This window comes from Cottoperca gobio, chromosome 10, assembly GCF_900634415.1.
Source record: "Cottoperca gobio chromosome 10, fCotGob3.1, whole genome shotgun sequence".
NCBI lineage: Eukaryota > Metazoa > Chordata > Actinopteri > Perciformes > Bovichtidae > Cottoperca > Cottoperca gobio.
Genome location: NC_041364.1, coordinates 15,524,227 through 15,629,230, shown reverse-complemented (window position 1 = coordinate 15,629,230; position 105,004 = coordinate 15,524,227). Strand labels below are relative to the sequence as shown.

The following is a 105,004-nucleotide window of genomic DNA, read 5'->3' as shown; positions in this document are numbered from 1 at the left end:
ATCATACAGAACATTTTATAATCTCTTGACTAAAATTAAGGATGCTACTTTTTCCATACAGAAACCAATTAACCATATTTTACAAAAATCCACTCCAATTTGTAATGCAAGGTCTCTGCTGTAAACTCTACTCTATGATCACACGACACAACTTCGCTGGTTCAAGTTTGGCTGTTGGATGTAATTTCCTCATTTCATCATGTTAAAGCAGAAATGTCCCAAAAAATAAAGGTTCCTCCAGAGCCAGAGAAGACATTAAACAACTGTTTTCATAGAGTAGTACCTCCCATGATGAGTAAACTAACTTTGATGAGTTAAATTGGTGAAATTCCCCTTTAAGACAGTAAAAATAAAAAGGTACCTGTGACTCACCAGTAGGGTTGCAGCAGTATACCGGTTTCAAGGTAGACCATGTTATGAAATTTGATGGTTATGATTTGCGTAGTTAAAAGGAGTTAACCAGCACCATATTAACATGTATTATTGTTATATTCAACTTTGGTTCATGATAAATACTCAGCCACCATCTCCAAGTCCTGGCAGTGGTTGATTCACTGTAGATATGTATAATGTTCTTCTCGGGCTGCATTTAAAAATAAAATTGAGAAAATAAATAAAATAGCTTTTGAAAAACTGCATCTTAAAATAAAGTGCTTAATCTTAGAAAAATTAAATAAAGTGTAGCAGCAGCTTGAGTTTCCCTTTTTCTTTAACTGTTTCACATCTTGATTTAACTCTCAACCAATGTTAGAATAAATCAGGCTACCACATCCTGGGTTAAACTGTTCTCTGTGGCTGATGATGCTGACAGGTGGCCTATTTGCTTTATTTTGTCACAAATCAAAATCATATTGGGCTCTGAGTGCTTATTTTCTGTGCCCTCAGTTCAGACTTGAGTGGGTTTGTTTGGTCAAAAACTTTATGCTTTGTCACATAGTGGCGTTTCACATCACCAATGTTAATGAGCACCACGGTCTCTGAGCATATGAGACACTGGTTTTGTGCTCCCAGTGGGAAGGATGAACATGAATGAGTCCATTCTGGGTTGAAAGCTCTGTTTTCACTGTCCACTTCTCTCTTCTTGGAGAGCGCCATGAGTAGTTATTTTTCTTTCCCTGTCTGCCGCTCACTCGTCTCTTCGTCAGTGTTTCTCTCCCTTTCTACGTCTTCTCTCCCTGTATCGCTAACTCGTCTTTCTGTCTGTCACTCACCTCTCATCTGTCTGTATTCAGAGTCGCAATGTTTGCCGCTTAGAATGCACATATTTGATTGGCTGAGTAGCATCACGTGGGATGGCTTAACTCGCATGCAATTGGTCTGTGAGTTTCCTGAACCGCTAAACCAGTGCCGTAAAAACGAGAAAAGCTGCGCCGATTAAAATAGAAGCGTTCCGTCAAAATTGAAAATCCCTCAATAATTTATTGATTATAGGTCCGGGTCCGTACAGGTCGGCGTCTGGGTCCAGACTCGGACCGCGGTCCGCCTGGTAGTGACCTATGCCTTAGTGGGACACTTGAATAGAGCACAGCCGTTAATGTTATATGTAATACCTGTGATTTTCCTACTATGACAAGGCAAAATGTCTGCTGTGAAAAAGGCCTAATGGTTAGAGGTAGTAATGAATGGGGAGTGGGCAAGGCCCTTGTTTGCTGATGAATGTGCATTGAAATAGCAACATGGCTGTTTACTCACCAGCAAAACAGTGAGTTCGCAGTGAAAAAAACCCATATAAAATAGTTGCACTGTTTTCTGGATTGTAACCAATACAACCAACATTTTTCAACCATGTCACTTCAGCCTTCACGTTTCTGCTGCTTGTCATAGATAGCAGTGGCGATTCCCCATGTAATGCATGATCTCAAAATAACCAGAGAACCTCCTCTGTACAGCAGAGCCACACTACGCTGCCGAGATTCCCACAGTGTCCCCCAACAAGCCATGACCCCTTTCACCTCCCCTCCCACCTGTGCCTGCATGTTTGCCACTAGCACAGACAGCGGGTAAAGAGTCAAGCTGATTGCCATGGAGGTCAGTGTCCCTGAGATGAAGGAAGAAACCACCTGAGAGAGCCCCTGTCTCTCCACGACAGTACGCAACGGCCCCTTCAGACCAAAGTAGATAGAGCTGCCAAGAGCGTTGCGAGCTGTGATGGGCAGCAAGGCTTTGTAGTACCCTAAGGCCGGCTTCTGTGTATTCAGCCTGACAAGAATACTCTTCAGGGTGGGTAGATGGCGGTCGTTTTGGCTGTTTTGCAACACATTCTGGACACGCTCAAAGGGGGTAAAAACCACAGCTTCTACCATACCTGCACCAAACCCAGCCAAGGCAGAGGTGGAGATGGTATTTTGGGATGACAGGGAGAACTGGTGGACGAGGGTGTCCTGGAGGCCAAAGAGCAGCGTGCCATTCAGGGTCTTCATCAGTAATGGCGGGGCCACGCCTCTGTAGAGCTTTACAGGTCCCTCTTTGAAGAGCTGTTCCACTGCCAGGTGAACTGCAGTGTTGTGGATTTGTTGACGGAAAACCGTTTTGTAGACAGGGAAAACAATGAGGGTGGGGAGGGTAGATAGCAAGCTGGAGGTCCCTCCGTGCAAGAAGCTGTGGAAACGAACCATTGGATCCCCGAGGCCCACTTCATCTTGTTTATGGTCAGGTATTCCTGCCATCCTTGAGCTGTGCACAAATTGACCACAAATCTTTTCATTGTTGCACTAATACAGGACAGGCATACTGATACTGGCAACCAATAACTGAAACTGAAAACACAGCAAAATAAATTACACTAAATAGTATGAAGAGTACCTATAATGTGTGATCAGAAACACTACATACAAATCAGTTATTTACTTACCCAGTAAGTTGTCAGTAAACAGCAAAAAAAACCAAGGCTATATAAAGCCTAGTTTCTATTTTAATTTCCCTCCGTTCATTGTTGGAACATGAAGGCAGCACCGGCGCACGTGGAGAGAGCTAATTGGTGGTTATTCGTCCAGTTACGATGGCAATCGTTTTCTGCCTGATTATACCCGAATACAGACAAATAACTGTCAGACGTCCGACAATGAAACAGTTTCAATGACAGGTCGCACTGAGCATTACTCTGCCGGTGTCTGTAATTTGCCCGCCTCTTCTAGAATAACTATTGGTCAAGACGGTCTACGTCACGTGGTCGACGATTGGTTATAGTGTCTGTCAATCAACGTGTTTTTGTTTCTTTGGAACAAGGGTGTGTCCCCAGAGAAAAAACATACTGTAATTTTTTTAACTTAATTTACCTTTTTAGAAATGTTACAACATACATATATTTATAGATTGTTGACATTTGAAATGTAACTGTTTAATGATATAAAAATATTTTGTCTAAAAATACTGGAATAAACCTATACAATATAGAGCAAAGGGCTTTTAATTGTACAATGTAAACTATCCCAATACACAAAATAAAATTCAAATATTAAAAGGATCTTTTAATTGATGACCTCCACGCAGGGACTACAGCTTTTAGCCACTGCAATTTTTATTTAGCCTTTATTTATACAGGTAAAATCTCATTGAGACAGGGTCTTTTATTTAGCCATACATTTATTGTGCATTGTCCCTGTTAAATATACCAGTAAATTGCCCTGTATGGTCCTGGTTGAACGTAACTTTTTAAAGGCAAATCTAAATAGTTATATACCTTCAGGTATGATGCATTAATACCAGCAAAAAAAAACAAAAGTCAGGTTTAAGATTTTACATATAATTTTATTAAGAACACATCCTCAGATAACCGGCGGATTCACCCTACTGAAAAAGTAAACACAAAGGTTTGGAATATGCACATTGACAAATCCCTTCCTTGAGACATAAAAAAAAGAGCCCCCAACAAAAAAAACAAAATAGCAGGTGAACATTACTGAAGGAAGCTCCAGCCTGCAGAGACCCCAAACTAAAAACCAGGGAGCTTCTTTATAGAAAGACCTTCAACGCAGAACCTCAACAGGTAAACCCTGGACACTGGGCAAACCCCACTCAATGGAGGGCACCTCAAGAGTTGAAAGAAACATCCCAGAACATCTTTTACAACCTGATGAAAGTTCTTCATACAATGAGACAATAAACACAGCTACATAGGAGTGGGGAAAGGAGAAAACTGGAGGAAAAACATATTTGATTTCAGACTGTTGAGGCACTCTTGGGTTGAGTGGAGCTTCAGTGGCACTGTAAACTAGTTCAATACACATTCACTTCATAAATTATAATCGTTCCATCAGCAGACATAGGAGCAACATTAAAATCTACACTCGTTCATTGTAACAAAAAGCACTGTAACAGCTTAATGGCAGATGCTTCTCCTGACCACCAGCACCTGCCGGGGATATTTAAATAAGCTCTTTGACTACTGATTGAAATGACTCCTAGGGAAGTGTAATGTCCAGGAGAAACTCTGTACCTAAATGTGATGAAAGGGGGGGGGACAAAGCTCACAGTGGATAAACACTTATTATCCAAGTACAATAAATATGCTGGCCTAGCTGCTTGCGATTGCTTTGGTGTCCAGACATGAAGAGAAACTGCTCAAGGGGGAAGGGACTTAAGTGACGGGGTCAGCATTAGTAACAGACATGATATCAGTTCATTCTTTTTTTTTTCTCATGGTTGGTTAGCAGAACATCTTTGCCAATGGTTGTGTTTGGGTTGGGGAATTCCCTCTTCTCTTATTTGGTGTAACAGCACACAGTTAGATGGGACACACCATTTGTTACAAGGGGACGTGGCTGAACAGGTACGACACAGACTCGCCGTTGTGAGTTCTACGGATGGCCTCTGCAAGGATCATGGAGATGTCAATAACCTGGGGGGAGAGAGGATGAGATGTTGTGTTTATAACTAGACTGGATGATTTGATTATTGATAGAAAATGAATAACTTGTTCTAGCTCAAACCGTGAATTTAAGCAGTTATTTCTTATTAATGTAAATACAGCTATATTGTTATTATTAGTAATCATTAAATCACTTTGGGCTCTGGAAATTGCTTCTTCATATTTTACATTGAAAAAAATAAATCTATCAGTTGCAACCTTACATAAAAACCGAGGTAAATGCTGTATCCTGACCTGTATTTTGGGACAATGCTTCATCTTCTCCTCCTGAGGGATTGTATTGGTGACCACCACAGCTTCAAAGCAGGCATTGTTGATGCGTGAGATAGCGGGGCCAGAGAAGATGCCATGGGTCAGGATGGCATACACCTTGGTGGCACCAGCAGAAATTAGTCTAAGGGGGAGAAACAGTATAATGCATTACAAATCTCCACGCGACATGGATAGATCATGAACAGAGGTCTCTAAATTTAATTCAGTACTGATCTCTTTCCAAGTAGTTAGTTTGACATCAGGACAGAAACCACAGTAGCCCACTTGCCAGTGGACTTTAGTTATGCTCTAAAGTTCCACATTTATTTACCACATAAATAATAAAGGGGCTTACTTGTCAGCAGCGTGACAGATTGTGCCACATGTGTCAGCCATGTCATCCACTAGAATGGCGACCCGATCAGTCACATCTCCGACGAGAACCATGCGGTCCACCTCGTTTGCCTTTTTCCTCTCCTTGTGAATAAGGGCAAAGTCCACATTCAACCTGTCTGCTATTGAGGTGACCCTGCAAAGGGAAAGTATAATGTCCATGAATGGGCATGACAAAGTGTATAACGCTGTAAATGCACATGTCAAATAGGAGCCTTGTCTGTGATAAGTAAAGCATACAGAAGTTTCATCTTAAATAAATTGGCATACCTCTTTGCTCCTCCTGCGTCAGGGGAGACGATGGTACAGTTTTTCCATTCAGGGATGTTCTCTTTAATCCATTTCAGCACAGCTGGTTCGGCATACAAGTTATCAACTGGAATATCAAAGAACCCCTGGAAAAGATAAGAGATATAAGGACTGGGGTCTCAGGAGCTGAACAAGTACTACCTGCTCGAAGGACTAATAGAAGGATCATATCTCCCTTTGTCCTTTGTTGACATCTATATAAATATAAGGCTATGAAAGTCAGATTTCTAATAGAGGCAAAAATATTACCCAAAGGACAGATTAATGCTGAATAAGATGCACTTCTGTTTGGGTCTGATTTTTAGCTGCTCACCTGTATCTGTGAGGCATGCAAGTCCATCGTGATGATATGGTCAGCGCCTGACACAGACAGCATGTTGGCCACCAACTTGGCAGAGATAGGAGCGCGGCTCTGCAATGAAAATAGATCTATTCAGTCACATGGAATAAGTGAACTGGAAAGCATGGCTTGTTGCTAAAAATAACACTCAACTGAGAGCTTAGGCATTCAGTCAAATATTACAATCTGCAAGACTCTAGATCTCAAAATTGGTTATCTAAAATATTTTGTTGTAATTCTTACAACATTGGGCGATATGCAAAAATCAGTAGTATTTACATAGAATGGCTAAACATTACTCAGTTACAAGTCAAATAAGTCACAAATAATTATGTTTGGCCCAACTGCAATGTGGCTTCTAATATAAGAAAAATACAACACTTATTGCCATATAACAAAATCCTGGATAATATCTAGTCTTGCATCCCAATAATTAATAAAAGCTTATAGATGTGGCAGGTAAAAGTGCAAAACATTCCATTCATGCACATGCCATTCAAATGTTGCAATGAGAATAAATAACAGGCACTAGCAAATAGCTACGGGATAATTACAAAAGCGATGGGAAGTGCAGTAGATTCAGCAAAGCATACAAAAAAGGGAAAAGGAAAACAAACTAAAAAAAGTAAGCAAATATTTCTTGTCAAGCGGGTACTGATGGACATGGTTACAGGGCCTCGTCATGATGCTGGATGGCAAATGGCATGACAGAAGTAATTAGACAGATATCCCTCACCCCCACCTTGTCCTTCTTGTCTTGCCGGGCATACGGAAAGCATGGGATGACGGCAGTGACCCTGCAGGCTGAGGCAATCTTGCAGGCGTTAATCATGATCAGCAGCTCCATCAAATTGTCATTGATCTCCCCACAGCCACTCTGCACGATGTAGACATCTTCCCCACGAACGCTCTCCCCTATTTCCACACTGCCAGAAGAGAGAGGAGACAAGACCAACAGAAGTTAGGGCCTTGGAGTTAACACACCATGTCAAGCAGGAGATAAGATGACACAATAAACAATGGGGTGTGATCTAAACATAGGTTAAATGGGGGGGGGGGAGCATACAAGAGCAGCATGCCTAGTCAAAAATAACAGTCTCAATATGATATGACACAGTAATTTCAGTTTATTGAGACAACTACGGTGGCTTTGTGGTCCAGAATTACAAGAGAGGTTGTTAGGGAGCATGATTTCTCAGCCATGCGTGGACTACAAGTTCCTAACAACACTGCGCGGCAATTTCACCATGACACCACGTTTCTACCCAATAACGTTACATGTCGCTGGGCTACAACATTTGCGTACCAGGTACCCTCCTGACTATAAGCTTTTTTAAAGAAGCCACATCAAACAACTTACCATGTTTCTTGGTTGCTAAATTTCTTCGTAACAACCTTTCCCAGCTCGAGACCCAGGCGGTCTGCTATTTTCTGAGACAGGTCCGGATGTGAGCTACCGCTGAATATTTTAATATTTGGCATTTTGTTGCAGTTTGGGGCGTCGTTCAGTCTGAGCGGGCAGCGGCAGCGAACCGAAAGGACCAAGACAACAACTGGAAATTGGTCAACAGCTGACGAGCAACTCTTATCGAGCTGTAGTGTGTTGCCTACCTATCCACCATTATGTCCCAAACATCACGCATGCGGGTCTTCCTGTCGGGGCGGCGCGCACGCTTTCACATACGTTCTGCCGCGATGACGTCTTTCCGCGCAGTTCTCTTTATACGTTCAAATCATACACTTGGAAAGACCTTTCTGTATGTCTCAAAAATGTCCATGCCGCTCCCTTTTCTGACCACAAGGCAATTTCACTAAGGGTCACACTGGGAAATGATAATCACATCAAGGGGCAGACATGTATAGGTTATTGACATGCTCATATTTATTAAAAAAAATAAAAAATTGTTTGGTCCACAAAAAGTACAAAAAAATTCAACTGGAAAAGTTGCTTGGCATCTAGTCAAGAACAATGCTGTATGTATTCTGATTACATTTTTAAATGCCCATTTAATTTTAAATGGGCATATATGAGATCCTATGGCAACAACTGGGCTAAATTTAGAAACATTGAAGAATATAAGCTGATATCTCAAATTGCATTTGTATCAAACACAACTAATGAAAACCTTTCTGAGGATGAGTTGCTCCTTAGTGATTGCCAGAACAAGTTAGATGACATCTATAGACAGAAGCCCAAGGGACCTTTGTGAGGTCAAGAAGGAAGTAGATGGAGGAAGGTGAGCAAAACTCATCTAAATTATTTTATTTAGAAAAATTCAAACGGAAAAAAAATCAACTTTCGCTCCTTTAAAAATGAATAGTAATCTGTTTAATGATGAAGTGATCGCCTCCTTTTGTTCAGAGTTTTACAGTAAACTTTATACTTTGCAAACTGCAAAGACATTTCTGAAGATTATGAAGCACTTTGCGACAACAAAATAACTCATGATGAAGTTCTGAATGCTATTCTGAGCCTCTCCAGAATTGTATAAGACATTTTCAAATGAATTGACTTCCTTTCTTCTCAATGTCCTTTTGGAAAGTATTGCATTTGGAGTATTGACAACTCAATTTGCTGTACATTTTTTAAATACTTTTTCATTATTATACAAAGATGTGCTGTTTGGTTTTTATGATGTGCACAGTATTATATTATAAATTATGAAGTGTTTTTTTTAACATGCATACCTACTATTTAAAATATGCTTAAAGTTTTCGCTCGTCCTGTAAAATAATATAAAATAAAATAAAATGTATTTATATAGCCCAATATCACAAATTACACATTTGTCTCAGTGTGCTTTACAGACTACACAGCATACAACACCATCTGTCCTTAGACCCTGCATCGCATAAGGAAAAACGTCCTAAAAGAAACCCCACAAGAGCTCTTGTGTTACATTACACTTGTCTAAAACAAAAACGTACCTGTCTTGGCCTTCCCAATGTCATCTCACATCATTTTGTGCTAGACAATTAATCACAACTAACACATTGAAGTGGTGCAGAATAGATTTATTGGGACTTATTTTGAAAATCCCTGACCGGATGTCGCAGGGAGGCTTCTCTCGTGTCTCGTGCTGCTGTTCTGATTGTTAAAATGTCTATCGTCAATTTTGACAAATCACCACGCGCATCAAAGGCATGGCTTGCTCTGAGACGACTTGACAAAAACGGTTCGTAGTTTTCTGCACATGTTTCGACTTTACGATAAGTGCTGAACTATTGTGCAGACACTGATGTATGTGCGTCTGTGTCCATGGCAACCGGCCTCTTTAACCAAATGAACAGTAAATGGACAGTATGCGCTCGTGTTTTAGTCGTGGACTTTGTATAAATCCTTCATACATATCAAAACCTTTTTTCTTTTTATTTCAGCATAAGGTCAGGTGTAGTGAAGCTTATATCCATAAATGGTCATACTCATAGAGGAGAACAACAACAGCTGTATGTGACTGTTGAGTGTTTGGCTGCGGCTCACTTCTCAGATTTAGTGAATGAAAAGCCTATTTAATCTGAATATAGGATTACTGGTAAACGAAATGATTTCTGCCAGCTCCATGGCTAGTATGTTTGTGTTTGTGGTTGTAAAGTTTATTTTTTGGGTTAACAAATAATGTATTAATGCTTATGTCAGTAACAAACCATTAATAGGACCTTAGGTTGTCTCGTTGAGAAACATCTCTGGCTGGTGAGTGAAGTCAATAATAAATGCTCAGGTCTGCAGATGATAATGAGTCATTAATAAAGGGTCATGAGTTTCTCACTATCAAATAAGCAATAGGGGTTTCATGATAATCCATCAAGATGTAAGTGTTTAAAATACATGTTTTGAGACTTAACAATACTTTGTTTTGATTAATTATTGTGTCAGATATGGTTTATCCACACAAAAACGGTCCCATAACCTTGTTAAAAATTCTTAAAATTAAAATTACATCTACTACATCATTAAAAAATCCAGAATCTATAAAGATGCAAACTTTTTTTATTTCAAAAGTTTAAATACTGAAGCAAAACATAAATATGTCCATTCTTTGTATATGTGCACTGGAGGTTTTTAGCTTTCACAGCACACCTGTGTAAGTTGTATACTGGACTGTGATTGGCTTCCAGTAGTCGTGATGTCACAACATCGTGTTTGTATGTTCATATCTGAATGTGAAAGATTTAAGAGAGCAGGAAGAGGACTTTAATAAATTGTTGTCAAGATGCCAAATTGTCCATTATAGTGGTCAAAAGGTTGTTATCAATAATGGCTTATCACTGCCCTATAAAGAATTAGAACAAATATCTGTTTATTTATCACTAATAAAGCCATTAGTTAAACGTATAAACATGTATTAAAGGGTTACATATTCGAAAGTGGTGATATCTCATGTTGTATCTGTTGCAGATGACAGGGTGGTGGCTCTGCGAGAAGTGTCCATTCCTCCAGCAGCTGAGGTCACCATGATCATACAGGTGTGCACGTCCACCTGCTGCTTGAAATATTGAACCTGCACAGAATGTTCTTGTTCGCCTATTTAATATAAATATATACAAATGTAAGATATTAACAAATAATTTATAAAAAAGATAAATAAAATAACTGAAACTCGCTGTTGTTTGTTTGGATGTAGTATATTTTGATAATATATCTTTTGATATTTGTTCTCTTTTCAGATTATCAGCACTACCTTTGGCCTGAACTCTTCCGATGTCATATTCAAGGTACAACAACTCTTTTCCCCTCATGATACAGAGATGCAACCCCTATTTCTGAATCATTGAAGGAAATGTGTATTTCTGCAGACTATAAAAAACTATAGATGGGATCACACCAATTCCAAATTGGGCCAAGAACATAAAGTGGGAAAAAACGATAGCATCTTCCTCACTTTCTACCCCTTCACTTCTGTTGCCCTTGCTCGGACCACACCTGCCTTTGAACTTGACCTTCATTTTGATCTCAACTACACACCTGTAAAGTTTTGTGACAGTTGTGACACTACCACGTTGACAAAATCTGTCCACAGACAGAACTATAAACACTGGTAGTTCCCACTACAGTATGCGTTTCCATGTGTTGCCACATGTCCCCACGATGACACACACACAGAGACACACAAGATGAAAACAAATCCTCAAATAATGACTTGTGCTTTGGTCTGTCTGCAGATAAGGAATCACCGTGGATGTCTCATCCCTCTGAACAGCTCGATCCCTGCTAACAGCAAGCACATGTAAGCAGTCTTTGACTGTTGACCATTATTCCTATAATTCTATACATCTATTCAGTGCATACATTTATTCAGCACTTATGGATGTCAATGGGTGACATGTGTTTTTCACTACAGGCCTTATGTGCTTGAAGTATCCAAGATCTTTCAGCATGGTAAGAGTGGACTAACCTTTTGTTCTCTTCAACACTGTTTTCTTAAGCTGTGGGTCCAGATCTGGACAGGGGCCCATCATTTAGGCTTCTACATTACACAACACTATTAACAGAATAGCAACAAGTAACAGGCACCCCTAAATCTTGCAAATAATATATTATATATATCCTTTATTTCATCCATTAATAATCTTTCCATTTAGATATAAAAATTGTAATTAATGCGCTCTAGAGGGGCTGGTTGGTGGAATAAATTAATTTTGGACAGAGCTAGGCCAGCTGTTTCCCCCTGTATCTATCTTTGTGCTAACTAGCTGTGGGCATCCTTGAAATACATTGTGTGTCACTAAGGATGAGAAAAGGCAGCACAGTATCACAAATCATAGATCTTGGCTAACTCTACTTTTGTTCAGCATCTGGAATTGTTGTTATTGAATTTTTCATCCTTTGTACTGTTAATTACTACACATGGTAGTTGCTGCATACATTTAACAGTACTCGCTTATTTGTGCCTGAATCAGTTATTAGCTATATCCATTGCTTACACACAAATTCAGCCTGAAGAAAAGGCAAGTTTTTGATGTCTGTAAGTGCTGTGATGTTTCTGTTCCCAGTGTGCCCTAAGCCCAGAACCATTCCCATGACTGTGATCAACAATAGCATGAAGACCAGGCTACATATTATTGACAGGAGGGTAAGACAGACACAGTAACCACATAGCGCTAATACAATAATTAGTGATTTAGTAATGGTGTGAATGGTTAATTTGCATTTATTCAGCAGTGTTGCTCCAACATAAAAGGACCATCTTTAGAGGAGAAAGTATTCAACTGTGTGACCTTTGAAATAGCCATTCAGTATATTTTAAAGTGTTTATGAGGAGATTATGTAGCTGAGAGCAATACAAAAATACAGCCATCACATTAATAATTTTGTGGTAAAGTGTTTAAGATGCAACATTTTGTAATTGGAGTAAAGAAGAAAATAATACTTATACACACCAAACAGAAAATTAAAAGTCTTCCATTTCTACTTTACCAATTTACTGTTTCTTAATACCATTTACATGTTGTCTGGATCATTAAGCTGTATCACCTGCCACATGAATTTAGATCTATGTTGTATTACAGATTCAGAGACTGGAGGAGCTTCTGCCACAGATCAAACTCAGGCGTAACGAAAAACTAAGCCAGGTATTTTCCTCTGGGACTTTTCCAACAGTGAACACAATGTTAACCGTAACACAGTCATGCTTATGAGTGTAACCCTGGCCACTTACACTTAATGGTAAATGTTAATTGATTTTATTTGTGAAAATATGACAACATCAATGGGATAGTGTGTGTTGTGATTAAACTGCTAAGAGGTATTTTACATTCATCTCTACATTCACTTGACCATGGCCTCTCTGTCCTGCCTCAGGAGATTGACTGTCTCAACCAGAAGTTGAGGTTTCTTCATAAGAGAATGCAGGTGAGTCATTCTGACCAAACATAATAAAAACATAACGTCATCTTATCAACAAACTTTAAACATTCCCATTTTCCATTTAGCTCCAAACGTCTCAGAAATACTTTCAAGAAATGTTTCCGTGCATTCTCAAGTCGCTACATTGTTTCTAGTCTTTGTGTTTCTTACTGCATGTCAATATTTTTTTGTTTTATGTTTGCACACCCTGTTCTGTTGCAGGTGGCAGATTCTCGCAGCTGGAAAGGGGTGCTGACCAGAGCCCCTCTGTGGTGAAACTGATTGCAACATGTCAACATTTGAGGATGGATGATGATGATCTGGATTTCTACAAAGTTGTTTTCATAGACCCGTGTGTGCAAGTTGGTTAGGTTTTTATTACAATATATATTGATATACATATATATATATATATATATGTATATCAATACCATGGGGATGCTTAACCTCAAAGACATCATTCCTACCGAGTATTTTCAATAGATTAACTGTTTATTTATGGTCTGAAAAAATATTTGATATATTCTTTTCTTTCTGGAAATTGAGTGTGTCATTATGCTATTAAGAATAACATATGTGTAACACTCTTGCGTTGGGACTTACTAGAATTAATTGTACCATGAAATCAATGAGAAAGAGTTAGATTGTCTTTTTTACACAACGTATTTACCAACGAACAAACTACACAACATACATTCGCATTAGATTACAGGTCATTAGCCTTTCTCTCTGAAGGGAGGACAATACTTATCTGAACATCTGTGAACCCGGACTGCTGTAATAAGCGTAACTGGCTGAAGGACTAAATTGGATTAAGTGTGCATTCCCTGTTTAAAAGTAGCTTCCAGCTGATTTCCATGTTCTGTATTTGTTACATGTTCCCATACAACCCAGCATCTATCTACTGTCTTAGGTAATGGCTAACGTAATCTGTGGAGGTGTTTCACAATTCAACTGTTATCATATGGATCCCCTGATATACTGCGTCAAAGCCTTTTTATATCACTAGTTAAAAAAATAAAAAAGAATGAATAAAAATAGTTCAAACAGTTATATTTGTGTGAAACAAGTCTGTTCTATTTATTCATCTTAAATCTTCTCGTACAACATTCACATCAAAATGAACAAATATACACATTTCATATAAGTATAAAAAAGTAAAGAATGAAACAGAAAACAAGAAAATATTACATATATTCACATTTACATTCATTACTGTTGGTAATTACTGGATATCATTCTATTAAGATAAAAACGTTAAATATTTACTTGCGTATTTACACTGTTTTTATCGTTACTTAAAACACCAAAATAACAATCACATCTCTGATGCACTGTTGTAAATCAACTCATACTATCACAATAAAAACAGAATACAAACAAAATACAAACCTACAGTATAACTGCTTAAAGCAGCTCAATCATTGCTGTGTGGTTATATTCTGATAACTCCCGCTGCTTCAACAAGGTTCACGCTGGATCCGATGCTCTACCCTGGAGACGGTGAGGACGGCAGGGGGAGACAGAAGTTAGTAGGGTTGTTCTAAAATATTAAATATTCTTCAGTTACTTTGGTATTTTAATCTCAAAGTCAGAAATCAAAATTGGTTTATTTTATTATTATTATGATTTTTTTCTTGCCACCTCCTACAGCACAATCTTGTCTGTTACTTTTTTAGATGTTTAGGATTTAGCTGTCTGGCAAAGATTTTGAGTTTGTACAGATCCAGGTTTCTTTATTAGTACCCTATCAAACATTTGTTGTGCAGATGGGCGATTCAGCATTCCCAGAGAAAACAAGACAGTGTGTCTTTTTTATAGAGGGTCTGAGGTTTAAATGATTGGTTTATAAATACATTTAAACACATCTAAATCTCTTTCTAGAAACACTAGAAACACCTTCCCCATTGCTCTAGAAGACAATCCACCGAAAACACTTTCATGTATGTTCATAATTACTCATTTTTATTGGATTAAAATTAATTAAATTAAAGACAATGGATTAAAAAAGACAATGCCTCGATTTGACCCTTTAATTAGTACAAGATTACATATCTCTTTCCAGGAAACTTCATAGGAAATTGTTTTTATTAAATATAAGGAAATTATAGACCCATAAAATAAAGCTTTACAGCTTTTGTTATCAAATCATGGCTACACATTTCTGTGCTTTCTTGGTCTGTGCATTGTAGTGGTAACTGTACCTCGTTGCTGTCCTCCAGAGCTTGCATAATAGCTGCCACCACCAGGTTTACAAGCACAAACTGGGCCATGATTACAAAGGTGGAGAAAAAGATGGGGGAGACCCAGGACAAGTAGCTCAAACAGCCATTGACGACACTCCCTCAAAGTGTCCTTGAGAAGCACAGAGCAAGATTCAGAAAGGAAGAGGGACTGGCACACAGACTGATAACACATTCATTATTAGGGGATATTATATGTATAGAGCTTGTGTGAATCAGCATGAATGAGTGTGTGCATACCTTCATTGTCCCGCTCCAGTTGTCTCCAGTGCACACTTGTACAGCGTGAGCAGGGCCATCCCAAAGTGTTTAAAGTTGGCATGTCGATGTAAACCCAGGTACGGGTAATCGTCGGTGCATTCTGGTTAACACAGAGGCACACAAACATACAGACGCTAATATGTCTGCTTTGTTTTGAACAAAATCCTTCAAGAGGAAAGAAGGATTGTGTTTGATGTGTCAGAGAGTAAGAATCAAGCGCACAGTTTATTTATCCTCTAAAATGAAATGTGCAAACAATGTCAGCTACAGATCCAGCAGAACTGCACTTCATACTGACGACAAAAGGGATAAAAATTGTTTTTTTTAACATATTGATAGTGTGTCATGAAAGTAGACCCATTTATCGTAATTCAACAATGTTATTTTCCACTATAAGGATTAGCTAAAATGACTAAATTAGCTACATGATACTTTGGGTTGGCTCCTGTTTTTACTATAATGCTGCGTCCTGAGGCAGACTACTCCCTGAGGATTAGCTAAACGGTTTCTTGCTTTCTTTGGCAACAATATGGAACTGGGAAAATATGGGATCAGCTATGGGATCATGAGCTTTTGCAGTAAGCCTATGTGAGAGCTCTGCTAGTAGTGTGACTGACCTAGCTTGCCAAAGAGCTCCACTCCCAGTGCAGCGTAGATGAAAAAGAAGAACGTAAAGAGTAGACAAATGCTTCCAACCTGGAAATAAAATGCACGTTAGAGCCCCCCACACAACAGACACTACAATGTAGATACTGTACATTCTCAACCAGGGCCTGGGGCCTGTATGTACCTCAACTAGATGGAACTACAAGCCTTTATTTAGGACAGACTATCATTACAGACAGGCCTTCATTTCTGATTACCACTGTTTTTTAAGCACGTCATCGTTTTTTTAAATACCATTTTTGTTTTCACTTTAGTTCCCATTTGCTTTGTTAACTCGCTGCTGCAGCTGCAAACTCAACACCTCAATCTGTCGAGTTGTGGAGAACTGTCAAATACCCCTTTAAATGATCATAAATCTATTTCTGCCGTACAAGCCATTTAATGAGGATCTCTCTGCCGTGTCTGATCTTTATTAATATGCAAATTTAATAATAAAAATGACAACCCTGTTGTAGGGCTTTATAGTGTGTAAGCAGGGCACAAAGAGATACTTCACGATCACACTATCACAATCTGCATACTGTGAACACTCAAATATTCATCGACTCACGCAAGAAATGCAGGGGCATGCTTATCCTTATGTAAATCAAAACCATTCTCTCCCTTTACATTCATAATGAATCAGACAGAAAAACAATATCAAGTGTTTACCTGTGAAAGCGTCTTGATGATGGTTTTCAGCAGAACTGGAATCTTCTTGGCCTTCAGCACTGGAGAGACACAGGATTTGTCATGAATACCTTTGTATATGTGTATACTGTACACAAAACACACACACACACACACACACACACACACACACACACACACACACACACACACACACACACACACACACACACACACACACACACGAGTCTGCAGTTTCCTTCAAGTCTACACAGTGTTTTAGCATCTTTCAGTTATGGCACTTTTATTAGGTCTCGTCCTGTTCGTTAGATGTTTTGAGTTATTTTTGTACTTCCTGTTTTATTTTATTACTTACCTGTTCTCTCTCTTTTCAGTTGTTGCTACTTCCTGCCCCCAGGTGTTCCCAATCTGTTCATTAGTGTCTCCACCTGTGTCTCGTTGGTCCCTCCCACTTCCTGGTGTATAAAGTCTATGTTTTGTTTGTCTGTCTTTGCCAGTTCGTCTATGTACATTCATGTCAAGGGTTCCATCGTTATCCCTGTCTCCCGTGTGTTTGATTTCCCGGCTTCCTCGATCCTGTTTCTGTGACCTGACTACGTCTCCGCCTGATCCTTGTCTGCTGTGTCGCTACACTGAGTACCTACCTGTGTATTGAACCTGTTTCTGTGACCTGACTCTGCCCCTGGATTATCCCTGCATGTTTTACTGCATGCCAGTGCCCCTATTCTACTGCCAAGTTTCAGTAAAGTCTGATTTCGTTTAGATTGTTCTGTCTCTGGGTCGTGCTATTGAGTCCCACCCTCCTTGTGTCTCGATCGTACCGTTACAACTTTACTTTTTTGATTCACTGCTCTCAACAGCATTATTTCCACCTGCAGCTTTTATTTTCAACAAAAGCTGTGATAAACCCACTGTGCCCACATGCATCAGACCTTGATCTATAGCTGATTTGGGATTTTAGACACAATTTTCCAGGTTCTAATATATCTTAAGTTTTGTAACAGTATTCGTCACAGTTAGTTGAATATGGTTCTTTTGTTCTTTTAATCAACTTAAAAAGAAAGTAGAAAGCACTCCAAGGGAAAGTAATAACATTTTGGGGGTAGTTTAAATATATAATGTACCGCTTTGGGTAAAAATAATGACATTTGTAAATTAATATATTAAATAGCATGATTAAGCAATTAAATTTCTAGTTTCTAGTTTAGTGTTTGGAGATGCTGGCATGAATGCTAATCTTGTTCTCTAGCAACCTGCATCCTTCTCCCGGTGTCATTCTCAGTGCGTTAGTCCTTACCTGAGGCAGGCTGTCAAAGTTGAATTCTTTTCGCACCCGGAGATAGTTGGCTGACCATCGCAGTAGTAGAACTTCCCTTTGAACAACTACAGTGTTGTGAGATAAAAACAGAGAGAGTGTTATCTCACCATTGTCCTGACATTATCTCAATTGCAACAAAGCTATCACTATCAATGGCAAGAATAAGTGTGTGTGTGTGTTTGCATTCCCACAGTACCTGCACCCCGAGGATGGTGTAGAAAAAGAAGGCGCAGCAAATGAGAACGATGTTCCCGATGGGTTTAACCGAGGCAATCAGAGCTTCCACAGCCAGCTTCAGTTTCGGGGTTCGCTTGATCACCCTGGACCACACACACGTGAACAAACAGATAATTGTTAGAACCAGCACAAGTACACACAGACACAAACTGACCCAACTATGAGAAGTGGTGGGATGCCTACACAGAAACAGTACCTGAAACATATGCACTGATATCAACCCCACACACACAAAACAAACATCTACACTGAACGCTACCCTCAGTGGGCGCAGTGTGCGTAGCAGGCGCAAGACCTGAGGATGCCCAGCATGTTGTTTTTTCCCGAAATGGCCTAAGCGAGCCAATGAAGTGGACTAAGACAGAATTTTATATCTCTCTATCTCTCTATCTATCCTCTCTCTATAATATATAGCTCTATCTCTAAGGAGAGAGAGAGAAGATAGAGAGAGAGAGAGAGAGACGAGAGGATATAATAAATAGATATCGATACATAATACAAGTAATATCTAGATATACTAGATATATAGATATAGGATAGATATATATATTAGATAGATAAATATATATAGATATTAATATATAGATATATATATATATTATATATATAGATATATATCTATCTATCGAATATATATATATATATATATATATATCTATATATCTATATATCTATATATATAGATATATATATATATCTATATATATATATATATATCTATCTCTCTATATATATATATATCTCTATCTCTATCTCTATCTCTCTCTCTCTCTCTATATATATATATATATATATATATATATATATATATATATATATATATCTATCTCTATATATATATATATATCTATATATATATATATATATATATCTATATATATATATCTCTATATATATCTCTATATATATATCTCTCTCTATATATATATATATCTCTCTCTATATATATATATCTATCTCTATATATATCTCTATATATATATATATATATATATATATATATATATTTATATTCCAGTCCTCCTGAGTCAGAATCTGAATTGATAGATTTATTAAAAGAGAGTAGCATCGACAGAGATAGCTCAAATTAGGAAGTCGAACAAAGTAACCTGGAACACAGTGACCATGGACACAAGCAGACGAGCAAGCACGTTGAACTAGAATCATATCTCAGATTAATTTCAACCTTTCTCCTGAAACAATATTGTTGATATATTGTCAAAAAAGAGAACTTTAAACTTGGGTCGTGGGTGAAATTTATTTTCTCTCTCTGGATGTTTCCACCCTTTGCCTGAAACTGAACAAATACTATTAGTTGTATATTTAAAGGACATCCAGCTTGTACTGGGACCCACCTGATGTTTCTACTGGCGAGCCAGCAGATCAAATTGCAAAAGAGCTGCGCGATAGACGCAGCGCCAGTGCTCTGCGCTCCTGACTTCTGCTGCATGTTGTCCGAGAACTGGGTAGCGATGACGACTGGGCAAACGTTCATCATGATGAAGGAGCCCATCTGGTTGGGGAAGTAAAGAGTGGCTAGTTACAGGAAGGGTTCAAAAGCTGCTTCAGGGAAATTGCACCAGCAATTTAAGTATTACTGCCCTCAATTAAAATGAGGCCCCAATTTTAAAGGAGAACGTCTGTGCTAAAAGAAATGTTGTTGTTTCTTTTGCTTGTGTTCCTTTAATTAAGACTAAGCCTTTCCTCCTTTTCTCCCACTTTCTTGTCCTTTATATCTTCTTCATGCTCTCTCCTACACATTTTCTCTAACTCTCTCTCTGAATGCATAACTGTATAAGCACTTTTACGACACTTTTGAACGACTCTGTAAAGAGCTTAGTGGTTCATTTATAAATAAAATGTCACAATTCAAGTGTTGTCAAAAACTCTGTTTCAGGAGCAACATAAGCTTTTACATGAACCGTAATTCTGCACACGATGTAAATGAGAGAATAAAAAATGTATATTCCAAATCCCAAATTGCGTCTCAGCCTGAAACTTAAAGACGAAAACCAAAATTGATAAGTTTAAGTTGGTTATGTCTTTTTTTTGTACTTTCGTCAACATCAGAGCATGTAAAACAATTTGTGAGGACCTAGCTCCCATCTGCTGTTGAGGTAAGCATAAAACTCAAATCTACAATAAACAAATGGCTTTTTCTCTTTCAGGTTATTTAAGAAAAGAACTGCTGCGAGCCAGGATTAAAGTAAAAATGTGGGTCTCATTGATTCTAGGCTCATTAAATGCTACAGGGGGACAGACGTGTAGCACTGGGACAGATGTTTCCACTAAATCAAAACTCAATTTCAATGTATTTTGCTGCTGCTGTTGGATTTTCATAGTTGTTTCTGAAATTATTTAACCAGCTTTACAGACCATTTTGTCAACTAAAGCCAACTTTTATCAGTATGGGATAATACCAAATACTACGGTTGATAACTAAAACAAAGACAAGTGGCGACTCACAATGGTGATGAGTATGAAAAACATCACATTCCAGAAGGAAAAACATGATCTCCAACCATCCTTCCAGTGTGACAACCTGGGGGTAGAGAGAGATACAGAGAGTGATACTACATATGATAATGAGTGATAATAAAATATTATGCGAGGAGATTTTAATAAGCTCTAAAAAACATGTATATATATATATATATATATATGTGATATATAAATGTATCTATATAGACACATAGATACATTTATATATATATATATAGATACATATATAGATGCATTTATATATATATATATATATATATATATATATATATATATATATATATATATATATATATATATATATATATACTGTAGATAGATACATTTATATATATATATATATATATATATATATATATATATATATATATATACTGTAGATAGATACATTTATATATATATAGATACATATATAGATACATTTATATATATATATATATATATATATATATATATATATATATATATATATATATATATATAAATGTATCTATATCTATATATATATACATTTATATATATATAGATACATAGATAGATACATTTATATATATATATATATATACATTTATGTATATACATTTTTATATATATATATATATATAGACACATAGATAGATAGATACACAAAAAGTTATATATATACTGTAGATAGATACATTTTTATATATATATATATATATATATATATATATATAGATACATTTTATATATATATATAGACACATTAGATAGATAGATACATATATATATATATATATATATATATATATATATATATATATAGATACATTTTTATATATATATATATATAGACACATAGATAGATAGATACACAAAAAGTTATATATATACTGTAGATAGATACATTTATATATATATATATATATATATATATATATATATATATATATATATAGATACATTTTTATATATATATAGACACATAGATAGATAGATACATTTATATATATATATATATATATATATATATATATATATATATATATATATATATATATATATATGTAGATAGATACATTTATATATATAGATAGACACATAGATAGATAGATACACAAAAAGTCCTTCTGACCTGGAATATGGTTATCCAGGCGTAGCCAATGTTGTCAAAGTTGATGACTCCCTGGTGAGGGTTGTGGTCACTGGCACAACAGATATTGTAATAAGAGTTCCAGTTTACACAGGTGTTAGTCCTGGCCCCAGACACCATGGGGATTAACCCACTCGCAGCCGAAGCATTGGTCGGAGCAGCCAATGAGCAGGTTTCCCCATTGTCGTGGTAAGGTGCCTCATCACGGCAGCGATGCATCCTGTTCTTGCCATCAGACGTACAGATAAATGGGATAGAAAAAAGAATGACAGTTTATACACACTAGAATTGATATACCATTACATAGCTTTTAGATTTCCCATCTAAACGGGTTCTTTAGTGCAGTGTGTTGAGAAAAACAGAGTTTACATTCAGTGGAGCATGTCAGTGATATTTGTACAACTGAATAAAAAAACTGAGAAATGTGAGATCATAGCAAAACATAATGTCCTAAAAACAGGATGTAGGATTTGTTGTGAAATGTATTATCAAGGTAACTAAAAATAATAATTTGTTGATGCTCTTATCTACAGAAAATGTAAATTAGTGTCTTGCTCAGCATTTTTCACACATTTTATATCATGATATTGTTATATATCTTTCACTCTATATACAGAATATCAATATTACTATCAATATAATCTGAAGAAATGGCCTTTGGTCCTGGTAAATTGGGATGAGCGTTTCTTTTTCCTTTACAATTATTTGACAATTTATCGACCAAACTTTAACAATAACTCAAGAAAATAATTAGCAGATTATTTGATCAATGGTAATTGGTTGTGCGGGACAGAGAGAGAAAACCAATGCAAATACTGGAAAAACAGACCAAGCAATTTGCTTGCCCACAGCTGGACTCCCATAACGTGGCAAAAATGTGGATGACAAACGAGTACAGGACGAGAACATTTACAAGCATGGGCACGGTGTCTAGGAGTACAGTCACCACGTGTCGCATACCTACACAGATGAACACAAAAATATGGCGTCAGTAGTTATTTTGGCATATGCACACATGTTTTTGTGCACCATCTAGATTCTAGATTCTTCTTTTATTTATCGAGAAGACCCTTATAAGACCCTTACTGGTTTGTTACCCCCTTACGTTGCTTCTCTGTTGTCTGAGCGAACACACTCAAATGATTGGATTACGTTGCAGGTGCCGGCGGTTTTTACTGAGCTTGGAAAATACAGTTTTTTTCATTGTACATCTGCAACCTGGAATAACACGCAGAATAATCTAAAGTTTACTTCACTTTTATCCTTCATTAATACCATTAACCATCATTAATACATGCTCAATTGACAGTTAATTAAACTTTAATTAATTGTTATTTTACTGTTAAATAATTAAATGATAATTAATATAGTTTACTAATCATTTTTAATTATTATTTAAATTATGTCATTTTAACAGTTTATTGTTGCACACATTATAACATTTTATATACTATATTAAGTTGTTGTTAATGTTTACCAAATGATTTGTAAAACATCCATAAACATTATGAACCAGATATTTGTAACACTTTGTTAAGGTTAAACATTATTTGGATGTTATTATAAAGCAACTGATGATTATATTACCTTTACCTAAGTTTGTAATGCATCTATAAACATTATTTAGATATATAGTTAATACTTTGTCAGTGGTTAATAATTGGTTTCTGGTCCATGTTTATAGATTTTTTACACATACTTAATATACATTTTTATAATGTGTGCATAGGGTTCATACATAGTTTACTAATGTTATCAGTATATAGTTGTTATCAGCTATGATACAATATATAATGTATAAAGTAATTACTTCATATTACACATGATAACGATGATAAAATAAAATCAATTATAGCATTACTAATAATTAGTAATCATTATAAATTATAATTTTATTGTTAGTTAACAGTAAAATGAACTATCAATTTACCGTTTATTAATGATGGTTATTATAAAGTGTTGCCTGGCTTTTTATTATTTTCTACTTTCTACAGTCTAAGTTTTTATTTATATTTCAAATACTTTTTTGTTTATGTTTTTATTCGGCTATATTGTAAATAAGGTCTCTACCTCAATGTATTTCCGAGTTAAAATAAAGCTAAAACTGCACAGAGTTGTGTACAGTATTGTTAAATGTAGTTCTCAAGGTACATTTTATCACATGTCTAATGACCTGCTTTATTTAGAAGTACTGTGATTTCTCAGATGTCACAAAGAACCAGACTGCTTTGGGAGGTTTATCATAGCGATCGACATCCACAGAAAAAACTTCAGATCTTCCACTCATATAATTATTCACAATATTAACATGACTGCATACAGCAGTTATTGTAGGTATGTTTGGAAAAACAATGCCAAATAACAAGTTTCAAGGACCAATGCAAAATGTTGAAATGTCGACTTACTTGGTACTCTGCCGATCAGTCGCATTGGCCCAAAAATTTGACAGAGTAGCAGCAAGTGGATGCCAAGGAAATTCAGAAGATAACCAAACACCCTGAAGGGACAGTTGCATACAAAAACAAGGATTATTTTGTGTTCTTTCATTTTTACAAATATACACACATTATAATACTGAATATGAAAACAGTCTCATAAACAAGCCACGAGAGGCCTATTTTTAACTTTAGGTTTAATTTCTTTATATCGGCCTCGTTTCTCTTTGCCATTTTCTCAGCTGCATGTTGACGGGGAAAGGAGATGCACATGCACAGGTGAGATTCTCTGTCCAGTTGCATTTTATTTTTCAATCAATCAACCACATAGCTTTTGCTAATATTTGTCACTGAAGACAACTGCCCACTCCATACATATTAGCATTAGCAGACACTCTTATGCAGAGCAACTTACATTGACAGTCTCCCTGGAGAGACTCAGGGTTAAGTAGCAATGGCAGCAGCTTGGTGTTGAACTCCCGACTTTCTAGTATTTTGCTTGGAAGGAGTACCACTAGACCACTAGGCCATCACCACCAGCTGTACTCAGCAGAACTGGAAAATGTGCTACTACAATAAATTTTTTATGATTATGTTGGGTGTGTCAGCTTGAGATTTAGATCGCACAGGCGGCTTCTTTTCGATACCTTATAATGTACATGATATGATAATCAGCGATTTTCATTCCATGGTATACCGCTGCAACCCGAATCAATGATGTTTTCCTAAGGTGACTACTGTTGTTTATCAGCAGAGAAATGTGTCAGCACATATCTAGCCACACCGCAATAATAGAAACTGATGAAAATTGTATTTAAACTAGGTGTTAATGACACATTAAATGTACATTTTACGGCCAGGACCTACTGAGATAGGGTCACACTAACCTCTATGTTGGAGCTCTTCCCTTCACCAGGCTTGTACATGCTCAGACTCAAACAGTTGAGCAGGACCATCAGTACGGACACATAATCCAACAACGTGGAGGAAGACGTTGAGGTCAAAACACATAGGATGAGATAAAATTCATTCATTTATCAACAAACGAGGACAGACGATTAAATGCTAGAAGCTCCTAATGGGACTAATAATGGCCAAATGTATACAATGTTGTAATGTTTTAATGTGCCATCCTTAGAGACACTGAGGATATCTACTCAAATTTACTGAAGTTTGTATTATTATAATTATACATGGTCTTACTAGGTGTCAGACAAGGTTAAAGTTCAAGCAGTTAGAAAGGATATGGGCTACAGGCGACTCGCAGACACCAGTTACAAGGTCTTGCAGGTCTGTTTCAAGCAGCGGAAAACCACGAGGGCCAGATCTGGGTAGGGTAGCTGCTCCTCCTCTGTGGAAACTCCTTGTTCTGGTATAGTGAGGGCCACCTCCTGCTGCTCCTCCACCTTTCCCTCTGTCATGATGAAGTTCAATTTGAACTTCAGAGTATCAGTATTAAACTGAATATACTGTTCAAGCGCAGATACTCTGGAGGGAGGTCAAAGAGAAAGAGCTGAAAAGAGAAAGGGTAAAGAGAGGGAAAACAAGCAGGTGAGAATGAGAGGGGAACGGAGGGAGAGACACAGACATGGAGGGAGAAGGAGACAAGGAGACAATGATACATTTGGATTATAATTGTGATGATTTATTGTGTTAGTAGCATTACTATTATTACTATTTCAGTGCTGGTGAAGGTGGTGCTAACATTGGAGCTAATTTGAACAATTATGTGCACTGTTGTGTTAAGTAATCAATAACATGGCATCCATCATATTTTATGAGCTCATCATGTTTCCCATGTACGTATAATTTAAATTATAAAATAAATGAAGTGTAGTAAAAAGTTACATTTCTCCATTTTTTTTGCTTTGACCTCCATGTGTCACTATCAGAAGAGCAAAATATAAGTTTTAGAACAGTCTCTACTGTAATGCAAGTTCAATAACTAAATAAATAAATACAATTTCCATGTCAAAAACTGCCCTAAGATTTTGATTTAAATCTTTTCCAACTTCATTAATTCCAGATTATTTCGATAATGCCACTGTTTTCATTTTGCTTATATTCTGGGATATAACATTGATTTTGATGCATTTTTTAATTTCTGTGCAGTCAGATAAAAAACAAACATCTACTTGATAACAAACCTTAGACAACAAAAATGTGCCTTCCTAAAACTGCTATAGAAATACAACAATATAATGTTACACTTTCACTGAGTTGTTTTCTTTAACCAACATCTACATAATTTTAACCACTTAAATCCCAGTTTGTTTACATAATTCCACTGTTGTTTTTTTAATGAAAAAAACCCGCAAACATGCAAAATGTCATTTTGTTTTGTAACCTTATACCAAATAGTATGGGGTTTTTTTTTGTGGTCAAACACTTTTTTATTACTTATTTTATTTATGCCTTTATCACAATTTATTGCGATCTATTGTAATACTTACAAACTGGTTTTCATTTACAGATTATTTTTCAGTATGTTGATAAACGAATATGAAAATATCACAGTTCATTAAGAAAAAACAAAACAATCTGGTGATCCATTGAGAAACTCATATACTTCTGAGGGAAAAAAAGCTGATATATATATGAAATATTTTCTTTTCATGGCCAAAAATTAAGCCCGCCTGCAGGGCTGTGAACAATGTTCACCAGAGCTTGTAGGAAGCAGCAGAGAATATGTCACATGTCAGGGACTGGATGCTTTGACGGACAGGTTGGACTGTTTTCATCAGCAGGACAGACACTTGGACATACCCCTAGTTTGGTCGTTAAATGTATTAAACCAGACACAGAATTAATGCCTGTTTCCTTAATGTTGGTCCTGGGATACAACACAGTATTTGTGCAGCAGCTCTATATATCTGGTTTTGGTGTGAAACAGTCACTTTTTCTCCCCCACATGTTGAACACCTTGATAAAACGTTCATTACATAGTATGATGTGTTCACATGTGTGTTAACGTCTTTCCTCGTTAGTATAGCGGACATTATCTCCATCTGTCAAGTGAGGTATATCCATGGATAATCTTCACTCCTGTGAGTTTACAGCATGCAATTGCAAATTAAAAGCACAAAGTGAGTTAATGCTGATACATAGTTAGGCAGATGAACCAAGTTTTAACTGCCCCTTGTTCTTGAGTGGTGCATGTTATTGCCTCAAATAAATAGTCTACCTGCATTTTCTAAATTGTTTCATAAAAAACATGGATATTGATGTTAAATTGTGTCCTCTTTGCCTCAATATTGATTGTGGGTCTGCTGGAAATGTGGACTCCTAGAATATTTACCACCTTTCCTAGCATGTGGGAGGGCAGCACTGCAGTGCATAAGAAGGCTACACATAGACACTGTCCATATTAGTTATATCTAAGATCTTTGCCGTTGGATATGATTTATAAAAATAAGTATTTAGCCTTTCCATACTCTAGATCAGAGTTAACAACTGCACATTCCCCATGTGTTCATCATTAAAGCTAAATCTAACTTTGTAATTTTAGCAGAGACCCGTGAAATGTGCCTGTCACTCACTTCAGGACCTTAGAGACCACATGGCGAACTTTGGGACTATGACAAATGTGCTTCACCAAAATGCAGAAGTAGTAAGTACAAACCTCCTCACAGCAGGAAAAGCATGTGTTACTTATTAATAACACTAATGGCTGTGATCTATTTGAAAAAGTACTCGTAAGCCAGGACCTTGTTACAGTGAGCCAGCGTGCACAATAAACCTTAAAACTGAATCAGCTAAATGGAATTCAGTCAACATTAACTGGATTATTTTATTTTATTTACCCCTTTGCTTTTCCTACTGTGACCTGTCATGATGTGCACTGTCATTAAAGTCTTAACTATTAATATAATATTAACTATTACAGTGTTATACAACTGTAAGTTTAGGTTGGACTGGTTTGTAAAATTATGAGGGTTATAGATCTATAAAATGCACAAACAGTTGTATTTCTGGTGGAGTATCTTTCTTGTGGCCAGTTATGTAAATGATCATAATTTCATTGTAATGTTTTAGCAAAGAGGCTCCACTGTCTAGTGGATCTGCTTTTCAAAGCTTAGCATGAATACAAAAAACAAGAAAAAAAGTAATTGAAAGTAAACCTATTTAAAATGTCAGTTGTTGATGCTGTGTCAAGGTTTACACTATTGAGTCAACATTAGGTTTTGCCAGAGCCAAACGAATGATGCAAGCACAGCTGCAAGAGAGACATTTCTTTCACATGATGTCATTTGTTGGCAGTCATTCTAATGGACACCTATGGTCACTATGGCACGTATTGCAGCATGCAATGTCATTTCCAAGTTCTCTGAAAGAGTTTATATAATATACTTTATTGCTTGTAAAACATGAGTTAACTTTGTACACAGACAGAAGACCACAGTGATGACAAGATCATTGACAGTAAATAAAGACAGGAATGAATAGGTGCACATAAAAAACAATGGATTAAGCCATGGCGGGATCATCGTGTGAATGAAACACGGACAAATCCACACAGTTAAGCAAATCAACTGATCAATGACAGAAAATGTTTATCAGAATGTTGAAATGTTTCAGTTAAATTTTTGTTTATAAAAATAAACATGTCCCATGCTTTATACTCGTTATATACTCATTAAAATATATGTTTTGCTATTAGTCTCTATGTTACATTACTACTATAAATAAATTACCTTACAGACATGTTTTATCTTTTCCTTTTTACAAAATAGTGAAGAGTTTGGATAAATCTTAATGTAACAGGTAATGTTTGAAAGTTCTTTCTTATTCTCTCAAATATGCTATCTTGCTATTTACATTTACAGTGTAGAATAATACATTTCCATACTGAATATAATTTGTAAAACATTAACATATTTCCCCCACAGCATTCATTTTTGCCTGTTTTTCCACTTTAGAACTGGAAAATGATCTGTACAAACAGTTTTATCACCTTCAATGGCCAAAGTATCTGCCTCTGAAAGTCTAATACGTGAAGGAAAACATGCAGTACAGTGAAAGAGAAAAACACTGCATATGGTTATGGAAAATGCCACATCAACAGCGAAGGACAAACCGTTAAAAGAAAGTGCTTGTAAACACTAGAAATGTGTTCTGAAACCAAGAAAAGAAGTACAACAAGGCTGATGTCCGGATTTCTGTTTGATATTGAAGATCAAACTCTGTTGAATGAAACATGGTAGTGTTTTTTGCTAAATCAAATTGTCACACACAGACATATTAATACATAATAATTAAAGATTAAGATATTAATCAAATAAACAAGAAGATGAAAGTGCCTCAAATTTACACCAGTACTAAGCCAAACATTTATGCATTTAAATGCCCACCCCCCCACCTTTGATTTAAATTGTTTGTCAAATATTGAACATTTGCAAGTATGCACTGTATGGTACTAAGTGTCCTAACTCACCAAACAGTTAAATACATTGACTCAGGCTGGATGGTTACATCATATACAGTATTTTATAAACCTTTGAGTTTCAGTTTGAGTGCAATACTTTATTATGCAAGAAACATCGATATCACGTTTCCCGTCTTTAGTATTATGGCAGGCCAGTTGTCACTATTCATTTGGTTTTACAGCACTTTCTTTGAACAGTATGTCCAGTATACAGGTTAGGCGAGTACAACTATAAAGCCTCTCTGGTTGATTTCCAGGGATAACAAGAGGATGAGACACAAAGAAGATTTCAGACAGGAAACAGATGTGTTAGTTTTATTAAAATACATAGAAAACTACTTTGTGTGTTTCTTATATATTTGCTAGATTGCACAATGTATAACAGCACATAGAAAGCAAATTTGTTTATACTGTATCTGAAAACCTGAATAAAAACAAAGGATCCTTTGAAACGGGTAAGCTTTAACTTTGAGGTGATGAATTATGTGAATGTGGACTTAAGTGATATTTTCAGCAGCAGAGTGAATAAAAAACACTTAATAAAACATTAAAAGACACATTTCAACTTCAGAGCTAATTTCAGAGGTTGTGCAAAATTCTACTGATAAGCTTACTCACTTGCAAGTGGATGGCTATATTTAAAACTATGATTCAGGACAAGTGAGATGCAAGTGATTCATGGATCAGTGATGGTGTAAAATACTCTGTGCGTTATTAAGTACAGTGTGGGTATTCCTTCACTACAGCTGAGTGAGGTAACGACACTCATTTATGTATAGTGGATAAGACTGTGACTTGGGTCTCTGCTACATTGTCTGCCCTGAGCAGGTGTGTTTCATACCTGCACTGTTATAGTGAGTGAATGGGCCTCTATCAATCAATATAGTTTAAAATGTCATACAAGTCTTTCAGCGGTTTTCATTTTCCAGCACTGTCACTTACACTCTGACTCTTGTATCACTACGCCAGACATTGTCAACATAGCAAACAGAGATCTCCATTTTGCATTACAACAGTTAGAAAATTCAACAAACAAACACATCACCATCTAACCAACCAACGCTTTGGACTATGCAATTTACAGAAGTCGCTACGTGACAAGATCTCTGAAGTATTTTTGTCCAGAGTACATTTATTTCTGATGATTCATTATGATTTTTATAGTTCTCTTAACTCAATACATTTCAAATATATTCTTCACTTTTTTCGTCACAAAACTTTATATTATTTGCTAAGTAGACACAACTCAAATATACATTACATATAAAATATTATACTATGATGACATATGTATACTGTGAATATTGATATGAGGTGATTAGCCCTGTATCACCCAGTCTGTTATAGGGTTCTTATTCCATTGTGCATTAGTTTGGTGTATCTTTGTATTTCAAAACAAGATCCACGAGGCTACCTCAGGGCCTGTAAACATGGGATGGAACAGCTGCATTGCAATTTTTACTGAGGATGAGTCATTGCAGGTCTTGTAAAAAATGTAAACAATAAACAAATAATGAATTTGGATAGAGAAGCCACCCACATTCTGGACTGTTTAGATTACATCCCTGCCAGATGTATTCTTACTGGGCAGGCAGAGTCTTGATGGGTCGAGTTAGTGAGCTCATGTTATTGGTGTTGGAGGAAACTTGAGGGCTCAATGTCTTTGATGGCAAGCTGCTTGAGTGTCCCATTGATTCTTCTGCTGCGCGCAGAAGCAAAGTGTAGTTGATAGCTACTTCCTCAACTTTTCTCAACAGCTGCAGCCTTTGGGTTTCTGAACGAACTCCTCTGACCAATTTGATGAAGGTCTGAGTTAGTTCACACAACACTTGAAAGCTGGCTGTGACAACAGCAAGCATACGTGTTGGGCTTTTTTCAACACTTGCCACTCGTCGACAAGATGCTCTGAATTCTTTGAAGCGCACTGCAAGCTCCTGTTTGTACTCCGCAATCTGTGAAGGTTGAAGACGAGCCTCCCCCTCAGTTTGTGGGCTGTTAGCACACTGACGCAGAATAGCTAGCAACTCATTAGCATCCAACTGGGCATTTAGGAAACCATCAGGCAAGCTGAAAGTTTTCCCCTGTAGAGCCTGTACCCGTGCCAGGCTCCCCTCCAGTGTTACACAGGCTCTCAGGTCAATCTCCTGGTTCTGTGGCTCCTCCTCTTCCTCCTCCTCCTCTTCCTCCTCCTCCTCCTCTTCCTCCCCACTGCAGTCCTCTGCATTAAGAACCTGGAGCGTTTTGCTTACTACAGGAAAGGTACGCGAGTCCAGCTCCATGCCTGGAAGGACCTGGAGGGGTATGGAGTATGAGAGCTCATCCTTCTCACTGTTTTCATCTGTCGCCTCACACTTCCTGTAGCAGAAACAAAATGAGCAGCATTTATCCTTGTCGTCACTGTCTTCACTGGGCATGGTCAGCAGCACCTCGCTAGTCCCCTCTTTACTTTCACGCAGTAGCTCTTCACCCTGAATGAAAAACACTCCCTTTTTCACCTTCCCCTCTGACTGGTGAGATTGAGTGTGGACTGGCTCTACTGGGGTGGGGAGCCTTAGCCCTGTGGCCCTGACTCTCTCCATCTCTTTCTCTAGACTTTTGGCTTTGGGCCTCACCTCAGCATACACAGGTGTGCTAGTGCTGTTATCGAGCTCTCCAATGCTGTATCGCCTCTGGAGCTTCTTATATTCTGGAGCTCCCATGCAATCTGTTTGAGGAGTACATGTTGGCAAGCAGGAACCCTGGTTTCCCCTTGGCTCTCTTGACTCCAGGCTGGTAGAGCGTATTCGAGTGGTTTTGATCTCCAAGGTCTGAGGTCTCCTTGGAGCACCTTGGGTGTGAGGGGCTTTGGAGACTGCTGGAGGGGTTTTAGAGATAGGTCTCTCTCTGCCTCTATGTTGCGTCTCTGTTGTGGATCCAACTGGTGTGTCAGGTAGTCGCATGCCCCTACACATCCGCTTACAGTCACAGCTGCGTCTTTGCTCCCTGGAGATACCTGGTGCCTTTAGGACAGGGCTGGTTCGGAGCTGGCAGGCACAAGGAGTGCCTGAGGGCACAGGTGAGGACCCCTGGGGCAAAAATTCTCCCTGGGATGACTTGGGTTTCAGCAGCTCCTCTAAAAACTCAAGCTCATACTGGCGGACTTTCTGCAACTGAGCCCTTCGCTCATCTGTTTCTCTTCGCATTCTTGCTGGGAACGTAGCTGAAAGAAGGTTTCGGAAGCTCAAGAAAGGGGCACTGCGCTGGGACTTTCCCTTACCGCTGCCTTGCTTCTTTGAGTCTCTAGTTGGGAGAGTGGAGACCTTATCTACAGAGGGGCTAGGTGTTGTTAGATCATCTAAAATAGGTAAGGATTTTATGGGGCACTTCTGTGACTCAGGGTGGGATTTGCCCTGGGCACCCTCAGTCTTGCTTTCAATTGCCTCTTTTGTCTCTGCTTTTACTGGCAAACGAGGGGAGTACTTGGTTTGTATTTGAGGGCTGGGTTTTGCCAAACAAGGATCTGCTCCTACTCTCACTGCATTTTCTTTGCTGTTAGTAAGCTGCAGGCCTTTGGCCCGAAGACGCTCATCATCTGTGGGTGAGGAGGATTGAAACACCACTATCTTCTGAACCTTTGGGTCTTTTATTGTTAGTTGAGGCCCAGGCTCCTGTTGCACTGGGCATGTGCAGAAAAGGTCGTCAACCGATAAAAGTTCTGTAGAGCTTGAAGGCTTCATGGTCTCACTAGAGGCAGTCTTGGCATCTTGGCACATATTAGTGGGAGATATCTTGGCAGAGGCAGTTCTGTCCATGGGTAGGAGGATAGGTAAGGCTTTGTTGCTAGGGTCTGTAAGAGGTGCTGTTGTCTTCCCCTTTGTAACCGCAGAAAGATTTTGGCTCAGTGTCTTTCCAGAAGAATTTGATAAGATCTGATCTTTACTAACTTGAGCTGTCAGTGAAGCACCGGACACTTTAAGTTCTTCAGGTGACTTAGAAGGTCGATCAAGGGTGTTAGCTTTGGTGGACTCAGAGTTTGTTTTAATTTTTGCTTTATGTTCAGTCTGAGTCTCTTGATTTCCTCGCAGCTCTGTCATAACACTAAGTATGCCAGAGTCTTGACTGGGACTGACTTTAAAGGGAACCGTCTTGCTGAGGATTACTTGCTTGGGTGGACAGCCAGCACGAATCTGACCCACAGAGAAGGCCCCAGTCCCTATCGTCTTTGCAGTGCAGCCAGGGATAGCCAGGGGAAAATCACGACGGCAGAGTATACGTTCTTTGTTGATATGGTGAGCCAGCAAGTAGGCCTGGTTCTGGTTCTGCTTCATAGCCGACACCATCTCAGAAACATCTGTCAATTCAGAGGAGTTGGTCTCATGGCCTGAGTCCAATGATGACTCAGGTGTAATGGCAGCTAAGACAATCAGCCCTGAGGAGGAAGGAAACACAGCATACTGTTAGGATAATCAAGAAACAACAATTATTAATAACACATAAATTAATTTGACAAATATTTGGAGTAGTTTTGATTTGTTCCCAAAATTTGTCCATCAGGGTCAGATTTATTACCCCCTTCCTGACTTAACTATGCACCAGTGGGCTTGCATCACCCTACCTAAAAGAACTGCATCTTTTCAATGTGGATGCCTGTGTGTGCTTGACAAATGTGCAAAGACTAGCAAATTGCCTACTCTATGTTTTAAAATAGAAAAATAATTAAGTTAACATAACACACTGTAAGAGGGGTTTGGTATAAACAAATGTTTTTAAGACACACATAATTGTGTAATTATTAGCTATTGATGTTGACTACTAGTTCCATAATATTTTCAGATTGACTTATAATATTATTCTAGTTTGGGTTATTGGTACATTTGTTCAGTATCCTGTAGGAGGTTGTCTTGAACCCCTTTCCTTAATTCTATGTTGTTTTTGATTATACAGTATTTTCCAGCCATTTCCCAAGATAATAAAAAGATGATATACTGCAAATGTATTGTGGAATATTAATTGATAAAAAAAGTAACACTTTATTAGATCAGTACTACTTTTAATTTTGTGTGCAAGATGTGGGCCGTGGCATGACTGAGGCTGTTGACCTGCAGTCTGTGTTGGCTGTTGAGGGTGATGGGGGTAGTCCTCAGAGGCGGCCAAAGCCTCTAGTGCCTGTAAGGTGGACACCAGAGCATCATCAAGCTCCTGGGCATGATCTCGGACTGTTCTTGTGGCCACATTATCAATTAGTGTCACAGGCACATCTTCCTTGGCTTGGGCCAGCTTCCCAGAGGCGGCCCCTGAGCTGGCACTGGTTCGAGCCTTCCTCCCTCTCTTTGTGTCATCCTCATCTGAACTGTTGTCCCTAAACCCAGGTGGTGGGGCAGCAATAGCAGGGGGTGGTGGTTGCAATTTCTCTCCACCACCATCTGCCTCGTCCTCTTCATTCCCCGGGGGTGGTAAGTGAATGAGGTCAACAGCACCTCCATCTCGGGAGGCACAAGTACTTGAGCAGTGTTTTCCCGAGCTCCCACTATTGTTCCCTGCTGCTGTCAGACCTTCTGCCCTATGTCTGGCTTTGCAGGAATCACAGAAGTATCGTGAGGCTTTCTGGGATTTACCCATTGTTTGGGCTCGTATTCTGAATCCTGCATTCTCCACTGCTGGGCTCTCTAAAACCCCAGATATTTCCTCTGTACTCTGCTGGGTAGGGTCTGACTTGGTGCGGGGCCGCCCAGGTGGCTCATGGGAAATAAAGTTTTCATTAATGTCGAGTTCAGCTTCGGCGTGTGTTTGGAGCTCTTGAAATTGTTGTTGTTCTCGAAGGTGGACATGACACAGGCCCAGATGCCGAGGCTCTGCCGGAACTAGGGCCCTTGAAGGCCCCGACTCCCTGTGTGAGCTTTCCCTCTCGTCCCCTCGCCGCCCTCCACTTGGCAAGCTGGTTGCCCCAGAGCGTGGGTGAGCATGGTGGGAGCTTCTGTAATCTGAGGATAGAATTGTCAGAGCAGTGGAAAGTTTGAGGTGTTAAAAACTAGTGGGGATATCCAGATGGGAAAGCAGAGGTGACAGCTGGTGGTCACATGGGGATTATTTGTTATTTCAGAGATGGATGTTGAAAGTTGAAGTTTTTTGAGGTTGGAGGGTTAGACTCTGGTGGAATGTGATGGTATGATGATCCCTCTTTTATGTGGACTACATGTTGAGACAGCAGATGGCAGAGGATCTGTTCATGTTTGAACAGTATTCACAATCCACTACAAAAAATAGTTTTTCTTTTTTTCCCCTTATGTATCAGAATGGGACTATAGCTGCATTGTGTTGCACAACCCTGTGTTGTACGATGACAATCAATTATTCTTGTATCCTTTATGATTGCAGTTCATGAAAACGAATTAACTTAATTCCATAAGCCTATTTTGGGAAAAATATATATGGAGTGTCCCATTCCAATGAGTCAAGATTGAGATGAGAGAAGAGACAGCAGAGGGCACCATGAGATGGTAGTTCCAGGATAACCTGGTTACTACAGGTAATGATTTCAGCCAATGAAGAAGCAGATCAATGTCCATGTAGACTGAACATATAATGAAGATTACCAAATATTGCCAGACATGTAGTATGAGGCTGAAAGAAAGACACATATACAACTCTAAATGGGTGATGAATGTTTCATCTGTAAATTCTTTCACATGTGATATATATATATATATTGCCTAATCCAAGCATGTGTTCAAAAGGAACACCTACAAGTCAAAAAGCTTTCTAACATACCTGCCTTGGTCAGCTGAGACTGACCAGGAGTCCGGAAGTAGATGGTCCGTTTAGGGTCTACAAACAGCTTGTAGTAGCCAGAGATGAGGCATGCAAAGTTACTGGCTTCAGGCCATTCCATGAGTAGTACCAGGGGCTGCAGGGGGTGGTAGGGAGGGGAATTAGAAGACTATTTAGGGGACAGGCAATGAGCATTGCCTGTTCATTTTGTAAAAACCTGATGAAATTGAATTTATAAAACTGTTGAACGGATTTGTACTGCCGGTAGATCATTTTATCATTTATAAAGTTCAAATGGAAATTGCCACTCTAAAGAGATGGCATGCAAAATACATAATACTGCAACCTACTGCAACATGTTTTGTCATTATCAGATGTAATTATAAGGTGCATCTATTGAGACTGTGTTGTAATACCTTGGCCTCATGGATTGTCACCTCCACACGAGCCACTCCCTGGCTCTCTCGGTAGAGCTGGACCTTGGCAACCCTACTGAACTCGGTCAAAACTGTTGTCAGGTTGTTTTTCAGATCAATCACGTGACTGATGCCATGTCGAGGACCCACCAGTAGTGTTGTAGCTGATTGTTTCTCATCCTGTTGAAGAACACAAGATGTTTACAATTATTTGGCTTTAATTTCTACAGTATATTGGAACATCACATTAAACCTTTCAAAATGATATTAAGAAATTATAATTCCTTAATTTTCAGTCAGTGCATTTATAAAGCATGTTTATTGGGCAACTACATACACAGCTTCAAAGATACTTATGGAAAATCGGTGGAGCAAAGAATTAAGTAAAAGAGATACATGTAGATAAAATATATTACCAGTCCAACAGTTTGGAACAGTATTCCACCAAAAGGTGGAAGGTCATTGAGTACACGCATGTACTGCAGCTTTCCTTGGAGAGGAGGGACCTGTCAACAGAATGATAAACAAGAAATGCTCATCTTTGAAAGAATCCTCCTCCAGCACAACCAAAGTCCTCCTGGGGGCACTGTTGAGCCACATATGTAGACCATAAAGTCTTATGCAACAGTTACATGTATAGAGATGAAAGACTTGCCCTAATAAAAATGACGAGTTATCAAGCTGACATAACCATAGGATACAATAAATTAAAATCTCCTCTAAAGAAGCAGTAGCGGGTTGAGATTTAAATATTGATAGTAATGAAAAGTATGTAATTGCAATGCTTATAAATGGCAGTATAACCAAAGGAAGTAAAATCCTACACACATAATTGCCTAGATATTTCAAATATAGAAATAGTTCAAATGAACATTTAGTGTTGATTTGATTTGAATGGTTTAGATGGACAAACCTTGTTGCCCGATGGTGGTGGATGCTGGTAGGTCTTCAGCAACTGAGACAGGCTCTTGCACACATTCTTCTCCTTGACTGTTGGAAGCAAAGTGAGGGGAAGAAAAGGCTCTAGCCCCCACTCTTTTCTGTGATAGTGAGCAAAGGGAAAGATGGATGAGTATACACACAAGAGAAAAACAACTCCGGAGTTAGTCCGGGGAAGATGTCGCAACTCAGAAGACAAAGAGTTTTATTCGTCCCATGGGAAGACACAGTGAGCCAAGCTTACATCCTCTTTGACTCCTGTCTTGACATAGCCACCTTAAATCTATTACAGGCACCGTGGATCTGTTCTGCTTCATTGGCTGTGATGGCAGAAACTAATTACTTGCTAGGTTGAGGTTTTAAAGAATAAATGACCAAATTGAGGGAGAGATGTAATTTGACAAAGCAATGGATTTCTTTGTCTCATAACGACCTAGGGAAAATGATCCTTGAGCAATTTGAGTTTTTTATTACTATTGGGATTAATTATTAATCATTTAGACATTATTGAATGAACAAACTTCGCTGTGGGACTCAAAGATATGGTACACAGAAATATTAATGATGGAAAAAAAGAATGCAATACGTCACTTTTTGTCTGTAATTTCTCAAAAGTTCATTTGAAGGCTAATTTAGTTTGTGGACTTACTCGACATGCTTGAGAGAGATCTTCTGATTGGGCCGCGCGGAGGACACAGTGATGTAGATATGTAGCGCAGCCAATCGTAACGTGATGTCAGATTTCCAGTCCATGCCAAAACGCTCCTTGATGACGTCATTGCGACTCTGTTAAGGCAGGTTGAAATGTTGTTTTGTACACAGCCGATTGCAAAAAACACTGTTAAAGACCGGAATCCTTCTCTAAGTCGTAGCAATATTTGAATTGCCAGGGACAGCTTACAAGTTCATAGGATTGTTGGATATCTGAAGTTCATGTGATAGCGTTTTTGGAGTGCTTGCAAAAGGGCAATTATGTCCAAAGCCTGACTCTGGTGCATGCTTTCTAATTGTGAAATCAGTCAAAGAAGGCAAAGCCCTTGCACTTCGAGGAGACAGCTCTCCAACGGTGTCATAAGATTGAATGACTTCCTTTAAAATCCCCATTTAATCCAGTGCTTTACCTGTATATAGAGGTACTCAAACGCAGTAGGGTCCCTTCTCAGGAGGTCTGCAGGGTCCTTGGGGAAGAAGCAGATGCGGAACAGACACTTCATCCCTTGGAAGTAGGTTCTATGCACCACCTGAAAGAATACGACAGATGACAGGTGAACAGGGTAGAATTAAACAGATCCATCAACAAGACATTTGATTTGCTTCATATGACTTCTTGTGGAAATAATTTTAACTTTTAGGTAGTGATATTGAACTATAGTGTCAGAGTTCTCTGATTGCTCTCCAGTTTCTTGACAATATGACCACACACAGAATCCCAGCCCCTACAACATTTTTCCAAACCAAACTTGACATTTTATATATACTATATATATAAATAGCTTTGTTTAGCCGTTTTTTCTTTCATACTGTTAATCCTGCAAACACATCCATTAACTGAATTGGTTTTTCTTTTGCAGACATTTTACATTACTTTTCCTGTTTTTGGTTTCTTACATGTGTCAGTGGCTGGTTGTCCTGCAGCAGATGCAACCTCTGATTCTGGTCAAGACCACCGGCCTCCAGCACCAAGGCAAAGTGCTCAATGTAGCGCAGTGAGAGGCGGTCCTGCAGGGAGGAGATCACATCCTGGAAGAAGAGATAAGAAAACCAATTGAAATGAATTTCCACTGTAAGAATACATTATATTGCAACAAAAAGAAAGTGATGTATGGAGCCTATTTTCACGGTGAATTCACCCGTGTTTGTAAAGGTTGGTTTGTCTAATTGATATTCTTGTGATCTGTTTTGGCTCTTTACTTTGAAATCATATTTAAATTTTCAACTATTGTGAGCTTCCATTGTGAGATATTTTTTAGTCTGCATATTGAGTGCCTCCTATTTAAGAAAAATACTTCAGCATGTCGGGGTGTGCAGGTTAATCATTTGCTCTTGCACAGATCAGTATATATGAATGATGTAGAGCTTTTCTCCTATCTTTCTAAAATGTTTGAGGGGAAATTCACAGTTCATCACATCTTTCCCTGGGCTATGCCTGAGGATGAGGTTTCATTATTTCTTTGCCCTCCTAATACATTAGAGGGATGGACGTTTAAAGGGAATCTATTTTAGTGATATGTTGATGTAGTTTGTCTGTAAGTCTCAGTGTAGAGGCTCATTAGGAGCTGTACAAGATGTACACTAATGGTGTGCTATCTATAAACAATTGAATTGACATTCGTTGACAAAACCTTAGTAACAGCTGTCTCTGAAACACAGGGATAAGCAGTTTTAACGGTATTGACCTGTGTGGTTTGCATTAAATGACGCCTGGGTAAGCCCCAGAATGCTATAAATTGTAGCCTAAAATACTGCAGGAAAGCTTCTTTAGTGGACAGACAGTCTAATGGGCATATAACTGGGCATCCTATTGTGCCATTGATTTAATCTGTGGCATTGTTTTATTGATCTAAGCCTTCTTATTATGCTGAAATTGCATTTAATTAGACTGAAAGTTAACTTCCTCCATCTCTCCTTTAATGGGCTGCTGTGTTTCTCCTTTTCCCCTCACTCTCCCTCCATTAGCAGAGGAGAGATTTTTGAAATCTAATAGAGTCTGTATAATGAGTCTGCTCGGAGATGTCAGACTCTTCTTAGAGGCTGAAATAAAGACAGAAATGACCTCTGTCTGACTGAATACATCAATCACAAAACTGAGATTTAAAATTCCAAAAACTATTGCACTATTGAAGTTTCACAAAATTTAAGCAGCTTTTTCAATTTATTTTTTCAAGAAAATGTATTCTTTTTATTTGGACATTTGGCCTGAGCTATTTATGGTTAAATTGTTGATTTGTCACAGACCTTGATATATGTAGAAAATCATATGCGTCTGGGTTGTATTGAGAATCGCTCTAAATTAAGTTCCAAATCAATAATTATAATATACAATGTTAAAAATCCAAACAATAGTATGTTTTGTGTATTTACAATATATGGCTAAATGTTAAACCTGCCAACTAAGGGTACAACCTTAACATATTATCACTTTATTAAACATTTCCTACCTAAAATATCATTCATTTGGAGTCACTTTCCATCAAACTCTGTTTTGATCTTTACCAGCTCCTGAGAAATGTGGCTCTTTAGCTGCTTAATGCTCGACTATGTTCTCCCGCTAATCGCTAACTTTTGATGCTGGGCAGGTACTGTATTTAATCTTTACAGCGCTTTTTTGCTGAAAGATGCCACTGATTAGAGCGGTGAGCCTGAAAATGAACAAAAACAGTAAAGTTGGCTCTAAAACCCTCCATAGAACTGACAGGGACTGCAGATTTGGGTAATAACTACCTCTGGTTTCATCACTACGGGCCAACATTACACATTAAAGTCATTTAATCTATTGTTAATAAAAAAATGGATTATAGCTTTATGTAAAAATCACTATAATGCTGAAATTCAGTTTCTTTTTCCATGTGCACAGCTGTAGTGAATACATACCCTAACAGTGGTACGGCTATCAAATGTAAAGGACTTAATCTGTCCATTCTCCAGGAACACCTTCAACACATTTGGTATGAGTAGCAAGGAGTCGTCCTTGAGCATTGTCTGGAAGAGATTGAGGGAGAAAACGGCTTTCGGTTAGTAATATAAATGATGGTATGTGTGAGGATTGGACAAAAAGGAATATTATTTGTACATTACAAACACAATCAGCTGTAATTGTAGTTATGCATTTTATCATCAAGGCAAAACAAGTAGTGAGGAGGAGTGTTAAGAAACAAAGAAGAGATATGGAGAGACACTTCAACTGAACTCTGGACAGTATGAGAAGGAGCCAAACTCTGCCTCAGGATGCACACCCCCATGCATTGTATCAGGATCAAAGAAGGGCTTTCTTCAATTTCTCCAGTCCATCCATTCAAAATGCATGCAATGCAAGGATAATTGGATGCTGGGTTTGAAAGCATACGCGACAGAGTTTTGTGAGTGGAGGCATAAGAGGAGAGGCCCGATTCAAGGTTACTACTTTTACTCAAAGCATTTGTTAGATATGCAGTTCAGTTCATTTTTGGTAGGATGTGACATGACGGGCACTCTCTTCCTATTTTTTAATCTTGCTGAAGGCTTTTTAAGAAAATTACTCAGTTCCCATTATGTCGTTTCAAAGAAACACAGTCATGATCAGACGGATGGGAGGTATCTTAATGTAATAAGATAGACCGAAGGGTTTTAATGTGACATAGCTAAGGATGAAGCCCAGATGATATCCTCCATGATTCTGGGCCAAAACAAAATCAATCCTTATCCTCTCCCTGTATTTCTTTTTTTTATCTGATGGTGGGATTTATAAGAACAGTAGGCAGACATTACCCATGACAGTAAAAGGATGTGGATTCATTTCAACAATACATCTCAGAAAATGCATTACTGTGTCCACAGCAGATGCCCGGCACTCTGTTTTTGGAGAACTTAAGTATTCAGAAGGCCTCACAAGCTGTTCTTTTGTGCAGATTGGAAGTGAACAGATTTTTCTCCATACTGCAGCATTAAAGTGAGGCTGAACCAGTGAAGAAATCCTACAAACAGGTCTATCACTTTCCATTACAAGCCACTACCTTTGTTCTTTTGTGAGGGTGAACTGTAGTCAATTTGTCACACACACAGGGAAAGTGTTAGGAGAGTCACATCACAGCTCAATGCCACGGCCTCATCTCTTCCCCCCTTTCTTGTTCTCAATCAACACCAGGCTAAGTGGTCAACTCTGATAAGTCTTCAGATGATCAATAGCAGTCTTGCTATGCATTCAGGAGTGATGGCTGAAACATCTGATATTTGCCAATCATAGCAGCTTCCTCCGATCTCTGCATCAACAGTGACCTGGGTTGAGCCATTACTAGAGCTGATGGCCTTTGCTGTTTTTTGTGAATATCTCTCGCTTTAACTAAAGTCTTAATTTAGATCTCATAAAGAAAACCTCTGGGTTCACATGATGTACTCGTACTGCCAGGCCAGAGTGGATGGTAAATTCAGCAGTAATGAAATGCGAGCTCAAGCTGCCTGCCTATCTAAAAGTTATCAGAGACCTGGTGGTCCATGGAATGAGGAATCCTGTCCTCTACCTTCCTCCATTAAGTTCAGGTAAATAGAAAATAAAATGATGAAATAGCCTGCCCTCCAATTTCTGATTCTTTATTGATTGTCTGTTGCTTGTCATCTTCGTGCTCCCACTTTATTTACAGTGTAACCTCCTCTAAATCCTTGATTAACTATCAGGAATTAAGGACTGTACAGAAATCATTGTGATATAGAGTTGTGCTGAATTGTGGATTTTATTTTATTAAAAAAAGGCAAGGCCCTGTTTTAATGTTTTCTTTGGACCTCATGCTTCACTTAAGGAAAAAAAACTGCCTCACCCTCTGCCCCCAATATTTGAAAATTATATATTTGGGGAAAACATAACACAATGCTAAAATTACAGCCACTCTACAATTCTGAACAAAGAGCTGCTACATAAACTGTTATTATAACAACCAAACGAAAGAACTGGGAACAGGGGACAGCTCTGTGCTGAAGGGCTTGGCGCGACAGTATTTTCATCCCAGCTCATATCATCTACATTTGGCAAAATACACCTCCATGGTGCACATGAAAGTCTTTCTGTTGTAATTATTTGATTTTGATTTTGATTTTTTTTATTTATATAGTAAAAAATAAGAAAGAAATATGGGGAAAGACAAAAGCGTAAGAACATCCCTTTTGCAAAAATTAAAATTACAATAGCTTCTTCTTTCTCTGACCCCCCTCACCCCTGGTAATTATTTTGTGTACATGGTCAGGCCTCAGACGTATGTATGCCACACAGCAGGTCTTAATGGGACAATGTGAAATAGTGTAACACAAGACACATAAGAGATGTCTCTAGCTTGTAGATGTTGATTAGTCGGGTCATAAAATTGACAAAACATGACAGCTCTGCCATGTGCAATCAGGTTAGAACGGACACCAACTGTCAAACATTTCTGAAAGACATTGTTGCCTTTTTTATTTTAAATGTGAATGCTTTCGAAAAGAGTTACAGGATCCTCTTGTGATAATTCAAATCTTACTACTACTTGAGGAAAAGACAAAAGAAATGCACAGTGGGAGAGAGAGGGACAGCGGAACAGCCTGTGTTTGCATGCACATGTCAGAGACAGACACGATGAGCTGAACTTACCGAGTCTGGGTCGCTGATGGACACTTGCTCTGAAAAGCGCACTTTAGGCGGGTTGGTTCGCAGCCGGGCCTTTTTGGCTGCACTTATGAAGGCAGACTTAGGTGACTGAGGATAAGAAGAGAGCGAGAGGAACTCTTGAAACAGCTTGAAAGAAGAAACGTAATGAGAGAAAAGCCTCTGTAACTGACAACGCTAAAGAGACAAGTGTTGGAGACCTGGGTAATGTTGCTGCAATGCGACAACCTGCTGTCAACATGAAACTCAACCTCTAAAAGTTTCAATACTTTTCATTGCGGTGCTTGTTGGTCTGAGCATAAAAGATGTTAAAGCCAACAGATAAGAAAATACCTGCGAAACTGCTGCATAACTCATATGAATATTGGACTCTGAGTTCCAAATTTTGAAATTGAAAATGAAGTAACTAACGTGTAGGCATGGCCATGAATACTAATGCATTTCTTACTGTTGGATCATAATACCGTACAATGTTTCTGTATGATTTAGAGCGACAGTGAAAATGTTAAGACTGATGAAGAGTAAGAAAAATCTCGAAGGAGAGGAACATGAAAGAGAGTGAGTGTCCCATTATACTACCTGATGGGGCTGCAGCACAGTGAGTACTATAGTGTCTTTGCAGCGTCTATGGAAAGACAACAAAGAGTGGAGTGGATTAGGTAACGCCACGGACAGCATGGTATTTGGAGAGCTTCTCCGGTTTATATCGGCCATTTCTTCACTGTCTTTCAGCTGTAAAAGGACCGTCTCATCCACAGATTTGTGTTGATGTATCCAGCAATTAGAAAGAGTTTGTGCCTTTTGATCCACCCTTTTCACCCACATCCTCTTTACTATTACTTCCACTTGCCCGTGTTGCTGGTCCCCTCCCCCTCCCTCCCTCCTGGGACAGTAAAGGATGTTACCTTACAAGGTCTATGACTCTCTCTCGGGGCGCGTCGCTCACCGTCTCTTCGTTAATGGCCAAGATCTGGTCTCCAGGGAGAAGCTTGCCAAAGGAGGGGCCGTCTGCAGTTAACAGGGAAAGCGCACAAGGTCACATACATACAGTTAAAAGGAAAGTTTTAATTGCATTTACATAGGATCACTTTCTCACACACACACACACACACACACACACACACACACACACACACACACACACACACACACACACACACACACACACACACACACACTAACCAGCAGAGACGGAGCGTACAATGACAGGCCTCTGGCTGCCTGCAACAAAGCCAAAGCCTTGAGTCGGGTGGCGCTGGATGGTGACCTGTCGAGCTGAGGCAGGACTCAGGGTACCGCTGTCCATAACATCTTGGCTCTCCTCTAACATTGCAGAGCTGCAGAGTACACACACACGTACACACATATTATAGATACAATACATATCCAGGTGAATTTCTTTGTGAAAAATAAGACCAGATGAAATAGAAAACCTTATTTATTCATTGCTGTGAATATTCTCCTTGGACAGAGTAAAAGTGTCATGTATAGCACACTGTACCTGTCACATGCGTTCGTGTGTCCATCCTGGACCTTGGCCATCCCCTGAGAGGAGGGAGCAGCATGGAACAGGGTCGCACTGCAATGGCCGCTCTCTGCTTCGCAATCATTCACCTGCACAATAGATAAAAGGAGACAAGAGGATGCAATCACATAAATAAAATCCCTTGCTCTCTCCACCGCGTGCTAAAATTCTCTTGCTACTCTTGTAGCATTTTCTATGTTGCAACCACAGCTTTTCTAAACACATCTTCAAGCATTTTATCACAGAAATTAAAATATGTAGGCATATGCATTGCTAAAAGCATCTAACATTTGAGGCCTGTCTTTAGAAGAACTGCAACAATCAAAGACCTATAACATAACGGCTATAGAGCATGTAAGACATTAAAGTTTCTCAATCTGCTTCTCCCAGTGTGGACCAAGCTAGTGCTGTGAACCACACATGTCCTTTTACAGATGCCTGTGTGGGAGGCAGTGAAAGCAAGTATACCAAAAGACTGAGTGTGAGTGTGTATGTGGCACGTGGGTTTCTGTGTTTGTGGCAGAAAAAAAATCACTGTAAAAAAATGGATTGTGTGAGAGCCAGATATTTATGCTCATAACTGTGATCTAGGACTCTGATGATTTCTGACTAAAGATGAGACACTGATTAGGGATGGTAATGTTGCAGATGGGCTATAACAGAGAGACACAGATAAAGAGCACAACGGTGGTGTTGATTATTATGCAGGGATACACTGTTGAGAGAAAATACCACTCTGAGTGGCACAGCCAGGGAACAAACAGGAGGCTGAGTTACATTAGTCAATAGTTCAGATTCATATTCTTGTCACTTGTTTCTGATAACAGTGGCTTATGGGAGAGCATGGCTCATTTACAATTCCAGTGATGCATTACTGATCTCTACCTTGTATCATGGTATCAGATGAGGACTGATGCGTCCTAGATAGGCTTCAGAATGAGCTCAATCCATGACTAAAAAGCCATTACATTACGTGTGCTTTGAATTTCAATCATGTTAATCATTTAAAAAGATTAGATTTGAATAAAAATGTCTGCATTCAATATTCAGCTGACTTACAAAGGATCATCTGTCTGTATCAAAGGTGCACAGTAGTGACAAATGATGCTGCTCCAGCTGGTTCTGCCTCTAAAGAGGATTAGATGTTTTTGATTGAGAATGATTATTTTCTCCTTTTATTCTGCCAATGGATTCTAACAGTGCACTTCTCTCCCCATTTACTCTCATTCTGTCTGTCCCTCTAATGTCTTCCTCTTTCCACCATCTGTCTGCCTCTACAGTTGCTGGAAGGACACTCATTCTGTTGAATCTTCAAGGAGGTGCCAGTGACTAGCCGTTCATCAGGTGTGTGTAATTATGAATGTCAGTAACTCCTCAGCAACTCCTCTCAAGTGTTGAGGAGCCAAGTTATGACCTCAGCAAGGAGACACAATAAATATCCTTGTTGTGAACACTCTGGTCACAGAGCCCTCATTTTATTCTGATAATCCGTGAATCTTTTTTATGTATCAAAGTCAAATAGAAAAACTGAAATATAGCTGAAATTGAGCAGTGCGACATCAGCGTTACACAAGCATACGTAACTCTTATTGAATCCGAAATGGAGGAATACGTCCTCCTCGGGTTGTTTTTGTTGTGTGGCGTTTGTGAACACAACAGAGGCGAGAGTATTGGAGATAGCCAGAGGGCCATTCAGCAGAGGGGCAGACCTTTTACTGAGAGAGGACACCGAGGAATTCTGTCAAGAAATGATCCCCAAGGGCATCAGCAGGACTGCCCGTTGCTATGGCTACAGCTCTCGGTAGCTTGTTGAAGCTCGGGTGCATGGTGGGATAGTGGGTGGATGAGAATGGTGATGTGGCCGCTGCGAGGGAGAGAGAAGGCTAGCCAGACGCTATTCCATCACCCTGCAGCCACTGTGGCCAGATGCCAACATTTCCTCGGGCACCAGAGGTCAGGCCTTCACATACCTGCTCCGCTCCAGTGTCCCAATCTGCAGCAGCTCACCAGCCCTCGGGGTCTGGGAAGAATTACCTTTTACTCATTATCCTCCCAGGATCGCATTCGAACAGGGCTATCATTAACTTGGAGGGATCCTGCATTTCATACAGCAACATTGCTGAATAGTTTCAGTTCCAGTGTGATCAGATAGGAAGTGACAGACGAAGCCATCGTTAACCAGTCAGTCCGTCTTTACACGCACTTCTACAACCAGCTTCCAGTTTATTGGGTACAGCCGCACAAGATACAATTCAAAAACATTTTAAGAAATGCCAGGTACCTATTGAGATACATGTCAGACGTGCAAGAATAAAAAACAAATGACTGTCCATCTTACTTTTAATAGAAGTATTGGTTGGCAGTCTGAAAAGCATCCGAGGCTTGTGAATTAAAAATGCTTTATCGATGCATCAATAACCAACCCTGATAAAGACTTTACAAGCTACCATCAGTGTCTTGGATACTTTTCAGACTGCCAACCAAAATCAAGTACTTCAATCAGCAACTCCAAGTTTCTGGACCTCGTGCAGCACTCTATATTCAATAATTAGACATGCACTTAAAAGGTCAGCAACATTTCATGTTTTATAAACCAATACAAATATCTTCCAATCAATTCCAAGGATGGCGTTACAATAGAACGGGCAGATTGTCACATTCAATTGAGAACTATGTCTGAGATGAATCCCAGATTCCTTACGGCTAATAATTCAAACTAACTAATGATTAAATGTTCTTAGTTACATATAATTACATAATGTTAATTTTTTTCTCTGGGATTGAATTGCCAGTCAAATAAAGAGAAACCTCAACCCCATCTAAGTTGTGCTGGTGAAGAGCGTGACAGCCCATAGCTGCAGTAGCTATTGTGGAGACCGGATGGGCTCTGCAGGAAATTTGCCGTGAAAGACGGCAAATTAGTTTAGTCTGAGAGCAAAAATGAAGTACATCTTAGCCATTGTGAATGCAAATAGTAAAGCCTGAAAGCTGCAGCCCTTTTCCGGAAAATTAGACATACCCCTTAGGATCCTTGAGGAGAGGGTAAATAAGTTGCCTCTCCAGTAGCCGTCTTACGTTTTATTACACTTACTGTCCCTGCTGCCAGCCAACACATTTTGCTCAGCTGTTTTTTTACTTTACTTATTTTTCAATTAAATGTATTTCCTGAACTGCACATGACTGCACTGTGGTAGTTTTTACTCCTTGTTGGAATAATCAGAGTGAACCTTGGCTAATAGAGGATGTGTGGATGCTAAAGAAAGAGCGCCTTATTTCATTGTGCATATGTCCATATATCCTATCCTTAATGAAATGAAATAGGCTGTATGAAACTTGTCAACAGGCATACTTTTATGGATGACCGTGAGCGGGACAACATGGATTTTCGCAATTTAGGGTAAATTAATACAACATTTCTGCTTGTGCAACATTATTCTGACTTAATTAGTTTAGCATATCCCCACATGCATGGGGGAATATGCGGCTTAGCATTTTGGATGCTGCATCTTGAATGTAGATTCTTAATTATGGCTTAATAAGAATTAAAAAGTCTATTGCAGTGCCAATTAGCATAGCACTTCCACATGGCACTGAATTATCTGGCCACAAACCCTGTTGATGCTTGAGGAATTTTCACTTATTTTACTGTTGCACTAATTGTTAATCGCTGATTAACTGTCTGGTAAATGCTTGAATTAGAAATTGTAACTTGAATCAGGAGGAATCAACTGCAGAAACTTGGGAGTTGTGCAGGACTAATTGGAAATTGACGAGCGCCATAAGTGACCGTATGTTATTGGATCATTGCCTTGAGAAGCCAGACAATAGGTGAGTACTATCTCAGTGATTATTTATGATGGAAAGACAGAACAGGCCGAGCATAGATCCTCTAGCTGGCTAAATAATTCATGAACATAAAGAATGCATCTGTGCTGGCATTTTGTCAATTCAAGCTAATATTGGTTTTCCCTTAAGGAGTTAGTGCCAACATAGTTGTATATGGCTCTATTGCAGTTTGTGGCTTTACCATATTAGAAAACTGCTCTGAGTGGACTTACATTTTTTAATTGTAGATTGCTGTGATGTAAACTGAAGCTCTGGATGGCAGCAGTGTTTGCAGTAATCTGTATAGGCCGGTTATGATCAAAGGCATTTAGAGACAAAGTTTGATCCATGCTAGCGACGTGGCACTAACGTCTTCTTTTGTCAACTATTGGATGAACGTTTAAGACATTCATTGTCCCCAGTCAATGAATCCTAATAAAGTTTGTGATCCCCTGATTGTACTTCTAGCACCATCATTTGTTGAAACATTTACATTTTTCCAATACTTTGATTCATTACTGCATATCTGCAAAACTATTGGCATTCCCATCAGTCTTCTTTGTAGTCCTGATTAGCAAATGATAGCATGCTAACAGTCTAAACTACAATGGTGAACACATTGGCAAAACAACAGCATGTTAGCATGCTAACATTAGCATTTAGTTTAAAGTACAGTCTAACAGAGCTGCTAGCATGTTGTTTTAGCCATATTTCCATCATTTATCTGTAGTTTGCACAAACATTCTATCCCAGGTTTGTGTTTGGTTTAAAGTTTATATAACATTACCATTTCTGGTTAAAATAAAATACTGCACTTTATTAAGTTAGTTATTGTTTTATTGGGTTAGTTTTATAGGTTTCATTTTCTTTCTTTGCTACTTACCATATCCACCATGTGTCCCAGAGACAAAAGGAGGAGGTGCGTATCCACTTCCTTTATTTATACACTGCATGACATCATTAGTGAGGTCACTGCGTTAGACCAAGTACGGGGGGAGGTCAATTATTTATGTTGATTGAGATCTGTTTATGTAAGATTGCAAATGTATGTTATATGATGAGCAACTAGAAAGTGTTTTTACTTGGAGGTTAGTAGCAAGGAACAGAGACATTGGATGTATCTGAAGGAATGGTACAGCTTAGATTGACTCCTGTAGATTGAAGGTCTATTCAAGCAGTTGCTGTTGGCTGTTAAGGAGGTCGGATGTCAGCGTTTAGCTGTGTGCACATGCTGTTTAGTTAGGATAAGTTGTGCTACGTTGAATTTTGCTCAGTTAAACCGTGTTCACGGTTTGTTTCTTATTGTTTGTAGTCTGAGTCTGAGCTATCACAGTTTGCTAATGGAGGACAGCATTCCACTCTAACAGATGCTTCTCGAGTAGCACTCAGAGCTGTGCTTCTGCAAGGAGAGGACGGAAATCAGCTGTCTGTGCAGTACATCAGCCGAAAACCTTTACCAAAGGAAAAGTGATACTCAACAGTTAAAAATTAAGCTCTAGCTCAGGCCTCTTCAGCTGCTGGCCAAGTGAGACTGGCCTGCCAATCAGTTCTGATTACTAACTGACATTTCTCATGCAGTGAAAAACAAAGTCATAACTCACAAGGTTGTTTTGCGAAAAGAGGACATTGGCAGCGCACAGAGACAAGACAGAGCATCACAGCAGCTCTACTTCCCCTCTCTCATCGTGCACACGCCCGCAGGTCGGAGTGAGTCACTGTGGATACGGGGAAACTCTGTCTGTCGCTCTGAAACTTTTTCTTGATACATTGTTGGTTTTCATAGCACCCTTAATCTAACTAAACTAGCAGGTGACTGTTTCTTGACTTAATCAAATAGGTTATGTGATATAAAAATGCAGGAAATTTGTTTCAAATTAATATAATGGCTGAGGGAAATGTCTGGCCCCACTATGCATCTATTAAATGGGCTTTAGTCACTTTGAGATATTACCTCATTGGCAAAGAGTTTGGTCTTAAGACTGTCCATAATGCATTGCACTCGATCCACATGTAAGACAAAGATTACCAGATGGTACTCGTCTCTCCAGCCTTTTGGTTTGTTGTCCAGCATAGGCCTGTACTACGAAGCGAGTTCAACATACCCAGGATGTCTTTGTTATCTGGCTTTACTACCTCTAACAATCGCAATCCCGCTAAGCGGTCCTACGAAGGTGGTTCTCAACTCGGTAAATAAACCAGGGTTTCTCAGTCTGGCTGTGAACGCGTTCACATAAGAGGGCCGGGGTTTGATCATAATCAGCTGTCATCATAATGTGCTGTCAGCAGAGTGTCATATTTCACAAATTATTACTATATTAGACAAGTACGACGAAGTGATGAATGCTGAACTGTGTGTGTGTGTGTGTGTGTGTGTGTGTGTGTGTGTGTGTGTGTGTGTGCATGCGTTCGCACTGTTCAGTCAGTGTTAGCATGTTTCCAAGTTAGATATGCTTTTTTTTTGCAGTAGAGGAGGTTGTGGGAGAACTGCAATGTTAACAACTTGTTTTTGGTTTTATAGCCGAACATATTTTGAGCCACAAACACTGGAAAATATAATATGCAGCATAAAAATTATAGATATTTTAGTTTCAATTATTGCTATATTTAACTTTACATACATATGTAAATACTTCCTATTCAATCACTGAGAAATCCTGTCAGCCAGGCTGCCAACATTTCGTATCAAATGTAGCAAATCCTTGAATCTGCAAAAATCCTGTTAGGATTGTGAAAGAGGGGACACACTAATCTCCCCAGTGTACTGTGAAATGAGCCTTCCTGGACAGAGATACTCTCTTACCTCTGTCTCGGGTATGGCCTCTATGATGCTGCAAACATGAAAGTCATTCTGGCAGCACTGTCTTCAATCTGTTTTCAATAGCTGTGATAAAATCTAAATATTTGTGCTGTTTTTTTTAAAGGATTTGTGGTTGTGACTTGTGGTGACAGACGGGCCTTTGCACTGAGCGAGCCAATCAAATGAAGCCATCGGCACCGGGCCTAATCCTCCCTGTCACTGCAGGCTGTCCCGGCCAGTTCCGCAGAAATACTGCAGGACAACACAACCAATATGTTGTGTGGGGAGAGTGAAGGCTGATGTTTGAAAGTCAGTCCTGAACTTACTGATAAACTTCTCATATCTACAGGATTGTATAATTTAAAACCTTAGACAGTCCCTTGACTGATTGGAAGTACCTCACATTGCTTTTCTGTCTTTTTTTGCAAATCCTTCCTCTTCTGTTCTTTTCCTTTCACTATGCGGTTTTATTCAGTCTCTCAATCATATGTGCACTGTGACACCCGTGCGTACACATACACATTCTTTTTTTGAAATTCACAGTAACACTTGCTCACTGTATCTCGCATCTAATCTGCTTTCTCTGATTTTTCTCACTCCTTGCAGATCATTTCCAGCCAACCCCTCTGATCCCTGCTACCAGGTAACTAATAAAAATGCAATCTCTGTAAGCCTCACTTGACATGCTGGTGGCTTGCTTGCTCCACACAATTGTCAGTTATGTCATATGAAATACAGACAAAAAGATTTGTGCAGTTGCAGGATCCATCACTCTGTCTGTCTCTGGCTGTGTTCACCCGCTGGCCTGTCTGCCAGCATGCCTGCATCCTTTCCCCTCTCTACCCAAATGACCTCCCTGGTTGGGCCAGATGGCATTCATTTAGCGAGCGCTACTGACTGGCTTCTCACTTTCACTTTCTGAGCTTGTTGCCCACCTATACTGTTTTCTCTCTGTTAATCTCCCTGTCCCCCCTCTCTATGTCACTCTCTGCCTGTCTGTCTGTCTGTCACCACCTGGTCTCTCTCCTCTAACAGCCAAAGCATTTGAAAATGTATTGTGCCTGTGGGTAAAATCAACCGCTTGAGTGGTGATTGATGCAGGAGAGCGAGAGCATCTTTAATTTGTGTTGAAATTGTCCATGCAATGTATACAGTAAGTGGACTGAGCTGTTGAGCTCTCTTCACCTTTCTTGTTTTATCACAAAAATGTGTGTTTACAGCCTTGTATGCATGAACAAGCCGTCTTATAGTACATGCTTATGTGTGCAGCGTTTCCGCCCGTGTATTGCAAAGCCGGGCTTAAGGTGACAGAAAAGTATTCAAATAATGTTTATTAAATCTTAAAGCAAACTCCTTTAAAGAATAACTAGATGTGTCGGATGTGTGTGTGTAACGCTAGCGAGTGCAATTGTGAGATTGTCTGCCTGTGAGTAGGAAGTCAGCAGTAACAATGTAGCTGTGAACGTAGCAGTGCTGTGTGTGTACAGTTTAGGATATTTGTCCGAGAATAAATGCTACAACTCCTCAGGACCCGAGCCAGGTTCCCGTTCCCGGTTAAAGTGAAGGGGGTTAGCTAGCAACAACAACGGCTCAGGCTCACTTAGTGGGCTGACCTTCAAGTTGGACCAGCTATTGTCATTGCAGTGACAAGCCTCTCCACCACTTGATTCTGTGTTTGTCAGCTGTAACACCTTTAGCTCAGAGTTCATGAATATTAGTTACCAAGACAGCAAAATAGCTGAAAGTGTTGAATAAACGGTTATAAAGTCCAGCTTTTGACTCAAATGAACATATCTGGAACATGACAGGTGATGTTTATTAAGGGGTATTGTAAACCCATTTGACAGGACGGGACATCTGACTGAAAGTATTTTTTCTAAAGGATCTGAGAAAACGGCATGTAATTATAAAGTGGCAACAAGACTCATCACTACAATATCCTTGGTTGGGTTTCTCAGAACTTGACCACTGATCACCAAGTCTTGAAATGACCAGCAGACTATACATACCAGAAACCCTGGGTCTTGGATATGGGATTTTCCCCCATGTGTTTTGTGTATTGTGTCTCTACAACATTACATTTACATTTAATTTAGCCGATGCTTTTGTCCAAAGCGACTTACAATAAGTGCAAACAACCACGAGGATACAAACTCAGAACAGCAAGGTGTTATTGTCTTGGAGGTGGTGAAAGGTTAAGATGCATCTAAAAAAGTGAATGGGGTTTGGAGTGGATGTGACTTCTTCACAATGGAGTTTACAACCCTTGAGGAGGATACAGCCCATCATTTCGTATTCCTCTCCAAATACCATTAAGCATCAAAAGCAAACATGGAAAATAAACCCTCCTCCAGAAATGGACTTCTGTGGAAGCTGTAGCTTTAACAAGCTGATCATTCTTACCTGAAATGAACTCCCTCCACATCTCTCTCTCTCTCCTCTCCGAGCTACTCTGTTTTTGTTAGCTCCTCGACTAAGACAAATGAAGATGAATGCCGGCGGACAGGCTCTTCATGCTATGTCTTGCAGTGTTATTTGAACAGTGTAAACAGATGCGAGTGTTGCACATCAATGATTTATTCACATGTACCAATAGAGAGTTCTTAAATCAATCTTTATTACTTCGTTGTGACACAGGCTAGAGATCTTTTCTATCGTCTTATATTTGATCTACTGTAAAGGGGGAAGTGTTGAATGCCTTTTCTGTCTGAGCTTTAGTTAAATCTGCTAGCACTAAATGAGTCTAAAAACATGATCAGACCAACCCTCGAACTCAGGAGTTGGCATCCTGTTATTCTCACTGGGGGGAAAAAAATCTCCATCATCTTGACATAAAAATATGATAAAAAGCTACATCTGCTTGGCCACATGTTGGAAGACTTCCCTGGTTCCACTTGTCCAAACATGGCTGACCCGTTTGGTCTTGAGCTAAGCCGCTCCTCTGACTCAGTCCTACATTATTTATGTGATCATCGCACCGCATGTCCTTCACCACAACATGGAAATTAATATCTCACCTTCCAGAGTCTGCAGACCAACTTCACACCACAACATCTCTGCTTAAGAGTAGCCAAAGAGGAAAACAATCGACCATATGCAACCAAGGGCTGAAATGCTAACGAAATGCCTGTAACAAGCTAAAAACATCAGATTTCAGCATGTCAAGAGGCTATCGAAGGATCGGCTGTGGCTCAGGAGGGAGAGTGGTCGTCCACCGGTCAAAGGGTCAGTGGTTCAATCCCCCAGCTCCTGATCCCCTGTGTGAGTGCGTGTGAATGGTTATCCCTACTGACAAGCTGATGTGCCTCTTGTATGGAGCCTCTGACTCTGTGTGAATGCTGACATGTGTTGTAAAGCACTTTGAGTGATCGCAAAAGATTGGAAAAGGGCTATATGAAAGCTGTCCATTCTTCCTGAATGATTAACAACATTGATCATTTCAACTATTTAATCGAATCACCAGGTACGATCATACTTTAATAGCAAAAATCAAAACCAGGCCTTGCATAGCTTAACATACTGAGTATACAAACAATAATTGCAGTCGTGTCAACTGTTGATTTCACAGGCACACATGGACACTATCAGTTCCTGTAGTAATGCAAGGCCTTATGCCTAATATGGTCACCAGTAGGCTACAGTAGGATCATAGGCAGCCCATGAGCATACCTATTTGGAGTGTTTTTTTGTGTGCGTGTGTGTTTCTCTGCAAAGAAAAAGCTGCTCCTGCATCGAGCCCAGTGATTTGCTTTACATGCAGTTCACATTCAGAACATCATTCAGTTCTACGGAGCTGCACCATTAACAATGACAGTCGAGGGCCCCCACAGCTCAGCACAGACCTTGTCGCACTGTGACAAGATTTTGTCTGACAGCGGGTTTCTCCTTCAGCCAGTGTCAGTTAAAACATAGCTTTAGTTTTAAAGACCTTGAGCCTGCTTCATAGAGTTGGGATCAATAGTTAGGCCTTCTATCTGGCATACAGACGATCAGACAGACATGTATAGAGAGGAGAGACAGGGAGCTGTGATGGATCAGCACGGTGGTTAAGTGCCGATATGTCACTGAGAAACGATTGGTAGACGAGGTTAGCCAAACAGATGTTCAGCCCTGACGGTCTCTGCAGGTCACTGAGCAGGTTCTTGGTTGATAAAAGGTGGATTAGGTTAAGAAATGCAGCTCATCCATGAAATAGCTTGTTACGACTTTCTCTCACTTCCCCGGCCATAAAGAAAATATTTATAGAGGGCAAGGAGCATGCTTTATTGCTGTCCAGAGACTGCGGCACCCCTATAGAGGTCAAGGAAAACATGACGTTGCTGTCTGATGAAAGCTAACACGATGTCAGCATTCTTCTTGTTTTTATTCCTTTGCATTGCTCCTATAACTATACAATATACATACAATATTCAGAGTCACCTTCTTAGCTCTTGATACATTTAAACTGGAGCCACTATAAAATGATCTGATGCTGGGAAATAGAGACTTAGCACTTTATTTCTCCAAATTCCGGTTTGTCAGAGGTCGTTCACAACTTGACATGAAATCAAGAACAATTTGCATACCCGTACTTTACATACTTTACATACTTTACATAATGCCATAATCCCTGTCCAGTATGAGCTGCATCTAGATTACAGGTAGGAGAATAGGCTTTTCAACTGAGGGAGGTGGAAGCAGCCAAGTGTGGAGCTACATTTCCATATCACTGGGGCTTGGCGAATACCACAGAGGCAATCTTCTTAACCATTCATTTGGGTCCACTTTACCCATCCATGTAACGGCACACTCGGTGGTCTGCTGAAGGTAAGATGCATACAGTATAAATGAGAGGCAGACACAGAAAACCATTCCCTAATTGCCCTGTGGGATATGCTGCGTAAGATGTTTGCTTGTTAGTCCAATGAATGTGAATCACACTGAGAATGTAAAGGCAAAAGTGCCAAATAATACCGAAGTAAATAATATGCTTACATATGTTCATAATCTGGAATACATCTTAACACCAACACTTCTGTGTGTGTGTATATACCTGACTGAATTAGGATGTGGTGGTGGTGGGAAAGAAAAGTGCAAAAATAAATAAAGCCACAGGCAGTAAAGCAGAAATATGTAAAATGAAATATGGAGCAGAGATATAAGCGATGAGGAATATTTCCTAAGTGAAATTGCCGCGCAGGAAGAAAAAAATCAGCCGTCATAGTTCAATAATTCGTCTAAGATAGCGTGGAGATGCAGTTTCCCTGGCTGGTTATTTTGAATCTATGTTCTCAGGCTCAGGAGGTTCCACTTGACTACATTTGATTCATCATTCAGAAGCTGGAAGAAGAAAGTCAGGCCTGCGTAGCATTATTCTCTCCCCGAAGTCTACCAACCAGCCTGTACGCTGACGGGACTGTAGAGATTGTGTCCTTATTTCAACTTTAATTCCTGATCTGTATTTCCAGTTATTTTCCTGACCTAACCTTTCAAGTTGTATAAATACTGTATATAAGACAGAACTTTTAAGAGTTGGCAGTGTGGCCAAGCTATCACCAAAGGCTAATACACTTGACCTTTTGCTAAATTAATTCCAGCCTCGTCCATATTCTTTGTGCAAAGGGTTGTATAAATGATACTATTAGCTAATAGCTTTAGCTTTCACTTACGTAGTGAAAATGACATGATTAGCTGCTCAGGGCCTGCAGCCTGCAGCCGGCTGCACCAGCCAGCTGCCCACAGCTGAAAACTGAGAAGCAGAGTGACCGTGACAGCAGCAGTGTGGCTCTGTCTCTCCGCTGTCACCCTTCAGTGAAGCACACAGCTCTCAGCAGCTCGCCTGACAGCGGAACGACACAGAGTAACACTCATTCTCTACGAAGTACAGCATGGCTGCCTCCCCCTCCTCCTCCTATTGCTACCATCCATGAGATATCTCCCACACGCCCCTCCCAACTCTGCCCTTTTGTTACTACCAATAAAGTGCTCTTCGGCCGCAGTGTGCAGAATGCAGAATGCAGCTCATTTCCCTCCCCCTGTTTTTGTAACATTCACCTATTCATATCACAAATATTCAAACTTACTCTCTCTAATATCAATTCATGGATTCTGCTTTACTAAACACACAGGGATGTAACCAGGTCTATTTTGCACACAGCAACATAAGTACCTTAAGAGATGATATTAATAAGCTTTGCTGTAACAACCTTTAGTACCACAGTTCTTCCCATACCTCTCATTTACATGTAATAATGACGAGGTGTGTATTCAACACTTCATTAACCACAACATCCAGTCTGACCTGCTCTGTCCCACTAACACATTACTCGCTGAGGTGCATCTTCTAAAGCTGCTTTTCCCCAACAGCTCTCTCTGGCCAGGAGAGTGCTTGTGTATTGCACTCAATGTGTATATTATACATCACAGTTATATGTACGATTTGGTTCTTTAGCATAGCATGTTGTTTTTTATCTGTCAGAGGGCTCAGGTTGATTTGTAACCCAGCCTACCGTCTGTGTCCGGCTGTTCCTGGGAGCTTCTGCAGCAGCTCTTCTTCCCTTTCTTTCCCTCCGTCTCACTCTCTTACCATTGACTTATCTAGTGCTGGTATGTTTAGTGTGTGTGCAGAGAATACCAAGTGGCCGCTCCATCAGGATTGTAATTATCAGGCCTGCTGAGCTGCCGTGCCCCTGCTGCCTGCCTGCTTGGGTTCAGCCAAGCCACACTCTGCCCCTGCCTCAGCTGGGTAAAGGTCCAACACTGTGCGGCAATTGTGCAGCTTTTTGTTGTCTCTGTTTTCTGTTGCATTTTTCGAAACCACATCTTTCCATCTATCTGACTTAAAAAGAAAGGAACAAATTCAAATGGCATTTTTATTATTAAGTACATCAACTGTATTTGGGTGTAATCAATCAGCATCCATTGCAGCTGCAGTACCCCCCCCCCCCTAGGAGTAGTGCAGCATCATCTCTACTGTAGTATAATCATTCCACTTTATGTTTAATAGATATTCTAATTAATTAGTTTTCCTTCCTTTCCTTTTATGGTTATGTTTACTCAAAGCACTGAGTTAATGTAATTGAAAAAAATGTGGTCTTTGTTAAGTTTTAGAGACAGGATATGTTACTGTTTTCCATTTACCTAAGATTCTTGACCTTAACCAAGAGTTTCACAACAAAAGCAGAAAACATTTGCCAAGGTTTTAGGCTGTTACTTCCATTGCAGTGCTCCTTTTGCCAGCTGCATGAGTGATAGTAGCTTGCAGCTCGTTTATTTTGCAACAGGTTTTGCTAAAAGTAACATTGACATTGACTCCAAACAAACCGAGCTCCACAACATCCATCCAATCAGATCTTGGCATTGACAGGAGGCAGGAGTTCAGAAAGCCAAACATTTTACTTAGAAGAGTAGAAAAGTTAGTTTTGTGCATCTCTGAATTCTCTGAGTTATGTAATTATACTCTCTTTAGTAGAAAAACTTCAAGCATGGCAGAGTACTGTAGAAATTATATTTAGGTCATATTGTGCATTTATACATTTCAATGTAGCTCGTAGCATCCTCATTAGCATCTTTGTGTGCTGCTCTTCCTTGTGAGTTCTACTTCGTGCAAACTATTCACTGTGTGCTTGGTCTGAAAATGCTCTAACAATACCAGAGATCCTTAGTTTTGCAAATTTATTGTGATGAATTGCGCAGAAAAAAATCAGCCGACATACTTACATTCTGTATTCATTTGCAGAATCTCTAGCGCTTCCGTTTGTAGTATTGGCCAATCACGTTTGAGCGGACTTTGGTTAATTGCAGGTAAACAGTCCGTGTGGAGAGATCTGCTATCGTCTGACGATGAGTTAGCTTTTTATTACCTTTTAAACTGGCTAATGGTCGTAGACATCGTCTTGCGTCTGAAGTTGCTAAACGGACTGTAAACAATCGACTGCCACACGGAAAGCGAAGTCTTGGTCCCAGATGCTCAGCGTCGTTGGGTCCCGAGATTGACACAGCACGGGCCTACTCTTTGTGTCTAATTTACGCTTGACTTTAAATCATGCCGTGAAACCAAAACCAAAAGCTGTGGAGAGAAACATAATCTTTTCCCCTTCAACACAGTTTATTGGCCATTATATTTGAATGCATTGTTCCTCTTATCTTTTCTCCCATGTGAGTGCGGTAACTCCTGCTTATGTTGGGCAGAAAGCAAACAAACAGTGGTGCATCAAAGCTGCTTAATGAAGAAGATGCTATCTACTCTGGAGTTTTGAATCTTACATCTTTGATGTGGTGAGATGGTCCAGGGACTTTGTGACACTCCATAATATGCTGTCTGCTTTCTGCTGCTCTTTAATCCATTTAATGCACCTTGGGCAAAGGAGAGCAGACAGGAATATGTAGCATGCTGTGGTGCACATATCTAAAAGAGCTTGACTACTACATTGAAGCAGAGCCGCTGCTTGCGTGCAATCCTTGTTGCGGTTCTCATTGTCATGTGTAATTCGTTGGCTAGCTTTAGTCAGGGTGTTCAATATTCGAAAGAAATGGTCCCTTGATATCTTACAAAGGGTAAATAAGTATGCTCAATGAATTTCTCTTTGCGCTAAGCCACTGCTTTCAATCAATAATGATATCTCTCCGCAGCCATGAAATATTGATCATTTCACCACCAAATCTTTGTTTTTTGACAAAATTCTATAACCCCGGTAACACTGCAGCTCTGTTCGGGAACAGTCCAGCAGCATCAATGCTGTTTTATGCACTTTAAACTCATTTTAAAGAGGGCACCTGGTATAAAGTGTACATGTGGACAGATGTTTATTTGCAGGTTTATGTGGCTCATTGAGTGATTGCTCCGCCTTGAGTTGTGAGGAATCAGGCTGCAACTGTGCACTTTCATCCCTGTTAATGGGTTGCGATCGATAATGTGCATCCACATGACAATCGATGTGAATGTGGAGATAATCAACATGATTGCAGGTAATGCTCTGGGTGGTCTGTCATATCGAACCTTTTGCAGGACCATTTGAAGGGTTCAATCAGTATAATCATCTGTATGGCGTACAGTGGTTAATTGCGCCTACAGTGAAGGCGAGGAAAAATATGAATACAAGTCTAATTTAGTCACAGATAACAAGCATAGGTCTCTTTTGTGTAAGCCCATCATTTCTTAGTCATTTCAGCTGTTCTATTATTTTCCCATTTCAACCTCTTTGATGACACACTAAAATGTATCCATCTTTTCATAGTTAGGTGCAAAGGCTGTCATAAAGTGGTGGAAGATCCCGATAATGACCCCTCTAACATTTAATGTTACATTTCACATTTATGTTAAAAAAAAAGACTTGCAGAGGACTCGTAAATGTCACTAAGGTGTTGAGTGTGTTAGAGGTGTGCTGCAGCTTGCCTCGTCAGACTCATCTCCTCCACTCTTGAACACTGTGTGGATAGCATGTGCTCAGCCATGTGTGTGAGTGAAGTTTGAGAAAGCAAAGTTAATTGCAAAAAGGATGGTGTTCTGACATGGGCACTGAGAGGTTACAAAACAGCGGTAGGAAGGAGCTGCAGTGAAGTCCGCGATCGGGTAGGTCAATTAGATGACCTTGTGAATGGTTTGTGTGGGAGGAAACGGGAAGTGATGCATTGAATACGGTAACAATATCTGGAGCCAGAGATGTTTGCAGGCACACAAGTGTATGCTCAAGCTTTTTACTCTGAACCCAGGACAAACAAATGTCTGATTGCATTAAGATAATCAACAGCTCTGCTTTGTGATACAATGAACTAAATAACATTCACAGCCTTCTCTCTCTGCTGCTCCACTGAGATGCAGACACAAACCAAACAGAGCACAAACGGTGGCTAGAAAGAAAGATTATGTGCTTACGAAACATTCACGGTAATAGGTCGGGTGCTACAGAAGACACAAGATATTTATGTATGTGTCCAAATAATAAAAGGATCTGCATGTATTGGGAACACAAGATCAGAGTTGGCAGAGCACAGCTGAAAGACATATAACTATACTCACAGAAGCTAACCTGTCAGCAAAATGACTGCAGCTTCTTGGTACACGGTGACAAATGTACTAAGGCTTGTAGGGTTCAAACACAATTGTTTGTTTTTGAGTCTAGGGGCTGCTTCATCTTCAAAGACACAACTGTTCTTCTCTCATCCTTAAAGTGAGAACAACAAATGATGAAAATTCCATTTTAACTCCATTTTTTTTGATGTAGTACATTTTCACGGCACGCTGGGAAAAAATGCATTCATTGGCAAAACCGAGCCTTAAAGTCTCCATACACTTTATTTCGTCATTATAGGTTGGGGATTTTCGCTTCAACAATGAGAGGGGACTCCTCATGCAATCTGCCTGTGCAGTAAGTCAGTCAGGAGGCAGGCAGGAAGGCAGGTGCTGAACATCGATATCTTTCTTATCACAGAGCTGCTTCCTCTCGGCTCATCACAGTCCAGAGCACAGCACACTCATGCACACACACACACACACATCACTCACAACAACATCACACATCCTTGGGTGTGATATAGAGGTAGAAGGAGAAACTCTTCCAAAAATGTTCTGTCGTTTGACAATTGATACATTGCATGAGCTTTTCTTTTCACTCACAAAATTGCATTCTTGGGTTTATCTTTAGGATTACAAAATAATGAATGACCCGCTGTAGCTACAGAGCCCTTCACCCAGAGTGTCTTATTAAAAGTATGGCCAAGTGCTGCGTTACTCCCACTGTGCCAGCATCTTACTTAAGAGCCATAACCAAGAGGAAGGACAGGAACAGTAGCCAGAAGCTCTGAGGTGACATTTCTGATTTCAAGATGAGAGTTTTGCGTGTACTTAATTAAGAAATAGCAAGCAACATCATCTCGCCTTCGCTGTTCCCTAGGAAAGCTTATTTCATGCTCCAGAAAGCCTGCACATCACACATGCTCAAGCATGTGTGTGTGCGTTTGTCTGTGTGTATGATATTTACCTTTATTTGGTACATAATTCTATAGCAGAGCCTTGATACAGTCTTCATATTCTGCTAGCGCACTGGCAACCAACTGTTATTTTATTATCCGTGAATTATTAATAGGTTTGTTTTCTTAAATGTCTAAAAACAATCCAAAATCCAAAGATGTTCAGGGTGCTATCATAGAATACTATAAAAATAGCAAATATTTGGGAAGCTGCGCACAGTGAATCGTTGTGAAAAAAATGACAATCACTTACCAAAATGATTTCAGATACATTTTCTGTTAAACAGTTAATTGACAAACATTTAAACTCTGCCAATGACCTGGAATCCCTATACTCATCCCTTTTGATGACCGAGCTACCACCCCACAGTGGTTACTCGGGATGGGACGATGTAGGATTTGATTGGGGATCGCGATACAAAACACACCCAATAAATCTACAGTGGTTACTTTCCAAGATTAAAGTAATTCCAGTATGTATTAGTATTCAGAGTTTGAGATGATTATCAGGATGATATCTTGAATAGCAATTATCTTGGCCAGGACAATCGTGACATTTGCATATTCTCCCACGTCTCGTGGTTACGGGCTGATGTTTCGAAGGACTGTCAGGCAGCTTATCTGATCCATTCCATCATTATTTTGAAACATAATGGCCTCTCATTATTTCTTTTTCAAATACCTGCGGACTCAGTAGGTTATGATTTACATATTCCTCAGGTCAGTGATCACCATAGCAACATGTGAAGCAAGTATCATCTCTAAAATGCAGCTGCTGTAAGCCTGAAGGTTTAGGAACGAGGAGAGGGTATGAGTAAGAGGATACCTTGTACAAACCCCCGAGACTACGTGTAGCTCTTCACAGACATCATCCTCTTACTGTTGCTGGTCTGTAACAAAGGCGCTCTCTCTCTTATCAAAATACATGTCACATCACTCACAAGAAATACTGTAATTTGATTGATTTAGAAGAAAGCAGGTATCAGTATGTGTGTGTTCATGTGCGTGTGTCAGTTTGGCATTGACGCGTGTATGCAGCTCTATCCCTAATCTTTATTTCCTTTGTAATATGCTACACACGGTCCGTCTGCGATTAATTTTTTGTTTGTTACTTCACTCCACTTCTCTCTCTCTCTTTTGCCGCCTCTGTGTTTATGCGCACGCAAATGCATATGAATGTGTGTATGTTCGTGTGGGCGTTCCTATCTGCTGTCAAGCTGCTGATTTCAGTGAAGTTAAATAAAACATAGCCACAAATAGCTCTTGGAAGGTCCGAGCTCCAAGGGAACTGTGTATTAAATCAGCATGTAGTGTTTTATATTGGCCGAGTTTTACCGCATTTTGACTTTACAAAACTGCATTATAGAGCGATGAGTATTTGATTAGCAAAGTGGCATTAACATCAACAAAATTCTGGGAATTTGGTATGCTGAGATTATTACAAAATAACATCAAGTTTTTGAACTTTGCGTTCACAAATTCAGACTCGTTTTATTTTGCCCATGGCAGCTAAACGATTAGGAGTGCCGGCAGGCTTTTAATAAGTCTTGACGCAAAGACGCTGCATGACAAATTCAGTGATAACTGAGTGATGTTTGTAATTTCATGTCTGCATTTCATTCCACTGTGTTCATTCATTCAGCATGTACTCTGCATCAGAGCATCTTCTGTTCATTAAAATCTGGGAAACAAACATCCAATTGAACCAATTTAGAAAGTGCCCGCTTTGGGAATACAGTATGTTTTCATTGAGCTCAGAAACGGCAGACTAAAAACCACCAAACAAAAATAATCTCTGACTATTATCGCACCATAGAGATCGTTTACAGCAATTAAATAGAATTGAATTTTTAGTACAGAACTTCTGATGGGAATACTGTCATTTTGTATATACAGATCCTTCTTAATCTCAGTATCACTGTATAATGTGTTTTCAGTTTCTCATATAATGTGTCATCAAACTCAATGTAATCCCTTTGTTAAGGAGCAGGTCCATTCCAATCTCTATTAAATCAGTTATTAAACGGACGGGACCATTTAGGAGTTAGAAGACCTTTTCTACCGTTTTCTCTTTTATAACTTAATTCAACATTAATATTTCAGGATACTGTATGAGTAGAGTTTCATGCATTATTGGTGAGTGCAAACTGGTTGAAACTACTTCCTGCATCTGTAGTCTGAGGAACAAAGAAAGAAGAAAGTTTGATACAAATCCAACTCTGACGATGACGTAGTTTGCTCAAGGGGAAAGTAGGACTCCATCACTTTGTTCTTGGAGCCATTGAAATAAAAAGGCAAGAAGATATTTGATATCTTAGAGGTGACACCAAAGTGAAATTAAAGACTGAAAGAAGAGTAATACTTTGCATCAACCGCATACTGTACAGAGCTATATTTCACTTGTCAAACTCCATTTTTCCCACTATGTCTGTAAGCCTTTTACGTGTATTTCTGTATCAGTCATTTCTTTGGTGGGAAAAGTGGTTGTCAAGCTGAAACTCTCAGAATACATAATGACTTCATTAATGGTCCTTCTCTGTGATTAATTGGAGTGCTGTGTCACAGCGTGACAGAGCCGCTCATTGCCAGACAGTGTTGTGACAGGAGACGAGCACCATGTTGATGGGTCTGGAGATGATCGCACACACACTGATGTACACTTGTAAGACACACACACACACACATGAGTAATCAGCATCGTCACACACATCCCGCCTTCTCTAAGCACGGAGATCCCATTGAGCTCAAGAAATGGATTTTAGAATAAGACCTGGCATAAATTCATTCAGCATTTAAAGAAAAAAGAAAAAAAGAAGGACTATCTACCTGTGAGCGACTAATTGCAATTTCACCGTTTTCCCAGCGGTGATTAGCAACAGCAATCTCTGCTTCAATATTTACCTTAGTTCTTGACATCAATACGTTGGCACAAGCTCAATTGTGTTAGCACCCCTTAACAAAGAAGCTGGCATCTCTTTATCTAAACAGGATTATAAAGACATGTGAGGGGCCTCACATCCTCTCAACTCAAGGGCCCAGAGATAAGAAAATCCATCCGTGTTTGATGGCTGCTGTAAACTCACCGTCACAAAACATTGAACTACAAGGAACAGGAGGAAGAAAAACAAGTTGTACGCAGGAAACTGAAGGAGGGAGCAAAGGTGGAATAGTTGAAGAATGCGTGAGTAAATGTTGAGTGTGGGAGATGCACAGTGAGGTCAGGGATGAAGCGAGACAAGGGTTGCAGTGTAAAGATAAGAGGAATCTGGCAGAGGTTCAGGATCAGTCTGCTGGTTTTGAACTGGTAAATGCTCCTCACCAGGATATCCAGCCTGGCCTTTGATGGGTTTATCTGACTGATGTTGGCGTGAACAACTTTGAACAGGGTATCTGTAGTCGGTGCTGCGAGGAAAGGCATCGCGGTCCTGGAGCACAGCTCAGCTCGTCAGATAGAGAGAGTATAAAGTCGAACGGCAGACTGTTATTTAACCAATTTGATCAATACAACCATAAAGGCAGTCAGCTCCCATATCAGTAACAGAACAAAAGAGTAAAATAGACCTTTATACTGGAGGGGATTGCTGTGTAGGACTCAATGTTAAGCATCAGCTTCACTGTATTAAAGTACATCTATCTTTGATGAAAACGTACAGCCTCTCAGCAGGTCTCTAACCTGCCTCGGGGTGGTTCAAACAGGGTCCAGGTGTGGGTCTGCTAGCTGCTTATGTTTCTTAGTTTTTTTATTGAACATAAATCCCACATTTATCCCAGAATCAGTATCCGCTTATGCATCATTTAGGACAAAATAAGAAAGCGTAAGGTAGTCCAATAAATTCCAGCTTAGCCACATTTGCATATTATGGTTTCTGATGATGTAACGGTGGCTTATCTGTATCTCAGATTTAACCTCTAACTGATGTGTTAGCTATTCTTTTTCAGCAGCATGCAACAGGCAACAGATCACATCGGAATGTTCCAGCAAAAGCATGATATGCATACCACACACATAGCGATGCAAGTGGAAAAACAAACTCCCCTCTGATGGCAAGACCTTCCATATGCTTGAATAGCTGTTTATATCCCCCCCTGGCAGATCACAGAGGATTTTTATTTTTTTTATTTTTTGCTGCATCTCTATCCCCGGCTCACCGGGTCCTCTGTGGCCTCCCCCACTCAGCACAGTTTGCTCAAATCTCTGTGAAACAATGAAGAACACTGCCCTCTCTCCTCCAGGGGCACGGAGTTATTAAAGTGGCACTTTCTTTGTGAGTTGCAACATTATGCACCTGTGGACCTACAGGAAAAAAGTCAATTGTGTTTTCCTCTCATTTAAATTAGATTTAGCTAGCGGCATGTCAGTCTGTCCACCACTTCGGTCCAGACTGAAATATCCTAACAACTATCGGATGGATTGCCATAATTCCCATCAGCCTCAGCTGTGCTTCATGTTTAGTGCTAATTAGCAAATTGGTAAATTAAACTAAGATGGTGAACATGGTATAAATCAGCGTTGTTAACATGCCGCATTTAACTTAAAGCACTGTTGTGCCTAAGTGCAGCCCCACAGAGCTGCATATTCAGTACTCTTGTTGTGAGATAATTGCTTAGATTTGGCTGCTTGGACTTGCTCCATGAAACATTTGCATGGTTGAAAACTACAGTCTATGTGGGAAGAATCATTTTTTCTGCTGACATAAAATGACATTTTTACATATATAACCAGCCATGTTACACTGGGAGACTGAATGTTTTTTATTTTTACAGGTCCTGATGAATGACCTTGTACGTTTACAATCTTAACAACTCCCACAGATGTTGTAAATATCAGCTCAGCATGCTAACCACTCTCCACTGAAATACAAGATGCACAGCAGGCTTTTTAATTCCAGTTTTCCCCGATACTGACCCATGTTAATTTGTTGAAAAGCAAGGTGATAAAATACGCAGCAGTTATTCAGCATAGAGGGTGTCCTATCGAGCATAAGTGGCCCCCTCTGTGAGACAATAAGAGGGCCCGTGAGTTGATTAAAATCCCAAAGCGCTGTGGGGATAAACAACATGTTTTTTGATGTTTGTGAACATTGTCTTTCATATGCTAATTGAGGAAAGCTTCCAACTGTATTTCCTTTTTGCGGAATATAGTGTTTAATACACTGTGCTGCATTAATACGAGAAACAATACTTGGAAATATCTTATTCTAAAATTGAAAAAATAAACATAATGGCATATACAATACATTACCATGCAATTTCTTGTAACTGCAGCAAATTTGATCACTGTATAGACTGCAGTCATTTAGTCTGCAGCATTGTTAAACTCCCTCACACACATCCTGTAATGGCAATAGCCATTGGCTGATGTACCTGGCTGTAGCAGAACCCACCACTCTGCATCAGCTTTCTGCTCACTGGCATGGAATCAATGCAGAATTGCAGATGTGAGCAAAAGCTGCAGAGGACACACACACACACACACATACACACACACACACACACACACACACACACACACACACACACACACACACACACACACACACACACACACACACACACACACACACTCACACACACACACACACACCGCTGCTGCATTTGTGATCACACCTTCACTGCAATAACATGACAACAGAGGCTTCTTCCCTCCAAGAGAGAGATCATAACCTCTAACAGGATATAACTTTTTTTGGAGAAAGACAGAGAGAATGAGAAGGTTAGGGGGTAAAGTACTGGGAATAATTATGCGTGACTTATTATGAATGGTCTATTAAAGCAGAATGATCAGTCAGCGAGAAAGAGGTTATGCATTTAAGCACAATTTAACTCTATAGCTTTTGCCTATGGCTCACATTGATAAAGGATTTAGCATATAATCCTTGTAAGATCAGGTTTTTATATTCTTTTGTTAGATCCAACTGACACAGAAGGAATCACATGATTCATGTTCTGTCTAATAGTCCGTTTAGCTTTGAATTGGGTTTAATTTTTATGCTACAATGCAAATGATCTCACAGTGTGATATTAACACAGGGCTCCTTCAGGAACCGTGTGCAGTTTTGACTCAAACAAACCATGGAGAAAAAGGAAGGTAAAATGTGTACTTACGATCTCTGAATACTGACTGGTTGACAGGAGCTTCTTTTTTTAAGTAGGGTTCTCCCACAAACTCTCACACGCACACACACAAGTGTCCGGTCGGTGGTGTGTGTCCCTGTTGAGAGACACAAAAGCACAAAAGACTTGAATGCTCGATGCTGAATAACCCACTGAGCTCAGCCTCAGTGTTGGTACATAAAATGGCCCCGTGTGAAGGCAGAAATGTTAAATAATATAAAGAATGTGCCTTGAATAATACCCTAAGACATATTTAAATGCTATTAAGAATGGTAGTGTGTGGGTGAGTGAAATGGGCTCACAGGTGTTATTTGGATCAAATATTCATTATGAAAGACTCACTTTAAAATCCATCAGCTGCAGAAGTTCAGTGTTTTCAGTGGCATCATTGTTCATTGCATCGTACGTAGGGCTGAACAAGATTTATTTTTAGTACTCCGTAAAGGCAGCACCACAGAGTTTGGCAGCCGAGGTAGAAATTGTTTTAAAATGGAACAGAAACATGTAATATTAAAAACCTTCAGCTCATCTACATAAGTCAGCAGATTTGCTGAAATTCAGATTCACAGACTGGTATTTGTGCTGCATCTGTTTACACTGTGGCACCCTTGATAATGTAATATCAGCAAATCAAATACCACCTTGTTTCACACTCTTTTAATTTGATTGTTAATAAAACAAAATCCCAGTGCTGTAGTTTATAGCTTATTAAAACTAGAGTGTAAATGACTAGACATGAAGTCTGTTTTGCAGTGGGCAATAATAAACTAATTAACAAATTATTTATGTGCACCCTAACTCTGAGCAGTCAAAACTGCAGATATTAAAAGACTAAATGCTGAATTTTCTATGTATTTCTATAGCCTGTAATGATGGCTCTCCCTTCTCTGCTCATGACTTTGTGTTTTTTTTTTTAAATAACATATAAGATTGCTCTAATTAGAAATGAGATCACAAGCGCACTTTCAGATAAGGGTGCTGACCCTCATTTGGATAACTCAGGTGATGTTTATCAGGCTGTTTGAACCATGGTACCATGAAAAGTATGCGAAATCATTTTTTCAAACACTTCTAAATTATTACAGAACAGGAAAACACAGAACCTGCGCGCTTAACCCCTTAAAAGTTCATAAAGATGTTTACAGCCGAGGCACAGGTTGGTGTCAGGTGTCAAATGTTGTGGCACAGAGTATCTGTGTAACAATCTGCAACTGAAACCACACTCATTAACCTCGTCTACCTAAGCATACCACCTTCATTTAACATTCTTTGCCACCTATTTTCACTAATGCACAGGTGACCTTTACTCAACAGAATACACCCAGTCAACAGAGTGAACAACCTCCATCAGCAGACTTAGAAAGCTGCCTATTAATAGTCAAGCAACAACTAAATATGAAATGTACTGGACCAACTTCACACACATATCTGCACACTTCAAACATTGTGCATTCATACCATCAATCCAATATTAATGCACACATTTGTCGCACTTGGTCACTTTATTGTCCGTCCCCCAATTAAACTAAAACTAGCGCTAAAATACATGTACCCAATGCTAAAGTGAAAATATTGAGCAAAACAAGAATATTTGGTCAAATAATGGCACGAAAATGTCTATGGAAAGCAGCAGAGGTGGCCGCTGTTCACCTGTGTTACAAAGACTTTCTCCTCCCCGGCCGCAGAAAAGTCCCCCCCCCCTCAGGTGTGAATTTGGCGTCAGCAGAATCCCTCACACTATAAAAACTAGAGTGCATAGCATCAGAGGTTCTCCCGCTCAATCACGAGTGACAACATTTACCACAGCTGGTGGTGTACAGGCCATCTGGCATACAGGGACAAAAATGCCGATGAGCCGCCTCTTTCCTCATAACACATTTGCAAAGCCGGTGTTGTGAGTAATTTGGATCCTGCATTGGCTTTTATCAATGTTTACTAACTGCTGATCTTCTTCTCTGCCTTTCTTAGCGCATTACTTCCACCTATAGATAAAAAGAATAATGTAAAACCATTGGCAGGAATGTGTATCGTGTCAACTGCGCGCATGTTCGTGTGACCTGTGTGTGCACAAGAGCTCCACAGGTGCTACTAGCCTTCTTAAGCTTTGCTCAGTTACTGGAAGTGACTCATTGTCTTCATATTGTTATTTTTAACTCCTACGTTTTCATTATTTCACCAGTTCAGGTTCTTGCCAATGTGATTTTAGGTTTAGATTGTATGGTCTGTGTGACCCCGTTCATTCATGTTGCTGCATGAATGTGTGTGTGAGTAGGAGTAAGCCGATAAGTTAGTCTGCAGTGTGTGGGTCGTCTTCCTATCTCCTTTCAGGTTGTGGCTGCAGCTGGGCAGTAACAGTGTCCTTAGATGTTGAAGCTTCTTGTTTCTTTTATGTCTAAGGTGATACCTGGCAACTAAACATTATGTCCATGCACAGGTGGTAACTGCTATGACAGCAATGATGAACATGATGGAGACTAATTGACGATAAACATCTGTCCCGATGCAGATATTTCATTGCGTACACGTCGGTATTTGTTTCGTTTACCCACTCTAAGCTCATTGCATGTTTCTCTATGATCCAGGAGCTTTTTATTTTTACATGTCGAATGTAGAATCCAAGAAAAGCATCAGATTTGACATAAAGGTAGGAGAATATTAATTAGCACCAACAAGGCCCAGTGGTGCTGCCTGTAATAGTATGAGTAAATGTTTTATTAGTTTGCATATAGCAATGAACCATCTTCTCACACCATAGCACCAAATTAGACTCTCTAACCACTGCAGACAGCAAAGCAGACGTGTTTGTCCAGAGACACTGATGTAATAATATGAGACAATTCTTTTTAAAATGTGATTAGCATTTTATTAAAAGTATTAAAAGTATGGAAAAGAGAAATCATTTTATTTCTTCTCATTTTTATATTGGAAAGTTATAAAAGATGTATTCGGATACACAGAACCGTCCTAACTAGTATAACCTTCAAAGCTCCAACGCTGAGCTGGGACGTATGAAGCTTGATTGCATCACATGGAACGTCTGACATATTTTAGGTTTCAGTACCAATAACGTGTCCATTTATTTATTTATTTATATACACATACTGCACATATACATATACGTATTGTATACATATACATATACACATACATGTACAACGCATCGTCTTGCATTCAGGAGTCCTTTCAGTTGCCTTGAAAAGTCTATAAGACTGTATTTGCCGGAGGCTATAGTTGTACAGAACACATGTTCATTATTGGAAAACAGGCTTCCACTCCATCGTTCATGTATACAGCTACTGACCTTTATTGACAGGTAATCACTAAAAGAATCCTTTGCTGTGGGTTATGACATAGAAACATTAAACGTAACAGTAGAAATGGTTTTAGACTGTTTGGGTAATTTATATAAATTTAAGTGTAGAGTTAAGATCTGGGAGTGATGTCTGTCTCTTCTGACAACGACAGAGAGATCCATGATAACACATCTTTATCTGACAGAAGTCAGTTCATAGAGTTCATAAATTGTATAAATAATCTTAGTTTTTTCTCACCGAGGATTAGAAAGTTGATCTCCTGCAATGACCGTCTTGACTTTTCTACCCGATGCGTTTGTTTGTTCTTGGAAGAAAGCAACATTTTAAAGCAAATGCAACGCCACACGCGATAAAAGCTATAAAGTGAGAGGCACTTGTCTAACATTGTAAGGATTCAGTTTGAAGAAGTAAATGAGAGAATGTTGACTCGACTGATTCTTTATTAATAACATGTTTCAGTGGCCCTGGCAGATCTATTTGTTGGTGTTATACTGTGTTTGTTTTTTATAATTCAGATTTGTATTGCTTTCATCTTTGTATCAAATATGACAGTACAACGTTTCACATTGTGAGACATTTCGTGTTGCTTATAACGCATGTAGCGTGAGTGGCATGAGAAACAAAAAGGAAACAACAGTCTAAGGGATATAGTGATATTACCATGATTAGGAAGAATATCCATGCAACATATGATAATATTAATTAATATCAAGACATTCATAATACAGGATTATTAGTCAATGTAATATAAGTCCAAAAAGGATTACAAACTTGTTTCTGCTAATCATCCTGTTTAGCATTAATTCCTATGAAGCCGTTTTTTTCAGGGTGTTAGCTCATATAAAAAAAAGATGCAGTGTCTGGTGTGATGGTGTGATGCTTTAGTTTTCTGAGAAGACATTTACTTTATGTAAGATAACTTCAATTTGTTTCAGGTTCATCCAACTCATCGTTGAATGTCTTGCCAGGTGAGCTGGTGCTTTGCTCCTTCTGAAAGTGTCAGATCCGATCACTTCCTGTTTTGCGTTGTGACAATGTTTAGACAGCTCCTTCATTTCATACCTCTTTTACCCCAATACCTTCCGCTCAAGTAAATGATGCGTATTCCTCTTCCCTTTTCTACTCATTCATCTCCCCTTACTTTAAACCTCTTTTCCTCCTGCCATTCATTCAACCCCCAACACTTGCTATGATGATATGTACTGTATATTCAGTAAACAGAGCCTGACCCTTTGTCCATTTCTCCCAGACTATTCTCTGGCAGAACCCTCTCTGCATTATTTACCCTGTCAGCTCCCCCCTCTCCATGGATACACATTGTAACACTTTTTATTTGTTGTGTGCAAACAGTGTCTGTCTGCACCTTTTTTCCCTGTCTCCTTCTCCTTCACACATCTCCACTGAGGTTATTTCTGTGGCCGGGGCAAACACAGCCTGGACACTGGGCTCTCTTAGAAGTCTGATCATATCATACACACCGGCTGCTTACTGTGTCTACAAACATACTCCACTGTGCATGTTTACCTTTACACTCAAACAAGGTCAAATAGGGTGTGGGTAGAAAATAGAAAAAACCCAAAGCGAGGCGCAGACTGTTCTCTTGGTCATATTTAATGAATGGGTGTCATATTGTAAACAACATCCATATATCAACACTACAACCGCAATGCTGGACCTGCTGTGTTACCATGGTAACATCATGAGATGTCTTATGGCAGATTTAATTAGCCATCATCAGTAATTAGAGCTCATAAGCCCCATGGGCCTGAACCAACGTTTCTTTAACCAAAAAGAGAGAAAAGAATGAAAGAATGAGTCCTGAGATTGATGGTTGACCAGACAAGAATGTGTTTGGATGTCATTAGACAGACGCAGCAGAGTCACATACAGAACAGCCTTGAGATGTTTCAGCACCATGGACATGTCTGAACTTCACCACTGAGCATATTGTCAGCGGCCATCAACAGAGATATACTTCACTTTTATGACATTTGAGATGGATGTCCACTGTGCTGCCAAAACAAACCCGGCATGCTTTAAAATATGGAAACTTTTCTGAATCTTTCTCTACCTCAGTGTGGATTAGTCTTTAAAGTCCCAGTGTAATGGAAGTTAAGAGCATCTTTAACGTCTGCACTGAGACGTATTCCCCAGTGAAAGGGAATATTTGAGCGGTGTACAGTTACTAGATGGATTTAGATCAAATCCTTTGCATTTGATCGGGTTCACTAAACAGTGGGCAGGTTTATAATGTAGTGCGATACAGAGCTACAGAGGACTGTGGCTCCACACACACACCTCCCTTGTTGCTAAACGTTTCAGATTGATTGATGGATGTCACGACATTATTGGTTGAAATTGGTCCAAGTTTAAATAAGCACATGTCATATTTTGTTTTACAGGAAGATAAACTGATTGGATTATTATAATTAGTTTTCCTTTATTGGATAGTACAGATACAGTAGGTAGAGAGAGAGGGGACGACAGAGCACAGAGTCGTCCGCTCTACCAGGTGAGCTACCGGGATGCCCAGAAATTGTGTTAAATAGCTGCACAATATGCACAAGTGTTAAAATGCATTATTCATTTAATTTTGACTTCAAGTTGCACTTTATTACTAAGGCGGACAACTTTAGTGCAACTTGAGGGGCACGCTGAGGATAAAAACAAGACAGCTCATTTAAAAGAGTTTCCCCATTAAACCTGAATATTTATAGCCAAAAATTGAATATACCATCTGCGTGTTTCTGCAATCAAAACATGCAGTGCATTAGTTGTCGACCAGTACAACCTGCTGCTCAAACTAGGCCTTCTGGAATTTGCCATGATGTACTTTGTATGCACAGGAGTTTGTCCTGACACAAATGAATGCATTAATCATTCAACCAAAACTGTAATCTTTGTACTCATTTCTTTTCAGGCAGTTAGGCTGAACAGAGAGTCAACTTTATCTCTAGTTATTGACATATACTTTAAGTAATTATAAACCACTATCCTCCCTGCGGTCCTTCAGAAGTCAGTGTATTATTTTACATATTCCTCCTCCTCTGCATCCCTCCATGTTCTTTCTTCAATTGTCACTCACTGCATCCTCTCACTAATGGAAGCTTTAAAAGGACTCTCAAGGAGGGAAATCATGGTTAAACAATTAAAATGTATTTGAAGAACCTCTTAGCTATTTCATATTCTGCATTAGCGGTGATGATTCAATGGGTAAGGCTGAGGTAAGGTGTCAGCTAAAAGCTCGTAATGAAGCGGACTGTTTGTGAGGCAGAAAGATAAAGCCTGTAATTGCCTGGCGTCCTGTATTGTCAATATTCATCCGAATGCCTTCAAGGGCTCTGAGGTTATAAGAGCAGGTGCATTGGCTTTTTCTTTCGCTAACACACGGCCCTGGCCGATGGATCTGTGGGATGCATGTTGAGGGAAAAAAGTAAAAACTATTTGAATCTTTTTAATATCCATACAAATCCTGCAGAAGTGTCCAGACTCTGATATCTCGGTGGTCCAGCTGTTTATTTTTTTTAAAGCGTAAACAGTTTCAATTTAATACAAGCCTTTGAGTTTGCACACCAGCACACCGCACATATGTGTGTGCTCACACATGTACAGTACACATTCATTTGTGTGTTATGTCTTTGATCCTCCCGCTGTTAGATGTTCTTGCTAGCTCCTAACTCGGTTAAGCTTTTAATGGAAAGCTGCGGGTTTGCCTTTTCTCACTGTGCCCTCTGCTGTGGCATGCTTCACTTTGGAAAAAGGAATACTTGCTAATTAAGATAGTTAGTCCCCAGGGGTTCTTTTTTGCAGGTAGTTTTTGCTCACTGTGGGAGTAAGAGGTTGACAGGTCTGCAAGAACCACAAGTGTCAATGGAAATTGAAGGACGAGAAAGAGAGTGTATTTGTGAATATGCATGCAGTGGCACAGCACTCTATGTAGGAGCCAGTGGAAACTGCTCTGTTGGGAGTGTGACATTTACTGTAAAATAATGGAGGAGTAATGAGGAGATCATAAAGCGGCTCATATCACGGAAATTTATTTTATTTAACCTGACAGCGTAGAAACTGCTCCTAACAAAATACAGCACTCTTACTGGAGTCTGCACGTCACGACTTCCTGAATATGTCATTCTGATTTTAACTACAATGCATAAAAAAGATTTGTAAAGCATATTTATATCAGTGACATGCAGCGCCAATTATCTTTGCTGATTACCATGAAGAACATTTTAACACTGACACTGACAACAAATTGCAAAAAAACAAGGAGGCGTATTTAATCCTACAGTCCTCTAAAGTGGCTATTCTAATAATACATAATGTCTTGAAAGGTTTAATCTGCATCTTGATTCAGATTTTCATCATAATCTTCACTGTGATAGACAAATATGCATATATTAGCAGATGCCTCAATTTTTGTAAGATTATCAAAGAATTTTAGGGATTTGTTCAGTTACACATCGAGTAAAACTTACAGCTGCACTAAAGTAATATTTTTATATTAACAATGGGTCAAATGATTATGAGTAATGAGAAAAGTGATGAGCTCACAGAAATCGATACGCATGGTGTCCACAGTTCCAGAAAAATCAAGGCCTTGAAAGTTTTTGAAAATAGACAAATAGACAGGGGTCATTGAAAGTGTATTTTTCAAACTTAACATTAGTACATAGGCTTTGTTCCGCTGTCTACATGTGTTTTTCGCAGTCGTGTCATTGTTTCACGCGCCACCGACCTCCAGAGTGCAACAGTTATTAACCTTAATCTGTGTCTCAAACTAAGCCGTGTTGGGTCCTTGAATTTGACGTTTAAGAAGTTGTGGTAACCCTGATTACGTGACTCTGCAATCCCTCACAGTTTTACAGGGCATTTTAGCATCTTTAAGCACGTTGTTTTAGTTTTATGTCTCGCAAAGTAACTGTTTTAGTTCACTCTTACCACTCTCATCAAATCATTTATTTCTTGTTTAGCACACACACTCTGATAAACTCACACTACCTGCCCAGCATCAAACCATAAACAGACAAAGTTAACAACACAGTGAAGCTTCTGTCTGACTACAAATGAATGTTGTTCTGTATCTGCTGGATGTGTAAAAAGACAACAGTTTGCTAACAATCGCAACATATCAACTTTATAAGTTAATAATATGTCAGTATTTTTTTTTTCAGCCCCCAAGTGGCCTCAGGAAAAACATTAAAAATCGACTGCAGCTTTAACAAGACTGACTCCAGACCCAAACGGTTATGGCAGTACAATTGTATCATGTTGTACCACCGATGGGAAGAATGCCGGAACAGCTTGCAGGAACATCTTGCATCTTGCAGGATTGACGGTTTTAAGATTTATGGGGCCACACCCACAAGCATTTGGCAACTGGTTGTAGTCAAATGGTATGTTGTTTTCAAAAACAAATGAATAGCTTATTTAGCCAATTTATTCCAAATTCAACAATATTTGTAGGAAGATAAAACTATGGCTCCATGCTGTGCTCATGTTACCCCCTGGACCACCAGTGCTCTACGCAAGCTTCACGACGTCAAACACTATTTAATCCTCACCCGCCTCCTCTGCATGTAAATCCAATTTACTGGAAATGTCAACGATTCCTTCAGCTGCTGAAGTTGGTATGAAAGTTTGGTTTATGTACATTTTTTCTCACAATTTCACAGCATGGAAAATGAAAGCAACAGTATTATCTTCTCATACAATGCGCACCATTAGCCTTTTAAATACCTTGTACTTAGGAATAACTTAAATAAAGCTCACTGCTAACCTACAGAATCTATACAGATTCTTTCCCCCTGAGGGCCGGTTGCACAGACTTTATTAGGCTCATTATCATGATTTACTTTCCAGCTTGATGTTTACACCTCAGGACAATCATACGTGATCATGATTACCCAATGAATGAGGGAAAATAGAGCCTAAAGGAAAACATTGAAAAGGAAGGTGGGCAACTAATTAATATAGGCTTTCGTCAGGATAATGATCCGTTCGAGTGTGTGTGAGAGCGTTTGTGCTGATGGGAGGTTGTTTGATGATTACCAACGTCTAATTCCTGGCACATCTCAGAGATAAGGTAAAATTGGATCCAGTCTTGGCTCACCTGATATTTGCTTGTCCGTGGAATCATCCAAATTACCAAAATGATTTCTCTCGGGCTGAGCCATCAGTCTACCTAACTCAGTTGTTGTCATGCTAACAACGTATACGGATCCATTAATAAACCATTTTACACAGGGAAGCACATGACATGTTATAAATCTGCTTGTTGTTTTACAGGCTAATCCTCAGGATGCACTTTGTACACATAAAATCAAACGGCAAACAGCAAATTGTTTATCCTTGGCTATAAGATTTTTAAGAGATTCAAGTAAGGCTCAGTTGGAGCCGGATGAATTAATAATTTATTTGGCGATGTCCCCTGCAGACGCTGGGATTCAGACTTGTCCTGTGCTTGTTTGTGTCTAAACACAACACAGCATACAAGGTTCAAGCGCTGGTTGTTTACATTGTAGATCAGAGGAAAATATCAAATCCCACATATACTTTCAGTATCCTCGGAGATATTTTCAATTGCAGATGAATAATCTTGTGAGATTGCAATCTTGATCCATTTCAACCTCATTGGATTTGTATTTCAAAACAAATAACCAATGTGCCAACATTTTTGGCATTACACTTTAGTAATGCTGCCTGAAATAACATCTGACCCAAGAAACATACAGTTAATTTACTTACGTTAATTACGTCATAAATTCGAAAAGCAAATTGCTTTCTAATACGCAAACGCCGACACATATTGACAGGGAAACAGTCTTCAAAGTTGTTGCCTTTTTGTCAAAAGATATGAGTCATAGCACAGTGTTTTTACATACTTTCACATGTGGAGGTGGACTTTGAGTCCTTCACACAAAGGCACAATCCATCAGGATTAAATATTAAACCAGTTATGTATGTTGTACCATTTATGCCACATAATGACTATATTTAGATATCTATTACATACATAAGAAAATGTCTAATCTCTGAAGGATCATAATCTAAGATCCTCATTCAATGGTTATTCAAGTCACTTTGAATTTGACAAACACGTATCATTAAAAACCTCATCGCAAATCATGACACAATGCTAATGTGTAAGAGGGCCGACAGACATTAAAGAGGCGCTGATTTACTGAGTTCAGGTTAAACATCATGAGGAGGGCTGCAGTTGTGTCTTTTGTGTATCTGGTCTGAGAAAACAACCCTTTAGGCTTATCTCTGCTCGGGCTTGAGACTTAACATTTTTACCTGAAAGAGTCTTCGGGTTGGTGTTTATGTGTTTATAGGGGTTTTAAATAAATATGTTTATAGCAGGCAGGGAAGGTCTAATGAAAGACACTTCATTTTGGAATTGTGACATACACAATTGCTTGAGTACCCCTTTAAATGTTGAGAAAGAGACTCTGCATATGTATTCTTGTAAAATAAAGGTTAATAAAATAATAAATAATACTAAAGTCCACGCATTTACTAAATGAAAAAGCAAAGCTTTTTGTGCCCTTCATCGGGGGGAAATACTTGACAAAAGGAAAATCTCAAAGCTTATAATGACAGCAAATAGAGCACACTTGTGGTCAAAAACCTTCTGAGAAAAATAGTGCCATTTTACAAGATGATCCAACGAATAAACCAGGATCATGTTAGCTGGTTGATTTGTGCACTTAGGAAATCCAACAATAGTGGATTATCAATCATTGTCCGATAAAAGGGTATTGTTTTTTTTTATAAACAAGAGACTCTGGCTTTGCTCTTAAAAGTATTATACAGAGCTTTTAATCTGAAATTATGTTTTTGTTATACAGAGCACATATATAAAGGATAGGAGAGTCATTCTCCTTTATGAACACTAATGAAAGGTCCAGAGGCATTTTCTATGAAATATTCAAACTAAACATAAATGATAATCTTTGGTAAGTGATAGCCATCGTATCTTTACAGCCCACTCATCTCAGCTCTGTCCTTTATTACATGTGACCGGCATAAGGAGTCTACGTCAGCAGCAGCCAGGACACCTGTGACAGGACACCTGTGATTAAACATGTCTTTCACTGCACTCTCCCCTTTTCTCTTATAATGTCAAACAGTGCCCAAAATACACCCCCGCACCACCACCACTTAGATACTCTGTGCTGAGAAAATTACTATTATCATGCTGTACTTTTCTGTGGCTTACAAAAAAGGGCCGCAGTATGAAAGACGGCAACATCCGGCTGCTGGTGATTTGCAATTATAATTTGGAGCTATTATTTGGGTCGATTTCCGTTGTTTAGCTTACGCACGCCTGTTTGCATAACATCAAACCGGCTGAACCAACATTTGTCATTATGACACGTTCTGGCAAATTACGTAAAAATAATCCTACATCAGCAACATGTGCCGGAGGCGAAGCGGCGCTAGGTCAAACTCGTATAGTGTTAGTAATAGCCTGAGCAATATAACAACGTGGCTAACACAATTGTCTGATTTTTTAGAAACGGACTACAGTCAATCTGAAAGTAAATATCAATAGACCGGCAACATGAACACGTTATGATGGAACACAAACCTGTAGAGTCCGAGTACGGTGAGATAAACAAGTTTGCACGAGGGGCGTAGCGATCCAGTGATCTGGGTTGATGTATCAACTCGTGATAACGAATGATATCATTGACGCAAAACGAAAACATCGATATATCTATCATGTTTATTTTTTCATTTCTAGTCTTTGTCACTATTTCCGTTCTTCCTGCAGAGCCCAGTAATGAAATTGTCAAATTATCATTTTATTTGCTTTTTGTGAGTTAATATAAATGTGACTGATGTGTGAAATGGGCATATTGTCTCATATTGATTGTCCCTGAATTGAATCGAAACTGATCGTCAGAAAATATCCTATCATTGTCTACAGAATCATTATGATATCATATGTTATGACAGTGGTGATTTACACGCCTGCATACAAGCAACAACAACATTGTGTACATGTGTGAGTGACAGCTGATGTGTCAAAGGGTTTTTATTCCTCTCTGTCACGAATCAGCTAGAGCATGTTCAATGTCCTTCTGAGTGAATTAACTCTTGTAAGTCTATCCATCTAAACTACCTGAACTATTATATTTATATATTATGTATTTGAAATCTAGAAACCTTTGGGTGACCCCCTGAGCACACTGGGAACATGAGTCCACTGACACACTGTACAGCACTACAGTGTAAACCTGAGTAGCTCTGTAACATAAACTACAACTTAATACTTTATACTTCAAAGGGCACTGTCTTGAACTCTTTAAAAGTCAAGTCTCAAGGAAAAGTGGTAAAAGCATTGCATCATAACAGATTTGGCCCACTGAAGAGCTAGAGGCCATCTAGCCTACTAGTCATCCAGAGAAAGCTATTACGCAGAGAGGGTCACAGAAACACCGTCTGAGGACCTTTTTAAATGTTGAGCACACTGAACATTTACAGAAAAGGAGGAACTCTGGTTGAATAGATTTTATGTTATAAATCAAGGAGCAACATTTAGAGCCGGTTTTGAACTGGAACCTTGAGAAAATACTTTAATCTACATGGACAATGTGACGACCACGACTATGATCTTTAAGCTTCAAAAAAGACGGTGCTCATGCAGCAAAACAAAAATACGCTAGTCTAACATGATGGCACATCGTGTAAGAGAGCATTGTTTTTATCCTCAGTCATTGTCATAATGAAGTGTAGGGTCATAAAATTGGGAAGAATTTGTATGTTTTCTTTTTAATAAGTGAAAATTAGCAGGGTTCAATTGTTGTCATGGCTTTAATGGCTTTATTTTTTGCAGTGGGTCATATGCTTAGCCATATGCAGAGGAAATATGAAACATAAGATACAGCCATGCTCTTGGTAAAGTCCCTAAAGCCCTTCAGAATCAGCTAACCTTCTTTTTTTTTTGTTCCTTTACCTTTTAACCAAAATTAATCTAAAGATATATTGTCTTTTATTAAAAAGAAAAAAAGGATCTCTTTACAGTTAATCTGCTGAAAATAAAGGCAGTTTTTGCAAACATATTTTTCTTTCCCAACGCAAATAATGTGCCACAAAACAGAATCAAGTTTCAATAAGAACATTCAGAATCAAAGTCACAATTGAAAAGAAATCCCAACAGAAAGGTAACACGGCAGAGTCACTGTCTCTCTATAACATTGACAAACCTCGGGTCATGTTTGTTTTGAGGCAAATAAATTAAAATTGAGTACAGTAAGTGGATTTAGAGAGAGCTATGCAAATGAGGTATGATACAAGGACCGTCACGACACCGTAATGAGAACGAGAAGCCTTCGCTTTCCATTTCAGGAAATTGTTCTCAATTCAACGAGATAATGTGTCCGCACTGATAACTCTGAAGAGATCTTCATCTGCTGACGCACTGAGAGGACTTGATGACTCAAAGAGTGCTGTTCTACATCTGAAATAAAAACGCTTTGAACTGAGAGAGCAACAACAATTAGGAGTGAAGAAAGAAAGCCAGCGCTAAAGCTTTAGGATAACTTTTAATCCTTGCTTTTTTTTTTTGCTGTGGCTGTCATTGTTTGCGGCGGTGGTGTAGGTTAAGAGTCTGGCAATGTAACAGTGGTTTAATCAGAAGATTAGCTCTGTTTGTTTTTCTTTAATGACTGGCTGTTACCAAACACACCAGGTGGTGATGTGTCTCTATGCCCTTCACTTCAGAAATGTAAAGTCTTAAAGCTAGCTTTAATATTTCTAAGTGAACAGCAGATCAGGCTAATGCTGAGGAGCAACACTTGTACACTGGTGCAACATAGTCAAAATATTATATATACATATATTTTGCTCAGGTTTCGTAATATTAAGGAACCCAAAAGTTTAAATTTGAAATCCATTTACCCTTCTCTATTAGTTTCAAGATAAAAAAACCTCCTGGATCAGCTCTGTTTTCTTGTTTTTACCTGCATAGTTCATCCAGTTACAAACCAATGAACACATCTATGATTTATAGCACTGTCCCCAGGGGTTGATGGGTAATATGCAAAACAGCTCTGCCTGCATTCAGCAGAACCCATAAATGTGCAGTGAGGAACTGGGAGGAGCTCACCAGGGTTGTGATAAGGGGAGGAGGTGGCAGTGCACCATTTCCTTGTGCCTCCTCAGCATTCTTGTCACGCAGACATCTCTAACGTCATGCTTTACGTAGCGACATAAAATCAAGATCATTAAAAAGCCCCCGCATTGGACCACTAAAGTGCAACTCGTTTTGGACAGAAGAGCGTACAGTCACAAATTTCAAATCTTCACACAAACGCACACACACACACACACACACACACACACACACACACACACACACACACACACACACACACACACACACACACACACACACACACACACACACACACAGCGAGAGTGGAAAAGCAGTCGGATTCAGAGGGGATTTCTTTCTGCAGGAAATGTTGAAGGTTGAGGTGAACATTGATTAGTGAAAGTACAACAGGTCATGCCCCCACTTTGCGTCAATACGTCAATGTTGACCTTTTTTCCTCTGTACAGTCCCGGCTGCAAATCTCTGGCTGTCAAAGCTGTAATGCTGAAATGCTTGACTTTAACGTATAGCCACTGGCTGAATTATTGACATCCTGATGTCTTCTAAAGTACATTCCTCTCATGTGCAGGACAAAAGTTACCTATAGATTAATAGCTATCATGCGAGGTAATCATATATAGAGTACTGCAAATGTATGTTTTTATATGCTACTGGGAAACATACGTAACAGGAATACTGAAATCATACGACACGAATCATGTAATCATGACTAGACAGCAAATATTGTGTAGTGCGGTCATGAGATTATTTTTGCTTTTGAAATGCTTTGAGCGAAATACTTTTTTTTTATATGGTCATTTGACTTTTGCAGCCATGAAATATTATATAATTTTAACAGTAGTTGAAAGGAAACCATCTGAGTTTACGGGGAAGTCTAGTAGCCCCAAACTACACACTCATTTTATAGAAGAGATTAAAAGACATAACGTGTGGAAACCAGTCATACTCAAAACAATGTGATGTATTTTATAAACATGTGTTTTTTTATATTTAAAAAAAACTACTTGCTCTGAAAATGAAGTAGAAACTATAATTGCCAGATAAATGTAATGGAGTAAAAATACAATATTTACCTCTGAAATGTACTAAGGTATAAAGTAGCTGATTATGAGTACCTGAAGATTATTCCCAAGTACAGTACTTGAGTAAATTTACTTGGTTATTAAATAAGAAAAGCTAAATAAAAGAGACTGGTATCATACCCAAAAATAAGCATTTTAAATATAAGATATAAGTTAATATGTGTGCTGGAAGAAACTCTTCACTACAGTGCAATACATCCCTCAAAAAATAAATCACAACATTGCGTGGAAGTCTGGGACAGTGCCTAGGGGTTGGCAGACCGGGGTGGTGGTTCCCCTATTTAAAAAGGGGGACCAGAGAGTGTGTGCCAACTACAGGGGTATCACACTTTTTCATGGATAGGATATCGAGGCGTAGTCGTGGAGGAGAGGGGTTGCAGTTCGGTGACCTGAGGATCTCATCGCTGCTCTTTGCAGATGATGTGGTCCTTATGGCATTCATCGGTCTGTGACCTTCAACAGTCACTGGATCGGTTCGCAGCCGAGTGTGAGGCGGTTGGGATGAGGATCAGCACCTCCAAATCTGAGGCCATGGCTCTCAGCAGGAAACCGGTGGATTGCCTACTCCGGGTAGGGAATGAGCCATTACCCCAAGTGAAGGAGTTCAAGTACCTCGGGGTCTTGTTCGCGAGTGAGGGGACAATGGAGCGAGAGATTGGCCGGAGAATCGGAGCAGCGGGGGCGGTATTACAGTCACTTTACCGCACCGTTGTGACGAAAAGAGAGCTGAGCCAGAAGGCAAAGCTCTCAATCTACCGGTCGATCTTCGTTCCTACCCTCATCTATGGTCATGAAGGCTGGGTCATGACCGAAAGAACGAGATCACGGGTACAAGCGGCCAAAATGGGTTTTCTCAGACGGGTGGCTGGCGTCTCCCTTAGAGATAGGGTGAGAAGCTCAGCCATCCGTGAGAGACTCGGAGTAGAGCCGCTGCTCCTTTACGTTGAAAGGAGCCAGTTGAGGTGGTTCGGGCATCTAGTAAGGATGCCACCTGGGCACCTCCCTAGGGAGGTGTTCCAGGCACGTCCAGCTGGGAGGAGACCCCGGGGAAGACCCAGGACTCGGTGGAGAGATTATATCTCCTCACTGGCCTGGGAACGCCTCAGGATCCCCCAGTCGGAGCTGGAGGATGTGGCCCGGGGTTCCTTACTGGAGCTGCTGCCCCCGCGACCCGATCCCGGATAAGCGGTAGACGATGGATGGATGGATGGATAGTTAATCTGTGTGCTGGAAGAAACTCTTCACTACAGTGCAATACATCCCTCAAAAAAGAAATCCTACAGTTTCCACTTGAGATGAACGCACCATGGGTGACCTTTCCTGAATTATAAACACTTCCATCATGTTGCCATTTGTTCTCGACCCGCCATCAAGATTTACTGTCGTGTAATGGACTGGATGTCCACCTCTGCCCAAATGAAATGAAATGTTCCAGATTTCTTTCATTTCCGTAAAAAAACCCAGAAAAACAATCTCAAATGATTTATTGCTTGCATCTTGACATTTCACATTTTATAGATATGAGAATTAGCTTGTAAACTAATCTCCATTTTCTTTTTACATAAAAAAAACTGCTGCTAATTTCAAAGTACATTGTACAGTGTATTTTCTTTGGGAGAATGTCTTAGTTTTTCAGGTTTTTTATCCCGACAATGAGATTTTCTGTTTCTCCCTGCATTTCCTACACAGTTTAGCCTTGCGTCCTCCTTGGAGAACCAAAACCTGAGGCGCTTAGTCACTTTAAGGCTACCTCCTCCATCACTGCAGCGTGGCAGCCGACTCGTCAGCTGGAGTCTGAAAAAATGTTGAAGCCCTCACCTTTTCCCCTCGAGTTATCAGAAAAGGAGCTCTCACTCACAGAAACTCTGAAGCTGTCAGTCAACGCAAGATGAATACTGAACTGTGTGTGTGTGTGTGTGTGTGTGTGTGTGTGTGTGTGTGTGTGTGTGCGTGTGCGTGTGTGCGTGTGTGTGTGTGTGCGTGTGCGTGTGCGTGTGTGCGTGTGTGTGTGTGTGTGAGAATGTGTTTACTCTTTTGAAATGGGTGTCACTTCAGTTAGATTTCAGGCCAACTGGGCCTTGTCTCTTTTTTGTGGGATGCAGTCTAATCCTTGCCCCTTGCCTTTGGTAATCACCTGCTCAGGCCCTCCTCTCCCAGCTGCTGGGGGTGATTTAGATAGGAAGGTGGAGATTAAACATGGCTCTGAAGTTTCTGCTTTTCAAAAACAGCTTTTACTCTGCCAGCTGCCATATCCCCCACTCTCTTATCTCAGTGGGCTTTGAAAATCGCAGCAAAAACAAGGCAAATAAGTTGGTTAGTCAGCTCAGATTTTCTCTCTCTCACCAACTTCAAACAGCCACTGTGGTAGAGGTATAAAAATAGGAACTGTCATAAATGCATTAATCATTTATCTCTGTGTGACTCCAATCAGCTGGGTCTCAACTGTACCACAAAGCGTTCTCCGATTTGGGCTGTAGAGGGAGCATAATCATAGGAGACGGCTTTGTTCTATGCTGAGATCAATATCTGAAGGGGAACATCTGTCTGTCTGAAGCCGTAAGCTTTTGTCTTACCAGGCTCCTGCATCCGGCTCAGAAAGCACTTAACACGCACACACACATAAGCATTGGCATACACTGATAACAAATACACATCCGAATCCAGTGCCAGCAGAAACACAAGGAATGTATGTCAGTTTCTCCCTAATGCTCTGACAAAACACTACCAGAGGAGCCACATTCAAAGTCATCATACAGCCTTTTCAGAAAAGCTCAGAGCGTTCCCTCCTGATGGAGAGGTGTGCTTTTTACCTGCTCGTGCATCATAAATGATCAAAATGACACTTTGGACTTTTCTTTTGCATGCTGCTGTGAATTTTTATTTTTATTTTTGAGAGGATACCCAAGTCTTCATCTATACTTATGTGCACAAAGCATGCACCTCTCTGACAGAGGAGAAAGCCTGCAGGAAGGTATTAGGTGTAAAGTGCTGTCTGTGACGTGCAGCTCAGCTCCAGGGCTGCTGCAGGGGCCCGGGCTGATTTACTGTCTGCCAGACTGATGAGCATGAGAGGCAGGCAGTTATTGGCCTCGGCCACACTAGCCAGGTGTGAGAGAGATTACAGCCTTTAACTTGGAGCAGCATCTTTGCCCAGTGAGACGTTTGGCAAAAGAGAGAGTGATCACATGTTTTGTTTGAGCATCAAATTGCCATAAAGATATAAGAAGTCATCAACTGCCTCCAACCATCCTGGAGAGAGAGGCGTGTTCTGAAGGCTTAATGTGAATGCATGTCGTGAATGATGGGAATGCAGCAGAGTGGCTGACATTCTGTTGATTGCATACAAAAGGTTCCAACATTATGCAATTAACAAGATATGCCAGATCCACATTTTGGATGATAAATTAATGTATTTTGTCACGCTCCATCATCAGCTTGTTTCACCCGTTCACTTGATTCATGGCTGCTTCTGAATTGAGACATGAAATGTGCCTGTTTAACTCTGAGCCATTTTAAATGACTATCCATTATCACAACAGCAGATGGACATCCAAAGCTATATTTAGGCAGTGGAGATGTACAGAGGTGTTGAGAGAATTGTCAGGATGTTTTTCTCTAAATTAGAAATTTTGACACCATTGGCCAAAAAGTGTGTTCTTTTTAAGTGGAGATTTGTCATGTAGTCAAAAATAAATACAGAACATACACAGACTTGAACATAAAATATAATAATATAACTTAGATTAAAAAAACCTTTTAAAAAACTGACCCACCTCACACGCTCACATAAAACAATGCAAGTCAGCAAAACCTAAAGTACATACAGTCATCATCATCATCCAGCCATCAATGTTAAAACAACATCACCATCATCGCCGCTTACTTTATGTGAAAGACCTCATCAGCTCGCTCATCCTGAGCATTTAGCGTTTTGATGGCATGAGAGGGAACTGGGACTCTACTGTAAATGTTCCACAAAGGTTTCATGCACACTCATCAGGCAGACGATGGAATAGGCTGAAATCGTCATTTTCATGTGCAGTAATTGGGTTGGAAGGATTGAGCACTTTAAGTACAAAGTAAACCACAAAGGGAGAGTATTTAACTAAACCACAAGACTGCAGCTTCCATAATGTTGTTTTTTAATGTTCAGTTGGCGAAACAATCTCACCAAAAGCTGTACAGTAGCTGTTGTCAAGCTTTCGATGATGGAAATGGAAATTTAATCTAATTCTGTGACAACTGGGAAAACTCCCTCTGCTGATGAAGATCATGTGTTATGATTGAAAGATGAAGGGCAGCTACTAAAAGGAGCTTGCAGTGAGATTGAGATGCACGTTAATGACAAAGTTCATAAACGTTTGATAAATATCTTATCAGCTGATCTTCTGGAGAAGGGTTTTCAAAGGTCAGCCAGATTCTACCATTCACGTTTTTAATGTACACAGAACAACTCGCAGACAAACTGGGGAGGAATTAACATATTCTGCTTCCAAGTTAGCTGACGGAGGCAATAAACAAATAAAAATAATTTAATCAGATGTTGAATGAACCGCAGACTGACGAAGATGACAAACTAAAGCTGACACAACACTTTATATGTAAGGAAGCCTCGCTATATTTATCAGACTGCAGCATGTTCTGCTTTTAAAGAAGCTTACGGTTACAAATGCTCGGCCAAAGGCATTTTTCACCTTCAGTAGTTTGGATTGAGGGCATATTCATGAATAATTTCCATTTGTAATCCTTTTTTTTTTTTAAAGGCGTCTATATCAACACAGTATGGTTTGCTACTGACACTCATTTAGACTTTCTTTTTGGCTTCACTCCTTGGCAAAATAAATAATTAATCCCATTGTGTTTCCTGTAAAAGAAAAAACACCCTGCAGATCAGCAGCTGTGATTGTACACCACTGATGGAAGAAACTGCTTTAGCCAAAATTAGAGGGAGCATCTTTCTGTGTTGTTGCTGAAAACTCTGAAAACTGATTACAGTTTACTCGTTCAAATCAAAGCTTGATATGCACATGTCCCAACAGGCTTTTACATGAACATTGTCTTATTTTGACTTTTTCCTTTCATTAGTAAGTGCATTATTCATATTCTATATTTGTTGTGCTGTGTGTTGTCAGCATATTTGTCAAGAAGACATGCACTCTAAAATATAATTTACAGAGCCAGTGTTTTCTGTATTCCCAAGAGGAATGACAGGCCATTAGCAGAGGATTTGTCTGAATCCAGACTTTTTACCTCAGAGACAGTTGCTGAATGAGAAAATGCTGCTCAAAGCACAATTTATCACTGTTGCCCCCCACAGAAAGATACTTTATCATCAACGCTGAGATTATAAACAGACACGTCCTTTTGCTACATTCCTGCTGTTTCTTCTGTTTGAATGCACATTTCAGATTTGTGGGTTTACGGCAGCACAACGTTTCAGTAACACATCTGTGATGGAGTCTGTTTCAGTCAGAAGATATTCATGGTGACTTAATCATGGCCGCGGTATCCCGGCAGGTGGTCTAACTGCCCGTCATTACAGGCCGATCCTTCTCCAGAGAATGCGGAGTACATACTGGAGACCGGGTCGCCCACATTACCTGCAGACCATTAATTAACCAGACGAGAGCTTCATCTCAGCAGTGGCTCCTGCCTGTGCAAACCTCTATCAGTTACAGGCCCTAAAATGTCTGGACAAGATCATTGGAGATTCTGTTTTTATATCAACCTAAAAGACATCCAGCTCGGCAGTAATCAGAAGCTAACGTCAGGAGCTGGAAGATATCAAAGGACAATGACTCTAATTCCTGCATGACTTACTGTGTGTCTCGGTGTCTGTGCGTGTGTGCGTGTTGCAGGTCAATTTAATGCACAGCATGTGGGACCAAATGTCCTCTGAACAATTGTAAGATAAAGGAAAAGGTTTTGTTGAACGCTCTCACTTTTTTGTTGGTCATTTATATCCAGGGTCAGGTTAGGTTCACAATTCTTTTCAGTTTGTGTTTAAAGAATAGCCACCCATTATAATATCCCTTCCTAATGTGCTTTTAAGTGAAGGGGGACAAAATCCTCACTGTTCTGAAAAAATATCTTCCAAAATGTATTCGTTGAAAAGCAATTGTTTATTTTTTAGATCTCTCCCGTCCTGGGCACTGCCGAGGTGTCCTTGAGCAAGACACCGGACCCCCACACAGCTCCCCGGGCTAACACTATTACTAACACTAAGACTAAGACTAAGACTAAGACTAACACTAACACTAACACTAATACTAATACTAAGACTAACACTAATACTGACACTAACACTAATGCTAACACTAACACTAACACTAACACTAACACTAACACTAACACTAATACTAAGACTAACACTAACACTAACACTAACACTAACACTAATACTAGCACTAACACTAACACTAACACTAACACTAACACTAATACTAATACTAACACTAACACTAACACTAACACTAACACTAACATTAAGACTAACACTAACACTAACACTAATACTAGCACTAACACTAACACTAACACTAACACTAATACTAATACTAATACTAACACTAACACTAACACTAATACTAACATTAAGACTAACACTAACACTAACACTAACATTAAGACTAACACTAATACTAACACTAACACTAACACTAACACTAATACTAACACTAACACTAACACTAATACTAACACTAACACTAACACTAACACTAATACTAGCACTAACACTAACACTAACACTAATACTAATACTAATACTAATACTAACACTAACATTAAGACTAACACTAACACTAATACTAATACTAATACTAACACTAACACTAACACTAACACTAATACTAACATTAAGACTAACACTAACACTAATACTAACACTAACATTAAGACTAACACTAACACTAACACTAATACTAACATTAAGACTAACACTAACACTAACACTAATACTAACATTAAGACTAACACTAACACTAATACTAACACTAACACTAACACTAACACTAACACTAATACTAATACTAATACTAACACTAACATTAAGACTAACACTAACACTAATACTAATACTAATACTAACACTAACACTAACACTAACACTAATACTAACATTAAGACTAACACTAACACTAATACTAACACTAACATTAAGACTAACACTAACACTAACACTAATACTAACACTAACACTAATACTAATACTAATACTAACACTAACACTAACACTAACACTAATACTAACATTAAGACTAACACTAACACTAATACTAACACTAACATTAAGACTAACACTAACACTAACACTAATACTAACATTAAGACTAACACTAACACTAATACTAACACTAACACTAACACTAACACTAACACTAATACTAATACTAATACTAACACTAACATTAAGACTAACACTAACACTAATACTAATACTAATACTAACACTAACACTAACACTAATACTAACATTAAGACTAACACTAACACTAATACTAACACTAACATAAGACTAACACTAACACTAACACTAACACTAACACTAACACTAAGACTAAGACTAACACTAATACTAACACTAACACTAACACTAATACTAACACTAACACTAACACTAATACTAACACTAACACTAACACTAACACTAATACTAACACTAATACTAACACTAACACTAACACTAATACTGACACTAACACTAACACTAATACTAACACTAACACTAACACTAACACTAACACTAATACTGACACTAACACTAACACTAACACTAATACTAACACTAACACTAATACTGACACTAACACTAATACTAACACTAATACTAACACTAATACTAACACTGACACTAATACTGACACTAATACTAGGAATGGGTTGAATGCAGAGTCTAAATTTCACTGTGACCATTAAAAGAGGATTCAAAATCTTTCATTTCCATATACAGTATGAATTGGACGAATAATAACCTCAAGCAAAAACAGTTTGAACATTCATATGTGCACCTGACTATCACTGACAAGACTTGACACATTGTCCTTCAACGATATAGGTGTCAAAATATTTGAAAAGGGAAATGAGGGAAACTGAATTAAAAAATGTTCAATGTTTCAGTCGTCATGAATATAGAAGAACAAAAAAGGGCTGCAGAATGTTTTAGTAAAATACTCAGAAATTCTAGGTCTATGTGAAATTAGATGTTGGGGCATTGCCTTGTTTCTTCAGTCATGCAGTATGTTCACATATTGGATATGTTTTCTTTACTCTACTAAAGTATTACATCTGAAATAGAAATTTGAAATTGTGATTTTCATCGTTATCCAAGTTGTTCCATATACACAGTAAATCTCTGTGACTATAGATAATGTTCTTGGCGTTAAGCTTCTCCTTCCAGGTTATCCCTCTGCATTATTGTTGCATTGTATTTGTTCAGTATAATGATTCATATTGATTTTCCTACAGCTTCCTTCTCTGATTGTGGTGATTATTTAGTTGCAAAGCAAACAGGTACAGTACGTGTGCAGTGCTTAATCTGTTTACAGTAATCTAACGATCATATTTATATGGTACAGTAGTAGTATGAGTACCTGAGGGAACCTACAGTGATCAATAATGTAGCCTAACCCATTTACAATAAGTAGCCATTTTAGGATGCATAAAACAAATCAAAGTCTTTTCTGCACGCATCAAATTAGTATTATTATTTCATAGATACATTGCTTTATATGCAGAGCAATACCTTAGACGTCCTGGCATGAACCTGGTACTGCATATGATATCGTGCTTGAAGTTTTGAGAGAAGAAAGAAACTGGGATTTCAAACTAAATCAGTCACGCATGGCAGAGTGCTATTTACGCGGAGACATGTTCTGCATAATACTACATTTAGCGTGTCCAATTACATAAAATGTTCATATTGGGATGCATCCTTCCCTCAGGGTTGTAGACACTTAGAGGTGGGAGGGGTATATGCAGTCAGTGAAGCCTCTTCTCAATTTTGCTAAAAGAGTCTGAATCCATTAAAAATTTAAATTAGGCTTCTCTGAAGAAAATGAATGTACCCCCACACAATCAATTTGTGTGGAAGTCTGCATGTGCACGTGCATGAGGGGGATTGGTAAGAATCTGTCTTACAGTAATAACTCCTCGTGGGCCGCTGTAGCTGTGCGTACTAATGCCTGAGTGCACACACTCTCACACACAGCATGTAGTGTGCATGCTAACAGACCTGTGGGCTGAAAGCTACAACCCCGAAACAGTCTGCGGATGAATATAAACCATGTCTGTGTGGTTTTCACAAGCAATCAGTCTAATTTAAAAAGAATGTAGTTGCGTTCAGCTGAAAGTCTGAGCTTATTGTCGAAGTCTTACCTCGTGTTTGTACATAGATGTGTTGTGTTGACAGCAGAGTCTAGCAGAGCTTTATGAAAGAAAGCATCTTTATCTGCAGCAGAATCACACCATCTGTCTAGTTAGCACAATATTGAATCGACATTCTCATTTGCTCTGCACCTTAATGGCACTTACTGTATATGAATATACAGCAGATACATGTGGCAAAGTAGGCAGATAATAATATTTGTAAGCTTATTGCCTTTTGTTTTTATTCAACAGCTGACAGAGAAAAATCCGCAAATTGTAAAGAGGGAGAATGACGTGAGAAAACCCCCCTGGAAACTTTGCAATACATATTATATGTTTAAGACAGCTGGGCTCACGGGATACAATAAGATCCGTTATCTCACTGTACTTGCTGTACTTTACTTTTTGCAAGGACATATTGACAAGACAATAACAAGATTAAGCCGAAACATAGAAATCATTCCTGTGAAAGAACCTTAACTGTTCAGGGACTTTAACCTTTAGTTTCTCTGTTTGTGTCCAGCTCTACTTCTCTTCCTCAGTTTAATGTTAAGATTGAAACTATTCTATGTGACTGAAACTATTTTATAAATATAACAAAATGTTTATGTTTATGTGAAAGACAACTCAAAACTGTATCTGTGAATAAGGTATGATTGTGATTCATGCCACATCTCATGTGTGCACGTCTTAATCTGTTCACATGAAAATATGATTCTGGCACAGCACATGTACATAAACAAAAACGTGTGTGTGCGTATGTGTGAATGTGATTTTTATATAACCTTTCACAGATGCACATGTGTGGCGCTGAATGTGTCAAGTCTCATAAGACGGCTCATTTATATTATATGGCACTCTTTAAAACAGTCAAAGATGTATAGTATTAGATGGTAAACTGTACAGTATACTTTATATACTTTTCTGCTCCTACACATCTATCGGCGTTGTGGTGCTGTACTAGTTTTATGACGAGAACTTTGTTAATCCTCTGGTGCTTTGGTTAATACCGAGCATCAGACCCGCCGGCTTTGAAGCTTTAACCCAAACTGTGTGTCTGTTTTTCTTAACTAAGATTTTTAAATAAGTGCGGAGAAGGCCAATTCAATTTACTCACGTTCTTTTGGGCAACGATATTACAAACACACAAGCCTGTAAACACTGACAATATGTCAAAGTGTTTTATTCTTCTTTCACCTTTGAAGTCAAACTCTGCATTATACAGAAAGGTTTTATCTTTAGTTCGCACTGCTTCAGGGAGGGAACAGCATGCACATCAAAGAACATCAGATCCCTTCCCAAATCTCCACAGAAAGACCAGAGCAGACGATTGAGATGAATCATTAGGCTTATTTACTCCAACAAATCATAAGTACCAGCAGAGATTTCCTCAGTGTTCACTCACATTAGCTGCTTTCTTCTATGACACAAATGTTCTCTGTCAGTAGCAGACTGAATCCTTTAAAGTAAAGCTCTTTTTTTATTTTAGTTTTTATTTATTCAAGTTTAGAATGAATGAATATTTAGTTGGTAATACACTAAAAAAATTCTGAGGGCACACATTTAAATGATTCTGGGTAGACTTATTGTATGGCACATACAGAGAGTAAATTAATTAATGTAGAAGCTGTTTATTTTCAACATGTTATTTAAGTGGCAATGTGAAAGGGGGGGCAGTTGAATGAAACATTTCAGCTTCTACGTATCTATATCAGTATAACACAGATGTCAATGCTGGAGTGTTTCTACTACATTGCCCACCTGTTGGTAAAACTGTATGTTATATCTATTAATGCACCCCATAATGCTGTTTATCACTTCATCCCTGTACAAAGAACAGACAGAGAAAGCCCATCTATTTTCTGTGTGTAATTAAAGCACACTGGTGTTGTTGGGATCAAACATTGTCGTATTCAGTAAAAAACAATTACAGTAAAAAACAATTCATCTTAAAGCACAAATTTGTTCAGATCCGGCTGCATTGTTGTTGACTAATACTCATATTTGGAGCAGTTATGTTAGTCTCAAGCTCCTATTAATCAAGTGCAGTTTTGCAATGTATTGCAAAATCATAACTTCCTTTAAGCTATTTAGAAAATTGATTTTGCTGAATTATTTATTTCATTTCTTTTTAATTTCCCCTTGTGGCAGCCTGCCTGATCACTGAATGCATGAGTGCTATGTTGCCTTTCTTTCTCTTTCTTTCCGCTTCTCGATTCTCCTGATCGCCACACATGTAATCATTCACATCACCGTGTAGATTATATGATTCTAATCATTTCTGTGTGGAAGAGGCCAACAGTCAGCAGTGTGAGACTCTTCTCACTAGTCCTCATAGTTACTGTACCCTCCGTTTTGTGACACCACAGTTATTATTATGTTTATTATGGTTATGTTTTCGGCTGTATTGTCTGTCCGTCTGTTTGTTTTTGTCAGCTGGATTACGTAAAAACTACAGCTCGCCCGATTTTCATTAAACTTGGTGGAAGGGTGTAGCACGTGCCAAGAAAGAACCAGTTAAGTTTTGGAGCGGATCCGAATCAAGGGGCGGCTACACCACTTATGTTTCACTTGTGTTAACGTTGCATGATGGGGGCATTTTTGCTGCATTCACGAGGTATCAAAATAAATGGAAATAATTGTTCCCATCCAGGAGAATTCATGTGCCCTCAGGTTGGAACAACAATTTAGAAACGGCTATAAATGTCTTGTTAAAACGCTCGGAGTACAATACAACAGATCTTCTTTGTAGCGTCCGTGTTGTTTCCACAGTTTATGAACACGCCGAAGTCGGTTTAGTGTTACGTTTATTATTGGTTATAGTTTAGTGAATAGCGAGATGTGATCTCTTACTCTATCTACATTAAATCCATGAAATGTTATCATTGGATGAAAAATGTTGTTCTGCTTGTACATAATATGAAGTCTGTGGGTAGATAAATGGTTGAGACTATACGCAATGGGTCGTACTGTATCTGATGAAACTCCTCTGCTTGTTGCTGTTTATATAACAGATATTGTATGTGTTTGATGTTCTGAACACACATATCACCATCTCATGAACAACTCAAAGACTTACAGTTTTGATCAATACAAGCAGACAGGAAATCATTTGTTTTATTCCAGACTTTATATAAATGTATTAAAAGTGATGCGTTGCGAGTCAAGCAGCGGGGCCACTGACGGCTGTGATGTAGAGAAATGTGAAAGAGCTGCACTCTCTGCTGATGTGGTGGTTCCACTTCACAGAGCTATATCTGGTTTAAGAGCGAAGCAATTCACTTTCTGACAGCTTGTTAGCAAATGCCCGACATTCACTGGTGATTATTATTAGTGATTCTGTCCTCAGAGCTGCCACCTGTGAGATAATTAAAACATTATCAGAAGAGGCTTCTTAGATCTTCAGCAATGTGAGGCAAGATTGTTGTTGTTGGTGTATTATGCACGACATTGAAAAGCTATTCATGCATTCATATTAGTTTTTAAACCCAGCCTCCACATACTTGAAATCTGCTGTCAAAATCTACTTTCTAACGCTGTGAGGAGATTGTTTTCTACTCTGCAGAGGGAAAAAATAAATATCATCAATCATCTTCAAATCCACATCCTTATATGCATCTCTTTTCTTGTCTCCATCTGTTTCTGTGACTTGCATCAGACTCGAGGAATATATTGCTTCCTTTTTCTTTTTTTTTATCTTGATCAGACTCCTTTTCATTTTTCTTCTTCTTTGCATATTATCTGAGGACAGATGGTTCACTTCTCCGTCCACATTCTACTGGGTATCTAATGGACATTGGATAATGGAGAAGCTGTTGAGGGAATCAAAGACAGAAGTGGGAAACGATTACAGTTTCTGTAGTTAATCTTAAGGCTTAGATAAGATCTCGATTGTGTTGTTGCTTTTGGTAAAAACCTTGTTTTCATGAACAAAACAAGACATAGAAATGTAGTCAATGGATGTTACGGGTTGGAGAGCCGGGACTTTATTCTTAAATAAACTAAATGTAGGCAGGCATGTACTGGGGGATGGAGGTTGAAAGAGAGAGAGAGTAAGAAAAATCCATTAAATTCTTTTGAAATATTAAGTAAATATATCTATCTGTTTTCAAATACGTCTCCCCCATTCCTTTGATAAAAGACCTACTCCACTGAAAGATTTAGTTCATTCTGGATTACCACACGTGTGGACTACGAGAGAGTCTCCGGATGGCTCTTCAGTTTAGTCTACCTCAGTGATCTCCTCATGTCTCCTGCAGTAGCACCGTCTCTGCCCACCTCTTCTCCCTCTTTGTACAGCTCCCCCCCCCCCCCCCCGGCTATTTTTTCTAAAACTGTCCTCACCTGTAAAATGGACATTTTGTTACACCACACAAATCTATAGCACATTTAACATCCTTTTGTTTTTGCTGTTGAAAAGGAAAAGGGCTGAAAAGCAAAACTAATAGGATAAGAAAGGAAGAAGAAGAAGAAGGAAGATGTGTGCTGGCTGAACCGACAAGAAGCACTGCAGTCATCTGTTTGGCTGCAGACACACTCAGGTGGACGAGATGGCAGCTTTGTGATGCCACGACCATGAAATGCTATGGATATTTTGAAGCAGCCTTTGGAGTGCCACTGTGACACAAAAGGCAACATGGAACCACAGTTATGTAATCTAGCTATGTAATTAGCTTTATGGCCTTTGGCTATGTTTGTACTCTGTGGAACAACAACAAAAAGTAATCAACATGATCCCAGCAGTTATGATTGTGCTTTTACTTTGAGCATGTGTGTGTGTTTGTGTGTATATGTAAGCATGCATATTTATGTGCAAATGTGCACAATTATAATTATGCGTGCGTGTGAGAGAGAATGCAAATATTCTCCCCAAACACATCTCTCTAATGCCGCATGACCCCGAGCATTTCCAACCACGACTGTTGCTCGACTATAGACATGAAGGCTCCATTTCTGGCTTGAGAGCTTTTAAAGTTGGACAAACATTTTGTTCCATGGTTGATTATGTTAATTAATTCAACCGTTTCCCTCTCTGTGAGTTAAAGCAGAATGTTACAATATGTATGGCTCAAAATGAACAAATCATTAGGGAAAGGTACATGATAAAGAACAAGACTCGAGGCCTCTGTGAAGAACCAAAGCAAATCACATTTGTAGATGACTTTGTAACCTGAATGCCATATTTCTACTGCTTACCCCAATATGTTTTGACGAAAGATAAAATGACTGCCCCTGTAATAACAACAAGTTGAAACAAATCCTTTCTCAGTGTTTTGGTGTGTTTTGGTGTTTAATTATTTTTCATCTGTTACTTAAACTTAATCTTCATCCTTGGGAGGACATTCATTCATGTAATCTGTCCGTTAGTTGTTGGACAGACTTACCGACATTGCCACCCCACTCATTAAGTAAGAAAGCTGGTCCTAGCACACGCATATCTTACACTTCAACCTTCAAAGTGTGGTTTTATTTTTGCATTTCCTGCAAGTGTTCTATTTTCCCCAGTTGATAGTTTGGGATCCTGGCCAAATTAAGTAATGACTTTACACGGCATCGCTCTTCTTCTGGGCACTAGCGTGATTCTCAGATATGTGCTGGCACAGAAGACCAATTAATACTGTATGCATGTTGTTACTCAGATATTTATCGCCCCAGTAACACTTCCAGTTTATTACTGTGGTTGTTTTTTTGTTTCACAAATGCGTCCGAGGCCAGGCCTCCAGCTTGGACTGATTGGTCCTTGGATACAGCAGCAGAAACAGCTGGTTGTCAGGGGCGACCACAAGACTGAGAGAGAGAGAGAGAGAGAGAGAGAGAGAGAGAGAGAGAGAGAGAGAGAGAGAGAGAGAGAGAGAGAGAGAGAGAGAGAGAGAGAGAGAGACTATCTGTCTCTGTCTAATGATGTTCTTCTAACTATTCTTTAGAAATGCAAAAGGTTTCTATGGTAACTAAATAGAATTGTTGGATCAGTGTTTGGTTGTCAGAGATGACAAAAAGCGATCCTCTCTGATTTCACCTGTCATGTAGGAGTGTCAGAGTCCTATAGTCCTGTGTCTGGATCATACTCAACTCTATTCAACTGTACACAATAAAATAAGTTAGTACTACCAGGGTTTTACAAGAAGCGCCCACACTGGTTTAATACAGCACGACAAGAGATAGTAAAAGGATTATATCATGATGAACAGTATACAATTAACACATTTTACATTTATAGAAACATTATAAATAAAGAATAACTCTGGTGTTATTTTGTCTTTTAAGTATTAAAATACTCTGAAGAGATCAAAACCAACACATTTACTAAGAAGTAAATTCTTCTGAACTCCATCAAACACACTTGAAAGATACGGTTGCATTGACTGACATCATGATGAACATAGCCAGTGTTGTTTATCCTGACATGATTCAACAGCTGAATTTAAAAAAAAGAAAATAAATCTCTCTACTGGGCAGATGCATATGAGTGCAGTTCCATTTTACACTGCTAAAAAAAGAATAAACAACACTTCCTATGCTCATTGTCCCCCAATTGCAAACGAAGGAGATCAACGTCTGAGCGGCATGAGCTGCATCAGACTGCGTTTACACAGACAGTACTCATTTGCAGGATCAATTCATTGGTGTTCTTTGACTTTTCATAAGATCTGTTGATAATAATAAAAATATGATATGAAAAAAAGCCTCATACCTAAACTCCACGTCATGCTTTACATCTGCAGAGCTTTGAAAGTTGGACAGAAATCATTTAGCCAAACAAGCGTGAAAATGGAGATGTGGGCTTAGATTGAAAATCAACTCCAGCAGGGGAAAGCAGTTGGTGTGAGAGAGTGCATTCATGCATATCTCTGAAAGTGTTCACGTGTCTTTCAACAGAGCTCGTGCTTAACTACCAGCGTAAAGTGTTTGCGAGACTGAAATAATGCGTGTTGTTTCCCCCTCATTTAAATGCCCTCCACTGTAATTGGTGTGATCCGTAGGTTTTATCCAGTGCCAAGTCTGTTTTCATAATGTGCTTTTATGTGCCTCTGTAGAGATACCCGCCTGTGCTAACCACCCCTCCTTACGTGTGCATCAGACCTCACTACTTTGATACTGTTTTGGTATCTGTAACCATGTCCAGGCTTGGTATTCAGGACTTCCCAATGAGCCATATTATGAGGGTTTGGTATCCGTGTGTGTGCTTGCACAAAGGCTGCATCCCCAGGTTGTATTCATTTGTTCTACCCCACAACCTTGGGGCTGTTCTGCTCTCTCTAATGACGAAGCAGAAGTTGACAGAGAAGATAGAATAGCTGCTGTGAAAGTACAATGTAAAGCAAGATCACGGAAATGATTTCAGGGCTACTGGGCTTTTGATCATATTTAATACATTTAAACAAAACAAAATATCAATAATTCAGTGTCATTTCTCAAGCAAAGGTTATCTGATAACGTTCCCAATGATGCCTGGGTGTTATTTACTGCCATAAAAACTCCCACTATCAACCTCCACATGTATTTTCTGCAAAAGAACACCCAATCAACCTCAGACATCCACTCCATCAAACGCCAGCCTAACCGCTGTCGGGTTGAGTGGCATCTAGATAGATGTTGCAGAATTGCTTTTTAAATCAGCCACCAGTCCACTCTGAAACACACTGTATAATGGAAAATATTGATATTTTTTGGCATATGCTCAATGTACCGCCTCTAGAATTAATCACGGCATTGAAGAGAGTGCTCTTTCCTCGTCTGACTGCCGTCGTGCCTCGGCGCCCTACCTGTCTCAGTCCCTCCATTTGCCCCTCTCCTGTTTCTATAGCTTGCCCGGCCACATGATGAGATAGAGAAGCCTGGTCATCTAAATAATGGTTCTCCTTTTGTTGATTCCTCCTGGGTCCACAGCCCTGCATCCAGTGATGTATGCTCCATGCAACGGAACCGGACAGCTCATCTCTCTCAGCCACAGGCAACTCTGAATAAGCATATCCACCCAAGGCCAATCTCTGAAATGCACTTTGGGGCTGCTGCTGCCCCTGTCATTGACAGCAGCGGAAGAAGAAAAACACTATAACTATTTTAGAGTCATGTAAATGGGCTTGAGAGTATTGGTGGAGGATTGAGGAGAGAAATCTTCTGTTGGCAGAGGTTGTAAACTGACCTTTTCCCCATTCTGCAGGGTCAGTCACAGGAAAGTCTCAAGGCTGCACCAGCAACATGACATGACATGAAATCATTTTCATGAACCTCTAATAGCTCCAACATGTGTTTTCTCAGTGTGCAACTCTACAGTAATTATGCAGCAAATCACAGTTTCTGTCATTCCTCAAACTCCTCTATTTGTGTTCATCACAAGCCTCAGCTACCCTGGCACATCGTGAAATACAGCCTTCAGACTTTATTTGAAAAACTGGCCAAATGTGGAGTGTGAGATGAATATATGAATCATAAATGAAGCACTGAGGAAAAACAAAACCCAATGGTCACCCCTCAAAAAACAGCAGAAGCCCACAGGATATGTCACTCACATAAATGATATGAAATGCTATGGACTTTTACCCTGTCTCCGTCTCTATTTTCTTTTTTTTCTCTCTCCTGCGACCTCCCTGTTGTACACTCCTCATTCCAGCTGACATTCCCCAGACGTCTGATGGATATCGAACCATGTCCTCCAGGAGACATATTCCATTATCATGCTGCCACAGCGCTCATTCACAGACCCATCTCCCTTCTAATCAATGACCATGCAGCACAGCAGCCGAACAACAGGCGCAAACAAACAAGTCACAGACAGCAAAACCTTTGTGAATAATCAAACCAATTAAGGAACACAGATGAGAATCAAAGAAGCGAAGTAATCTATATCTCGGACGACACATAGCTGATCCCCCTCACATCTGCGATCTGCCATCAATATTAATTGCTGCCTCTTACCTGCGTGTCTCTGTGTTGGTCCTCCTCTCTGTGGCTGTGCTTGATGAAGACCCTCGGTCTACACAGCCATGCCCTCCTATATGGGCCAGCATCTGTGGGGCAGATCACAGGTCTGCCTTGTGTCTGTCAGCCTAGAGAAGAGGAGGGATCAAGGATCAGGGAGTCCTCCCAGCCGGCAGCCCCGTCTAGCGCATCTCCTTGTGTCTCCCGCTCTCCCGGGTCATTCCAGCCAGCCCCTCAGCAACTGCAGAGCCAGAGCGTTCAGGGGGGGGGATGGGAGGTGCTTAGAGAACTGAAGCGGACATGGAACGGCGAACAGAGCACCTCCTTCTCTTACATGTCTGACTGCAGCCAGGGGACATGCTAAAGCTGGAGCCTCGTTCCACCTCCCGTTTGCTCCCTGTGCATGTGTGTGAGTGTGTGAGCGTTTCTGTGTGTTTGCGCGTCAGTGCTGGATCCACTCTGTGTGCAGTGTGAGAAAAGAGAGTCGCTTCCCTAACTGTTAATGCTGCCGGTAGCTGCGAGATGCTGAGGCAGAGAGAGAGAGAGAGAGAGAGAGAGAGAGAGAGAGACAGAGAGAGAGAGAGAGAGAGAGGGGTGTGTGGGAGCAGGGGAGGAAGAATGGCAAGGGAGAGTATAGGAAAGGTTGTTTTCCCTCCTGCTCCATCTATCGGTATCAATTCAATCAGGGATGCATGGCCATGGCTGAGTTAATGAGTCATGCATATCCATACGCCTGTGTGTGTGTGTGTGTGTGTGTGTGTGTGTGTGTGTGTGTGTGTGTGTGTGTGTGTGTGTGTGTGTGTGACACACAAAAAGAGAAACAAAGATGTATATAAGCATAGCTTGTCATTGTCATTTGAATGCTGATGAGTATGTTTTAAAGAGAACTTTATAGCCTGATATGTGGACATACACGGCTCAAATGCACACACAGTTAAAGAGAGGAACACCTCAGATCTCTTCAGGCTATTAGTATATCAACAGCACTGAGAACCTCCCACCTTAACAGGCTACCTGCCTCCCTGAATGCCCAGGGGAATGATATATCACAGAGAGGAGAGGAGAATTTCAAAGCCCCTGCAGGTGAGACACCCCTCCAAAACAAACCCAAAAAGCAGCTGGACAATTTGATTAAAGAGAGAAACAAGAAGGGGAAGGAAAGAAAATGAGAAAGACGAGTGGTGAAATGTGTAGGCTCAGTTTCACCCACTGTTTTGTTCTCTGAGTATCCTGTCTGTTCTGCTTAGACTGCCTCAAGAATCAAAGAGATGAGCAGAAGGGACAGGATGGAGAAGAATGAAGATCTGGAGATAGGAAGAAAGACTTTTGAAATTGACAGAGAAAAAAATAGAGGGAGAGAAATGCATGCACTAAGACATTTTGCCATCTGATAAAAAAGACAAGAAAATGCAGGGACATTTACAAAGCACAAGAGTCGCACACTAAATAACCTCCATCTTTTCCTTTTTTCTTTCTTTCTTTATTAGATTAGTCTTTTCCTTATTTTTGCATCCTCGTTAGTTTTGTCTTTATCTTCAGCGAAATCCCTTATTACCTCTCTACGTGTCTGGCTTTGAATAAGGAAAGTCCTCCTTTCAGCTTATAACCAGGAGTCATGTTGAAGACAGCAGTTACCCCTGTCAACCTGACAGGGGATCGACAATCTCCCAACATCCCTGCAAACTGGAAATGTCTAGCCAGACAGACATACTCATTTTAAGCAGTGG

At 39.4% G+C, this 105,004-nt stretch overlaps 3 protein-coding genes and 1 pseudogene across 6 annotated transcripts; all 4 read right to left on the bottom strand.

Annotated features, from left to right (window-relative positions):
• Window positions 1-1,397: 1,397 nt before the first annotated feature.
• Window positions 1,398-3,107, bottom strand: LOC115014628 (solute carrier family 25 member 53-like). The gene is made up of 2 exons (XM_029441632.1): window positions 2,852-3,107; window positions 1,398-2,673 (listed from the first exon to the last, which is right to left on the bottom strand). The coding sequence occupies exon 2, from the start codon at window positions 2,664-2,666 to the stop codon at window positions 1,794-1,796; it is 873 nt and encodes a 290-aa protein (XP_029297492.1). The 5' UTR covers window positions 2,667-2,673; window positions 2,852-3,107; the 3' UTR covers window positions 1,398-1,793.
• A 619-nt stretch (window positions 3,108-3,726) lies between these two features.
• prps1b (phosphoribosyl pyrophosphate synthetase 1B) lies at window positions 3,727-7,845 on the bottom strand. Of its 2 annotated transcripts, none has more exons than XM_029442078.1 (7): window positions 7,522-7,845; window positions 6,898-7,087; window positions 6,135-6,233; window positions 5,783-5,907; window positions 5,475-5,648; window positions 5,102-5,261; window positions 3,727-4,837 (listed from the first exon to the last, which is right to left on the bottom strand). In XM_029442078.1, exons 1-7 carry the CDS (start codon window positions 7,641-7,643, stop codon window positions 4,745-4,747), a joined length of 963 nt encoding a protein of 320 aa, XP_029297938.1. In that variant the 5' UTR covers window positions 7,644-7,845; the 3' UTR covers window positions 3,727-4,744. The 2 variants fall into 2 exon arrangements, with proteins under 2 accessions (XP_029297938.1, XP_029297939.1); XM_029442079.1 differs by having other exon boundaries at window positions 6,904-7,087; window positions 7,522-7,844.
• A 7,264-nt stretch (window positions 7,846-15,109) lies between these two features.
• Window positions 15,110-17,668, bottom strand: LOC115015085 (voltage-dependent T-type calcium channel subunit alpha-1H-like; annotated as a pseudogene).
• Window positions 17,669-30,135: 12,467 nt separating this feature from the next.
• frmpd3 (FERM and PDZ domain containing 3) lies at window positions 30,136-103,516 on the bottom strand. Of its 3 annotated transcripts, none has more exons than XM_029441667.1 (17): window positions 103,275-103,516; window positions 69,463-69,568; window positions 45,765-45,877; window positions 45,446-45,600; window positions 45,169-45,271; window positions 44,843-44,888; window positions 44,249-44,353; window positions 41,530-41,637; window positions 39,547-39,678; window positions 39,060-39,179; window positions 38,588-38,724; window positions 37,913-38,039; window positions 37,416-37,505; window positions 37,000-37,179; window positions 36,584-36,752; window positions 34,915-35,796; window positions 30,136-34,244 (listed from the first exon to the last, which is right to left on the bottom strand). In XM_029441667.1, the coding sequence occupies exons 3-17, from the start codon at window positions 45,803-45,805 to the stop codon at window positions 31,417-31,419; spliced, it is 5,223 nt and encodes a 1,740-aa protein (XP_029297527.1). In that variant the 5' UTR covers window positions 45,806-45,877; window positions 69,463-69,568; window positions 103,275-103,516; the 3' UTR covers window positions 30,136-31,416. The 3 variants fall into 3 exon arrangements, with proteins under 3 accessions (XP_029297527.1, XP_029297528.1, XP_029297529.1); XM_029441668.1 differs by having other exon boundaries at window positions 36,584-36,719; XM_029441669.1 differs by lacking the exons at window positions 45,446-45,600; window positions 45,765-45,877; window positions 69,463-69,568; window positions 103,275-103,516 and having other exon boundaries at window positions 45,174-45,275.
• Window positions 103,517-105,004: the final 1,488 nt, after the last annotated feature.

Bases quoted from the DNA above. Each gene is read 5' to 3' on its own strand.
- LOC115014628 (XM_029441632.1), bottom strand. From the start codon at position 2,666: ATGGCAGGAATACCTGACCATAAACAAGATGAAGTGGGCCTCGGGGAT.
- prps1b (XM_029442078.1), bottom strand. From the start codon at position 7,643: ATGCCAAATATTAAAATATTCAGCGGTAGCTCACATCCGGACCTGTCT. The intron at 6,234-6,897 runs GTGAGGGATATC...TTTTCATTGCAG, and splicing joins ACAAGAAGGACAAGGTGGGG to AGCCGCGCTCCTATCTCTGC. The intron at 4,838-5,101 runs GTCAGGATACAG...CTCTCCCCCCAG, and splicing joins AGCATTGTCCCAAAATACAG to GTTATTGACATCTCCATGAT.
- frmpd3 (XM_029441667.1), bottom strand. From the start codon at position 45,805: ATGGCCAAGGTCCAGGATGGACACACGAACGCATGTGACAG. The intron at 45,601-45,764 runs GTACAGTGTGCT...TGTACTCTGCAG, and splicing joins CACACGAACGCATGTGACAG to CTCTGCAATGTTAGAGGAGA. The intron at 34,245-34,914 runs GTCAACAGCCTC...CTTCCTCCTCAG, and splicing joins ACAGCCAACACAGACTGCAG to GGCTGATTGTCTTAGCTGCC.